The 144,179-nt window shown below is 45.5% G+C and overlaps 2 protein-coding genes across 3 annotated transcripts in view; both read left to right on the forward strand.

Moving 5' to 3' along the window:
• Positions 1-32,086: 32,086 nt before the first annotated feature.
• Positions 32,087-64,928, forward strand: GPR156 (G protein-coupled receptor 156). Its single transcript, XM_075593481.1, has 9 exons — positions 32,087-32,920; positions 34,513-34,631; positions 35,627-35,750; positions 36,036-36,146; positions 38,825-38,950; positions 55,092-55,187; positions 55,493-55,729; positions 60,541-60,702; positions 62,703-64,928. The coding sequence occupies exons 1-9, from the start codon at positions 32,813-32,815 to the stop codon at positions 64,032-64,034; spliced, it is 2,415 nt and encodes an 804-aa protein (XP_075449596.1). The 5' UTR covers positions 32,087-32,812; the 3' UTR covers positions 64,035-64,928.
• Positions 64,929-138,949: 74,021 nt separating this feature from the next.
• Positions 138,950-144,179, forward strand: part of GSK3B (glycogen synthase kinase 3 beta) — a 291,716-nt gene continuing 286,486 nt past the window's right edge. Inside the window, exon 1 of one of the 2 annotated variants that reach the window (XM_075592907.1) lies at positions 138,950-140,402. In XM_075592907.1, the coding sequence (XP_075449022.1) occupies positions 140,315-140,402 (88 nt within the window). In that variant the 5' untranslated portion in view covers positions 138,950-140,314. The remainder of the gene's footprint in view (positions 140,403-144,179) is intronic. The other variant, XM_075592908.1, reaches the window with a different exon arrangement.

The following is a 144,179-nucleotide window of genomic DNA, read 5'->3' on the forward strand; positions in this document are numbered from 1 at the left end:
GGAGTCCCTGCCCCGAGGAGCTTACCATCTAATTGGTAGGTAGGGAGAACGTACAGAGACAGTAGGAGGGAGTTCTGGTAAGTGCGTCTGCAGGGGGCCAAGCTTATGTATCGTGTGTATAGTATTAGCTACAGTGCTACTCATATGCTTCTTTAAGCAAGTGTGTCTTTAAGGTGGCTACAGAGGGTTTATACAATCTAGGTATCCGTATACAGTGCAGCATGTTTATTTTCAGCGGACAATAAAACAATTATTTTTAGGATAGTTCAAAGCAGCTGAAAAAGCCACCAAGTCATTAGGACTCACTCAACCGGAACTGTGACGTGGGGGGGAAACGCTGTCACTCAGAGGCACAAAGTGTCCTTTTCACTGTTATCACTCATAGCATCAGGAAGGGGGTGACAGCATCCGTTACCACGGCAACACCAGCACCTGTCCCCTGCAAGAGATGTCTCACCCAACAGGTAGGGAGGCGTGTCCCAAGAAAAGTGGAGTTGGAATGGGTCTGAAATTGAGGGGAAGTGACATCGGCTGTAATCCATGACAGTGACGGTAACCTACGTTCTGAGGTTCCCGCCTTACTATTGAAGGCATCAAAGAGTGGACGGGAGGGGATCAGGTTACCTGTAATAGGCAGGTTGCTTGGTTGACGGTAATCTTAGAAGACAGGGACAGAAAAGCTGATCGTAGAGCATCTAACCACAGGAGAACAGGACTGTCAGAGCATTACCAACCCGCAATATACGAGGGCATAGGGGGTGCAAACCCAGGACAGGCAGGACCACACCGGGATAACACGTAAGTTCTAAATTTATTCATATCATTAATATTTAATCTTGTCTAATTAGCAAATATTTTACCAGGAAAAATAAGTTGATGGTTAATTCCTGTTAATTCCCGTTTTCAAGTATGTTGTGGCCCCAAAGTAAAGCAGACAATATTACACATTTCATTGAAAGTTAAGACTGGTGTATCTGGCATAGAAGGGGGTTTCAGCACTGGTATCCATCTTTTTAATTCTGTCGCTCTATATGCTACTTCTCTGTCACTATAATATGCTACTCCTCTGTCACTATATATGTTACTCCTCTGTCGCTCTATATATGTTACTCCTCTGTCGCTCTATATGTTACTGCTCTGTCACTCTATACAGTATATGTTACTCCTCTGTCACTCTATATGTTACTGCTCTGTCACTCTATATATGTTACTCCTCTGTCACTCTATACGTTACTGCTCTGTCACTCTATACTGTATATGTTACTCCTCTGTCACTCTATATGTTACTGCTCTGTCACTCTATATATGTTACTCTTCTGCCACTCTATATGTTACTGCTCTGTCGCTCTATATATGTTACTCCTCTGTCACTCTATATATGTTACTCCTCTGTCGCTCTATATATGTTACTCCTCTGTCACTCTATATATGTTACTCCTCTGTCGCTCTATATGTTACTCCCTCTGTTGCTCTATATATGTTACTCCTCTGTCGCTCTATATATGTTACTCCTCTGTCGCTCTATATATGTTACTGCTCTGTCACTCTATATATGTTACTCCTCTGTCACTCTATATATGTTACTCCTCTGTCACTCTATATATGTTACTCCTCTGTCACTCTATATGTTACTCCTCTGTCACTCTATATATGTTACTCTGTCACTCTATATATGTTACTCCTCTGTCGCTCTATATATGTTACTCCTCTGTCACTCTATATATGTTACTCCTCTGTCGCTCTATATATGTTACTCCTCTGTCACTCTATATATGTTACTCCTCTATCGCTCTATATATGTTACTCCTCTATCGCTCTATATATGTTACTCCTCTGTCACTCTATATATGTTACTCCTCTGTCGCTCTATATATGTTACTCCTCTATCGCTCTATATATGTTACTCCTCTATCGCTCTATATATGTTACTCCTCTGTCACTCTATATATGGTACTCCTCTGTCACTCTATATATGTTACTGCTCTGTCACTCTATATGTTACTCCTCTATCACTCTATATATGTTACTCCTCTGTCACTCTATATATGTTACTCCTCTGTCGCTCTATATATGTTACTCCTCTGTCACTCTATATATGTTACTCCTCTGTCGTTATATATGTTACTCCTCTGTAACTCTATATGTTACTCCTCTGTCGCTCTATATATGTTACTCCTCTGTCGCTCTATATATGTTATTCCTCTGTCACTCTATATATGTTACTCCTCTGTCGCTCTATATATGTTATTCCTCTGTCACTCTATATATGTTACTCCTCTGTCGCTCTATATATGTTACTCCTCTGTCGCTCTATATATGTTACTCCTCTGTAACTCTATATGTTACTCCTCTGTCACTCTATATATGTTACTCCTCTGTCGCTCTATATATGTTATTCCTCTGTCGTTATATATGTTACTCCTTTGTCGCTCTATATATGTTACTCCTCTGTCGCTCTATATATGTTATTCCTCTGTCGTTATATATGTTACTCCTCTGTCGCTCTATATATGTTACTCCTCTGTAACTCTATATGTTACTCCTCTGTCACTCTATATATGTTACTCCTCTGTCACTCTATATATGTTACTCCTCTGTCACTATATATGTTACTCCTCTATCGCTCTATATATGTTACTCCTCTATCGCTCTATATATGTTACTACTCTGTCACTCTATATATGTTACTCCTCTGTCACTCTATATATGTTACTCCTCTGTCGCTCTATATATGTTATTCCTCTGTCGTTATATATGTTACTCCTCTGTCGCTCTATATATGTTACTCCTCTGTCGCTCTATATATGTTACTCCTCTGTCACTCTATATATGTTACTCCTCTGTCACTCTATATATGTTACTCCTCTGTCGCTCTATATATGTTATTCCTCTGTTATTCCTCTGTCGCTCTATATATGTTACTCCTCTGTCACTCTATATATGTTACTCCTCTGTCGCTCTATATATGTTACTCCTCTGTCGCTCTATATATGTTACTCCTCTGTCACTCTATATATGTTACTCCTCTGTCACTCTATATATGTTACTCCTCTGTCGCTCTATATATGTTACTCCTCTGTCGCTCTAATATGTTACTCCTCTGTCACTCTATATATGTTACTCCTCTGTCGCTCTATATGTTACTCCTCTGTCACTCTATATATGTTACTCCTCTGTCACTCTATATATGTTACTCCTCTGTCGCTCTATATATGTTACTCCTCTGTCGCTCTATATATGTTACTCCTCTGTAACTCTATATGTTACTCCTCTGTCGCTCTGTATATGTTACTCCTCTGTCACTCTATATATGTTACTCCTCTGTCACTCTATATATGTTACTCCTCTGTAACTCTATATGTTACTCCTCTGTCACTCTATATATGTTACTCCTCTGTAACTCTATATGTTACTCCTCTGTCACTCTATATATGTTACTCCTCTGTCACTCTATATATGTTACTCCTCTGTCACTCTATATATGTTACTCCTCTGTCACTATATATGTTACTCCTCTGTCGCTCTATATATGTTACTCCTCTGTCACTCTATATATGTTACTCCTCTGTCACTCTATATATGTTACTCCTCTGTAACTCTATATGTTACTCCTCTGTCACTCTATATATGTTACTCCTCTGTAACTCTATATGTTACTCCTCTGTCACTCTATATATGTTACTCCTCTGTCACTCTATATATGTTACTCCTCTGTCACTATATATGTTACTCCTCTGTCACTCTATATATGTTACTCCTCTGTCACTCTATATATGTTACTCCTCTGTCACTCTATATATGTTACTCCTCTGTCGCTCTATATATGTTACTCCTCTGTCGCTCTATACATGTTACTCCTCTGTCGCTCTATATATGTTATTCCTCTGTCGTTATATATGTTACTCCTCTGTCGCTCTATATATGTTACTCCTCTGTAACTCTATATGTTACTCCTCTGTCGCTCTATATATGTTACTCCTCTGTCACTCTATATATGTTACTCCTCTGTCGCTCTATATATGTTACTCCTCTGTCACTCTATATATGTTACTCCTCTGTCACTCTATATATGTTACTCCTCTGTCACTCTATATATGTTACTCCTCTGTCACTATATATGTTACTCCTCTGACACTCTATATATGTTACTCCTCTGTCGCTCTATATATGTTACTCCTCTGTCGCTCTATACATGTTACTCCTCTGTCGCTCTATATATGTTATTCCTCTGTCGTTATATATGTTACTCCTCTGTCACTATATATGTTACTCCTCTGACACTCTATACATGTTACTCCTCTGTCGCTCTATATATGTTACTCCTCTGTCGCTCTATATATGTTATTCCTCTGTCGTTATATATGTTACTCCTCTGTCACTATATATGTTACTCCTCTGACACTCTATACATGTTACTCCTCTGTCGCTCTATATATGTTACTCCTCTGTCGCTCTATATATGTTACTCCTCTGTCACTCTATATATGTTATTCCTCTGTCGTTATATATGTTACTCCTCTGTCACTCTATATATGTTACTCCTCTGTCGCTCTATATATGTTACTCCTCTGTCACTCTATATATGTTACTCCTCTGTCGCTCTATATATGTTACTCCGTCCGTTTTTCAGTATTTACATAAGCATTGCTTTTATCTATTTTTTACCCCCCACCTCTTTTTTGCACATGGGTGGGAAGCCCGGGGGTCACCTGACCTGCGTTACGGTCAGCTTTTCAAGACTGGCTTGAAAATGCACATGCCGAGCCGTACAACCAACGTCACACTGTGATAGCCATTAAGGTGGAAACATGTCTGTGAGTGGTTCTCTGGCTTTGCATCTGATTCCCAGGCCTGTGCTTTAAAGCCTATGTTAACAGCGAGCATTTGCTTATATGGGTTTTTCAGACAAAAGGTGACACATTGTTGTGCTCATTTTGCATGTAATTTCCCAGAATCCCTTGCTGCAATGGGAGCACTGTATGCTGGGGATAATGGTGAAAGGCAGGGTTGCAGACCTGCCTAAGACATGTTGAATGTGCTCACAAGTGATCTTTTTAGTTGCTATAATGCAATACGGTCGGAGGTTTCTTGTTGCCTTTTCACGCCACCATAACTTTAAACGTATATACTGTATACGCACACACGCCCGCACACACGTACACACACACGTACACACACACACGTACACACACACACACACGTACACACACACACACGTAACACACACACACGTACACACACACACACACGTACACACACACACGTACACACACACACACACACACACACACACGTACACACACACGTACACACACACACACACACGCACACATGTACACACACCACGTACACGCACACACGTACACACACACGTACACACACACGTACACACCACACACACACAGCACACACCACGTACACACACGTTAAAGTTGTTGCAGTATCTTCTCTACCATTGTGAATGGGTGTCACAGAAGATTACACAGGCTATAAAGTAGTTGCTACATCTCAGGGGACAGTTAGAGGCTCAGGCTTCTAGTTATTAGGCGGATTTTTATGAATTCACAGTGGCTGACATCTTTAGAATCCCTTTTTTTTTTTAAGACATGAAGTATTTCGCCAGCAGAAAATGTAGACAAATCCATGGAAGGGAATGAGGAGAGCAGATAAGATAAAATAGTACACGTAGAACATCAGAAAAAACAATAGCAACAACCTGAAGTGCATGCTGGATAATGCAAGAAGTCTGGCGGATTAAAATGTGGGAGCTGTAACTCATAGCCAGAAAAAGAGGCGTTCCTGGGCAGTTCCTTTAGAGGGTGTCATAGACGGAACTTTTGCAAATTGGGCTAAATTTGTAAAGTACCTCAAGGCACTGCAGTCACTGCTTTACAGCTTGTTTAATAATGACTGTGAGGTTGGCATAGAGAGCAAAGTTTCAATATTTGCTTACGAGACTACAATATAAAAGGTAGCAAAATCAGAGCATGAAGGACTTTTAGACATGGAAACTTGGGCACGTAAATGGCATATGAGGTTTAATACAGATAAATGTAAGGTTAAGGCATAGGGAAGCTAGAATTATTATGCTACATAACGACCAAAAATGTTACAAAGTTAGGGTGAGTCCCTTGATGGAGAAGGAATTAGAAGTGTTTGTAGACAGCAGGCTTAGGCAATAGTGCTCAACATCAGGCAGTAGCTGCAAAGGCAAATAATTATCTTATCTTGCATAAAGATTGGTATGGATCGGGAGTAAACATAATTATGCACAGTATAAAGCATCAGTAAGATCACACCTTCAATATGGAGTACACATTTGGGCAACACTCCATAAAAAAATACTTTATGGAACTGAAAAAAGGGCAGAGATGAGCCACTAAATTAATAAAGGGGATGGATAATCTGATTTATGAGGAGAGGCTAGCGAAGTTAGATTTATTTACATTAGAAAATAGGCTTTTAAGAGGGATAATATGATAACTATATTCAAATATATTTGGGGACAATACAAGGAGCTTTCAAAAAGAACTATTCATTCCCTACGGGCAGTACAAAGGACTCGGGGCCATCCCTTAAGGTTGGAGGAAAGGAGATTTCACCAGCAACAAAGGAAATTGTTCTTTACAGTAAGGGCAGTTACAGTGTGGGATTCATTACCCCATGGAGACTGTGATGGCAGATACAATAGATATGTCAAAAGAAGGTTGGATATCTTTTTAGAAAAGAAAGGTATACAGGGATATACCTAATAAGTATACATGGGAAGGATGATGATCCAGGGATTAATCCGATTGCCAATTCTTGGAGTCAGGAAGGAAATAATTTTTTCCTCTTATGAGATATCATTGGATAATGTTGCTGTGTTTTGCTTTATCTTCCTCTGGATCAATATAAATACAAAATATAGGATGAGTACCTGTCATCTAAATGGTTAAATAGGCTAAACTCGATGGTCATAACAGTATGTCTTTCTTTTTCAACCTCATCTTATACTATATTAGTGAAAGCACTGTATGCCTGTCTGATGTCCGGTGTCCCTAGGGGGAAATCTCATTGGTCCCTTGGGGCCGCCCGCCCCCCGCACCACCTCTCATTGGCCTGAGGCGGAGTGATGGGCACACACACACACACACAAAACACCCCCCCCCTCCTGTCCGCCCCCGCCCTCATCACGTGCGCTCGCCCTGCACCGGCTGCTCCGGACGGGAAGCGCGGCCCTCCTACACCCAAGCCGCTCCCTTACGTCCCCGGCGCTACCCTCCCCCCTCAGGTAAGTCACAGCACTGCGCGTCCCCGCCTCAGCTTATGGCGCCAGTAGCTCTACCTATTTCAGCGCGCAGCCTCGCGCCTCAGAGCCCACACAGGCCCACACAGGGCGCTTCCTGTCGCCACCTGCACGCCTCACTCAGCCGGACGGCACATCGCGGGACCAAGCGGGCGGGGGGGGGGGAGCGCGAGTCACAGGGGAACGGGGGGGGCGAGTCACAGGGAACGGGGGGGCGAGACGCGAGTCACAGGGAATGGGGGGGGGGGCGAGCCGCGAGTCACAGGGAATGGGGAGGGGGGCGAGCCATGGGTCACAGGGAATGGGGGGGGGCGAGCCACGGGTCACAGGGAACGGGGGGGGGGGGGCTGAGCCGCGAGGTCACAGGGATACGGGGGGGGGAGTCACGGTGGAGGGGGGGGGGGGCCGAGTCACGGGGAACGGGGGGAGTGCAACCAGCCGAGCCAGCAGGGGGAGACGAACGCATGGAGGGGGGGGGTGGGGACATGCACATACATAAATTATGACAATACATATGCCCACTGCTCTCCACCCCGTCCCCCACTCCCCTTCCCACCCACTCCCTTCCCCCTATTCCCCCCCCCACTCCCCTTTCCCCCACTCCCCACTCCCCTTTCCCCCCTCCCCACTCTCCCCTTTCCCCCCCTCCTCCACTCCTCCTTTCCCCCCCTCCCCACTCCCCTTTCCCCCTCCACTCCCCCTTTCCCCCCCCACTCCCCTTTCCCCCCCACTGCCCCTTTCCCCCCCCTCCACTCCCCTTTCCCCCCCCTTCACTCCCCTTTCCCCCCTCCACTCCCCTTTCCCCCCCCTCCACTCCCCTTTCCCCCCCCTCCACTCCCCTTTCTGCCCTTCCACTCCCCTTCCCCCCTCCACTTCCCCTCGCCCTCCACTCCCCTTTCCCCCCCACTTCCCCTTTCTCCCCCCCACTCCCCTTTCCCCCCCCCTTCACTCCCCTCCACTCCCCCCCCTTCACTCCCCTTTCACCCCCCCACACCCCTTTTCCCCTCCCCTCCCCTTCCCCCCCCCTCCACTCCCCTTTCCCCCCCCTCCACTCCCATTCCCCCCCTCCTCCACTCCCCTTTCCTCCCCCCCTCCACTCCCCTTTCCCCCCCCCACTCCCCTTTCCCCTCCCCACCTCCCCTTTCCCCCCCCCTCCACTCCCCTTTCCTCCCCCCCTCCACTCCCACCCCCCACTCCCATTTCCCCCCCCCCACTCCCCTTTCCCCCCCACTCCCCTTTCCCCCCCCACTCCTTTCCCCCCCTCCCCTCCCCCAACCCCCTTCGCCCTCCTCCTTCCCCCTCCCATTTCCCCCCCCCTCCCCTTCCCCCTTCCTCCCCCCCTCCCCTTCCCCCACTCCCCTTCCCCACTCCCCTTCCCCCCTCCACTTCCCCCCCTCCCCTTCCCCCTCTCCCCTTCCACCCCTCCCCTTCCCCCACCTCCCCTTCCCCCCACCCCCACTTCCCCTTCCCCCCCACACCCCTTCCCCCCCCCACTCCCCTTCCCCCCCACTCCCCTTCCCCCCCACTCCCCTTTCCACCACTCCCCACTCCCCTTTCCCCCCCTCCCCTTTTCTCCCCCCCTGCTCCCCTTTCTCCCCCCCCCGCTCCCCTTTCTCCCCCCCGCTCCCCTTCTCCCCCCTTCTCCCCCCGCTCCCCTTCTCTCCCCCCCGCTCCCCTTTTCTCCCCCCTGCTCCTCTTTCTCCCCCCCCGCTCCCCTTTCTCCACCCCCCTGCTCCCTTTCTTCTGCTCCCCTTTCTCCCCCCCACCGCTCCCCTTTCTCCCCCCAGCTACCCTTTCTTCCCCCCCACTCCCCTTTCTCCCCCCCCCGCTCCCCTTTCTCCACCCCCCCCGCTCCCCTTTCTCGCCGCTCCCTTCCCCCCCTCCACTCCCCTTTCCCCCCCTCACTCCCTTATCCCCCCTCCCGCTCCCCTATCCCCCCCCCCTCCACTCCCCCTCCACTTCCCCCCCTTCCACCTCCCCTTTCCCCCCCCACATCCCCTTTCCCCCTCCCCTCCCCTTTCCCCCCCTCCACTTCCCATTCCCCCCCTCCACTCCCCTTCCCCCCCCGCTCCCCTTTCTCCCCCCCGCTCCCCTTTCTCCCCCCTCGCTCCACTTCTTCCCCCCCCGCTCCCCCTTTCTCCACCCCCCCTGCTCCCCTTTCATCTGCTCCCCAATTCTCCCCCCCCCCCCGCTCCCCTTTCTCCCCCCCGCTACCCTTTCTCCCCCCCCCCCCCACTCCCTTTCTCCCCCCCGCTCCCTTTCTCCACCCCCCCGCTTCCCCTTTCTCCGCTCCCCTTCCCCCCCTCTCACTCCCCTTTCCCCCCCCACTCCCCTTTCCCCCCTCCCACTCCCCTTTCCCCCCCCCACTCCCCTTTCCCCCCCCCTCCACTCCCCTCCACTTCCCCCCCTTCACTCCCCTTTCCCCCCCCACTCCCCTTTCCCCTCCCCTCCCCTTTCCCCCCCCTCCACTTCCCTTTCCCCCCCCTCCACTCCCCTTCCCCCCCCCACTCCCCTTTCCCTCCCACTCCCCTTTCCCCCCCCACTCCCCTTTCCCCCCCCTCCACTCCCCTCCACTTCCCCCCCTTCACTCCCCTTTCCCCCCACTCCCCTTTCCCCCTCCCCTTTCCCCCCCCTCCACTTCCCTTTCCCCCCTCCACTCTCCCTTCCCCCCTCCACTCCCCTTTCCCCCCCTCCACTCCCCTTCCCCCCCTCCACTCCCCTTTCCTCCCCCCCTCCACTCCCCTTTCCCCCCCACTCCCCTTTCCCCCCCACTCCCCTTTCCCCCCCTCCACTCCCCTTCCCCCCCTCCACTCCCCTTTCCTCCCCCACTCCCCTTTCCCCCCCCCCTCCACTCCCCTTCCCCCCCTCCACTCCCCTTTCTCCCCCCCTCCACTCCCCTTTCCCCCCCCACTCCCCTTCCCCCCCCACTCCCTTTCCCCCCCACTCCCCTTTCCCCCCCCCACTCCCCTTCCCCCCCCTCCACTCCCCTCCACATCCCCCCCCTTCACTCCCCTTTCCCCCCCCACTCCCCATTCCCCCTCCCCTCCCCTTTCCCCCCCTCCACTCCCTTTCCCCCCCCCTCCACTCCCCTTCCCCCCCTCCACTCCCTTTCCTCCCGCCCTCCACTCCCCTTTCCCCCCCACTCCCCTTTTCCCCCCCCACTCCCCTTTCCCCCCCCTCCACTCCCCTTCTCCCCCCACCTCCACTCCCCTTTCCTCCCCCCTCCACTCCCCTTTCCCCCCCCACTCCCCTTCCCCCCCGCTCCCCTTTCTCCCCCCCCACTCCCCTTTCTCCCCCCCCGCTCCCCTTTCTCCCCCCCCCACTCCCCTTTCTCCCCCCCCGCTCCCCCTTTCTCCCCCCCCGCTCCCCTTTCCCCCCCCCCGCTCCCCTTTCTCCCCCACCGCTCCCCTTTCTCCCCCCACCGGCTCCCCCTTTCTCCCCCCCCGCTCCCCTTTCTCCCCCCCCCGCTCCCCTTTCTCCCCCCGCTCCCCTTTCTCCACCCCCCGCTCCCCTTTCTACGCTCCCCTTTCTCCCCCCCCGCTCCCCCTTTCTCCGCTCCTCCCTTTCTCCCCCCCCGCTCCCCTTTCTCCGCTCCCCTTTCTCCCCCCCCACTCCCCTTTCTCCCCCCCCGCTCCCCTTTCTCCCCCCCCGCTCCCCTTTCTCCTCCCCCGCTCCCCTTTCTCCCCCCCCGCTCCCCTTTCTCCCCCCCCCGCTCCCCTTTCTCCCCCCCCCGCTCCCCTTTCTCCCTCCCCCGCTCCCCTTTCTCCCCCCCCGCTCCCCTTTCTCCCCCCCCCGCTCCCCTTTCTCCCCCCCCGCTCCCCTTTCTCCCACCCCCCCGCTCCCCTTCTCCCCCCCCCGCTCCCCTTTCTCCACCCCCCGCTCCCCTTTCTCCGCTCCCTTTCTCCCCCCCCGCTCCCCTTTCTCCGCTCCCCTTTCTCCGCTCCCCTTTCTCCCCCCCCACTCCCCTTTCTCCCCCCCCACTCCCCTTTCTCCCCCCCGCTCCCCTTTCTCCCCCCCCCCCACTTCCCTTTCTCCCCCCCCGCTCCCCTTTCTCCCCCCGCTCCCCTTTCTCCCCCCCTGCTCCCCCTTTCCCCCCCTCCCCTTTCTCCCCCCCCGCTCCCCCCTCTTCTCCCCCCCGCCCGCTCCCCTTTCTCCCGCCCCGCTCCCCTTTCTCCCCCCCGCTCCCCCTGTCTCCCTCCCCCGCTCCCCTTTCTCCCCCCGCTCCCTTTTCTCCCCCCCGCTCCCCTTTCTCCCCCCCGCTCCCCTTTCTCCCCACCCCGCTCCCCTTTCTCCCCCCCTGCTCCCCTTTCTCCCCCCCCGTACCCCTTTCTCCCCCCCCGCTCCCCTTTCTCCACTCCCCCCGCTCCCTTTTTCCCCCCCGCTCCCCTTTCCTTCCCCCGCTCCCTTTGTTCCCTGCCCTCCGCTCCCCGCCCTCTGCTCCCTGCCCTCCGCTCCCCTTTTCCCCCCGCTCCCCTTTTCCCCCTGCCCTCTGCTCCCCTTTCCCCCCCGCCCTCCGCTCCCCTTTTCCCCCCGCCCTCCGCTCCCCTTTTCCCACCTCCCTCCACTCCCCTTTTACCCCCCTCGCCCCCCTTTTACCCCCTCCACTCCCTTTTACCCCCTTCCCCTCCTCCTCCCCCTCACCCCCTCATTCTCCCCTCCTCCTCCCCTTCCCCCTCTCCTCCCCTCCCCCCCCCATCTCCTCCTCCCCTTCCCCCCCTCCTCCCCCCCTTTCCCTCCCCCCTCCCTCCCCCTTTCTTGTCCCCCCCTCCTCCCCCCTCCTCATCTTTCCCTCCCCCCTCCTCCCTTTCCCTCCCCCCTCCTCTCCTTTCCCTCCCCCCTCCTCCCCTTTCCCTCCCCCTCCCCCCTCCTCCCCTTTCACTCCCCCTCCCCCCCTTCCCCCTTCCCCCTCCTCCCGCTTTCCCTCCCCCCTATTCCCCTTTCCCTCCCCCCTCCTCCCCTTCTCCCTCCCCCTCCCCCCTCCTCCCCTTTCCCTCCCCCTCCTCCCCTTTCCCTCCCCCCTCCTCCCTTTCCCTCCCTCCTCCCTCCCTTTCCCCTCCCCCTTCCTCCCCCCTCTCCTCCCCTTTCCCTCCCCCTCCTCCCCTTTCCCTCCCCCCCTCCTCCCCTTCCCTCCCCCCTCCTCCCCTTTCCCTCCCCTTTCTCCCTCCCCTTTCCCTCCCCACCCTCCCCTTTCCCTCCCCCTCCTCCCCTTTCCCTCCCCCCTCCTCCCCTTTCTTTCCCCCCTCCTCCCCTTTCCCTCCCCCTCCTCCCCTCCCACCCCCTTCCCCCTCCCACCCCCTTCCCCTCTCCCACACCCTTCCCCTCTCCCACACCCTTCCCCTCTCCCAGCCCCTTCCCCCCCTCCCACCCTTCCACCCCTTCCCCCCTTCCTCCACCCCTTCCCACCACCCTTCGCCTTCCTGCCCGCCTTCCTGCCTCCCCACCTCTGCTTTCGCGCCCACCCGCCTCTGCCTTTCACCCGCCCTTACTCCGCCCGCCTCTGCCTTTCACCCACCGCCTCACAGCCACTGCATGCACTCAACCCGCCACACTCGACACATACCTGCCGCCACACACACCTGCTGCCTCCCGCCCCTACGCACCGACATCACTGACCCACCGCCTCACACCCTAGCAGGACTCCCACTCACAGACAGCACTCACAACCCACGCGCCACCCGCCTCCTCACACCCTAGCAGGACCCCCACTCACAGACAGCACTCACAACCCACGCACCAACCGCCGCCTCACACCCTAGCAGGACCCCCACTCACAGACAGCACTCACAACCCAGGCGCCACCTGCCACCTCACACCCTAGCAGGCCCCCCACTCACAGACAGCACTCACAACCCACGCGCCACCTGCCGCCTCACACCCTAGCAGGACACACGCCTCACATTTTTACATCTGTTATGTCACCAAAATATACATTGTACTGTGGTGTGTTTACAATAAACCATTTTTAAACAACATCGTATTACATTTTATTCCATCTTTCTTTTCAACATTATTATCCAACCTTTACAACAAATACTCACCTATTGTTCCACGATTTATAAATAATACTACCTATTACGCATTTACATCCCGGGCAACGCCGGGTCTCTCAGCTAGTCTACTATATAACACGATGTAACTACGTAACTATTAACACGATGTAACTATGTAACACGATGTAACTATGTAACACGATGTAACTATGTAACACGATGTAACTATGTAACACGATGTAACTATGTAACACGATGTAACTATGTAACACAATGTAACTATGTAACACGATGTAACTATGTAACCCCTTTGTTACTGGAGCAATGAGGTTCACTGAGACTGCTCTTTTAATAAATGTTTTCCAATGTGTCTAATTAAAAGTATCCTCTTCGTCGCAGTGCATGGCGTGATTATATTACAGCTGGCAGACGTGGCATGCAGGCTCCTAATGAATAATTAATCCCGTTAATACATTTCTAATGAGTAGCGATCACATCTTTCGAACCTGACAAGGTTTCCAAACCCTTCACAGCTCAGAACAGACATGCAGCCACTGCAAGTCATCCTGTAGTAATGCCACTGCAAGTCACCCTGTAGTAATGCCACTGCAAGTCATCCTGTAGTAATGCCACTGCAAGTCATCCTGTAGTAATGCCACTGCAAGTCACCCTGTAGTAATGCCACTGCAAGTCATCCTGTAGTAATGCCACTGCAAGTCACCCTGTAGTAATGCCACTGCAAGTCACCCTGTAGTAATGCCACTGCAAGTCACCCTGTAGTAATGTCACTGCAAGTCACCCTGTAGTAATGCCACTGCAAGTCATCCTGTAGTAATGCCACTCACTGCAAGTCACCCTGTAGTAATGCCACTGCAAGTCACCCTGTAGTAATGCCACTGCAAGTCATCCTGTAGTAATGCCACTGCAAGTCATCCTGTAGTAATGCCACTGCAAGTCACCCTGTAGTAATGCCACTCACTGCAAGTCACCCTGTAGTAATGCCACTGCAAGTCACCCTGTAGTAATGCCACTGCAAGTCATCCTGTAGTAATGCCACTGCAAGTCATCCTGTAGTAATGCCACTGCAAGTCATCCTGTAGTAATGCCACTGCAAGTCATCCTGTAGTAATGCCACTGCAAGTCATCCTGTAGTAATGCCACTGCAAGTCATCCTGTAGTAATGCCACTGCAAGTCACCCTGTAGTAATTGCCACTGCAAGTCATCCTGTAGTAATGCCACTGCAAGTCACCCTGTAGTAATGCCACTGCAAGTCATCCTGTAGTAATGCCACTGCAAGTCACCCTGTAGTAATGCCACTGCAAGTCACCCTGTAGTAATGCCACTGCAAGTCATCCTGTAGTAATGCCACTGCAAGTCATCCTGTAGTAATGCCACTGCAAGTCATCCTGTAGTAATGCCACTGCAAGTCATCCTGTAGTAATGCCACTGCAAGTCACCCTGTAGTAATTGCCACTGCAAGTCATCCTGTAGTAATGCCACTGCAAGTCACCCTGTAGTAATGCCACTGCAAGTCATCCTGTAGTAATGCCACTGCAAGTCACCCTGTAGTAATGCCACTGCAAGTCACCCTGTAGTAATGCCACTGCAAGTCATCCTGTAGTAATGCCACTGCAAGTCACCCTGTAGTAATGCCACTGCAAGTCACCCTGTAGTAATGCCACTGCAAGTCATCCTGTAGTAATGCCACTGCAAGTCACCCTGTAGTAATGCCACTGCAAGTCACCCTGTAGTAATGCCACTGCAAGTCATCCTGTAGTAATGCCACTGCAAGTCACCCTGTAGTAATGCCACTGCAAGTCACCCTGTAGTAATGCCACTGCAAGTCACCCTGTAGTAATGCCACTGCAAGTCATCCTGTAGTAATGCCACTGCAAGTCACCCTGTAGTAATGCCACTGCAAGTCATCCTGTAGTAATGCCACTGCAAGTCACCCTGTAGTAATGCCACTGCAAGTCACCCTGTAGTAATGCCACTGCAAGTCATCCTGTAGTAATGCCGCTGCAAGTCATCCTGTAGTAATGCCACTGCAAGTCACCCTATAGTAATGCCACTGCAAGTCATCCTGTAGTAATGCCACTGCAAGTCACCCTGTAGTAATGCCGCTGCAAGTCACCCTGTAGTAATGCCACTGCAAGTCACCCTGTAGTAATGCCACTGCAAGTCATCCTGTAGTAATGCCGCTGCAAGTCATCCTGTAGTAATGCCGCTGCAAGTCATCCTGTAGTAATGCCACTGCAAGTCACCCTGTAGTAATGCCACTGCAAGTCATCCTGTAGTAATGCCACTGCAAGTCATCCTGTAGTAATGCCACTGCAAGTCATCCTGTAGTAATGCCGCTGCAAGTCATCCTGTAGTAATGCCGCTGCAAGTCATCCTGTAGTAATGCCGCTGCAAGTCATCCTGTAGTAATGCCACTGCAAGTCACCCTGTAGTAATGCCACTGCAAGTCATCCTGTAGTAATGCCACTGCAAGTCATCCTGTAGTAATGCCACTGCAAGTCATCCTGTAGTAATGCCACTGCAAGTCACCCTGTAGTAATGCCACTGCAAGTCATCCTGTAGTAATGCCACTGCAAGTCACCCTGTAGTAATGCCACTGCAAGTCATCCTGTAGTAATGCCACTGCAAGTCATCCTGTAGTAATGCCACTGCAAGTCACCCTGGAGTAATGCCACTGCAAGTCATCCTGTAGTAATGCCACTGCAAGTCACCCTGTAGTAATGCCGCTGCAAGTCATCCTGTAGTAATGCCGCTGCAAGTCATCCTGTAGTAATACCACTGCAAGTCATCCTGTAGTAATGCCACTGCAAGTCATCCTGTAGTAATGCCGCTGCAAGTCACCCTGTAGTAATGCCGCTGCAAGTCATCCTGTAGTAATGCCGCTGCAAGTCACCCTGTAGTAATGCCGCTGCAAGTCACCCTGTAGTAATGCCGCTGCAAGTCACCCTGTAGTAATGCCACTGCAAGTCATCCTGTAGTAATGCCACTGCAAGTCATCCTGTAGTAATGCCACTGCAAGTCACCCAGTAGTAATGCCACTGCAAGTCATCCTGTAGTAATGCCACTGCAAGTCATCCTGTAGTAATGCCACTGCAAGTCATCCTGTAGTAATGCCGCTGCAAGTCATCCTGTAGTAATGCCACTGCAAGTCATCCTGTAGTAATGCCACTGCAAGTCATCCTGTAGTAATGCCACTGCAAGTCATCCTGTAGTAATGCCACTGGCCTTTGAAGTGGACAAACAGTGTCACTATGCGACTAAATGCTCTGCAGAACCAAGGGGTGCCGCCATATTTAAAATTCCCGTCGATCCCACAATCTGGATGCAGAGCACATTGTTTACTGTACATTTTCTAGAAGATTTAATGGTGTTATTTTGAAATTAGGCTTTCACACCTACATCTGAAAAGTCAAGTAATCATATCTTCAAAGCGCATTCCCGCCCCAAATTACCTGTGAGCTAATTTAAATCATATGAAAGAGCAGCCAGTTACCAGCAGTGTCCTGAATTATTTCCAAAATACCCTACATTACAAAGCTATTCCCCGGCCCAGAATCCCCTGCTGGTCTCGCCCTCCCTATCCAATGGCTCTCCCTCCCTAGTGAGGGCAGTGATGTAATCCACCTGTTAATAATGCTACATCTCAATCCATAAATACAGATTACTCTTCAAACCCCTTTGTGCAATACACAAGCCCCCCTGGCAGTGAAGAGGTTAAGAAACAATGGCGCGTTCCTTTTGTCGTCGTGTTTTGCCATTGGAACCCTTTGGTTGCCGGAGGGGCATGCAATGCTTAGGGCACACAGTCCCCACCGGCAGTGACAGGGTTACAGGACTGGCTGGGCAGCCTGCTTAGTTTCACTGGAGGTGTCCATATAAGAACCTGTTGGGGTTGATTGATCAGCTGTAATGAGATAGCCTGAGCCATGGGCCTTCCACCTCAATGGCATTGTTTTGGCTTGGGGCAATTCAGCCCGCAGCTCTGTATCTAGGGACGGTTTGCAGCTGGTGATAAACTCGCTCATTATACACACACCCGGCCCATTTACTAACACAAGTCGTCTGCTTGTCTTTGCTGTCTTTATTTCATGGGGGGACATCTTTAAATAACTGTTCTTACAGGTGGTGTAGTTTCTAAACACGGGAAGCTGCTTCCTTTGCTTGAACTCTTCTCCCCTTTTGTGTGAGGTCCCACGTTGAACAAGACCTCGTCGCCCTTTTATCTTTACTGAACAAGTAACAGGAACAGGCTTGAGGAAAGACTTGGTTTCGCGGTATATCACTGAGTTACAGCCTATCTCTGAGCTACACTGTATATATGTGTGTTATAGTATATATCTATCTGAGTTACACTGTATATATCAGATGAGGTTTAATACAGATAAATGTAAGGTTATGCATTTGGGATGCAAGAATAAACAAGCTAATTACAAATTAAATCATGCAAAATTACTTGGAATCCTTGATGGAGAAGGATTTAGGAGTGCTTGTAGACTGCAGTCTTAGCAATAGTGCCCAATGTCATGCAGTAGCTGCAAAGGCAAACAAGATCTTATCTTGTATTAAACGGGCAATGGATGGAAGGGAAGTAAACATAATTATGCCCCTTTATAAAGCATTTGAAAAGCCACATCTTGAATATAGAGTAAAATCTTGGCCACAATGCCATAAATAAAGAGATTATGGAACTAGAAAAAGTACAGTTACAGTATATATCTCTGTGCTATACTGTATATCTCTGAGCTACACTGTATATCTCTGGGTTACTGTATATATCTCTGTGCTACACTTATATCTCTGAGTTACAGTATATATCTCTGGGTTACACTGTATATCTCTGTGCTACATTGTATATCTCTGGGTTACAGTATATATCTCTGTACTACACTGTATATCTCTGGGTTACAGTATATATCTTTGTGCTACACTTATATCTCTGAGTTACAGTATACATCTCTGGGTTACACTGTATATCTCTGTGCTACATTGTACATCTCTGGGTTACAGTATATATCTCTGTGCTACACTGTATATCTCAGAGCTACACTGTATATCTCTGAGTTACAGTATATATCTCTGTACTACACTGTCTATCTCTGAGTTACAGTATATATCTCTGTGCTACACTGTCTATCTCTGAGTTACAGTATATATCTCTGTACTACACTGTATATCTCTGAGTTACAGTATATCTCTGTACTACACTGTATATCTCTGAGTTACAGTATATATCTCTGTGCTACACTGTATATCTCTGGGTTACAGTATATATCTCTGCACTACACTGAACAGCATATCTCTGAGTTACAGTATATATCTCTGAGTTACAGTATATATCTATGTGCTACACTGCTACACTGTATATATCTGGGTTACAGTATATATCTCTGTGCTACACTGCTACACTGTATATATCTGGGTTACAGTATATATCTCTGTGCTACACTTATATCTCTGTATTACACTGTATATCTCTGAGTTACAGTATATATCTCTGTACTACACTGTATATCTCTGAATTACAGTATATATATCTGGGTTACACTGTATATCTCTGGGTTACAGTATATCTCTCTGTGCTACACATATCTCTTTACTACACTGTATATCTCTGGGTTACACTGTATATCTCTGGGTTACAGTATATATCTCTGTGCTACACTTATATCTCTTTACTACACTGTATATCTCTGGGTTACAGTATACATCTCTGTGCTACACTTATATCTCTGTACTACACTGTATATCTCTGGGTTACACTGTATATCTCTGTGCTACACTGTATATCTCTGGGTTACAGTATATATCTCTATACTACACTATTTATCTCTGGGTTACAGTATACATCTCTGTGCTACACTTATATCTCTGTACTACACTGAACAGCATATCTCTGAGTTACAGTATATATCTCTGTGCTACACTGTATATCTCTGAGCTACACTGTATATTATATCTCTGGGTAACACTTATATCCCTGTAGTACACTGTATATCTCTGAGATACAGTATATATCTCTGTACTACACTTATATCTCTGTACTACACTGTATATCTCTGAGTTACAGTATATATCTATGGGTTACACTGTATATCTCTGGATTACACTGTATATCTCTGGGTTACAGTATATATGTCTGTACTACACTGAACAGCATATCTCTGGGTTACACTGTATATATCTGGGTTACAGTATATATCTCTGTGCTGCACTGTATATCTCTGGGTTACTGTATATATCTCTGGGTTACACTGTATATCTCTGGGTTACAGTATATATCTCTGGGTTACATTGTATATCTCTGAGTTACACTGTATATCTCTGTGCTACATTGTATATCTCTGGGTTACAGTATATATCTCTGTACTACACTGTATATCTCTGGGTTACAGTATATATCTTTGTGCTACACTTATATCTCTGAGTTACAGTATACATCTCTGGGTTACACTGTATATCTCTGTGCTACATTGTACATCTCTGGGTTACAGTATATATCTCTGTGCTACACTGTATATCTCAGAGCTACACTGTATATCTCTGAGTTACAGTATATATCTCTGTACTACACTGTCTATCTCTGAGTTACAGTATATATCTCTGTGCTACACTGTCTATCTCTGAGTTACAGTATATATCTCTGTACTACACTGTATATCTCTGAGTTACAGTATATCTCTGTACTACACTGTATATCTCTGAGTTACAGTATATATCTCTGTGCTACACTGTATATCTCTGGGTTACAGTATATATCTCTGCACTACACTGAACAGCATATCTCTGAGTTACAGTATATATCTCTGAGTTACAGTATATATCTATGTGCTACACTGCTACACTGTATATATCTGGGTTACAGTATATATCTCTGTGCTACACTGCTACACTGTATATATCTGGGTTACAGTATATATCTCTGTGCTACACTTATATCTCTGTATTACACTGTATATCTCTGAGTTACAGTATATATCTCTGTACTACACTGTATATCTCTGAATTACAGTATATATATCTGGGTTACACTGTATATCTCTGGGTTACAGTATATCTCTCTGTGCTACACATATCTCTTTACTACACTGTATATCTCTGGGTTACACTGTATATCTCTGGGTTACAGTATATATCTCTGTGCTACACTTATATCTCTTTACTACACTGTATATCTCTGGGTTACAGTATACATCTCTGTGCTACACTTATATCTCTGTACTACACTGTATATCTCTGGGTTACACTGTATATCTCTGTGCTACACTGTATATCTCTGGGTTACAGTATATATCTCTATACTACACTATTTATCTCTGGGTTACAGTATACATCTCTGTGCTACACTTATATCTCTGTACTACACTGAACAGCATATCTCTGAGTTACAGTATATATCTCTGTGCTACACTGTATATCTCTGAGCTACACTGTATATTATATCTCTGGGTAACACTTATATCCCTGTAGTACACTGTATATCTCTGAGATACAGTATATATCTCTGTACTACACTTATATCTCTGTACTACACTGTATATCTCTGAGTTACAGTATATATCTATGGGTTACACTGTATATCTCTGGATTACACTGTATATCTCTGGGTTACAGTATATATGTCTGTACTACACTGAACAGCATATCTCTGGGTTACACTGTATATATCTGGGTTACAGTATATATCTCTGTGCTGCACTGTATATCTCTGGGTTACTGTATATATCTCTGGGTTACACTGTATATCTCTGGGTTACAGTATATATCTCTGGGTTACATTGTATATCTCTGAGTTACACTGTATATCTCTGGGTTACAGTATATATCTCTGTACTACACTGAACAGCATATCTCTGAGTTACAGTATATATCTCTGTGCTACACTGTATATCTCTGGGTTACAGTATATATCTCTGTGCTATACTTGTATCTCTGTACTACACTGTATATCTCTGGGTTAAAGTATATATCTCTGTACTACACTGTATATCTCTGAGTTACAGTATACATCTCTGGGTTACACTGTATATCTCTTTGCTACACTGTATATCTCTGAGTTACAGTATATATCTCTATACTACACTGTATATCTCTGGGTTACAGTATACATCTCTGTGCTACACTTATATCTCTGTACTACACTGTATATCTCTGAGTTACAGTATACATACTATACTGTACTGTACTATACTGAACAGCATATCTCTGAGTTACAGTATATATCTCTGTGCTACACTGTACATTATATCTCTGTGCTACACTGTATATCTCTGTGCTACACTGTATATATCTGAGTTACATTATATATCTCTGTGCTACACTGTACATTATATCTCTGTGCTACACTGTATATCTCTGAGTTACAGTATATATCTCTGTGTTACACTGCATCTCACTGAGTTACACTATATATTTCTGTGTTACACTGTATCTCACTGAGTTACATTATATATTTCTGTGTTACACTGTGTCTCACTGAGTTACATTATATATTTCTGTGTTACACTGTGTCTCACGGAGTTACACTATATACTTCTGTGTTACACTGTGTCTCACTGAGTTACATTATATATTTGTGTGTTACACTGTCTCACTGAGTTACATTATATATTTCTGTGTTACACTGTCTCACTGAGTTACATTATATATTTCTGTGTTACACTGTGTCTCACTGAGTTACATTATATATTTCTGTGTTACACTGTATCTCACTCAGTTACACTATATATTTCTGTGTTACACTGTCTCACTGAGTTACATTATATATTTCTGTGTTACACTGTGTCTCACTGAGTTACATTATATATTTCTGTGTTACACTGTATCTCACTCAATTACACTATATATTTCTGTCTTACACTGTCTCACTGAGTTACATTATATATTTCTGTGTTACACTGTGTCTCACTGAGTTACATTATATATTTCTGTGTTACACTGTATCTCACTGAGTTACATTATATATTTCTGTTACACTGTCTCACTGAGTTACATTATATATTTCCGTGTTACACTGTCTCACTGAGTTACATTATATATTTCTGTTACACTGTCTCACTGAGTTACATTATATATTTCTGTGTTACACTGTCTCACTGAGTTACATTATATATTTCTGTTACACTGTCTCACTGAGTTACATTATATATTTCTGTGTTACACTGTGTCTCACTGAGTTACATTATATATTTCTGTGTTACACTGTCTCACTGAGTTACATTATATATTTCTGTGTTACACTGTGTCTCACTGAGTTACATTATATATTTCTGTTACACTGTCTCACTGAGTTACATTATATATTTCTGTGTTACACTGTCTCACTGAGTTACATTATATATTTCTGTTACACTGTCTCACTGAGTTACATTATATATTTCTGTGTTACACTGTCTCACTGAGTTACATTATATATTTCTGTTACACTGTCTCACTGAGTTACATTATATATTTCTGTGTTACACTGTGTCTCACTGAGTTACATTATATATTTCTGTGTTACACTGTGTCTCACTGAGTTACATTATATATTTCTGTGTTACACTGTGTCTCACTGAGTTACATTATATATTTCTGTTACACTGTCTCACTGAGTTACATTATATATTTCTGTGTTACACTGTCTCACTGAGTTACATTATATATTTCTGTTACACTGTCTCACTGAGTTACATTATATATTTCTGTTACACTGTCTCACTGAGTTACATTATATATTTCTGTGTTACACTGTCTCACTGAGTTACATTATATATTTCTGTTACACTGTCTCACTGAGTTACATTATATATTTCTGTGTTACACTGTGTCTCACTGAGTTACATTATATATTTCTGTGTTACACTGTATCTCACTCAGTTACACTATATATTTCTGTGTTACACTGTATCTCACTGAGTTACATTATATATTTCTGTGTTACACTGTGTCTCACTGAGTTACATTATATATTTCTGTGTTACACTGTGTCTCACTGAGTTACATTATATATTTCTGTTACACTGTCTCACTGAGTTACATTATATATTTCTGTGTTACACTGTCTCACTGAGTTACATTATATATTTCTGTTACACTGTCTCACTGAGTTACATTATATATTTCTGTGTTACACTGTCTCACTGAGTTACATTATATATTTCTGTTACACTGTCTCACTGAGTTACATTATATATTTCTGTGTTACACTGTCTCACTGAGTTACATTATATATTTCTGTTACACTGTCTCACTGAGTTACATTATATATTTCTGTGTTACACTGTGTCTCACTGAGTTACATTATATATTTCTGTGTTACACTGTATCTCACTCAGTTACACTATATATTTCTGTGTTACACTGTATCTCACTGAGTTACATTATATATTTCTGTGTTACACTGTGTCTCACTGAGTTACATTATATATTTCTGTTACACTGTCTCACTGAGTTACATTATATATTTCTGTGTTACACTGTGTCTCACCGAGTTACATTATATATTTCTGTGTTACACTGTATCTCACTGAGTTACATTATATATTTCTGTGTTACACTGTGTCTCACCGAGTTACATTATATTTTTCTGTGTTACAATGTATCTCACTGAGTTACATTATATTTTTCTGTGTTACACTGTCTCACTGAGTTACATTATATATTCCTGGAATACACTGTATATCACTTTGGGGTATATATGTGTATATATGTTTAATTACCCCCTAAGTGGCCATTTGGAACTTTTTCAGCCAAAAATTCCTATTGAAGTATTGGGAATTGTCAACCAAAAAGTCCCAAATGTTCGCTTCTGTGTATTAGAATAACGCCCTTAGTTACAGTGCAGGGGATTGCCTAAACTAATCCTCATTAAATTGGTAATGAAGAAAGGTATTCAGCAGCAGGGGTTATAGGAGGGACTGTCACATCAGTGCCCTGACATGTGCTGTGTGTTACACTACAGTACATACAGAGCAGTGCCTGACATGTCATGCTGAGAGTTATATGAGCTCAGTGTAACATGCCAGTCACACAGCCCCCTGCCACAGCCCCTGCTCATGAGACCATTCGATTATCACCCAACGCCTGGGAGAGGAGAAGCACATAACAGGGCCTATAACACCCATTCTGTGCTCCCTGGAACAGCTGCTGAAGGTAAGAAGGGGAATGTATCCTGTAACTGGGCTGCTTATCAGTTAAAGGAATTGAGATTTTTAACCCCTTTGCTGCCATAGGGACCTGCACTGTAATAGCACCTAGCAATGAATGTCAGTGCACTTGTACCAGGAACAGTTATCCAGACCAGCACGTGGAACCTATATTCTGCACGTGTGCCACGTTGGAGATGGACACATGCAGCTCGTTGCTTCAAGGGTTTCTCACGCCTCTCTTGGGGGTAATAAGCCAGTTCAGTGGGGTTCTGATAGTGGTTGCACGGGGCAGATGGAGGAGTCAGTGAGAGGCGTTGTATATTGTATTATAATGGGACGTAGCAATGTTCTGCTGCCATTGGTTTTATTTTACACTGTTCAGTGCAGGGGTGAGCAACTCTAGTACTCAAGGACCACCATCAGGGCAGGTTTTCAGGATATCCCTGCTTCAGCACAGGTAGCTCAGCAGTCCCTGCTTCAGCACAGGTGGCTCAATCAGAGGCTCAGTCAAAGTTGAGCCGAGTTGCTGATCTTTCAGGGGGCAGAATTCCCACCCCTGCAAAGCCCCCTGTTTCCTTTAAGGGTCGGCACTTTCACTGGTGTTCTGATTTCGGTTTTGATTTTTAGCGTTGTGCCGGATCTCGGTTGGCGATGTGCCGGATCTCGGTTGGCGATGTGCCGGATCTCGGTTGGCGTTGTCCTGGATCTCGGTTGGCGTTGTGCCGGATCTGGGTTGGCGTTGTGCCGGATCTTGGTTGGCGTTGTGCCGGATCTCGGCGTTGTGCCGGATCTCAGTTGGCGGTGTGCCGGATCTCGGTTGGCGGTGTGCCGGATCTCGGTTGGCGTTGTGCCGGATCTGGGTTGGCGTTGTGCCGGATCTGGGTTGGCGTTGTGCCGGACCTTGGTTGGCGGTGTGCCGGATCTCGGTTGGCGATGTGCCGGATCTCGGTTGGCGATGTGCCGGATCTCGGTTGTCGTTGTCCTGGATCTCGGTTGGCATTGTGCCGGATCTGGGTTGGCGTTGTGCCGGATCTCGGTTGGCGTTGTGCCGGATCTCGGTTGGCGTTGTGCCGGATCTCGGTTTGGCGATGTGCCGGATCTCGGTTGGCGATGTGCCGGATCTCAGTTGGCGGTGTGCCGGATCTCGGTTGGCGGTGTGCCGGATCTCGGTTGGCGTTGTGCCGGATCTCGGTTGGCGTTGTGCCGGATCTCGGTTGGCGATGTGCCGGATCTCGGTTGGCGGTGTGCCGGATCTCGGTTGGCGTTGTGCCGGATCTGGGTTGGCGTTGTGCCGGATCTTGGTTGGCGTTTTGCCGGATCTCGGTTGGCGTTGTGCCGGATCTCGGTTTGGCGATGTGCCGGATCTCGGTTGGCGATGTGCCGGATCTCGGTTGGCGGTGTGCCGGATCTCGGTTGGCGGTGTGCCGGATCTCGGTTGGCGTTGTGCCGGATCTCGGTTGGCGTTGTACTGGATCTTGGTTGGCGTTGTGCCAGATCTCGGTTTGGCGATGTGCCGGATCTCGGTTGGCGATGTGCCGGATCTCGGTTGGCGGTGTGCCAGATCTCGGTTGGCGTTGTGCCGGATCTCAGTTGGCGGTGTGCCGGATCTCGGTTGGCGTTGTGCCGGATCTGGGTTGGCGTTGTGCCGGATCTGGGTTGGCGTTGTGCCGGACCTTGGTTGGCGGTGTGCCGGATCTCGGTTGGCGATGTGCCGGATCTCGGTTGGCGATGTGCCGGATCTCGGTTGGCGTTGTCCTGGATCTCGGTTGGCGTTGTGCCGGATCTGGGTTGGAGTTGTGCCGGATCTCGGTTGGCGTTGTGCCGGATCTCGGTTGGCGTTGTGCCAGATCTCGGTTTGGCGATGTGCCGGATCTCGGTTGGCGATGTGCCGGATCTCGGTTGGCGGTGTGCCGGATCTCGGTTGGCGGTGTGCCGGATCTCGGTTGGCGTTGTGCCGGATCTCGGTTGGCGTTGTGCCGGATCTCGGTTGGCGATGTGCCGGATCTCGGTTGGCGTTGTCCTGGATCTCGGTTGGCGTTGTGCCGGATCTGGGTTGGCGTTGTGCCGGATCTTGGTTGGCGTTTTGCCGGATCTCGGTTGGCGTTGTGCCAGATCTCGGTTTGGCGATGTGCCGGATCTCGGTTGGCGATGTGCCGGATCTCGGTTGGCGGTGTGCCGGATCTCGGTTGGCGGTGTGCCGGATCTCGGTTGGCGTTGTGCCGGATCTCGGTTGGCGTTGTACTGGATCTTGGTTGGCGTTGTGCCGGATCTCGTTTGGCGTTGTGCCAGATCTCGGTTTGGCGATGTGCCGGATCTCGGTTGGCGGTGTGCCGGATCTCGGTTGGCGGTGTGCCGGATCTCGGTTGGCGGTGTGCCGGATCTCGGTTGGCGTTGTGCCGGATCTCGGTTGGCGTTGTGCCGGATCTGGGTTGGCGTTGTGCCGGATCTTGGTTGGCGTTGTACCGGATCTCGGTTGGCGTTGTGCCAGATCTCGGTTTGGCGATGTGCCGGATCTCGGTTGGCGGTGTGCCGGATCTGGGTTGGCGTTGTGCCGGATCTTGGTTGGCGTTGTGCCGGATCTCGGTTGGCGATGTGCCGGATCTCGGTTGGCGGTGTGCCGGATCTCGGTTGGCGATGTGCCGGATCTCGGTTGGCGATGTGCCGGATCTCGGTTGGCGTTGTGCCGGATCTCGGTTGGTGTTGTGCCGGATCTCGGTTGGCGTTGTGCCGGATCTGGGTTGGCGTTGTGCCGGATCTCGCTTGGCGGTGTGCCAGATATCGGTTGGCGATGTGCCGGATCTCGGTTGGCGGTGTGCCAGATCTCGGTTGGCGATGTGCCGGATCTCGGTTGGCGGTGTGCCGGATCTCGGTTGGCGATGTGCCGGATCTCGGTAGGCGTTGTGCCAGATCTCGGTTTGGCGATGTGCCGGATCTCGGTTGGCGGTGTGCCGGATCTCGGTTGGCGTTGTGCCGGCTCTCGGTTGGCGTTGTGCCGGATCTCGGTTGGCGGTGTGCCAGATCTCGGTTTAGCGATGTGCCGGATCTCGGTTGGCGATGTGCCGGATCTCGGTTGGCGATGTGCCGGATCTCGGTTGGCGGTGTGCCGGATCTCGGTTGGCGGTGTGCCGGATCTCGGTTGGCGATGTGCCGGATCTCGGTTGGCGATGTGCCGGGTCTCGGTTGGCGATGTGCCGGATCCAGGTTGGCGTTGTGCCGGATATCTGCGTGCCTTGAGCTTCCTAGGAAGAGATTTGCACGCGGGGGAATTTCGCTCAGCCAATTGTTTCAACCGTTTTCCGCAAGACGTTAGAAAAACCTGTGAAAATTTTGATCGAAGTTTTGTTGACGGATACCAGCGACGGATACCGGCGACGGATACCGGCGACGGATACCAGCGACGGAGACCAGCGACGGAGACCAGCGACGGATACCGGCGACGGATACCGGCGACGGATACCGCGACGGATACCGGCGACGGATACCGGCGACGGATACCGGCGACGGAGACCAGCGACGGATACCGGCGACGGATACCGGTGACGGATACCGGCGACGGATACCGGCGACGGATACCGCGACGGATACCAGCGACGGAGACCAGCGACGGATACCAGCGACGGATACCAGCGACGGATACCAGCGACGGATACCAGCGACGGATACCGGCGAAGCGGCTTTTTTCCTTGTTTTTTTTAAAGCTGAATCGAAGCTCAATGGAAAAAAGTAGTAAAAATGAATCAAACACACAATTCCCGCTGACTTTTTACCGTTACACGAATATGTGGAGAACTTTTTCGCCAAACAAAAAAGGGGGGAAATTCGCCAAATTCACCGGCGCGTGTGAAAGGTTTGCGCATGTAATTAAATAATTTTAATTACCCTTTTTACCCTTTAATATGTGCATCAATACAATCCACACAAGAAGTAATTAGCTAAGTTGCCGATCGATCGGTGAAGATTCGGCTCGGGGGATCACTAAATGGCTGTCATTGCAGCAGAAGAGGACCAAAGATGCAAAGTTCCGTGGGGGAGGTCATGTGACCAGGCAGTCACTAGATACAATTGGTGCACTGCTAGAGAGAGGGCAGGGCTCAAAAAGGGGCGTGCCAGAGCCTGTTTCAGAAGAGGAAGGGGGTGTGACTTTGTAAATGGTTGCTATAGAAACAAAAATGCTTGTTACATTATAATACATTAAAAATGTCATTCAGAGTTGTTTAAAAAAATGCTACAAGTATTTTCTCATAGTCAGAACTGATTTATTTAAAAAAAATCACACATGTAGGGTATTTCTGCAGGTTTAAGCAGTGACATTATTAAAGGATCAGTGTCCCCAATGTGACCATGTTTTGAAAGTGACCTCCGTGTGAAGCCTTTTAAAGCAGACGATCAACTTTATTTCTATTTTGTTGGTTTTTATATTATATTTAAAGGCCCAGACCCTGAAGCTGAGTGTTTACATGGCGACCCCTGCTGGTCATTCTCACTTTCTGCAGCAGGCAGCACAGTGCTGATTTGCATGCAGACTACAAAGCTTCATATCAGGGGGGACATTTTTTCTTCATCTTCCTCAGATAAGGTTATTTGTGATCTACTAATGTCACTAGGTGAGGACGGATTAGCAGCCGGAGTCATTTCGGTTTTAGTTTATTTTTTTTAAAGAATAAAATACACAATTCCAAAAATCAGTGACCAGGGGGAAAAAAACTAGAGAGGTGAAAGCAGACTTCTTACTGTACACCAGGGTAAAAACATCTTTAACAAATAAAAAAGAAACTTAGTTACATAGTTACATAGTTACATAGTTACATAGTGGATGAGGTTGAAAAAAGACATATGTGAATCAAGTTCAACCTATGCTAAATTTAGATAACAGATACTTTATCCGATATCTATACTTACTTATTGATCCAGAGGAAGGTAAACAAAAACCCCAGAGTCACATCATCCAATGATATCTCATAAGGGGAAAATAAATTCCTTCCTAACTCCAAGAATCATTCATCAACATCCTTCCCATGTATACTTATTTGGTATATCCCTGTATACCTTTCCTTTCTAAAAAAGATGTACAACCTTTATTTGAACACATCTATTGTATCTGCCATCACAGTCTCCATGGGTAATGCATAAGGGGGCCCCTTTAAATGAGAATTCATGCAATAAACTGTACACACCTGGCCCTCTGTAACGTTTAATATGACTGCACATATAAAGTAATATATACTCCCTCTCTATACTGCTTTATTTACTGCTCCCTCCCTATACTGCTTTCTAATATAGTGTTGTTCTCCTCTGTTTGTGAGATGTGTGGGGGTTGGGGAAATCCCCTCTGAATAAAGAGAGGCGGCCAACTCGCCACCAAACGGTCAGGTTTTCAGGATATCCCTGCTTCAGCACAAATGGCTCAATCAGTGGCTCGGTCTTTGACTGCTTCAGCACAGGTGGCTCAATCAGTGGCTCAGTCTTGGACTGAGCCACCTGTGCTGAAGCAGGGATAACCTGGCCTGTTGGTGGCTCTTGAGGACTGGAGTTGGTGACCCCAGGATTAGAACAATTATCAGATGATTTCAGTGGCTTTAAAAGCATACAGATATTTACCCAAAGAGAGGTGCGTATTACTGGGGAGAAAGCGGCGAGCGGTTTTATAAAGATATAAGCAATATTTATTCTGTAACAATACAAACAGGGAATAAAATAAATCCCCTTTTCTCTAGGAAGAACCTTTTAAATGTAAGTGTAATAATAAAAAGTAGCGATACTCCCACGTGCCATCCCAATCGCCCACATGTAATGCCTACATACAGTGAGCGTGTTATATACAGTATGCGAAGGTAAGTATGTCACAAAACCCAGATCTTATAAATCAGCTGAAAGTTCTGAGATTCGACCAATAGGAGCAGGCGGCAGACACCGGAAATCTCCTTTCATCTTAATGTCTCGGATCACATTATTGGGCTGCTCGGTCCCCTTCAGTAATGCTTACTCCCATGTTTAATGCAGTGATCCCTGTATGAGAGGTATTGTGTGTACTCTGTTGGGAGACACGTATAAGGCAGCAGCAGCCGCCGGCTCAGGGCCTCACAGCATCTCTGTAACACGCAGCCACGGTCACCTCCTGGAAGGGCGGCGCTACAACAGGGTCTGAACTCGTCTCTCTACCTGTAACCGGAGGCTCGCACACGTTTCTATAACCACGTTACTCCCACGGTCCCTGTTAGTCTCCCTACATGCTGAATAGATTGCAAGCTCATGGGGAGAGGGACAATGTCTTGATGCACTTATCCTGCCTGCATTATTTAAGTAATATTCCCCGAAGAACAGGGCATTACTGGCCAATAATGCCCTGGCTGGAAGTGGTGAAGGCCCGAGGCCAAGCCGAGGTAACCCAGCCAGGGCATTATTGAATCTACATACAGTAATACTGGACATTAACACTGACTACATACCATTCCCTTTAGGGCTCAGTATACCCTTAGGGTTATATAAGCGCTTGCAATTTATTTCATTCTTGTTTTAAACCCCATTGTTTTAATAAGTTATCAATAAAATCGTGTTTTAAATGTTGTCATCATCTCACATAGTGACAGAGTGCTATATAGGGGTTCTTTTTATCTCTGGTCTTATATCAATTTAGCCCCTCTAAGCACCATCACCTACCTACGTCTGGCTGCAGCCGGGGTAATTGTATAGTGTGCTCCTTTAAAACAATAAGTTTGTTTAAATCCTTTGTGAAAGTCTGCTAATGTTCCCGTGATGGTGATTGGGGGGAGGGGGAGGGGAGAAGGGGAAGGGGCAGACTTATTTGCTGCGTATTAATAATAAATGAGTTGTGTGCACAGCGGTCTCCTCCGTGTCTGACCCACAATGAGTAATGGAAAATGATAGGGGACAGAGGGAGGTAGTATCAAACTCACTCTAAACTACAGGTTAATTATTACTATTATTATCATTTATTTATAATGTGTCAACATACTCCGTAGCGCAGTACCAATACAATAATAAACATACATTGTAACAGTAAGGAGAGTCCTGCCCCAATGAGCTTACACTCTATAGGGAAGGGTAAGTGGAAACACAGGGCACAGGGGGGTGAGAAGGTTGGTGTGTGTCAGATTGTAACATCAGCAAACTGCTGACACCCCTTTGGCTGCCGCCTTTGGGGCGGCTCGGGTGGTAGCACCTACGTGGAAGTGCACCATTAATAACCATTTCAGTGTCAGAGGGGAAACAGCGCACTGCTGCGCCCTGTGTTTCTGTCGCCTCGGGCACAGAAAGGGTTAAACACGGAGCTCCGGGCCATTTTCCGCAGAGGTGGCATTTATAGGGATGTGCAGAAGCGCCAGCTAACTGCAGGGCGGCAGCGGGATAACGGAACCGCCCTTTGGGCCCGGTACACAAACGGGTGCTGAACTTGAGCCTGCCTGTTCTCCCGTTCACATGAGTGTGGGTGTGTGGTCCTGTCAGGCATCACTGTGCTCTATCACAGCAGCTAAACCATACCAGGATCGTTACCTGCCCAGGTGTGAGCTGTAAAACCAGGGCTGGCTCAGCCTGTCTCTGGTAATCTGTGATTTCATTGCCTGCTTCTTTGTGTTTTGCAGAATAACATCCCTGCAGCCAGCCCTTTATAAACCAGCAGCAACATCAGCAGCATCAGCAGCAGCATCAGCCGCAGCATCAGCAGCAGCATCAGCAGCATCAGCAGCAGCAGCATCAGCAGCAGCAGCAGCAGCAGCATCTTGTGTGTGTGGTAATGGGATAAGCATTCTTGCCTATGACTCCCAGGCAGTATTACCACGGCAAGTGTCTGGTTTCTGAATGACAACGCCTGCCACCTTGTGATGGATCAGAGGTACTGCACCGGGACGCAGGCACAGTGAGGACGGACCGCACACGCGTTGATAGAAAATAACCCTTCCCAGGAAAGAAGTCGCCTTCTAATCAGGATTAATATCCCACTGCGCTGCAAATAGCTTGTAATGCAACGGTTCCTCTCCCAGGGGGCTGCAAATAGTTCCTAGGAATAAGGGGGCGACCCCCTTCCCCATGGAGGACACCCCCGTTCAGCTATAAGCCTTTAACATCTATTATTTGTCATCTTAACTCTGTGCCCAGGACATACTTGAAACCGAGAGGTAACGCTCACTGTATTACTGCCTGGTAACACAGGGTATAAATAAACCCCTTCATGTAGTGGGAATGTCCAGGAATAATGGGACTTCTCCTCTCCAGGGACCCGGCGCATTGTGACCGGCCATCGTTCCCGCCCTCGTTCCTTCCACCAGTTCCTCCTGATCTGAGATCCGAGACTTCTGCCGTTGGGACTCCGGGGGTCTCCGGGATCACGGATGCCTGCTGATGACCCCCTGGCAGGGGCACAGGATATATGGAGCCGGCGTTGAACTGTACGGAGCTGTCACAGAGTCACGTGGATCCCGGCTCGGACAGGCAGGAGGTTCTGCGGGTTCTGCAGGAGCTGTGCAGGGTGTCCAGAGTAAGAGCAAGGAGAACCGCACCCCCCAAACTATACACACCCCACAAATAAGCTATACACAAGCAAATGAACCCCCTCCCACCCCTTCCCTCAACCATCTCTCCGCCACACACCCTGAGCCAGAGGTTTATTTATCAAAGTGGGGCAGAAATGTGCACAAAACGTGTCCGCGGAAATAATACCACGTCTCTCCCCAGCTGTGCAGTAACATCACAGGAAACGGCCCCTATAGCTCAAAATAACAGAATGTATTCAAATAAAACCCAAACAAAACAGCACTTATATAATAATATACAGCAGATACAGCCATTAGCACCGAGGCAGTGAGAAGCAGCCCTCTGGGACTCAGAGAGCACTGCGAGCATTAGTGGCATATATCAGAAGTACCGTGGCACGTTACTCAGTGAGCCTCACCTCAGGCCCCGGCCACAGCTCTGTCCTCACGTGGCTTCTAATTGGGAGCCTCTAGCGTGCCCCCTGCCGGCCACTGGTCTGGCTGAGTCAGGGGTTGTCCTCTCTGCGCTCTGCTTTCTTCATAGCGCTCACAAATACATTATTTGCAAGGCAAGGGCAGATACAGCAGATATGTGGAAGGAAACACCGTGTCTTTTTAGGAAGGGAAAGGTATGCAGGGAAACGCCGTGCAAGTTAAACACAGGCATAGTATTGTCCCACAGACACATCTGATTGATTAGGTTCAATCATACTCAGAGCATTCTTCCAACAAGTCATCAGGCTGTATCAGGAAAGAAAAGAAGTTACTTGTGACACATAATTGCCACATGTAACACGTGGGTATTTTGTTTGTAGTACTCGGGATCAAAATAAATACTTTAGAAATATGCCACCCAGTCAGGAAACAATTGAACATATGTCTTTTTTTCAGCCAAATGCTCTGTTACTATGTTACTGTGTTACTATGTTACTGTGTTACTATGTTGCGGTGTTACTATGTTGCGGTGTTACTATGTTGCTGTGTTACTGTGTTGATGTGTTACTATGTTACTGTGTTACTATGTTGCTAAGTTGGAACTGGGGCGCTGCCCTTACTTCCACCTTATAACGTGGCACAGTAGCAGAAGCAGCTGGTACACTGAAGCCCGCGGTGGGCATCTCTGCCAGTAGAGAGAACATGCTTCCTCCCTGGATCTTTTGGGGAAATACCCCAGGGACAGGCCTGTGGTTGCCCCAAGCATGTTTGAATTACCTTACTGTATTGCCCCTACCACCTCTGCCGGGACGCTTCTCCATGAATCCACCACCCTTTCGGTGAAGAAACACTTCCTCACATTTCCACTTGGCTGCCGCCCTCTGGCTTCAGAGCGTGACCTCTTATTTGGCGGAAATGGCCGCCATCTTTTTTTCACCCCAAAAAGCAAAAGCAAATACCTCTCTGTCACTGCATAGAAAGGCATTAATCACTGTAGAGAGCATAAAGCAGCTGATTTAAATGTGACATGTATAAAGCACCTTGAAATGAATGTTTGCAATGCTCCCCGAGACTGTCCTTTATTAAATAACCAATGATAAAATAGTGACTAGATAATGGCGGGGTGTTGGGGTCCCAGTGACTCTTGCTGTCTCCCCTCCAGCCATCAGACAGGATACAGATAACCGCTGCGGTCCTCGGAGTTTCGGGGTCACTCCTTGCCTGCGGACTCCTCCTCTCTCTCTTCTTCTTCATCTTCACTCTGCGCTTCAGGAAGAACAGGTTGGTGTGTTTTTCCGCTCCTGTCATCATTGTGTGTGTCTCTGAGAGAGCTGGGGGTTGTGTGTTCCTGGGTAGTGCACTGTGTCTTGTGTGGTGTTGTGTGGGCAGTACATGTAGCACTCTGTCTAGACTAAGAAATGAAGCATTACCCCAACGAACACATGAAACATAGACGAACATTAGACATTATTCTAGAACTGTCATCAGCTTCTCTTAGCCACAGCAAGAGGTATATATACACATAGATATAGGACCAACAGATAATTCACATATAGGTTATGAACATATGAATAAATTAACCAATTATTTTCTGATAAACCACCATCTCAGTACATATCATATGATTGATGGTTTCCACGTAACTGTTTTTTAACCCGCCTGGCCCATCCGGGCTGGGCTGCTCCGGCACGACCGACGCACTCCGCCTTGTCACCGGAGGGAGGGACGGAGGGGAAACGACAAAGATCGGACTTTCTTGCTGGCCTTTTGGCTGAAGGGAGGAAGAGATGGACGTTCTGAATCCTGACCGAGGACGGCGTCACAGAGCCCCAGGAGATTCCTAGCCATCGGGCTGAAGATCTTTGGGAGGAGTAACAGGACTTGTTTGACTTTGGGAGGACAGTCTCAAGGAGAAGGCCCCAAGCAGCTGACGTGGCTAGAGTTCAAGGGGATGCGGGGAAAAATGTGTAATGTGGTATCTCCCTGTGTAATATGGCACCCCCCTGGGTAATGTGGTATCTCCCTGGGTAATGTGGTATCTCCCTGTGTAATGTGGTATCTCCCTGTGTAATGTGGCATCCCCATGTGTAATGTGGTATCTCCCTGTGTAATGTGGTATCTCCCTGTGTAATGTGGTATCTCCCTGTGTAATGTGGTATCTCCCTGTGTAATGTGGCAACTCCCTGTGTATTGTGGCATCTCCCTGTGTAATGTGGCATCTCCCTGTGTATTGTGGCATCTCCCTGTGTAATAGTGTATGTGTATGTGTGTATCAGGATAGTGAAGATGTCCAGTCCCAATCTGAACCTGGTCATCCTGCTGGGCAGCGCTCTGAATTACACCAGCGCGTTCCTCTTTGCGGTCCAAGAGCACGCCGTCTCCATGGAAACCATCATCCAGGTCAGTGGTGACCTCACCAGATATGCATGAACCCTTTTCGCCTCTCAGAGAGGCTTCACCTGAGGGTAACCCAACTCCTGCACAGCCCCAATGCCATATCTTCCCTACTAACCCATCCACGTTCTAAAACATCTCCAGGGAGTGGCGGGTGGGACACAGAGCACGTGGCCCCTGGATGGTACGTGACGGAACTTGTCATCTTCTAGTAGGGTTGGGATGGTGCAGCATGTGGTGCAGCCTGCTCCTTCTTTACCTGTTACCCGTTCTTTGGTGTGTGTGCCCCAGGTACGGGTCAGCCTCCTTTACGTCGGGGTCACCCTGGTCTTCGGGCCCCTGCTGGGGAAAAGCTGGAGACTGCACCGGGTGTTCACACACCGGGTCCCGGACAAACGAGTGGTGAGTAATACTCCGTCCCTTCTATCCCGCGCGGGGGGTCTGGCAGCCAGTCTGCCCCTTAGAAATGAAGCAGTATCTCACCAACGCTGGCGACGGCCCCCCCCCAAATTAGGAGGAAGTTTACCGTGCGTTCATAGCCACGCTGCGGGGTTCAATCACTTAGCAGACATGGGCCTCCACGTAGCATTAAATGAAGAAGACATGGAGCGTTAAGACGGGTTAAAGGGTGTGCGCTGGTAGCGTTTCCGTTTGCTTTTCCAATAAATCAGGGGTCTCAAACTCAGTCCTCAAGGGCCAGCAACCGTCCATTTTTTATGGATATCCCTGCTTCAGCACAGGTGGCTCAATCAGTCCCAGCTTCAGCACAGGTGGCTCAATCCGTAGCAGCTTCAGCACAGGTGGCTCAATCAGTAGCAGCTTCAGCACAGCTGGCTCAATCAGTGGCTCAGTCTTCGACTGAGCCACTGATTGAGCCAGCTGTGCTGAAGCAGGGATATCCATAAGCGCTGGCTTGTTAGTGGCCCTTGAGGACTGAGTTTGAGACCCCTGCAGTAAATGAATAGTTGTGTGTGCGCCCTGAGAGCAAAGGAGGGGACACGTGAAAGAATTAGTTTGGCCTGGGTGTGGCAGGTAAGGCCAGGAAGGGGGCTTACCTAATAAGAAAGTTACATGAAGGGGGCACGTTGAGGCTCCGGTCAGACTAGCGAGCTGGAAACAGAAGGGGGTAAACATACATTCTCACCAGGGGGGCTCAGCTCGAGTCCTCAAAACCCACCAACAGGTCAGGATATCCCAGCTCGAAGACTAAGCATCTGATTAAGCCACCTGTGCTGAAGCAGGGACTGATCGGGCCACTTGTGCTGAAACAGGGACTGATTGAGCAACCTGTGCTGAAGCAGGGATATCCTGAAAACCTGACCTGTTGGGGGGGATCTTGAGGACTGGAGTTCAGCACCCCTGAAGTAGAAGACATGTAACTTCCCCTGAACACTATGTACACCCTGTAAGTTACGTTACCTCTGACTGTTCGCTGATCCGTCCTGTGCTTCAGTTAAGCCAGGCTTGGCTGTACATGCCGTGTAATGGAACGGCTAATGACTAGCGATGAAAATATGCAGGCAAAGATAAGACTCTTTGATGTGCTCACCTGCACGTCTGCTCGCTTAATCTATTTATCTGTAGTTTAAAGAGGCAATTCAAGCAGATTATAAGCACCCTTTGATTACCTGTATTAAAAACTAATTACCTAAACTGCTGATCAATTTGTTCTCCTGTGGTCGATCAGCAAAGATCCTGCTTCCTGGGGTTCACTAAATGGCTGCCTTTCAGTTTCAAATCAATCCTTCAGTCGGTGTAACTCAGCAGCTACAATGTATTCTTATATTACTAAGGTAACCTTATCTATTGTTACGGTTTGCAGCTCAAACTGCTGGGAACATTGGCAACACATGATCACAAACAGGAAAGTGTTGCAAATATCTTGCACTGCTTGGGAGGTGGGGATTGCATGTAACACATAGTGTGGGTTCTAAACTAAAGTTTCTTAACAGAAAAACCAGATTTATCAATGGAAATCCCCAATAGCAGCTTCTTCTTCTTCTTCCCTCCCTCCCTCCCTCCCGTGGGGGAGATGAGACCATTACACACTATACAATACTATATATTGGGACCAGTACTTGCTATACTGTGTCTGTAACATTCCTACGTGCTGCGCACTGTGTGCGATACTGTCATTGTGACGCGCTGTATGTCCCATTGGGAGAAAAGCGCTATATGAAATAAAGTTCTTCTTCTTCTCCCTCCCTCCTGTGGGGCAGATGAGAGGTGTATCTGACCCTCCTGTGGGGGAGATGAGAGGTGTATCTGACCCTCCTGTGGGGGAGATGAGAGGTGTATTTGACCCTCCTGTGGGGGAGATGAGAGGTGTTACTGACCCCTACTGTGGGGGAGATGAGAGGTGTATCTGACCCTCCTGTGGGGGGAGATGAGAGGTGTTACTGACCCTCCTGTGGGGGAGATGAGAGGTGTTACTGAACCTCCTGTGGAGGGAGATGAGAGGTGTTACTGACCCTCCTGTGGGGGGAGATGAGAGGTGTATCTGACTCTCCTGTAGGGAGATGAGAGGTGTTACTGACCCTCCTGTGGGGGGAGATGAGAGGTGTATCTGACCCTCCTGTGGGGAGATGAGAGGTGTTACTGACCCTCCTGTGGGGGAGATGAGAGGTGTTACTGACCCTCCTGTGGGGGAGATGAGAGGTGTATCTGACCCTCCTTTGGGGGGGGAGATGAGAGGTGTATCTGACCCCTCCTGTGGGGGAGATTAGAGGTGTATCTGTCCCTTCCTTTGGGGGGGAGATGAGAGGTGTATCTGACCCCTCCTTTGGGGGGAGAGGAGAGGTGTATCTGACCCCTCCTTTGGGGGTAGAGTAGAGGTGTATCTGACCCCTCCTTTGGGGGGAGAGTAGAGGTGTATCTGACCCCTCCTTTGGGGGGAGAGGAGAGGTGTATCTGACCCCTCCTTTGGGGGGAGAGGAGAGGTGTATCTGATCCCTCCTTTGGGGGGGAGATGAGAGGTGTATCTGACCCCTCCTGTGGGGGAGATTAGAGGTGTATCTGACCCCTACTTTGGGGGGGAGATGAGAGGTGTTACTGACCCTCCCGTGTTCTCTGTCCTGCAGATTATTAAGGACATGGCGTTACTGGCTTTGGTGGGTGTCCTGCTGTTTGCTGACACTCTGCTGCTCCTCACGTGGGTACTGTCTGACCCTGTGCGGTGCGTCCGGTCCGCAAGCGCCAGCATCAGGGTAAGAGCTTGGGCCGAAAAGACCAGCACACGCTATACAATACTATACATGGACCAGCACACAGTATACAATACTATACATGGACCAGCACACAGTATACAATACTATACATGGACCAGCACACAGTATACAATACTATACATGGACCAGCACACACTATACAATACTATACATGGACCAGCACACACTATACAATACTATACATGGACCAGCACACACTATACAATACTATACATGGACCAGTACTTATTATACAATACTATACATGGACCAGCACACACTATACAATACTATACATGGACCAGCACACAGTATACAATACTATACATGGACCAGTACTTATTATACAATACTATACATGGACCAGCACACAGTATACAATACTATACATGGACCAGCACACACTATACAATACTATACATGGACCAGTACTTATTATACAATACTATACATGGACCAGCACACACTATACAATACTATACATGGACCAGTACTTATTATACAATACTATACATGGACCAGCACACACTATACAATACTATACATGGACCAGCACACACTATACAATACTATACATGGACCAGCACACACTATACAATACTATACATGGACCAGTACTTATTATACAATACTATACATGGACCAGCACACACTATACAATACTATACATGGACCAGTACTTATTATACAATACTATACATGGACCAGCACACACTATACAATACTATACATGGACCAGCACACACTATACAATACTATACATGGACCAGCACACACTATACAATACTATACATGGACCAGTACTTATTATACAATACTATACATGGACCAGCACACACTATACAATACTATACATGGACCAGTACTTATTATACAATACTATACATGGACCAGCACACACTATACAATACTATACATGGACCAGTACTTACTATACAATACTATACATGGACCAGCACATACTATACAATACTATACATGGACCAGTACTTACTATACAATACTATACATGGACCAGCACACAGTATACAATACTATACATGGACCAGTACTTATTATACAATACTATACATGGACCAGTACTTACTATACAATACTATACATGGACCAGCACACACTATACAATACTATACATGGACCAGTACTTATTATACAATACTATACATGGACCAGTACTTACTATACAATACTATACATGGACCAGTACTTATTATACAATACTATACATGGACCAGCACACACTATACAATACTATACATGGACCAGCACACACTATACAATACTATACATGGACCAGTACTTATTATACAATACTATACATGGACCAGCACACACTATACAATACTATACATGGACCCGTACTTATTATACAATACTATACATGGACCAGCACACACTATACAATACTATACATGGACCAGTACTTACTATACAATACTATACACGGACCAGCACACACTATACAATACTACTATTCATGGACAAGTACTTACTATACAATACTATACATGGACCAGCACACACTATACAATACTATACATGGACTAGTACTTATTATACAATACTATACATGGACCAGTACTTATTATACAATACTATACATGGACCAGTACTTACTATACAATACTATACATGGACCAGTACACACTATACAATACTATACATGGACCAGTAAGTACTATACAATACTATACATGGACCAGTACTTATTATACAATACTATACATGGACCAGCACACACTATACAATACTATACATGGACCAGCACACACTATACAATACTATACATAGACCAGTATTTACTATACAATACTATACATGGACCAGTACTTATTATACAATACTATACATGGACCAGCACACACTATACAATACTATACATGGACCAGTACTTATTATACAATACTATACATGGACCAGCACACACTATACAATACTATACATGGACCAGTACTTACTATACAATACTATACATGGACCAGTACTTACTATACAATACTATACATGGACCAGTACTTATTATACAATACTATACATGGACCAGCACACAATATACATGGACCAGTACTTACTATACAATACTATACATGGACCAGTACTTACTATACAATACTATACATGGACCAGTACTTATTATACAATACTATACATGGACCAGCACACACTATACAATACTATACATGGACCAGTACTTATTATACAATACTATACATGGACCAGCACACACTATACAATACTATACATGGACCAGTACTTATTATACAATACTATACATGGGCCAGTACTTATTATACAATATTATACATGGGCCAGTACTTACTATACAATACTATACATGGACCAGTACTTACTATACAATACTATACATGGACCAGTACTTACTATACAATACTATACATGGACCAGTACTTATTATACAATACTATACATGGACCAGTACTTATTATACAATACTATACATGGACCAGCACACACTATACAATACTATACATGGACCAGTACTTATTATACAATACTATACATGGGCCAGTACTTATTATACAATATTATACATGGGCCAGTACTTACTATACAATACTATACATGGACCAGTACTTACTATACAATACTATACATGGACCAGTACTTATTATACAATACTATACATGGACCAGCACACACTATACAATACTATACATGGGCCAGTACTTATTATACAATACTATACATGGACCAGTACTTACTATACAATACTATACATGGACCAGTACTTACTATACAATACTATACATGGACCAGTACTTATTATACAATACTATACATGGACCAGTACTTATTATACAATACTATACATGGGCCAGTACTTATTATACAATACTATACATGGACCAGTACACACTATACATGGACCAGTACTTACTATACAATACTATACATGGACCAGTACTTATTATACAATACTATACATGGACCAGCACACACTATACAATACTATACATGGACCAGTACTTATTATACAATACTATACATGGACCAGCACACACTATACAATACTATACATGGACCAGCACACACTATACAATACTATACATGGACCAGCACACACTATACAATACTATACATGGACCAGTACTTATTATACAATACTATACATGGACCAGCACACACTATACAATACTATACATGGACCAGTACTTATTATACAATACTATACATGGACCAGCACACACTATACAATACTATACATGGACCAGTACTTACTATACAATACTATACATGGACCAGCACATACTATACAATACTATACATGGACCAGTACTTACTATACAATACTATACATGGACCAGCACACACTATACAATACTATACATGGACTAGTACTTATTATACAATACTATACATGGACCAGTACTTATTATACAATACTATACATGGAACAGTACTTACTATACAATACTATACATGGACCAGTACACACTATACAATACTATACATGGACCAGTACTTACTATACAATACTATACATGGACCAGTACTTATTATACAATACTATACATGGACCAGCACACACTATACAATACTATACATGGACCAGCACACACTATACAATACTATACATAGACCAGTATTTACTATACAATAATATACATGGACCAGTACTTATTATACAATACTATACATGGACCAGCACACACTATACAATACTATACATGGACCAGTACTTATTATACAATACTATACATGGACCAGCACACACTATACAATACTATACATGGACCACCACACACTATACAATACTATACATGGACCAGTACTTACTATACAATACTATACATGGACCAGTACTTACTATACAATACTATACATGGACCAGTACTTATTATACAATACTATACATGGACCAGCACACACTATACAATACTATACATGGACCAGCACACACTATACATGGACCAGTACTTACTATACAATACTATACATGGACCAGTACTTACTATACAATACTATACATGGACCAGTACTTACTATACAATACTATACATGGACCAGTACTTATTATACAATACTATACATGGACCAGCACACACTATACAATACTATACATGGACCAGTACTTATTATACAATACTATACATGGACCAGCACACACTATACAATACTATACATGGACCAGTACTTATTATACAATACTATACATGGACCAGTACTTATTATACAATACTATACATGGGCCAGTACTTATTATACAATATTATACATGGGCCAGTACTTACTATACAATACTATACATGGACCAGTACTTACTATACAATACTATACATGGACCAGTACTTATTATACAATACTATACATGGACCAGTACTTATTATACAATACTATACATGGACCAGTACTTACTATACAATACTATACATGGACCAGTACTTATTATACAATACTATACATGGACCAGCACACACTATACAATACTATACATGGACCAGTACTTATTATACAATACTATACATGGACCAGCACACACTATACAATACTATACATGGACCAGTACTTATTATACAATACTATACATGGGCCAGTACTTATTATACAATATTATACATGGGCCAGTACTTACTATACAATACTATACATGGACCAGTACTTACTATACAATACTATACATGGACCAGTACTTATTATACAATACTATACATGGGCCAGTACTTATTATACAATACTATACATGGACCAGTACTTACTATACAATACTATACATGGACCAGTACACACTATACAATACTATACATGGACCAGTACTTACTATACAATACTATACATGGACCAGTACTTATTATACAATACTATACATGGACCAGCACACACTATACAATACTATACATGGACCAGCACACACTATACAATACTATACATAGACCAGTATTTACTATACAATACTATACATGGACCAGTACTTATTATACAATACTATACATGGACCAGCACACACTATACAATACTATACATGGACCAGTACTTATTATACAATACTATACATGGACCAGCACACACTATACAATACTATACATGGACCACCACACACTATACAATACTATACATGGACCAGTACTTACTATACAATACTATACATGGACCAGTACTTACTATACAATACTATACATGGACCAGTACTTATTATACAATACTATACATGGACCAGCACACACTATACAATACTATACATGGACCAGCACACACTATACATGGACCAGTACTTACTATACAATACTATACATGGACCAGTACTTATTATACAATACTATACATGGACCAGCACACACTATACAATACTATACATGGACCAGTACTTATTATACAATACTATACATGGACCAGCACACACTATACAATACTATACATGGACCAGTACTTATTATACAATACTATACATGGACCAGTACTTATTATACAATACTATACATGGGCCAGTACTTATTATACAATACTATACATGGACCAGTACTTATTATACAATACTATACATGGACCAGCACACACTATACAATACTATACATGGACCAGCACACACTATACATGGACCAGTACTTACTATACAATACTATACATGGACCAGTACTTACTATACAATACTATACATGGACCAGTACTTACTATACAATACTATACATGGACCAGTACTTATTATACAATACTATACATGGACCAGCACACACTATACAATACTATACATGGACCAGTACTTATTATACAATACTATACATGGACCAGCACACACTATACAATACTATACATGGACCAGTACTTATTATACAATACTATACATGGACCAGTACTTATTATACAATACTATACATGGGCCAGTACTTATTATACAATATTATACATGGGCCAGTACTTACTATACAATACTATACATGGACCAGTACTTACTATACAATACTATACATGGACCAGTACTTATTATACAATACTATACATGGACCAGTACTTATTATACAATACTATACATGGACCAGTACTTACTATACAATACTATACATGGACCAGTACTTATTATACAATACTATACATGGACCAGCACACACTATACAATACTATACATGGACCAGTACTTATTATACAATACTATACATGGACCAGCACACACTATACAATACTATACATGGACCAGTACTTATTATACAATACTATACATGGGCCAGTACTTATTATACAATATTATACATGGGCCAGTACTTACTATACAATACTATACATGGACCAGTATTTACTATACAATACTATACATGGACCAGTACTTATTATACAATACTATACATGGGCCAGTACTTATTATACAATACTATACATGGACCAGTACTTACTATACAATACTATACATGGACCAGTACTTACTATACAATACTATACATGGACCAGTACTTATTATACAATACTATACATGGACCAGCACACACTATACATGGACCAGTACTTACTATACAATACTATACATGGACCAGTACTTATTATACAATACTATACATGGACCAGCACACACTATACAATACTATACATGGACCAGTACTTATTATACAATACTATACATGGACCAGCACACACTATACAATACTATACATGGACCAGCACACACTATACAATACTATACATGGACCAGCACACACTATACAATACTATACATGGACCAGTACTTATTATACAATACTATACATGGACCAGCACACACTATACAATACTATACATGGACCAGTACTTATTATACAATACTATACATGGACCAGCACACAGTATACAATACTATACATGGACCAGTACTTACTATACAATACTATACATGGACCAGCACATACTATACAATACTATACATGGACCAGTACTTACTATACAATACTATACATGGACCAGCACACACTATACAATACTATACATGGACCAGTACTTATTATACAATACTATACATGGACCAGTACTTACTATACAATACTATACATGGACCAGCACACACTATACAATACTATACATGGACCAGTACTTATTATACAATACTATACATGGACCAGTACTTACTATACAATACTATACATGGACCAGTACTTATTATACAATACTATACATGGACCAGTACTTATTATACAATACTATACATGGACCAGCACACACTATACAATACTATACATGGACCAGCACACACTATACAATACTATACATGGACCAGTACTTATTATACAATACTATACATGGACCAGCACACACTATACAATACTATACATGGACCCGTACTTATTATACAATACTATACATGGACCAGCACACACTATACAATACTATACATGGACCAGTACTTATTATACAATACTATACATGGACCAGCACACACTATACAATACTATACATGGACCACCACACACTATACAATACTATACATGGACCAGTACTTACTATACAATACTATACATGGACCAGTACTTATTATACAATACTATACATGGACCAGCACACACTATACAATACTATACATGGACCAGTACTTATTATACAATACTATACATGGACCAGCACACAGTATACAATACTATACATGGACCAGTACTTACTATACAATACTATACATGGACCAGCACATACTATACAATACTATACATGGACCAGTACTTACTATACAATACTATACATGGACCAGCACACACTATACAATACTATACATGGACCAGTACTTATTATACAATACTATACATGGACCAGTACTTACTATACAATACTATACATGGACCAGCACACACTATACAATACTATACATGGACCAGTACTTATTATACAATACTATACATGGACCAGTACTTACTATACAATACTATACATGGACCAGTACTTATTATACAATACTATACATGGACCAGTACTTATTATACAATACTATACATGGACCAGCACACACTATACAATACTATACATGGACCAGCACACACTATACAATACTATACATGGACCAGTACTTATTATACAATACTATACATGGACCAGCACACACTATACAATACTATACATGGACCCGTACTTATTATACAATACTATACATGGACCAGCACACACTATACAATACTATACATGGACCAGTACTTATTATACAATACTATACATGGACCAGCACACACTATACAATACTATACATGGACCACCACACACTATACAATACTATACATGGACCAGTACTTACTATACAATACTATACATGGACCAGTACTTACTATACAATACTATACATGGACCAGTACTTATTATACAATACTATACATGGACCAGCACACACTATACAATACTATACATGGACCAGCACACACTATACATGGACCAGTACTTACTATACAATACTATACATGGACCAGTACTTACTATACAATACTATACATGGACCAGTACTTACTATACAATACTATACATGGACCAGTACTTATTATACAATACTATACATGGACCAGCACACACTATACAATACTATACATGGACCAGTACTTATTATACAATACTATACATGGACCAGCACACACTATACAATACTATACATGGACCAGTACTTATTATACAATACTATACATGGACCAGTACTTATTATACAATACTATACATGGGCCAGTACTTATTATACAATATTATACATGGGCCAGTACTTACTATACAATACTATACATGGACCAGTACTTACTATACAATACTATACATGGACCAGTACTTATTATACAATACTATACATGGACCAGTACTTATTATACAATACTATACATGGACCAGTACTTACTATACAATACTATACATGGACCAGTACTTATTATACAATAATATACATGGACCAGCACACACTATACAATACTATACATGGACCAGTACTTATTATACAATACTATACATGGACCAGCACACACTATACAATACTATACATGGACCAGTACTTATTATACAATACTATACATGGGCCAGTACTTATTATACAATATTATACATGGGCCAGTACGTACTATACAATACTATACATGGACCAGTACTTACTATACAATACTATACATGGACCAGTACTTATTATACAATACTATACATGGGCCAGTACTTATTATACAATACTATACATGGACCAGTACTTACTATACAATACTATACATGGACCAGTACTTACTATACAATACTATACATGGACCAGTACTTATTATACAATACTATACATGGACCAGCACACACTATACATGGACCAGTACTTACTATACAATACTATACATGGACCAGTACTTATTATACAATACTATACATGGACCAGCACACACTATACAATACTATACATGGACCAGTACTTATTATACAATACTATACATGGACCAGCACACACTATACAATACTATACATGGACCAGCACACACTATACAATACTATACATGGACCAGCACACACTATACAATACTATACATGGACCAGTACTTATTATACAATACTATACATGGACCAGCACACACTATACAATACTATACATGGACCAGTACTTATTATACAATACTATACATGGACCAGCACACAGTATACAATACTATACATGGACCAGTACTTACTATACAATACTATACATGGACCAGCACATACTATACAATACTATACATGGACCAGTACTTACTATACAATACTATACATGGACCAGCACACACTATACAATACTATACATGGACCAGTACTTATTATACAATACTATACATGGACCAGTACTTACTATACAATACTATACATGGACCAGCACACACTATACAATACTATACATGGACCAGTACTTATTATACAATACTATACATGGACCAGTACTTACTATACAATACTATACATGGACCAGTACTTATTATACAATACTATACATGGACCAGTACTTATTATACAATACTATACATGGACCAGCACACACTATACAATACTATACATGGACCAGCACACACTATACAATACTATACAATACTATACATGGACCAGTACTTATTATACAATACTATACATGGACCAGCACACACTATACAATACTATACATGGACCCGTACTTATTATACAATACTATACATGGACCAGCACACACTATACAATACTATACATGGACCAGTACTTACTATACAATACTATACACGGACCAGCACACACTATACAATACTACTATTCATGGACAAGTACTTACTATACAATACTATACATGGACCAGCACACACTATACAATACTATACATGGACTAGTACTTATTATACAATACTATACATGGACCAGTACTTATTATACAATACTATACATGGACCAGTACTTACTATACAATACTATACATGGACCAGTACACACTATACAATACTATACATGGACCAGTACTTACTATACAATACTATACATGGACCAGTACTTATTATACAATACTATACATGGACCAGCACACACTATACAATACTATACATGGACCAGCACACACTATACAATACTATACATAGACCAGTATTTACTATACAATACTATACATGGACCAGTACTTATTATACAATACTATACATGGACCAGCACACACTATACAATACTATACATGGACCAGTACTTATTATACAATACTATACATGGACCAGCACACACTATACAATACTATACATGGACCAGTACTTACTATACAATACTATACATGGACTAGTACTTATTATACAATACTATACATGGACCAGTACTTATTATACAATACTATACATGGACCAGTACTTACTATACAATACTATACATGGACCAGTACTTACTATACAATACTATACATGAACCAGTACTTATTATACAATACTATACATGGACCAGTACTTATTATACAATACTATACATGGACCAGCACACACTATACAATACTATACATGGACCAGCACACACTATACAATACTATACATAGACCAGTATTTACTATACAATACTATACATGGACCAGTACTTATTATGCAATACTATACATGGACCAGCACACAGTATACATGGACCAGTACTTACTATACAATACTATACATGGACCAGTACTTACTATACAATACTATACATGGACCAGCACACACTATACAATACTATACATGGACCAGTACACACTATACAGTATAATACTATACATGGGCCAGTACTTACTATACAATACTATACATGGACCAGTACTTACTATACAATACTATACATGGACCAGTACTTATTATACAATACTATACATGGACCAGCACACACTATACAATACTATACATGGACCAGCACACACTATACAATACTATACATGGACCAGTACTTACTATACAATACTATACATGGACCAGTACTTATTATACAATACTATACATGGACCAGCACACACTATACAATACTATACATGGACCAGTACTTACTATACAATACTATACATGGACCAGTACTTATTATACAATACTATACATAGACCAGCACACACTATACAATACTATACATGGACCAGTACTTATTATACAATACTATACATGGACCAGCACACACTATACAATACTATACATGGACCAGTACTTATTATACAATACTATACATGGACTAGTACTTATTATACAATAGTATACATGGGCCAGTACTTACTATACAATACTATACATGGACCAGTACTTACTATACAATACTATACATGGACCAGTACTTATTATACAATACTATACATGGGCCAGTACTTATTATACAATACTATACATGGACCAGTACTTATTATACAATACTATACATGGACCAGTACTTATTATACAATACTATACATGGACCAGCACACACTATACAATACTATACATGGACCAGTACTTATTATACAATACTATACATGGACCAGCACACACTATACAATACTATACATGGACCAGTACTTATTATACAATACTATACATGGACTAGTACTTATTATACAATACTATACATGGACCAGTACTTATTATACAATACTATACATGGACCAGTACTTACTATACAATACTATACATGGACCAGTACTTATTATACAATACTATACATGGACCAGCACACACTATACAATACTATACATGGACCAGTACTTATTATACAATACTATACATGGACCAGCACACACTATACAATACTATACATAAACCAGTATTTACTATACAATACTATACATGGACCAGTACTTATTATACAATACTATACATGGACCAGCACACACTATACATGGACCAGTACTTACTATACAATACTATACATGGACCAGTACTTACTATACAATACTATACATGGACCAGCACACACTATACAATACTATACATGGACCAGTACACACTATACAGTATAATACTATACATGGGCCAGTACTTACTATACAATACTATACATGGACCAGTACTTACTATACAATACTATACATGGACCAGTACTTATTATACAATACTATACATGGACCAGCACACACTATACAATACTATACATGGACCAGTACTTATTATACAATACTATACATGGGCCAGTACTTATTATACAATATTATACATGGGCCAGTACTTACTATACAATACTATACATGGACCAGTACTAACTATACAATACTATACATGGACCAGTACTTACTATACAATACTATACATGGACCAGTACTTATTATACAATACTATACATGGACCAGCACACACTATACAATACTATACATGGACCAGTACTTATTATACAATACTATACATGGACCAGCACACACTATGCAATACTATACATGGACCAGTACTTATTATACAATACTATACATGGGCCAGTACTTATTATACAATATTATACATGGGCCAGTACTTACTATACAATACTATACATGGACCAGTACTTACTATACAATACTATACATGGACCAGTACTTATTATACAATACTATACATGGGCCAGTACTTATTATACAATACTATACATGGACCAGTACTTACTATACAATACTATACATGGACCAGTACTTACTATACAATACTATACATGGACCAGCACACACTATACAATACTATACATGGACCAGCACACACTATACATGGGCCAGTACTTACTATACAATACTATACATGGACCAGTACTTACTATACAATACTATACATGGACCAGTACTTACTATACAATACTATACATGGACCAGTACTTATTATACAATACTATACATGGACCAGCACACACTATACAATACTATACATGGACCAGTACTTACTATACAATACTATACATGGACCAGTACTTACTATACAATACTATACATTGACCAGTACTTATTATACAATACTATACATGGACCAGCACACACTATACAATACTATACATGGACCAGCACACACTATACAATACTATACATGGACCAGTACTTACTATACAATACTATACATGGACCAGTACTTATTATACAATACTATACATGGACCAGCACACACTATACAATACTATACATGGACCAGCACACACTATACAATACTATACATGGACCCGTACTTATTATACAATACTATACATGGACCCGTACTTATTATACAATACTATACATGGACCAGCACACACTATACAATACTATACATGGACCAGTACTTATTATACAATACTATACATGGACCAGCACACACTATACAATACTATACATGGACCAGTACTTATTATACAATACTATACATGGACCAGCACACACTATACAATACTATACATGGACCAGTACTTATTATACAATACTATACATGGACCAGTACTTATTATACAATACTATACATGGACCAGCACACACTATACAATACTATACATGGACCAGTACTTATTATACAATACTATACATGGACCAGTACTTACTGTACAATACTATACATGGACCAGTACTTATTATACAATACTATACATGGACCAGCACACACTATACAATACTATACATGGACCAGTACTTATTATACAATACTATACATGGATCAGCACACACTATACAATACTATACATGGGCCAGTACTTATTATACAATACTATACATGGACCAGCACACACTATACAATACTATACATGGACCAGTACTTATTATACAATACTATACATGGACCAGCACACACTATACAATACTATACATGGACCAGTACTTATTATACAATACTATACATGGATCAGCACACACTATACAATACTATACATGGACCAGCACACACTATACAATACTATACATGGGCCAGTACTTATTATACAATACTATACATGGACCAGCACACACTATACAATACTATACATGGGCCAGTACTTATTATACAATACTATACATGGACCAGCACACACTATACAATACTATACATGGACCAGTACTTATTATACAATGCGATATTGAGACCAGTACTTACTATACAATATTTTACTGGGACTAGTACTCACTATACAATACTATACTGGGACCAGTACTGACTTTAAAATACTATACTGGGACCAGTACTTACTATACAATACTTTACTTGGACCATTACGCACTATACAATACTATATATTGGGACCAGTACTTGCTATACTGTGTCTGTAACATTCCTACGTGCTGCGCTGTAATTGTGACGCGCTGTATGTCCCTTTGGCAGAAAAGCGTTATATGGAATAAAGTTATTATCATTATTAAACAATACCATACTGGGCCCTATACTCGCTATACAATATAGAAAAAACGGACACATTATACAATACTTTACTGGGACTAATACTCGCTATACAATACCATACTAGGCCTGGTACTTCCTATACAATACCATACTGGGACTAATACTCGCTATACTATACCATACTGGGCCTGGTACTCCCTATACAATACCATACTGGGACTAATACTCGCTATACAATACCATACTGGGTCTAATACTCGCTATACAATACCATACTGGGCCTGGTACTCCCTATACAATGCCATACTGGGACTAATACTCGCTATACAATTCCATACTGGGCCTGGTACTCCCTATACAATACCATACTGGGACTAATACTCGCTATACAATACCATACTGGGCCCTATACTCGCTATACAATATAGAAAAAACGGACACATTATACAATACTTTACTGGGACTAATACTCGCTATACAATACCATACTAGGCCTGGTACTTCCTATACAATACCATACTGGGACTAATACTCGCTATACTATACCATACTGGGCCTGGTACTCCCTATACAATACCATACTGGGACTAATACTCGCTATACAATACCATACTGGGTCTAATACTCGCTATACAATACCATACTGGGCCTGGTACTCCCTATACAATACCATACTGGGACTAATACTCGCTATACAATTCCATACTGGGCCTGGTACTCCCTATACAATACCATACTGGGCCTGGTTCTCCCTATACAATACCATACTGACCTGGTACTCCCTATACAATACCATAGTGGACATGGTACTCCCTATACAATACTATACTGGGCCTGGTACTCCCTATACAATACTATACTGGGCCTGGTACTCCCTATACAATACCATACTGGGCCTGGAACTCCCTGTACAATAACATACTGGACCAGGTAATCCCTATACAATTCCATACTGGGCCCAGTACTCCTTATACAATACAATACTGGGCCCGGTCTTCACTATATAATCCCATACTGGGCCCAGTACTCGCTATACATTAACACACTGATTACCAGTGATCCTGCACACCTACTTGTATATAGATACACCTGTGTTTGCATACAGTAGATATACTTTACATACACATGTTCCATTACATACACACGCTATACATATATACATTATGTATACTAGATTATATATACACGTTACATATACAAACACATACTGATATAGATGATCCATTCACACTCTATACATGCAAATAAACAAGACTTGGGCCCATGTGTACTAAGCAGCGCTCTGCCATAAGGCCCCTTTCAGCGCTGGCAGAAACCTCGCAGCCTATTTAAGTGGATGGACTGCATGGTGTCTTATAGCAATGCTAGGGATGCTTACTAAATATGGTTCCATATGGCCCATTCACCTAAGATGAGCTGGAAGGTGTCTCCTGCAATAAACCTGCGTAGTAAATATGACCCTTCATGGGCAGTAAATTAGGAATTATTGGTCATCATGGTCCGTCTCCACTTGATAACATCTTTTGGCCTCTGCACGACTCATTCTGCTCCCCTTCCCCACACAGGCGGCAGATCGGGGGACATTCTGTGCGGTCACCAGGCTGAACTTCTGTGCTTCTCTCTACGCTGATCTCTGGATAGTTCTCCATGTTGGGTTTAAGGTAGGAAACATTCCCCGTTACCGTACAATGTAATGCCAGGTGTAAGCTTTCGGGGAGCTTCAAATGGGTCAAGTTTTCCCCATCAATGATATACCTCCCTCTCCTCCCAACCTCTACCAATACTCCAGAACCCCACAAATATGTCAACGTGCCATGTACCACAAACAGGGGAAATATTCATTCTACGGTAATAAGGACAGAGATGGATAGAATATGTTTTCCTATATTATCTTCTTTGCCACATACCTGTCCTTTCTCTGTACTCCCAGTTTACTACATTGAGCTTCTTTATCTGTTCTTGTCAGGGCGCCATTCTAATTTATGGCAGTTACTTGGCTGGTTTGACCAATAACATCAGCTCTCCGCCTGTCAACCAGTCCTTGGCCATCATGGTTGGGAGTGGCCTAGTCATTGTGGGCACCGGATCAGTATTCCTGGTTACTCGATTCTTCTACACCTGGTCTAACCTGGTCTACGGGGTGACGTCCGGAAGCATCCTCATCTGTACCACCACCATCAACTGCCTCGTCTTCATTCCACAGGTACCACCAGCCCGTAGACAGAAGACAGCGTGGGGGATATGGCTTGCTTTCACAAGGAGGAGGAGTCATATAACTCTGATTAGTATAGATGGGATTTTAAGGGTTATTAAACGGCAGATCTTGGCACTATGGCACGGAAACTCCGGTTGAGCTATGTTAACGCCTCATTAACTGGTAACATGTATCTTCAAAGTTCACTAACACCGTGTTAATGGCCAGAAACGGCATTGCACCAACTATAACCGCGGTAGTGCTAACGGTATGCTCCGTTATAGGTAATGCAGGGATTTAACGAGACGCTAGTTAGGTCATAACTAAAGTTGGGCCAGACCCTGAAATATACGTGGGGGGGAGGGAGAGGTGGGTGAGAGGGGGGAAAGCTGAGGGGGGAGGGAGAGGTGGAAGGATTGGGAGAGGGGGAGGGGGAGGGTGGAGTGAAAGGGAAGGAGAAGTGAGAGGGGGAATTACAGAGGAGGAGGGAGAGAGGGAGGTGAGGGAGACGTGGGGAGGTAAGAGGGGGAGTTAGAGGGAAGGGGGGAGGAAGAGGCAGAGGTGGGGGAGATGGAGGTGAGAGAGAGGGGGAGGGAGGGAAATTGTCAACATGGTAAACAAATGCTTTGGGTGGTTTTTAAAATCTTTATCTAATGTGTTTTGGTGGTAAGACTCTTTGCCAACCCTCAAAGACCCAGGCAAATTGTTAGCTTAGCTTTGCTTCTTTGTTTCCAAAGTAATTATGGGTCCATGATTAGAGTGAGGGATACACATAAATAGCTGATATATTACACTACAAGCGATACCGATAAGTTACTTTTAAGTGTCATCTAAACTTTCTAAGGAAGCCAGTTATACTTGTAACCCCTCTATTTTACCTCAGACTAACACCTATTGCTGAAGCGGGGGCCTGTCCTCCTTCTCTGTATGCTCCCCACTCATGGGCGCGAGTCAGACAAAATGGAGGCAGACTACAGGAACGTTTATAATACCGCTATATTTATAAAGCAGTTAGAAAAGATACACAGGTACCTCATGATCCTCAACAGAGGGGTCATTCAATTTATTTATTTATGTATAAAATGTGTTACCAGGAAGTGATACAGTGAGAGTTACCGCTCGTTTTCACGTATGTCCTGGGCACAGAGTTATGATGACAGATACATGGTTACAATACATAGTTACATAAGTGAGCAGGATTATACATTACATACAAGACATTGCATGCACAGTAAGAGATAATACATGTTATAGGCGTGTAGCCCTCTTACCCCCACCCTAAGTGAGATTGGGGTGTGTAGGTGTATCTGACTACTTCTAGTGTGGTGCTATACCTGTTGCTCACAGGAGGGCTGAGCTTCCGCCACGGGGAACCTGGGGCATTTATACTAGGGGTACTTACTTCCAACGATGCAGCGCCTCCACCTGCGATGGCTCCCACCATAGGGGGAGTGTTTCCTCGCAGGACAATCACAATAATCGATACTCACACAGATATATATATTAACCTGGGACTTTACTCAACATGCAAGAAACAGATCACAGCAATATCATCATAACCTGTGTCCCTCTCTAGAGGAGACACTTACTGCGTCGCGCAGGACGCTTCCCCAACACTAGGTGATCCCACCCAGTGTCCCGAGAATCCCCACCCAATGTCCCGCACTCTAGGAGAGAACGTGGGTGACTGCGCAGTCACTAATTAATGTGTTAGGTCTGTTGGTGCACATATATATAGTGAATACCTTCCGAGCACTCCGATGCTCGGGCCTGCAACACTCTTCTCAAAGGGTCAGACGTGCGATGCCTCCGTCTGATCCTATCCAGGTACTTCTCCAGGAACCCCAACGAGGGTCCCACCGCTTCACGGGAACACAACCTAATCACGGGAACACACCGCATCACGGGAACAGCAACCGCCGCTATATCCCTATCTCTTTCTCACTAACCCTAACGTGACAGGAACCCTAACCTAGGGCCTGTCCCTGATGAACCGCAACCTGGGGTGGCTTGGGGAAATCTCCTAGGGCCTGCGGAGTAATAACCTGCCCCACTCCCCTAACTCATCCCAGTCCTGACACTCACTGAACCCTAACACTAACACTACACTACGCACTGCAAACTTCATAACGCGTACAGCAACTTGCTGCACACTAGCACTATGCCTTCTTGTCAGGCCTCACAGCACTGCCAGCCGTGATCCTGACAAGACAGCACACACACACGCACTAAGGGCAGCGTCCCTATCTGGGCCGTCCCTCAGCACTTACCCACTAACCTGGTGGGGAGTTGGGGCCTTACTTGGGATGTGGGGACCTTACTCGATGCAGGAGCTGCATATGCTCTCTGCACCCTTCCTTCCCTCACAGCTCCCCAGCTCCAACTGCCGTTCTCCGCGCGCGAAATGTATCTTATTGCTCCCTCTGGAGATCCTTGGCCCTTATTGGCCACACGGAGGCACCTGATGTGCTTGCCCCTAAGTCTCATGGGAGTTGTAGTCCCGTGGAGGCTGCAAATACATTGGGGCCGCGTGCGCGCCTTTCCTGCGCCTGCGCGAATCCCTAATGGCCGTCGCAACCTCTCCTGAACAGTCCCTGCCCTCGCGCGACTTCTCTGGAGCTCTCCTGCCGCCTGGCTATTCCTGCGCATGCGCGAGCTGTTGCGCAATGGCGGCGCCCTCCTCGCTAGCTGCCGGGACCGCAGCAACGCGATCGCGGCCTTAGCAACGGCCCGATCGCGTCCCCGGCAACCAGCCTGCTCGCGGAGATAGCACGCTACTCCCTGCTCCGGCCCCCACCTTTGGAAGCAGCCGTCGGGTCCGTCGCTGGCTCTGGCGGCCCCCGCGACCACGCTGCTCCAAGGGAGGGGGGTCTCTAGGAGCTGCTGGAGACCTGGGTTACAGGCGCATGTAACAGTTACAGACCAGATTAAAATGTGAGACAGCTTTAGTTATGAAAGACCTTAGACTGGGGGCGGCTGTGAGAGTCTCCGGTAGGTTGTTCCAGTTTTGGATCCCCTCTGATGGTCTGCGTTCCTCCGGCCTCTCCCAGATGGTTGCCTCTCTAGGCCGTCTCGCAGGATCGACTCACTCCTGCCAGTGTCCGCTAACACTTCTGAGATCCCTCAGACTCTAACAGCTCTGCCCCCACGCGTTCCACCAGCCCCTCTTAAAGACTCCTCTCTGTCTAAGTCCTTCTCTAGGGTCCATTGTCATTGGCCGTTGCCATGTCCAATGCAAGTGAGTCACATGCCGGGTGCGCTTGGAGAGGAGTCTGGCAGGGGGGCAGTGAGTGTGAGTCCTGCATGCATTTTACAGAAGGTTACATACTGAAAACTTACATTTTAACTTTTTTTACCCTCTCCATTGAGGGAAGGGGTGAGGCCAACTGTGGCAGGGGATCTGTAAGTGGTGAGTTGATAGGATTAGTTGAGTGTGCCAGATGTCAGGTGAAGGGAGAAAGCGTGAAACTGTGCTAGGCCGCCCCCTTCTCAGAGGTTGGGCTCCAGACGTACCCTCCAGATTGCTACAGTCAGTTCTAAAACCAACATCTTGGTTCAAACCTTTTTCTTTTAGTACAGCAAGTTGAATATATTTTATCCCCAAGTTCTTCTTTCTTGTGCGTTTTTAAAACGTCCCGTTGAGGGTTAACACAGCAAGGTGTCTGACTGAGTGTCCTGCGTGGGTCCCTGTCCCACAGGCAGTGGCACATTTCCCATTGGGCCCGATAGCTGGCAGAATTTGGGGGCGGCATGCGCGATTGGTACTTGCCAGCCGCGCATGCGCATGCTTCGATCGATGCATGAGCGGCTGGCAAGTGCTGATTAGGAATGCGCGCCCAGCCAGTGCCAATCGCACATTTGCGGCCCGCATGTGCCGATTGCGCATGCGAGGCCAGCAACGTGAAGTCAAACTGCGTTACATTGCCATGGCAACGGGACAGTGCGGCGCTGGAGGAGGAGGGTGGCACCAGGTAAGTGCCTAAAGGCGGCATTTTTATTTAAATCCAACACTGCCCACACGTGTCCTTGTACTGGCGCCTGATGGGGGGAATCTGTTGCGATTCATCCTGATTAAAATTCCTGGTAGGATTTCCCGCAGCGAAGCTTAAATGGGAAAAGCTATTCTCAGAGTAACAGGCCTATATCCTCCTACAGATGTCAATCACCGAGTACTTCTAGGTTTAGTCTGATCTCTCGCTCATTGGCGACAAAGATTTCCTTGGAAATGATGGGTCTCTGGTTCTGAATTGGTGACAATCCTAGAATTAGCAGGAAACTCACCGGGATGAGAGACCTGGAGGGATCCTTCTCTTTCCTGTCCGCAGCCGGCGGGTTTTGGTGGCAGAGAAAGAAATTGATGACATATAAGAATCACTTGTCCCCCCTACTCTGCCACTTTGCCTGCTGGGAAACCTCACACCCTATTTGTTCCCTGGCTTTCCCAACCCCCCCCCCCCCCCCCATATTTAGGATTCCCCCTTGTGTCTATCCAAAGCGGCTGGGAGGCTATTCCATTAACGTCCCACATTTCCCCTGAGCCTCCGACCTTCAAGCTTCAGAGCGTGACCTCTGGTTCTAGCACTTCTCTGTGTCTCACACATACTTGCCCCTTTGTACTTTATTGGTGCATTTGAAAATTGATATCAAACCTCACTAAAAGATATAGAAGAGCGGGCAGGAAGGAGGGCCTCGGGGTGAAGAAGGTATAGAAAGTGGGTCAATATCAGGGGTGTTGTCCACGCTGTGTGCAGGAACCGCTTCACTTTTCCCGGCCAGCATGTTAACCCCAGAAAACCTGCTTCACTGTGTTCCCCCTCCAGCTGCTGCAGTGGAGGCAGTTTGAGGAAGAACAAAGTCCGAGCATCATCCAGATGGCCAAGTATTTCAACAGCCCCAACAAGAGCTTCCGATCCATGTACAGCGAGGAGCAGATCTATCACGTGCTGGGGGAGAACACCTCCATGAAAAGGCTGCTGACCGAGGTGAGCACACAACACAGAAGGTGCACTTGGCCAATCCAGGCTACTTTCTGCAAATCTTACACCCTCTTTGATCTGTTTTGCTGCTTGTGCCTATCCCACGTATGTCTCGAATAATTTACCGCAGCGGTGCTCAAACTCAGTCCTCAAGGGACACCAAAGAGGTCCGGTATTAAGGAGAGAGGGAGAGAGACTTTCATGTAGTAGTGTCTCCAGTGGTATGTATAACCCCCTCAAACATCCCTTGAAATATGGCTAATGAGAGGTATCCGGCTGGGAGATATGCAATTGGCTATGCAAAGTATCTCGCACTTCCTAGGCTAGGATGTCCATGCCAATTATATAGAGTTGATAAGCCCAAGGCACCAACCTAATGACTGGAACGGTGTCAGACCCTTCAGGACTAGAACCCACAACCACTGCTTTTCTAGGACACAGCTCTATTAGTGTGAGCTAAACCAGCAGATGGGTAGTATCACTGTCACATCCTACTTTTCCTCCCTGTCTTTCAACAACAAATCCATAATAGCGGATTGGCCTTTTGGTGACTGATACGGGAACCAAAGGAACCGGCTGACCCGAGGCGGATGAAAACCCGCTAAAAATTTTCGCCCATCTCTACTCTTGAGGACTGCGTTTGAGCGCCGCTAATTCACTGTATCCTTCTCTGTACCGGGCGACTGTTTCGTGCCCGCGCCTTCGTTTTCTGATATTTCTATTTATTCCCTAAAGCAGGGGTCCTCAACTCCAGTCCTCAAGACCCCCTCCCCCTAATAGGGTCAGGTTTTTCAGGATATCCCTGCTTCAGCACAGGTGGCTCAATCAGTCCCTGCTTCAGCACAGGTGGCTCAGCGAAGACTTCGACTGAGCCACCTGTGCTGAAGCAGGGATACCCTGAAAACCTGACCTGTTGGGGAGGAGGGTCTTGAGGACTGGCGTTGAGAACCCCTGCCCTGAAGTGATGATAGGGAAATGCTATGGTGGGGGAGGGGCACAGATACTTTATTATTCCCAAACCCGGACATTCACTGTATTTAACGGAAAATAAAGACTCTCATTAAGTATTTACCTCCAGCCGCAATGTTCTCTGGGGTACTCACGGGCGTGACTCCTGTGGTCACGTGACTCCTGTGGTCACGTGACTCCTGTAGGTTTGAGAGAGAGAAACCATAATACACCGTAAAGATATTTGGAAAAGAAAACACAGTAAATGAAACCTCCCTTAAAAAAAAAATGTTTCAAATATCTGTATCTGCGTAGGCATGAAAGTGTCAGCCCCCAAGTAAGGCATGGAACATTGAAAATGTACAAAAATAATGATCTTTTCAATCATCATTAGAAATGCTAAAACAAGCATTTGTCACTCACGCTTCATCCTGTTGACTTGTGAGGGAAATGGCGGCCATCTTAATTTCAGGCAACCGTCTATGCTTTCGGAGGCCAATATCTCCGGATTGCAAAAGCATGAAGGTATTAAAGTATCACATTAAAAAGCATAAGGGACTCTTTTAAATGGCTACATTAATGCAATAAAAATATAAAGACAAGATAAGTACGTAGGGGCTGCACCTTTATGGCACATATATATTAAGTACAGTAGTGTCGCTCCTTGAGACCCCATAAGACCCCATTTAAGTGACTTGGCCATAAAGGGTTGTACTTACTCAGCAGCGTTACTCCAGGCTGGGCAGACGCCTTACAGGCCATGTTGGAAGGTGTTGTATGGAAAGCTTAGTACGTATGGAACTATGGGCCATATTTGACCAGTACTATGTCATAAGACCCCTATTCTAGTGAAAGTCCTGTTAGGGGTCGTCTGCAGCTGGAAGGTGTCGTATGACTTACCACCACTTAGTAAACATGGGTTTCATCATTTGTGGTTGAATTAAATGGGGGTCTGCAATAAAAATGGCTGCACTGCACAAACAAGGATGGGCTTGCTAATGAATTCTCCTCTGTGCTCTTAGATCTCTAACGTTATTTCAATTTGCTATGTTCAACAGAAAAACGCAGTCATAGAGAGTCTTCAGGAGCAGGTGAACAATGCCAAGGACAAGCTGGTAAAGCTGTTGAGACCCGACTGCAGCTTTGAGACCAGGGAAAGTGTCAGTGTATCTGTTCCATCTGTCTCAGCATTGCAACCTGAAGATAATGGAGAAATGCTGACCATTAATGGACCACAGAAGGAGTCAACCACATCTGATACGGAAGAGAGCCTGATCAAGAGAGCTGATATTCAGGATCCAAAGGAGGACGCCTCTTCTGGATGTAAGTGTGAAGTTGCCCAGGTCCTCAGGGAGGATAGTCATGAATTACAGGGCGGTGCGAATGATGGATCACATCATGCCACGGACCAATCTGGTTGCTCCATCTCAACACAAGACACCAGGATGACAGCCAACTCCGAAAGTGGGGGCTTGTCTGACAGTCTCTCGAAATATCAATACCAGCACACGCAGGAGCTTACACAGGGTTCAGATGAAGCTTGGGAAAATGTATCAAAAAGGGTGAACTACGTCAGCAGCGTGAAGCTGCAGGAGATCCTGAAGGAGCTCAGCATGGAGACTGTGTCGGGCTACGGGCACCGGTGTCCCAGGAGGCAGAGACGTGCCAGTCACAGTGTGCACCGAGACACTGTGTCACTCTCCTCTGAGGGGCTTCGGGAAGTGTACGTCAGTCTAACCCCCTGTCTGATGAGGGGGAGACGGGGACATGTGTATACTCGGAGGGGTTTGCACCCTTCCTCCCAGTTCCGGGGCGCGGTGCCGTCTCCTGCCTGGTGCATTATTAACAAAGCAGCAAGGAACAGATGTAACCAAGTAAAGACCCGGACAGACGAGAGGCTGACTCACACAGCTGAGTGGGAACTAGGAGAGGCTACTGATGATTTTAAGCATAACCATCCACCTTCCGTATCTGTAGATACAGAGCTGGGTCATCAGATTGAAGAGCAGGAGAAGTCACAAGATACTGATGGCCTATGGATGACAACCAGATATCCCATGTCAGACCCATCAAAGAATCCCTCTGGTTGTACTCCTGTTAGACGTTCGAGCCACCCAGGACAGGTAGCACGTGAGATGATGGCCCAGGATGACCCCAGATTTCAAACCCTCTGCACCTACACAGAGACGGACTCCAGCAGCTCAGATGAGTCCTACTGCTGCTGTCACAGGCCTCACTGTGACATGTGTTTCCAAAGTGCTTACGACTCCAGTGACAGCTACAACTCAGAGACAGAGTCTATTGACCAGCTGCACCCATGGGCAAAGCCATACACCCACTCACGGAGTGTCGTGAACTTTAACGAGGACCTTCAACCAACCTTTGTGTGAGGGCGTCAATGTAACCGAGCAGCACTTTACCGCAACCGCCTCGGTGCCTGAGAGACTTGCAGCACATTGTAAGGGATCTGATAGTGGTCAATGTTATAAGCAACATTGTATCAGTGATATGAGATGAGCACAATGAAAAGAGGCTGTAGTGGTACTATTCAGTGCTGAGGGACCTGTTGCGTTTAAGATTAAAACTATGAACAGAACTATTTTGAGAATTGTGGGTTGGATGAAATATTCTGTTTTGATATTAGTTTAAAAATTGCAAATCCCTTTTCCATGTTCAGTCAGTTCAGTTCAGTTCGGACCAAATGGAACCAATGAGATTTCTTTTAAAATAGGGACTTGATTATTTAAATCTACAAAATCTAATATATACTTTGAAAATGTTCCTTTATTTGCATTAAAATAGTCTGAATGCAGTGGGTGTTGGTTCATTCTAATAGTACACTATACAAGGCGCCAATTACAGTACATACTTAATGGTGGTATCAACAAATGAATGTGTCCAGGTAGTACAATAACACAAACTAAAAGGAGTCTCTGTGCTGCTCCTGGGAAAAGGATAGGAACCAGAAACCTCTAGTAGTCCAAACACTAGCCCAAAAGGCCAGGGCGCAATTAGACCCCATGTAGGTACACGGAGTATAAATAAGTACCTTTCTCAGAGTAACGTTGTGCTCTGTCCTTTTCCACTAGTGATGGTTAAATGGTGTTTTGCTCCACCCCTGATGAAGTCATCAGATGTATTTATAACCACCTCTTCCTGCCTGAGAAGCAGTTGGCATAGTACATATACGATAAAGAAAGATATAAGGTAGAGATAAGGGCACCTCACCCTAAACTTGAAGTTACATACTCGTCAAATATTTTAACTTTCAGAAAATAATTGTTAAAAAATACAGATACTTGTTTGTAACCATCCGCCTCCGGGTCTTATTAAATATATGCCGGTGTCATTACCACCATTAACGCAAGAAATAATGCGCTATGTATTGCACGTGTTATGGAGATAACGCACGTGTTACCATTACCAAGCTGTAATACCACGGTGGCATGGAGTAATAACATTGGCTACGTCTGTATACTGGGCTATCGCCGGCTGGTCCCGCAGCGCACAGCGTACCCATGCCCCTCCGCCAGCGAGGAGTGTGAGTTATCATACGCCACACTGTGATTCTGTCATTATTAGGGAGGATACTGCGGGATGCCATTTCTGTTTCATCTCCTTATCTAAAGCTGAATTATTTATTGTAGATTAGGTGTAAATACATATTTTCTTTGCTTTAGGTGCTGCTCATTTGTCACCGACAAAAACCCCACTGGACATATCGATGGCTTTAGTTCGCTTTGGACACATGTGGGGTGGCTCCTTAAATGGACCAACATGAGAACTCTTCAGATTGTTGCTCATAAGTCTCTTCTTCCTGAGTACTTATTTTGGGGTAGCTATTCTGCCAGCAGATGGGTAATGAAAAATAAGTATTGCATGGCAACAATTTCTTACAGAGCCTTTGTATCCCCATTACATTAAAGCAGCAATTCCCCCCGAAATGACGATTGTTTTTTTTCTACCTGAACCTGGGGTGTCTTGGAATTACTCTGTGACCCCCTGACCTTTAGGGGCCCCCTGTTTTTATTTGCAGATTTGATAAAAGAAAAAAAATATGAGGTCACGAATAGAAAGATGTGACGTGATGTCCAGGTGATGATGTAACTTTTTTATTGGCCACTGGAGCAAACTCTGACCCCGTTTTATGTCCACGGGGCAGGAATACGAAATAGGAAACGGCTTGCCGATGAGGGAACGAGGAATCCCGACAGGTCGGAAAATCTCAACCAATCAGCGAGCAGCGCAGGCAGGTGCTTTAATAACTGGTTGTTGGTTCTGCAATGGTTAGTTCGGTAGTTTGCGGGTCTCGGTGCAAAGTACGAGTTATGTGAGAGAATCTGTGACACGGCCAAGTCTTCAGCCTTCTTCAGGATTCAACTATACAAGGCCATCCCTCCAAAGACCAAAGTGTACCGGTGGCAGTGACATGTTTAAGAGGTTACATCTGGGTGACTGAGGTTTTTTTTTTGCCCAAATCCAATACCTATAAATATATGCAAATATATATATATATTATAAGTTAGTTTGTAAACACAGTGAGCTGAGACTTCATTTCCTTAGGATGCTCCCTTCTGTGTAAAATCTTTGCGTTTTGAACAAGAATTTGCACAGTCGGGCCCCTTCCCCACTCGCCACTCTTATCTTTGTCGGCTCTCTTATAAGGACAGCGTGGGATAAGTGAAAAGAAAACATGTGATTGACAAACACTTCCCCAATTGTAATTCAATTTCCAAAGAAATACAAGCAATCACATGGTTGCTTTTAGGACCGTTAGATTTGTCTAAGGCGGCCAATTAGCTAGTAAATGAAAGTCATAATGTGGATTTTTGGCTGGCTTTGTGCAATTGTACTGTTAAATGACCAATTCCCCATCAACTTCAATATAAGTAGCTAAAGGTAATTAAGGAGAAGATAACCACAGTTATGTACAAGTTTTGTATAAAAACACCTTTTCCTTACCTCTTTCAAGTACATCACTCAATATCCCTAAAAATCCTTTCTCCTGGTGTAGCCCCTTTCCCCCGTCACTAAAGGAACTACCAGTACTGCTGTCACCTGTTTGTCTACCAGAAATCCTGAGCCTCTGTCACTGGGAGCCTGGGGTGATCTCTCATTCGCCTCGGTGCTGTGCCTCCACCTGCGAGGGATCCCAACCTGGTGGGACAATACCAATAATAATCACACACAGGGTATATAATAACTGTCTTTACTGAACATAGTACTGTATATCAACCTGTACCCCACAGTATATAGGCCACACACACACACACAGCCCTAGTACCCCAGAGGATTGTCCCCAAAGTACCTTGGGTGCTAGGCACCAATACCCTGATGTCCTTCCCCAATGTCAGGGCCCACCCGAAAGTCTGTGGAATAGCGCTATCCCGTGAACTGTTGGTGCACTTGTTGGGGTTCCGGCCCGGGAGCTTCAGTACCTGGGTACTGCCGAACAAACAGGGATCCGTCTGATCCAACGTCGTTGTCATCCGCGAAGGCGTCCGCCTCTATGTGGGGTGAGCTCCCGTTGGAGGGTCTCACCTTTGAAAGTTTATTACTGCGACGGTGGTTCCAGACCACAGGCCACAATCACCGCGTGGCGTCTCACCATCCTGCCTCTCTCCTGCCTGACCCTGGAACTGTGACCTCGACCATCCTGCCTCTCTCCAGCCCTGACCCTGGAACAGTGACCACGACCATCCTGCTTCTCTCCTGCCCTGACCCTGGAACAGTGACCATGACCATCCTGCCTCTCTCCTGCCCTGACCCTGGAACAGTGACCACGACCATCCTGCCTCTCTCCTGCCCTGACCCTGGGACAGTGACCATGACCATCTTGCCTCTCTCCAGCCCTGACCCCAGAAGTGACCATGACCATCCTGCTTCGCTCCTGCCCTGACCCCGGAACTGTGACCTCGACCACCCTGCCTCTCTCCTGCCCTAACCCTGGAACCACGATCATCCTGCCTCTCTCCAGCCCTGACCCCAGAAGTGACCACGACCATCCTGCCTTGCTCCTGCCCTGACCTCGGAACTGTGACCTCGACCATCCTGCCTCTCTCCTGCCTCTCTCCTGCCCTAACCCTGGAACCTCGTCCATCCGGCCTCTCTCCTGCCCTGACCCCAGAACAGTGACCACGACCATCCTGCCTCTCCTCCCCTGACCCCAGAACCAGACTCCACTATTATATTGCTTCAGGATTCAGATCCCAGGTACGGATCAGTCTCTACTCTCCACCACTGCCCAGCGGGTCTGTCTCCTGGACAGCACAAAGCAACATACGTGACCATTTAATATTTAGAAAATAAACACTGAAAAATATAGATTTTTAAAAAATAAAAAGCGGAACACTCCTGATACTGCACCTGTGCAAAATAGCAGTTGAGAAGGTGAAGGTTGGAGGAGCTGTAGAAGACATGCTCTGTGGTCACACCCATAAAGTACTGTATTTATACTGCCTTGGGAGGAGACGCAACACAGGTTCATAATGAATCTTAATGTATTTAAACCTTCTACATGTCATCAGTGCTGACATAACACCCCAAATACATAATGACTGCCTCTTGACTTCAGGCAATTGTTCTGTACAATTGATTCTGTATTTCATTAACTCAAGCTATGCTGAACAAACAAGCTAAACTGTGACTCTCACTGCATGTCCATTACCCAGAATCCTTGTCTGCAGCTAAACCCTGGTATGACGTGACAATGGGGCAGATAGACTCATGAGTTAATTGCCTATACCAGTGTTTCCCAACTCCAGTCCTCAGGGAATCCCAACAGGTCAGGTCTTAAGGATATCCCTGCTCCAGCACAGGTGGGTCAATCAGCGGCTCAGTCATTTTGACTGAGCCACCTGTGCTGGAGCAGGGATATCCTTAAGACCTGACCTGTTGGGGTTCCCTGAGGACTGGAATTGGGAAACACTAAACCATCCCAATCAATTGATAAAATACAGTACAAGATGCTACATCTGTGTGCAAAGCCACCAGGGGGCACTGTGCTTCTACCTGCATAATTAGCTGGGGAGCATATTATTTCTGCACAATATGCAGATAGCTCAAAGTATTAAGAAGGTCATATTGACCCCACTTTTCAATAACCCCCCAGTTTTCCCCGAGGGATGGAGGAGGGCGGGTTTGCAGCCTGGAAAAGAGGTGGCATAACTGGGATCAAACACATGATATCGGATAAAACAAATGAAGGATTTCCCGGAGCTTCAAGAGAAGCTGATTTTACGGCCTGGAGAGGTGTTCAGACATCTCCGGCTAAAACATGTTATCACAGCATAGCACACGAGCACATCTCCGGCTAAAACATGCTATCACAGCATAGCACACGAGCACATCTCCGGCTAAAACATGCTATCACAGCATAGCACACGAGCACATCTCCAGCTAAAACATGCTATCACAGCATAGCACACGAGCACATCTCCGGCTAAAACATGTTATCACAGCATAGCACACGAGCACATCTCCGGCTAAAACATGTTATCACAGCATAGCACACGAGCACATCTCCGGCTAAAACATGCTATCACAGCATAGCACACGAGCACATCTCCGGCTAAAACATGTTATCACAGCATAGCACACGAGCACATCTCCGGCTAAAACATGTTATCACAGCATAGCACACGAGCACATCTCCGGCTAAAACATGTTATCGCAGCATAGCACACGAGCACATCTCCGGCTAAAACATGTTATCACAGCATAGCACACGAGCACATCTCCGGCTAGAACATGTTATCACAGCATAGCACACGAGCACATCTCCGGCTAAAACATGTTATCGCAGCATAGCACACGAGCACATCTCCGGCTAAAACATGTTATCACAGCATAGCACACGAGCACATCTCCGGCTAAAACATGTTGTCACAGCATAGCACACGAGCACATCTCCGGCTAAAACATGTTATCGCAGCATAGCACACGAGCACATCTCCGGCTAAAACCTGTTATCACAGCATAGCACACGAGCACATCTCCGGCTAAAACATGCTATCACAGCATAGCACACGAGCACATCTCCGGCTAAAACATGTTATCACAGCATAGCACACGAGCACATCTCCGGCTAAAACATGCTATCACAGCATAGCACACGAGCACATCTCCGGCTAAAACATGCTATCACAGCATAGCACACGAGCACATCTCCGGCTAAAACATGTTATCACAGCATAGCACACGAGCACATCTCCGGCTAAAACATGTTATCACAGCATAGCACACGAGCACATCTCCGGCTAAAACATGTTATCGCAGCATAGCACACGAGCACATCTCCGGCTAAAACATGCTATCACAGCATAGCACACGAGCACATCTCCGGCTAAAACATGCTATCGCAGCATAGCACACGAGCACATCTCCGGCTAAAACATGCTATCACAGCATAGCACACGAGCACATCTCCGGCTAAAACATGCTATCACAGCATAGCACACGAGCACATCTCCGGCTAAAACATGTTATCACAGCATAGCACACGAGCACATCTCCGGCTAAAACATGTTATCGCAGCATAGCACACGAGCACATCTCCGGCTAAAACATGCTATCACAGCATAGCACACGAGCACATCTCCGGCTAAAACATGTTATCGCAGCATAGCACACGAGCACATCTCCGGCTAAAACATGCTATCACAGCATAGCACACGAGCACATCTCCGGCTAAAACATGTTGTCACAGCATAGCACACGAGCACATCTCCGGCTAAAACATGCTATCGCAGCATAGCACACGAGCACATCTCCGGCTAAAACATGTTATCACAGCATAGCACACGAGCACATCTCCGGCTAAAACATGCTATCACAGCATAGCACACGAGCACATCTCCGGCTAAAACATGCTATCACAGCATAGCACACGAGCACATCTCCGGCTAAAACATGTTATCGCAGCATAGCACACGAGCACATCTCCGGCTAGAACATGTTATCACAGCATAGCACACGAGCACATCTCCGGCTACAACATGCTATCACAGCATAGCACACGAGCACATCTCCGGCTACAACATGCTATCACAGCATAGCACACGAGCACATCTCCGGCTAAAACATGTTATCACAGCATAGCACACGAGCACATCTCCGGCTAAAACATGCTATCACAGCATAGCACACGAACACATCTCCGGCTAAAACATGTTATCACAGCATAGCACACGAGCACATCTCCGGCTAAAACATGTTATCACAGCATAGCACACGAGCACATCTCCGGCTAAAACATGTTATCACAGCATAGCACACGAGCACATCTCCGGCTAAAACATGTTATCACAGCATAGCACACGAGCACATCTCCGGCTAAAACATGTTATCACAGCATAGCACACGAGCACATCTCCGGCTAAAACATGCTATCACAGCATAGCACACGAACACATCTCCGGCTAAAACATGCTATCACAGCATAGCACACGAGCACATCTCCGGCTAAAACATGCTATCACAGCATAGCACACGAGCACATCTCCGGCTAAAACATGTTATCACAGCATAGCACACGAGCACATCTCCGGCTAAAACATGCTATCACAGCATAGCACACGAGCACATCTCCGGCTAAAACATGCTATCACAGCATAGCACACGAGCACATCTCCGGCTAAATCATGCTATCACAGCATAGCACACGAGCACATCTCCGGCTAAAACATGCTATCACAGCATAGCACACGAGCACATCTCCGGCTAAAACATGCTATCACAGCATAGCACACGAACACATCTCCGGCTAAAACATGTTATCGCAGCATAGCACACGAGCACATCTCCGGCTAAAACATGCTATCACAGCATAGCACACGAGCACATCTCCGGCTAAAACATGCTATCACAGCATAGCACACGAGCACATCTCCGGCTAAAACATGTTATCACAGCATAGCACACGAGCACATCTCCGGCTAAAACATGCTATCACAGCATAGCACACGAGCACATCTCCGGCTAAAACATGCTATCACAGCATAGCACACGAGCACATCTCCGGCTAAAACATGCTATCACAGCATAGCACACGAGCACATCTCCGGCTAAAACATGTTATCACAGCATAGCACACGAGCACATCTCCGGCTAAAACATGTTATCGCAGCATAGCACACGAGCACATCTCCGGCTAAAACATGCTATCACAGCATAGCACACGAGCACATCTCCGGCTAAAACATGTTATCACAGCATAGCACACGAGCACATCTCCGGCTAAAACATGTTATCACAGCATAGCACACGAGCACATCTCCGGCTAAAACATGTTATCACAGCATAGCACACGAGCACATCTCCGGCTAAAACATGCTATCACAGCATAGCACACGAGCACATCTCCGGCTAAAACATGTTATCACAGCATAGCACACGAGCACATCTCCGGCTAAAACCTGTTATCACAGCATAGCACACGAGCACATCTCCGGCTAAAACATGTTATCACAGCATAGCACACGAGCACATCTCCGGCTAAAACATGTTATCGCAGCATAGCACACGAGCACATCTCCGGCTAAAACATGCTATCACAGCATAGCACACGAGCACATCTCCGGCTAAAACATGTTATCACAGCATAGCACACGAGCACATCTCCGGCGGTGGAAACCTATTCCCAAATGCTATGTACCTCAAGATATCTGGGCAGAGGTTTAATCTCAACCATTTAGCGGCTTCTGCTAGATGTGGATGTTACTACAAAGACTATTTATATGCAGCGATGGGACGAGGAGATGGGGAAGTCCTGGAGGTCGAGGTATTGTCCGATATATGTGAGGCGGCAGCTTCCAGCTCCATATGCACGACCATAAAAGAACATGCGTATAAGATGCTGTGTCGCTGGTACCCTAAGCCTCGGTCCCGCTGCGCTCGGTGGCACGGGCGGCCACACACGAGTTCCCCACCAGCAGGGGAATCCTGCGGAGCCGGTCCCGGTCCCCCCTGGCTGCACAGCTTACTACACGCTGTGGCGCGTCAGCCGCTATGGGATACAAGAGAATGGTGATCCCTAGCGTTGACGCGTCACGTGGTGTGGCTTTCAGCCAATGGGGAGGGGAGGCTTCGGGAGGAGGAGAGGCGTCGGGGAGCGGGGAGGAGTGTGGAGTGAAAGCAGCGTGAGTGCCTGTCTGTGTGTGTCTGAGTGCGTGCGTGCCTGTCTGTGTGTGTGTATGTGTGTGCCTGAGTGCGTGAGTGCCTGCCTCTGTCTGTGTGTGTGTGTGTGTGTGTGTATGAGTGCCTGCGTGTGTGTGTGCCTGTCTGTGTGTGTGTGTGTTGCTTTACTTACCTTCAATCAGCAGCCCGAGCCGTGGAGGGAGGGGGGGGAGAGTAGCGGGTCCCTCCGCTCAAGCCACGCCCCCCCTCCCGCTCAAGCCTCCCACTCCCGCCCACCTCCCGCTCCGGCTCCCGCTCCCTACAGACCGCATATCGCGGTCTGTGTATGTTAGCGCCCCGCCTGTCTGCAGTGCGGGAGCGCTGACGGAGGGAGCGGGGCCTTAGCCTTACACCAACAAGACTGCATGCTATCAATAGCAGTATACCCCCCTTTTGTTTCTGAGGCTGTGGGCAGAGAGGATCCCTCTTGCACATCTGGTGGTCCTATCCAGTTCTGACCCCCCTATGGTGACAAATATGCGACGTCTTCAACTCCCTAGGAGGCGCAACGATGGCCCCTGACCTATGGCTGGCGCTATTAGGCAGACCCCCTCCCAACGTACCCAGGCACAGATACAAAGGAATGCTACATATCCTGCTGGCCGCTAGGTGCTCTATCACCGCGTGCTGGAACAAGCAGACTAGCCCAGGATTACTAGTAGAACACGAAGCAAATAGCGCACAGCCAGGGAGTCAGGTGGTGAAAACATGATCCTATTTTGGGGCTTTTCTAAGATGTATTGATGTTTGGATGAAGTTGTACTGGGGTGGAGCACCCTATCTCCCCATTTGCCCTTTGAACATAGCCCAGGATTACTATCCGTCAAACGCAGGATATGGCATATCCTGAAAACGGATCGGATCACGGCATACCCAAGAGAGAGATCTCATAAGTGTGCTCAGGTGCGGGAACCGGTGGTTATCGCAGGAGGGGGACACGGTCCTGACCCAGAGCTAGCAATGCCGGGAAAACGGATCTGGCGCTTTGAGAAGATCTAAACGGCGGGAAGTGTCGAGAGATAGGAATGGGACGTGATGCTGAGATGTACTTCCGGGAATACCGTGATAATTCCCCCCCCCTCCCCCGCCCCTGCCCCCTTCCTCCTCCCCTGCCCCCTTCCTCCTCCCCTGCCCCCTTCCTCCTCCCCTGCCCCCTTCCTCCCCTTCCCCCTTCCTCCTCCCCTGCCCCCTTCCTCCTCCCCTGCCCCCTTCCTCCTCCCCTGCCCCCTTCCTCCTTCCCTGCCCCCTTCCTCCTCCCCTGCCCCCTTCCTCCTCCCCTGCCCCTTTCCCCCGCCCCTGCCCCCTTCCTCCTCCCCTGCCCCTTTCCTCCTCCCCTGCCCCCTTCTTCCTCCCCTGACCACTTCCTCCTCCCCTGCCCCTTTCCTCCTCCCCTGCCCCCTTCCTCCTCCCCTGCCCCTTTCCTCCTCCCCTGCCCCCTTCCTCCTCCCCGTCGTTTTTAAATAAATCAGTTGTTTACTATGAGAAAATACTTGTAGCATTTTTTTTTAAAGCCCCACTTTGAATGACAATTTTAATGTTTTATAATGTAACAAGCATATTTTGTTTCTATGGCAACCATTTACAAAGTCACATCCCCTTCCTCTTCTGAAACAGGCTATGGCCCACCCCTTTTTGAGCCCTGCTCTCTCTCTAGCAGTGATCTGCCCCACAGAACTTTGCATCTTTGGTCCTCTTGCGCTGCACTGACGGCCATTTAGTGAACCCCGAGCCGAATCTTCGCCGATCGATCACAGGAGAACTGATCGATCGGCAACTTAGCTAATTACTTATCATTGTATGGATTGTATTGAGGCACATATTAAAGGAAAAAATGTAATAATTTTTTTTTTAAATGGCAGTTTGGGCTGCTGCTTTAAACTAATGTAGCAATTTGAGTGTTTTGCAAATTTGCATATTAAACTTAATTGTAATGCACACTGATTTCATACTCGGTCCATTGATCGCAAAGTCTGACATAGCCACGGCTTTCTTGCAACTTAAAAAGGGCAAATTTTGGATTGGGTCACAACCTCAGGAGAAAGTTTTGCATATCTCTATTCAAGAGCCCAAAAAGAACCCTGATGAAGCACATGAGGTGTGAAACGCGTTGGTGTCACATCACGTCGCATTACACAGATAACCACATGGTATGCCGGGCCAGTGACTGTACGAAGGCTCTGGCTTAACTTATTTTGAGCGTCTATCAATGTGTTTTAACTGTAAGTGTTAAGATACTATTTTGCCGAATTTCAATACATATTTATACTGATCCTTGGTGTTCCCTGTGTATTTTTTTCCTCTTTGGAGATCTCTGTTGGGAGATGTTCAGAGGAACTTTTGGAGTCATCCAACAAGGTAGCTGCAAGGGGGACACCTCAGTACACGACTTCCCAAGAGGCACGAGCGCGGCCAACACCTGTATTTTATGTTTTATATATGTGTATAATTTTTTACTATACTGTATGTATATAGAGAGGTAAAGAAAATGAAATAATCAGGTGACTATACTTCATCTTGACTACCACATGGAGAAACAACACAGTGGAGTATAAAAATTCATCAGAAAGAGCAGTCAGACTCGTCATTGGATTGTCAAAGAGAGTCAAGGTTCAAATGACCTTGAAAAAGCCAACATCACGTCACACAGACAATGAACTTCCACCATGAAATCAACCAATTTACCAACCATGGAAATTCCCACCTCAAGATCATAATAAGAGATCTTTTAAAGCAAAGACTGGTGCTCAGCCAAAAGACCACAAATTGATGAGTAAATATGGTTACAGCAAAAGGAACAAACACAGAGACATATTTGGTAGAATTTGCAGAATGTGAAAGTGTCTATAGCAGGAATTCATTCTTCAAAAATAATCCAAATAGAAAATGGGGATGCACTGGACCGAATGGAATCAGAATTAAATTAACTTCATCCTTGTGAACAAGAAACACGTGCTTAACCGTTTTACAGGCCTGGATTCATTTGACTACTTGCCCATTGGGCGGGTGGATTAATAAAAATGTTGCTGGGTTTGTTATTTTTTTTAAATTATATTTTTTGGCCATCGCAATGTTTTTTATGGTTGGGCATCAGCCCTTTTGGGTGATTGTTAGCAGGGGGCTCATTACCCTGAAGATATACGTCATCAAGAACATGTCCCAGTGTTGGGACAGGGAAGAAGTCATCGACCTGACCCTGAGAAAATGGGTCTCCCTGGAGGATTAAAGGGGCTCTTGTGTACATTAGGAAGGTTGTGGATTATTGGCACTCTTGGATGAGAGAGAGAGACAGAAATTTATATTCAAGATCTGAAACTATACGATTACTTTTTGGATTTGGAGAGATCATCATACATTTTCTGAAAATAATCTGTTGGATCGTTAGCACTTTGTAGGAGTTGGAATCTCCCAAAGCCTTAAAGCCTTAAATCCTCCGCCACATAATCTTTGGGAGAGAGACACGGGGAAGGGAGAGAGACGCTGGGGTGGGAGAGAGGCACAGGGGGAGGGAGAAAGACAGTGGGGTGGGAGAGGGACACACGGGGGAGGGAGAGAGACACTGAGGTGGGAGAGAGACACACGGAAGCAGGGAGAGAGACACAAGGGGTGAGCCCACATGAAAGGATACCCTGAGAGAAGAGAAAGGCAAAACCCACTGAGCTAACACTCTATGAGCAGGTCTAAACCCTGCCAGGGAGAGTGAATAGAGACTGCAAATTATTGTATGTTCTATCGCTGGGAGCCGAGGAGGGGGTAGACCTGTTACACCTATGTACAAAATACACATATGTACAAAAACCTACCACACAGCATCCATGTGGTGATTGGTCACTGTCCCGCTTTCCATGTTTGACAATGGAAATGGGAAACCTATCATAGTTACAGCTGATTTCAGTGCCGGGGTCGTTGCCGACTCTAGCGTATGGTTCACCTAAGCGGGGCTCTGCGAGGTTGAGCCGGAGCGACCCGAAAGCGAGGCTGCCGCGGGAGATTCAAAGGTGCTGCTTGGTGACTGGGACCCAGCGATACCCACAGACTCCGAACACCCTCAGGAGTGGAAGCTGCACCGGGGAAGTCATTGCGGTGACGTCGGCCACCTAGAGCAACTAGGAATCCCTCTTTACGGGCCAGGAATTGTGAGTGCAGCTCTGTTCTGATATTGTGTTATGTCTGCTGGCTCGCGCCAGAATAAATATACTTTTAATTGACTTCAGTGTCCGGTCTGGTGCTTGGATCCCGTGAAAGCGTCCTAGTCTCCCATGACACAGGGTATTAACGAGCACTGATTTATCCTGTGTACTTGAGTGTTACAGTAGCTGTCATAGCTCAGCTCATACGATGGCAGAGTGCTCAAAGATGCAATTAGTGTCACTAAGTGCAAAGTTACTACGGCTACACCAAGGCTTTGGCTTGCATGAGACTTATTACTGTGAGTATAAACAGATATGTCTTCCATAGTTAAGTGGCTGTGATAACTCAGCTCAAGAAGTAGCAAAGTGCGCAGAAGTGTAATAAGTGACGGTGTAGAAATGTAGGAACCCTGGGAGTACTGAAAGAGACCACATCGTTAAGATATTAAGTTAGCTGCAAAAATGAGATTTTATCTATGAGAGTCGACAGTAGGCTGTTTGCAAGTGAAAAAATGCCCCTTGACTTTCATTACCATTTGCTAAAATATGCTGCTAATTGCTATTTTTCATCCTATATACTGACTGATTTGATCTGAAATATAACTGCCACTGCTATCCAAGTTGTATGTAGTTCTAATCTCAATAAGTATTATAATACTAAAGCCTGCCCTAGCACTGTCACTACCTCCGATCTCACAAACTCACTACAGAGCCTACATAAAGTCGCCTGCTTGCTACGTCATCCCGCATTGCCCGACGTACGTTTCACTCCAACTACGGAGCTTCATCAGGGGCACATGGCGCGTGTTTTTTATAGCCTTCCGTTGTCATGGTGACCCGGTTTTTGTTTATAAAGTTAAACGGAGCCATACTGGGCATATTACAATGCATGACAGGTGCGGTTTCTTTACAGTAGGTCCTTTCTAGTAAAAACCATTCTGATACAATACATTAAATACAGAAATAAAGAGAGTGGGGAAAATAATAATATCTTACCATCTTTTGGGTAATTAATGTAATGGGTCCCACCACGAAGTCATTTATATATTAATGATCATTAGGATAGCTACAGTATGTACCGTAGTGTATCATCCTACAGAAGTAACTTGTGGAGAGTAGTGTGCAAGCTCGCAGTACCCATGCGGACGCATTTATCAGCAGAAGTAAGGACTAGCCAGTAATTGTCTGACTTGTGTTGTATAATCCTGCCTAACAGGGTGCTGGAATAGTGGTATTGGTCAATAAAAAGAGTTGAAGTCCCTCATTGAGAACATGTGGACTTCGTGGTCTCAATGTATAGATCCACTCTAATTCCATTCTAAGTAACCTCTGTCAATATCCCCTACTTGCATCATTGAGAGATGCCCATAATCTGGAAGCAGTTGCTGTCTCCTCCTTGAAAATGGTATACACGTTTGGCTTCTGATGCCTCCATTGGATTTTTTATGGAGTTCACATGTTCCAGTATTCGTCTCCGCAACGGTCGTGCCATCTTGCTCACGTACCGCGGGCCACAGACGAACGTCTTGCACTTTATAAATGCATCTACCTCGTATTGTATTGCATTGTTAGAATGCGGAAATGCCGTTGATGGGTTGACATGTGCACAGGCTCTACAGTCACTGCACCTCTACATCCCCTTAAACGGGCTGGAAAGCCAATGATAGGTTAGTGTTCCTTTGGTAGTGACTGTGATCAAACAGGTCCTTCAAATTCCTAGATCGTCTGCTAGGAATGGCCGGTGTGGAACACATGAAACCTGACTGCAGAAGTGGGGATAGATTCAAGAAACTACGTCAGTGTGAAACCTTTTGGATCCACAAACTGCAAACCCTTGCACCTTTGGATTTGAATGTAGATATCAATTTGGCTGTCTTTATCGAGTAAACCCATTTCCTCGACTAGTTGCACCATAGGTCTTCTCCTTATTCGTCCTCAATGTTATCACTTTCTACTCCCATTTTTTATATCTAATCATTTTTACATTTGTAAAAAAAAAATGTATTTTAATTTTACATTCATTTGAATCTTTTTACAATTTGTATTAATGTTTTAAATATTTGTATAATATTTGAAAACCTTTTTATTACTTCTTCTATATTTTGATACGCACACATAATGCATAATGCATTCCCCCTCTATCCCTATACCATTCCAGTGACTGCACACTTCAAATATTGTATATTGTGTCATGATTTTTCTCATTGTTTAGTTAATTAATAAAATGTGTTACCAGGAAGTAAGCCTGTGACGGGAGCTTTGTGACAGGCTATTAATAATACACACCAAATAATATATATATATAACTGGGTTGAACTGGTACGAGACTTAGATATGATAAAATATAATTTATTCCTTGATAAAGGTGAACACACAAGGTATACAAATAACAGGCAAAATATAGACACTTACTTAAAGATTATGACAAGAAAGCCATCAGGATACAGGATGGGCCATTTCTTCGATATTTCAGTTGACATCACAGCAAGACAGGCAGGTCATGAAGACACATGAAGGACCTTTGACTAAGGGGGAATCTGACTTAAATACCATGTCAAACTCATCTCTTAACCCTAGATGCCGAAAAGGCTAGAAAAAGTCTTTGAAGCAGATTTTGGGCTTCCATTGTTTAGTGTGAAGTATCACACTTAAACTAGTCAGTTCCTGGGCCCAGCATAAACAATTAGGCAATTTAGCCTTTGATCACCAGGCTATGTAAATTCTAGCAGGATGTCCTTCCTGCTCATTACCATAACAGAGGGAGTCTGCAGTTTTCAGAACAGATTCAAAATCCCATATACACTGTAAATAACTTCATAACTTCAGTTCAGTAATACGTACTGGCACGCGAGACATATTAATACATCCCGTCACACATGACTCTCCCAATGAGACTAAATATTACCGTGTAATACTAAAATCAAGAGAGATATTAATATATGTCTCTTAGAATCTGTTAAACCTCAGGTGTCTGTATTTGTTAGTTGGGGCTTGGTCCCACGAATACACATATGTAACTCTTAGCATGTTCAGCCGAGGACATCTCATAATATTCTTATATTTAATAAGGTCACTCATTCTGATCTCTCCTTGGGTAACCGCACCCCTGGCCCCCTCAATAAATCTCTTTGAAGCAGGGACCCCTGGGTAGTGGACATTTGTCACCTGGTGTTAGATTTCACACCCAATGCCCCAGACCTCCTGAATCAGAGGCGTTTGTAAGTGTGAGTTATAACGCTCACAACCCACTCCAGCTTCCTAACCATTTGGTCGCTCTCCTGACCATTTGCATTTAGTAGGCAGGCATCTTTGAGGGTAATTTAAACAAAGTGCTAGAATCACTGTTTTAACATTAACCCTTTCCCTCCCGCAGCAACCCTAGTGTATGTGTGGGTGCAAACACTAGGATAACACAATACAGTTACACAGGGGAATAAGCATTTGGATATTGAAGCGAGGTAAAAACACATTACTGGACCTCAGTCCAGTTAACCCCTTGCTTCCCACGGGAGGGTAGAGGGTGGCCAATTGGGGTGTAACCCCTTTAATCCCGGGCCAAATCCTCCCCATCGTCACAAATACATTGAGAGTTACCTTTCGTTTTCAAGTATGTCCTGGGCACAGAGTTATGATGACAAATACATGGTTACAAATACATAGTTACATTAAGTGAGCAGGGTTATACATTATATTCAAGACATTGCATGCACAGTAAGAGATACTATATATTATAGGTGTATGTAAGTGTAGCCCCCTGTAAACAGCTCAGGCTATACCTATCTTCCTTCTACTGTGATAAATCCTGTTAAGATCAGGCGCCAGTAAACATCATGGAGTTTTCCCCCTTCATAGCCCTAACCTGAATGGTAGACGCAGGCCTGGACTCTGCTACAGGCGTGAGCAAGAGGGGAGGTTCTGCTGACACCAGGAGGGGAGGGGCTAGCTCTATATTTAGCAGCCCACTCCGGGGAGTAGGAGTTGTTCTTCGTCCTTGCTGTGTGCCGTGTTCCTCTCTGATTGATGGTTCTTCAATAGAGAGAGTAGCTTAAGAGTTTGAGTGAGCAGTGAGACCAAGAGTCTAGAGCTGCTGAGTATTAGGCCGTGAGCCACGAATCCTGCGGAACGGTCCGAGGAGTATCAGGAGGCTACGGGCTCCCCAGCGCAGTGTGCCGGATGAGAGCGAGAGGAATCCAACCGATCAGCGTCTATAAGTAGAGCTGATAGAATCATAGAATGGTGGACCAATGCCCTCACCCCGCTGCCAGGGGTGATGAGGAGAGAATTCAAGACCCACCTCGAGGCTAACCTCGGGGGTGGGCCACGGGGTATTGCAGCCCTAGCTCAGACCATCCTGTCGGCCGAGTGACTTGGAGGGAAGGAGAGGAGGAGGTCGTGGGAGTTGAGCGGGTTGTACCTCGCACTGGCGATTGTATTGTGGCTGCTGGAAGCCTTATCGTTGGGATATCGTTGCTCTGTTGAATAAAGAGACTGTTCTGCACCCGTAAAGACTGTGTGTGATTTGGAGAGTATAACCCTGGGACCCGAGGGGTTCTTCTATACCGGTCCTGTCCCATTACCCTGGGAGTATAGAAGATGGAGGCGCTGCACCAGTAAGATAATATGGAGGCTATCACCCCAGAAGCCCGGTCCTGGCTCCCCCACAACATCGCGGGAAGCTCAGGCCCTCCTGTTCCTCACAGGTACGCACCACACCGCATGTAACCAGCCCCCATGCACCCCTCACACTCTCGTAGAGACTGGGGGGGGGGAAACAGGGTTACATAAGTTACAGACCAGATTAAAATGTGAGACTGTTGTACTATAGACAAGTATAAACAAGCACTTGTGTGCAGCCAATATTCAATCCGTATACACATAGATTCGTTTATACTACCTATTCTTAGTTTTAAGGATTTTACATATATCTAATCATTGTTTTTTTTCTCTCTTCCTATCACCCCAATAACGTTCATGGGTGTTTTTATGCTATAAATGTATACTGCTATAACTATTTGTATGATATTTTACATTTTGACTCAATATTCAGCCACTATTGTGTAAAGATTTATGACACAATTATATTTCAGAATATGCTGTTATTGTTATTGTATTTTGTGCAATCAGTGGGGGAGAGGGGAGGGGGGGGGGAGGGGGGGAGGGGGGGAGGGGGGGAGGGGGGGAGGGGAAAATCCTGCTCAGCTCTAAATAGACTTACTAGGGAGGTGCTATCAGGGTGAAACATAAGCGTATGGGGGAGAGAGGAAAGAACCCTATATGATGCACTCAACCCTACTAGATGAAAATAATAAACTTTTATTAATATAATTGAAGGAAGCAAACAGAACAAATATATTAAAACCTAAATAGTGTACTGTGCAGTTCTGGTGTGAAGACAATCTAGATGACCAGATAAAGGGCCTCATGCAGAGAGCAGCGCAAAAAGTGAAAGCGGCATTAATTGGCGGATTCTGCCTTCAGAAAGGCAGAAACCGGCAAGTTTAAAAAAAAGCGCCATTTTTTTTTTTCCCCTTCAAATTCGCCGCGCGCCTGGAGAGTTTAAATTCTCTCCAGTTTTTTTCTCTGCCGTATGCAGAGAGCCGCGATCGCCATCTAGTGGCTGTTCGCGGCAAAAAAATGGCGCGATTTTCAACATTTTCCCTCTCCACCAAGCAGCTGGCGCTCCGCGGCCGGTGGAGAGGGAAAAAAAAACGCGATTTTTTCCCCAGTAGTTTCAACAGCGCTCATAGCGCTCATAGCGCTGGTTGAAACTCTCCATATGCAGAAAGGCAGTTTTCTGCCCTTTCTGCATATGGACATTAAAACTCTCCAAAAAAGGTAAAATTTTTCCCCCTCTCCAATTCTGCATAGCGCTGCTCTCTGCATGAGGCCCAAAGTCTTATCTAGTTAGACACACTGTAGAATTGAGTTACTGTTGGTTCTCACAATACTTGTATGAAATTAATTCAGTAGATGAACAGAAAGTATAACCCTGTCAGGGAAATGACTGGTGCACAATCTACACAAGTATTGTGATACATAAGGACACTGGGAGCATTGGTAATGCAGCACTGTGTTATACAGCTGCAGTAGGGCACATAACACTGCTGCATAAACAGATAGCTGAATGTAAACCCAGGCTGGAAGGAACCCCCGTAGTAATAGATTAATGGGAGCGCTGCTAAGAGGTGGGTGCAGGTGAGTGAACCCTGGCAGCAGCTGCAAAAGCGTGAGTGCAAGTTATCAGCCTGGGGTCCCCTTGTGCCCTGTTGTAACAGGTTGATCACAGGGTTCACTCACCTGCACCCACCTCTTAGCAGCGCTCCCATTAATCTATTACTACGGGGGTTCCTTCCAGCCTGGGTTTACATTCAGCTATCTGTTTATGCAGCAGTGTTATGTGCCCTACTGCAGCTGTATAACACAGTGCTGCATTACCAATGCTCCCAGTGTCCTTATGTATCACAATACTTGTGTAGATTGTGCACCAGTCATTTCCCTGACAGGGTTATACTTTCTGTTCATCTACTGAATTAATTTCATACAAGTATTGTGAGAACCAACAGTAACTCAATTCTACAGTGTGTCTAACTAGATAAGACTTTATCTGGTCATCTAGATTGTCTTCACACCAGAACTGCACAGTACACTATTGTATTTTGTGCCTGACACATGGGACAGGGTTACTGTGTAAATGTGATCTACATGCAAATGTCTGCTTTCAAAAAAAAACCACGTTTTGTGAACACACTTAATCAAATTTTTAAATGAGTGCCCTCCAAATATATTTAAATATGATACTGTTAAATCATATATAACTTACTCGATAATAAAATATTTTATACATTCCAATTTCCCCAATACTAATGTATAAACCAGTCCTGTTCTTCTACTATAAACATCTACCATCTACTCCTCACATTACTCCATTTTTTTCAATGCCTATTAAGTGTACTGTATATTATACATGCCCATTGCCTTAAGGATTATCCACTTGTTTTATATACATAGTCGTAAGAGCCTCACACATGTTCTTCCAGATATTCTTGGCAAACCCAAGTCCTGTTACAGGATAACTATACTATGGGGGTACACTTTACATTCTCCCTATTCATACTTCTATAAGCCCCTCATTCAGAAGTTCTTTTAGCTTATGCTTATATGCAGAATGTTTATATGAATTATATTTCACATATAGATGGTCCAGTCTGTGCAAGACCTGTCATACTGTGTACAGTATATGTGCTCTTTTTCCAATTCAATGTGTAAAACCATATTCGCAGATTCGAATCACCTTTTATAATTAGTTCTTAATTGAACCCGCTATATATATACACTATAATATGTTACGTGAGGGGAGAGGTACACTCCTGTTGAAGCTAAGTTCTAGCGAAACGCATTGAGGGATAGCTCCTGAGCCAGTACAGCACTTCCAGGCGCGTTATCCACCAAGAACCAGAAGTGGAAGGGACACCGTGATGCATCCCCCACCCTCCCTGCACACTGCTGATGGACGGAGGGTCCTGTGTCTCACTGTCCCTTTCATTTATTTATTGCCCTGTCTGTTTATTCCTTCCTTGCATCATCTGCCTTTGATGACTATCTTGATCTTGTTTATCTGTGTTAAACTCCTGGAATCTCAGAAATCAGTATTGCTGACCTGAGGACGAGAGGAGAACTCCAGAAAGCTTTTCTTATAATGTCAATTGTTAGTCCAAATAAAAAAGATATCACATAATACTGAAGTACTGATTTACTTTGCACTATTGCAACTGGACTAACATGGCTATTTCTACTTAATTCATAAGAGCCCTACAAATTATATGGAGTAGTTATTCCGAACCATTCCATAGTATCAACATATCATCTACGTACCTGATTCACATCTCAATGTGATCAGTGTACATAGAATTAATTGTGCTGAAGGCACGAGTGTCCTTCCAACAGCCAAAGTACAGGCATATATGTGGGGGCACATGCTGTGACTATGGCTGTACCTTGTGATTGTATTGTATTGTATGAACTTTATTTATATAGCACCATTAATGTACATAGCGCTTCACAGTAGTAATACATGTGGTAATCAAATAAATAACAGATAATATAAATAACAGGTCATGGGAATAAGTGCTACAGGCATAAAAGTAACATTAAGGAAGAGGAGTCCCTGCTCTGAGGAGCTTACAGTCTAATTGGTAGGTAGGGAGAACGTACAGAGACAGTAGAAGGGAATTCTGGTAAGTGCGTCTGCAGGGGGCCAAGCTTTATGTAACATGTGTCCAGTATTATCCACAGTGCTATTCATATGCTTCTTTAAGCAGGTGTGTCTTAAAGGTGGATAGAGAGGGTGCTAGTCGGGTATTGAGGGGAAGGGCATTCCAGAGGTGTGGGGCAGTAGTGAAAAAGGTTTAAGGCGGGAGAGGGCTTTAGATACAAAGGGGGTAGAAAGAAGACATCCTTGAGAAGAACGCAAGAGTCTGGATGGTGCATAACGAGTAATTAGGACTGAGATGTAAGGAGGGGCAGAAGAGTGTAAAGCTTTAAAAGTGAGGAGAAGAATGGAGTGTGAGATGCGGGATTTGATCGGAAGCCAGCAGAGGGATTTCATGAGATGCTGAGACAGATCTAGGAAAGAGTAGAGTGATTCTGGCAGCAGCGTTTAGGATAGATTGTAGGGGAGACAGGTGAGAGGCAGGAAGGCCGGACAGCAGGAGGTTACAGTAATCAAGACGGGAGAGAATGAGGGCCTGAATCAGAGTTTTAGCAGTCGAGCAACAGAGGAAAGGGCGTATCTTTGTTATATTGCGGAGGAAAAAGCAACAGGTTTTAGATATGTTTTGAATGTGAAGGGCGAATGTGAGAGAGGAATCAAGTGTGACCCCTAGGCAGCGTGCTTGGGCTACTGGGTGAATGATCGTAGTTCCAACAGTAATGTGGAAGGAGGTAGTAGGGCCAGGTTTGGGAGGAAGTATGAGGAGCTCTGTTTTTGCCATGTTGAGTTTAAGGCGGCGGAGGGCCATCCAGGATGATATAGCAGAGAGACATTCAGAAGCTTTGGTTTGTACAGCAGGTGTAAGGTCGGGTGTTGAAAAGTACATTTGTGTGTCGTCAGCATAGAGGTGATAATTAAACCCAAAAGATGTTATTAGGTCACCTAGAGAGTGTGTGTACAGAGAGAAGAGAAGAGGTCCCAAGACAGAGCCCTGGGGTACCCCCACAGAGAGATCAATAGAGGAGGAGGAGGTGTTAGCAGAAGAGACACTGAAAGTATGATGGGAGAGGTAGGATGAGATCCAGGATAGAGCTTTGTTCTGAATACCAAGAGTATAGAGAATGTAAAGGAGATCAGGGTGGTCCACGGTGTCAAATGCTGCAGAGAGGACAAGTAATATGAGAAGGGTGTAATGACCTCTGTCTTTGGCAGCATGGAGGTCATCAGTTATTTTAGTGAGGGCTGTTTCCGTGGAGTGAGCAGTGCGGAAGCCAGATTGTAGAGGGTCTAGGAGAGAATAGGTGTTGAGAAAATGGAGCAAGCGAGAGAATACAAGACGTTCGAGGAGTTTAGAGGCAAAAGGCAGAAGGGAGACAGGTTGATAGTTAGAAAGACAGGTAGGGTCAAGCTTGCTGTTTTTCAGTAATGGTATAACTGTTGCATGTTTGAAGGAGGATGGAAAGGTTCCAGAGCAGAGGGAGGAGTTAAAAATGTTTGTGAGCATAAGGATTATAGTAGGACCAAGAGGTTTTAGGAGATGGGAGAGAATGGAGTGAAGAGAGCAAGTGATAGGGGGAGAAGAGGCGATCAACAGCGACACCTCCTCCTCTGAAACAGTGGAAAAAGAGTCGAGGAAGACATGAGGAGACTTAGGAAGAGGTGTAGGATGGGAGGAAGAAACAGAGGGGATGTTCTGACGTATGGATTCCACCTTTTCCTTAAAATAGTCAGCAAAGTCCTGGGCGGAGATGGAGGAAAAAGAGGCAGCGGAGGGTGGTTTGAGTAGAGCATCAAAGACAGAGAACAGTCGGCGTGGGTTAGACTTGTGCATGTTGATTAGCGAAGAAAAGTAGGCTTGTTTAGCTTGCGAGAGGGCAGAGTTGAAACAGGATAGCATACATTTGTAGTGATGGTAGTATTGTCTATCCAAGATGAAGTCGTTGTGTGTTAGCACAAACTTGAGTAGATCTAGGATGAATTGGTTGTGTTGTGCAAATCTACAGTCACGAGTGGTCATTAAGTGTGGACAGACATGGAGTCCAATCTGGTGCATAATACATGTATACAGAGATTCCATGTCTACGCATATAAGAAAAATATCAGCTGTGACCGTGAACCCATATAGTCTTCTCAGTGTATCCTTTGTGTCCTGCACATACGATAAAAGGCTGGTATGTTTTTTACATATCACTGATTTGATTTTTATTAAGCGGTATGACCATGTAGATGTGTATATTTATCATTGCTATAGAACAATAATAATGATAACTTAATTTCACATAGCGCTTCTCTCCCAACGGGACTCACAGCGCGTCACACTTACAGCGCAGCGTGCGGTGCGCAGCACATGGAAATGTTACAGGCACAGTCTCTACCCAGGTGAGCTCACACTCTATATTTTAGGTGCCTGAGGCACAGGGAGTTAAAGTCAGTGTCTTCACTAACTGAGATTTAGCGCCAATGTCTTTTTCGTCTTTTCACCTAATTTAAGCTATTCGCTGCTCATTTATAGATAACTGTATTTGTCACGGTTTTATTATTAGGTATTAATTACTGTGAATTTTCCCTGTTTGCATAGTTGCACTTTGGTACAATGAAGTCCTGCCAAGATGGACTGAACAGGAGGATGGAATTCAGTCATCTTTTAAGTGAGGAAGTTAGTTTGAAAACAGTTGCGCCCATCATTAAAACACCATTTATTTATTTATTTAAATGGGGAATTTACTCGAAATAGAGATGAGACATTGGTGGGACATGGTATCCTTACAGGAATATTTAAGACAAAAAATGGATACCCCGGCAGGGTTAAGAATACATGAAAACCCCCATTATTAATACCGATGACAATTTTTCACGTGTAGCGGCCCTTGATCGTTGATCATTTTCCCTAGGAGAATTTTATTTAAATATAGAGGGGAGAAATGAAAACATGTGGAAACAGAGATTGAATGTCTTCCTGAATCCCCGAGGGCACAATACGATAGCAAAGATGTAGCTGAAATTACAAACGGAAAGATGGAGACATTAGAAAAGAACCTTGTGGATGGGGAAATCAATGAGTATGAAGGAGATATGTCGGACTATAGCAACAACAGAGGGAGAAATTGGAAAACCCAATCCAATCGGAGTAATTCTGATGAAAGAAGAACGTATTACCGGGAGACATCACATAGGAGCAATTCTGTGACTAATAAATCCACTGAGAGGATTTATGCTTCTGAGAAGAATCGATCATCAAGAGTTTTGTTTTTTTACAGTAATAGAAATAATGAGTGTGACTTTTCTTCTAACAATAGGTTTGCAGGCCTACAGGGTCAGAGGTCAGCTGATCGTAGTCCTGGCCCCCCTCCCTGGTCTCCACCCCAGCCCCCCCCCCTCCCCATGCCCCATTCTGACAAACAGGATATTTCTGAACAGGGAGCAAGACTGAAGTATATACCCCATACTGATGTAGCAGGGTCCCCCCTGGTCCCCCTTACCCTTGTTGTATATACCCCATATTGATGTAGCAGGGTCCCCCCTGGTCCCCCTTACCCTTGTTGTATATACCCCATACTGATGTAGCAGGGTCCCCCCTGGTCCCCCTTACCCTTGCTGTATATACCCCATACTGAATATAAGTTTTTTTTTAAAATCAGACAGAAATACATTATTACCCTTTATGGGATCACTCAAACACCAACCCCTTTATGTTACCACATAAAAAAAAATTAAGAAAGAGGTGAGCCCCCTCTAGAGCAGGACGTATTCTCCAGGGGAAAGGGCCAAATGACAGTAATTATGGGACAGAAGGACAATGTTAAGATAAATTGGATATTCAATCTTTCTTCCATTAAGCTGACATCTAACCAAATGACACTTCTCCATAAGGCTCTTATCCTTTTCTGCAAATACAGGCCCTTCTGATTTATTTGTTGATCTCAACAGCTATGTCGAAAAAATGACTTTAACCAGACACTTTTTGTTACAGAAAGAGAAATATAATCATCAGGTAAATAATGATAGAGCTGATTTAAGATATTTATCTGATTTCAAGTTTGTTCTACTGGAATCTGACCCCATGGACTCACAGGAGGCAACTAATAAAGTGGTGGCGGGGAGTATTCATTCGTGTTTAGATACTAGTGTTTCAATTGATGGAACCATTTAATTTGTTCATTCACCATTTAAACCATAGTGTTTATTTTAACTTTATCATACTCTGGTATTGGCAGACTTTACCAAGCTGTGTAAACCCAACGCACGGAAGGATCTGCAAGAGAATCTGGATATTGTAGTCAAATCGGCAGATACGGGTGGGAGCCTTATTACACAAGATTGCAAATGTAACGGGTATTCCACCCCACCCAATCTCATATATAGTGTGGGTGAGTAGAACATGTGGTGTTACCGGTGTGGTGCGTATACCTGCAGGCTCACAGGAAGTCTGAGCCTCCGCTAGTGAGAGCCTGGGGTGAATCCTCTGGAACGTATCTTCTTTCAGCGCCTCCACCTATGTAGGATTCTAGGGAAGTGTAGAATGACCCTACATAGGAACCCAATCAGAAACCACACACACAGTGATTATATAACTAATGACTTTACTAACATGTATTATAATAACCTGTGTCTCTCTCACAAGGAGACACTAACAGTGACGTCTCGCAGGACGATTCCCCGACACCCGGTGATCCCACCCAGTGTCCCAAGAACCCCACCCAATGTCCCGTACTCCTACAGAGATAGTCAATGGGTGACTGCGCAGTCACTAAGAACCTCTAGGCCTGTTGGTGCACATATAATGGTATAATACCTGCCGAGCACTCCGGTGCTCGGGTCAGCAACAATCTTCTCAAAGGATCAGTCGGGCGATGCCTCCTTCTGATCCTCCAACTGCACTCCTTGTACGTGGACCGCTCGAGCGGTCCCACTCCGGAACAGTCTATGTGGACCCCAACGTGGGTCCAACCGCTTCACAGGAACAGCAATACTTCTCTGTGTCCCTACCTATATAAGGGGCACGTGCTGCACTATAGGCCGTCCCTATAATACAGCAACCTATGGTGGCTTGGGATACTCCTATGGGCCTAAGGGGTTAGGACCTGTCCCACTCCCCTAACTACCCACGTCCCTAAGCCTCTCTAACGCTAACAGCCAACGTGCTGCGCAACAAGGTGCCTGCCTGTCAGACCTCACAGCACTGCCCGCTGTGACTCTGACAAGGCAGCACTCCAAACTAGGGGCCGCGTCCCTCTCTAGGACCTCCCTAAGCAGTTACCCACCCAACTAGTGGGGAGTTGGGGCCTACCTGGAGTGTAGGTACCTATATGGGGCAGAAGCTGCACTCGCTCCCCGCACCCTTCCTTCCCTACAGCTCCCTGACTCCAACTCTCTTAACTGCGGACTTCCAACTACTGGAGTGACAGGGTCCCTTACTCTAAGGCAGTCCCTGGCAACACTCCTATCATAGGGTAACTCAGAGCTATCTTGGACCAAGGGGGTGCTGGCCTAATACAGGGGAGTCCCTCTCTCCTGCACCCTACCTCCTTCCCTTGTCTGCTCCTTCCTCTGACTTTGCTCTGACTGACTACGCAGCTCTCTGCCCGCGAAATGTATCCAATCTATCCAGGGCAGTCCTGCAGCCCTATTGGCTCCTATGAGGCACCTGGTGCCTCCCTCGCTAGGCACTATGGGAATTGTAGTCCCGGGGCACTTACAACAACATTGGGGCCGCGTGCGCTCCTTTCCTGTGCCTGCACTAACCCCTAATGGCCGCCACAACCTCTCACTAGCTATCCCTACTCTCGCGCGACTCTCCTGCGCCTTCCCTGCCCTCACGCAACTGTTCCCTGGCTCTAGGGTTCTCCCTGCGCATGCGCGAGCTATCTGGGCCGCCGGGGACCTACTGCGCATGCGCGACCCTGCACAACATGGCGGCGCCCTATCCGCCCGGCTCCGGGAGCGCCGGGAGCCCTGAGACGCGCGTGCGGCCTTGGCAACCGGCCGCACGCGTCCCCGGCAACCCCCGAGCCGGGACCTGACCGCCCTCTCCCCTGCCATCGCCGAACGGAGCCGCCATTGGACGCGGCGGCCCCCGCGATCGGCAGCAAGGTGAGGGGGGTGCTGGATTGCTGGGGAGACCTGGCTACACAAAGATTATGTGGCGGACGATTGGAGGCTTTAAGGCTTTGGGAGATTCCAACTTCTACAAAGTGCTAAAGATCCAGCAGATTATTTTCAGAAAATGTATGATGATCTCTCCAAATCCAAAAACTAATCGTATAGTTTCAGATCTTGAATATAAATTTCTGTCACCCCGTAGACTAAATGAAGATTTAGATACCAGCACCTTGTATGAATAATTCAGCATATAACTTACTCATACAGATTATTCCTTACATATTGTCTCTCCTTGTTAATATTTGACTTGTAGTTCAACCTTTATTGTAAACATCATTTAGATAGTAATCTCTATGATTAAATTAAATGTATGTCTACACATAGATAACCATTAACACGTATTCTGTGCTTGCTATTAGTGTTCTTTGAGTTTAGTGTTTATCATTTCTTTGCATCTGCGATTAACCAGGATATGCAGCATTCAGAAAACCTGCCCTCATGGGAGTTTCTTCTGGCTGCAGTATTGCAAGTGTCCACCAGGTATAAAACAGAGGAGAAAACTACAACTCCCAGAGGCATTGCAGCACAAGACCCTCCCACTTCCTGGTTAAGTCATCTTTAAAGATCAGGAAGGCCTATGCGCCTTGCGTTGCAACTTTGGTATTGTATTGTATGTCTTTATTTATATAGCGCCATTAATGTACATAGCGCTTCACAGTAGTAATACATGTGGTAATCATATAAATAACAGATAATATAAATAACAGAGCATGGGAATAAGTGCTTTAGACATAAAAGTAACATTAAGGAAGAGGAGTCCCTGCCCCGAGGAGCTTACAATCTAATTGGTAGGTAGGGAGAACGTACAGAGACAGTAGGAGGGAGTTCTGGTAAGTGCGTCTGCAGGGGGCCAAGCTTTATGTATCATGTGTTCAGAATATCCACAGTGCTATTCATATGCTTCTTTAAGCAAGTGTGTCTTCAGTTCATGTCTCTGCCAGCTTAGTATTCTGCTTGCTTCCCTTGTGTATGACCTCGGGTCTGCTCTGGACTTTGCCTTGCTTAACCCCTCAAGTACCTTGCCTGCTCTACTGTGTATGACCTTGGATCTGTACTGGACTTTGCTTTGCCTAACCCCACATGTTACCTTGCTTGATAAACCTGTGAATAACCCTGGATTGCTTTTGACTCTGCTCTGTCTACTACTTTTCCCCTGATATTTCCTCCTTGAGTCTGTCATCCCCAGTGTTCAGAGTTTGCAATGCCATTTTTTGCTCCCAACAAAAAATAGATCACCAGGTGGTGCAAGGGTTAGCAGACTCAATTCAAGCATTACGGGTGGAGGTTGGTGAACTGCATACAGAGATCACCAATACCCGCACATACCTCCAAACTTTACAACAAGCGTCTGCTCTCGCAGCACCAGCTGAAACGGCCATGCATCTACCATTACCAGAAGGATTCAACGGGAACCCAAAAAGGTTTCACTGCAAAATGCTCAAAGAACTAAACTGGTCATCACTTGAGTCTAGGCGCAAAGTTCATCTTTCCTGTTTTGACTTCAAATACTTTCTGGGCAAGCTACCCGCCTACCTGAACAAGCTCCTCACCCCTACCACATGCAGCACTTATCTGAGATCTGACTCCAAAAGACTGTTCATGGTACCTGTTTTCTCCTATTGCCCTTGTTATATATGATTAATTATCGGAGTATTAGGCTGAGTGGCTGGGTCACCACAGTTGTTTAAAACAAGGGGGTCACTGTTTTGGGGACAACCCCCTCAGGCCCGTTCCCAACAGTTCTAAGCCACCGCAGCACTTCCCTTATCAGGTTGCCCGTGTGAATACCCAGTTACTTGGTACCAGACGCCTGCACAGTGGAGAAATCAAGCTGAACCACGCTGCCAAAAGAAGCCAAGTACAGACGTCCATCACAGGAAAAGATCAGTCTGCAATGCAGCCTGTGGTAAGACTGATATTTTTCCTTTTTCACTTTTTTGGGTTCGCCTACCCTAGTGTTACCCATCCTACTGTTACCCATCCTAGTGTTACCCATCCTAGTGTTACCCATCCTAGTGTTATCCATCCTAGTGTTACCCATCCTAGTGTTACCCACCCTAGTGTTACCCATCCTACTGTTACCCACCCTTGTGTGGGTACTCTTGGGTGGGTGGATGACTGACTCTCTTGGGTGACTCTTGGATGGGTGACTCTTGGGTGGGTTGGGTGACTGACCCTTGGGTGATTGGGTGACTAGCTCTTGGGTGGGTGACTGACTGACACTTGGGTGGGTGGGTGACTGACACTTGGGTGGGTGGGTGACTGACTGACACTTGGGTGGGTGGATGACTGACACTTGGGTGGGTGGATGACTGACACTTGGGTGGGTGGGTGACTGACACTTGGGTGGGTGGGTGACTGACTGACACTTTTGACGGACTGACACTTGGGTGTGTGGGTGACTGACACTTGGGTGTGTGGGTGACTGACACTTGGGTGGGTGGGTGACTGACACTTTTGCTAGACTGACACGGGTGTGTGGGTGACTGACTGACACTTGGGTGTGTGGGTGACTGACACTTGGGTGGGTGGGTGACTGACACTTGGGTGGGTGGGTGCTAGACTGACACGGGTGTGTGGGTGACTGACTGACACTTGGGTGGGTGGGTGCGTGACTAGTGGGTGGGTGAACCCTGGGGCGGGTGAGTGACACTTGGGTGAGTGACTATGACTGACTGTGGGTTGGTGTCTATATTCATTCACACACACACTCATACACAGACACTCACACACTGACGCACACACACACTGACGCGCACACACACACACACACACACACACACACACACACACTGACAAACACACTGACACTGACACACACACACTGACACTCACACACACTGACAATCACACACACTGATACTCACACACACAGACACTCACACACACTGACACACACACACACACACACTGACACTCACATACACACTGACACTCTCACACACACTGACACTCACACACACTGACACTCACACACACTGACACTCACACTCACACACACTGACACACACACGGGGGTGCCAACGGAGCAAGGGGGCGCAATCGGAGCAAGGGGGCGCAATCGCAGCAAGGGGGCACAATCAGAGCAAGGGGGGGCAAACGGAGCAAGGGGGGGCAAACGGAGCAAGGGGGGCAAACGGAGCACGGGGGGCAAGGGCAGGCAGAGCAAGGGGGCAATCGGAACAGGGGGGCAAATGGAGCAAGAGGGCAAACAGAGCAAGGGGGGGCAAACGGAGCAGGGGGGCATTTGGAGCAATCACAGCTACGGGGGCATGGAGGCATGGGATGTAAGGGGGAGGCAAAGGAGGCATGGAGAAGTACTTACCTTGAACAAATAGAGTGATGCTGCACACCTCAAAAATAGAAAAAACATACAATTACCGGTGCTCCAATGTTTGCGCGAAAGCCTGCAATCAGTCCAAGACAGATGAATAAAGGAACAAAGGGCACTGCGGATTGTTGGCTCAATAAATGAGTTTATTTTGCTTAAATCCGCAGTGCCCTTTGTTCCTTTATTCATCCGAAGTACTTACCTTACCATGCAGGATCCAAAAGAAAAGGCGGGCCTCGCTTTGCAAGCTCGTATAGAGCTTGGTGCAGGCCCCCAAAAAAATCTTGGCCAACACGAGTCAGCCAATCAGGTGGGGGGATTTTTTTTGTGAGAGAAAAGCATGCATGACCGGGCGATGGGATTTGTCGAGGAGTACGGCCGTGCAGGGGGCCTGGGCGGCCGGGCCTCCTGACTTACGTGGCCCGGGATTCCAACCCCGGCAGACCCCCTCTGTTGGCGGGTCTTCCAGTGGGCCGTGGACTTCTGGACTGATATAACAAGAGAGGACTGGGAAGATATCTGCGAGAATGCGGGTAAAACCTCTATATGTACAGTAACAAAGGAGAATATTTATAAAATTTTATTAAGCTGGTATCACACTCCCAAAAAGTCTAAAACAAATGTTCCCGGAGGCCTCTGACAGATGTTGGAGTGGATGAGGACAGATAGGGCACGTGGCACACATATGGTGGTTTTGTCCAGTAATGCAGACATTCTGGAGGACAGTTTTGAAATTAATAGAAGATGTGGGATGAAACTCATGACTGGACAGTTAATCTAGAGGGTTATTCCATTTTTCAGAAGGATCGTGCAAATAGAAGAGGAGGTGGAGTATGCTTATATGTTAAACCGGATCTAAAACCTATTATAAGGGATGATGTCTATGAAGGGAATGATGAAAATGTAGAGACCTTGTGGATAGAAATTAGCAGTGGAGGTAAAAGTATAAAGAAAATGTTTGTAGGGATATGCTATAAACCACCAAATATCTGTGAGATTGAGGAAGCTAAAATACATTTGCAAATAAGAAGGCATCAAAACTGGGTCATGTTTGCATACTGTGTGATTTTAATTATCCAGACATAGACTGGGGCAATGAGATTAGCATTATGGCAAATGGAAACAGGTTTTTGTGGGTGCTTAAAGACAATTATATGACCCAAATTATTGAGGAACCAACCAGGAGAGGGGCAATACTGGATTTGGTAATATCAAATAATGTAGAAGTAATAGCAAATATTCAAGTCCTGGAACATTTGGGTAACAGTGATCATAACATGGTCTCATTTGAAATAAATTATCAAAAAACAGATTACTTGGGTTCAACAAAGACTTTAAACAAAGGCAGATTTTAATAAACTGAGGACTAATCTACAAGTAATACAATGGGATGATGTTTTTGCAGGGAAAAATGTAGAAGATAAATGGGCAGTCTTTAAAACATTGTTAGGAAAGCACACTTATCAGTGTATACCCTTGGGTAATAAGTATAAAATAAATAAATCAAAACCAATGTGGCTAAATAAACAGGTAGGGGAGGAAATGGACAAGAAGAGGAAGGCGTTTAGATTCTTTAAGTCAGAAGGGACGGAGACATCGTATCAGAATTATAAGCAATGTAACAAAATTTTCAAAGGTGCAATCAAATTAGCAAAAATGGATAATGAAAAAGGATTGCAATAGAAAGTAAGGTCAACCCTAAAAAGTTCTTTAAGTACCTTAATAACAAAAAATGAGGAAAGAAAATATAGAACCCTTTCAGTGTGAGATGGGCAGGCAGATTATTGGAGTAAATGGAAAAGCAGAGGTATTAAACAAATTCTTTGCCTCTGTGTTTACCAGGGAAGAATCAAGTTCAATAGTAGTGCCGCAGGAGGAAGCCACAACCTCCATATTAATGAACAATTGGTTAACTGAGGAAGAAGTTCATAGACAGCTTGAAAAAAAATAAGCAAATAAGGCACCTGGCCCCGATGGCATACATCCAAGGGTTCTCAAGGAGTTAAATTCAGTAATAGCAAAACAATTACATTTAATATTCAAGGATTCCATTTCCACAGGCTCAGTACCACAAGATTGGCGTAAAGCAGATGTGGTGTTTATATTTAAAAAGGGAGCTAGATCACAACCAGGGAATTATAGACCTATAAGCCTGACTTCAATAGTGGGGAAACTACTTGAAGGTTTAATACAGGATAATATTCAGGAATAACTAATTGAAAACAAAATAATTAGTAATAGTCAGCATGGATTTATGAAGGATCGTTCATGCCAAACTAACCTTATTTGTTTCTTTGAGGAGGTAAGTAGAAATTTAGACCAGGGTAATGCAGTTGATGTGGTCTACTTAGAGTTTGCAAAATCTTTTGATAGGGTTCCACACAAGAGGTTGGTTTACAAAATAAAGCAAATTGGACTCAGTAATAATATATGCACCTAATTGAAAACTGGTTAAAGGACAGACAACAGAGGGTTGTCATAAATGGAACTTTTTCAGGTTGGGATAAAGTCGTAAGTGGAGTACCTCAGGGATTGGTACTGGGACCCCTGCTTTTTAACTTGTTTATTAATGACCTTGAGGTTGGCATCGAGAGCAAAGTCTCCATCTTTGCTGATGATACTAAATTGTGTAAGGTAATAGAATCAGAGCAGGATGTAATTTCTCTCCAGAAGGACTTGGAGAGACTGGAAACTTGGGCAGGTAAATGGCAGATGTGGTTTAATACAGATAAATGTAAGGTTATGCATTTGAGAAGCAAGAATAAACAGGCAACTTACAAATTAAATGGAGATATGTTGGGGGAATCCTTGATGGAGAAGGATTTAGGAGTGCTTGTAGACAGCAGGCTTAGCAATAGAGCCCAAAGTTCTTATCTTGCATTAAACGGGCAATGGATGGAAAGGAAGTAAACATAATTATGCCCCTTTACAAAGCATTAGTAAGACCACACCTTGAATATGGAGTGCAATTTTGGGCGCTACTCCTTAGAAAATACATTATGGAACTAAAGAGAGTTCATAGAAGAGCTACCAAATTAATAAATGGGATGGACAATCTAACAAACGAGGAGAAGCTAGCTAAATTAGATTTATTTACATTAGAAAAGAGGCATCTTAAAGGGGATATGATAACTATATACAAATATGTTCGGGAACAATACAAGGAGCTTTCAAAAGAACTATTCATCCCAGTACAAAGGACTCGGGGCCTCCCTTTAGGTTAGAGGAAAGGAGATTTCACCAGCAACAAAGGAAAGAGTTCTTTATAGTAAGGACAGTTAAAATGTGGAATTCATTACCCATGGAGACTGTGATGGCAGATACAATAGATTTGTTCAAAAAAAGGTCGGACATCTTTTTAGAAAGGAAAGGTATACAAGGATATACCAAATAAGTATACATGGGAAGGATGTTGATCCAGGGAGTAATCTGATTGCCAATTCTTGGAGTCAGGAAGGAATTTATTTTCCCCTTATGAGATATCATTGGATGATATGGCACTGGGGATTTTTGTTCGGCTTCCTCTGGATCAATAAGTAAGTATAGATATAGGATAAAGTATCTGTTGTCTAAATTTAGCATAGGTTGAACTTGATGGACGTATGTCTTTTTGCAACCTCATCTACTATGTAACTATGTAGCTATGTGACAGGAATCAAGATTGCGCTAGACCCAATTGTAATCATTTTGGCTAAGCCTATGGAAGATGTGAATCATTACACAGCTAAATTAATTTTGCATATACTAATAGCGGCTAGGTGCGCGGTAACAGCAGCGGGGAAAAAGACACTGCCGCCCTCCAGAAGAGAGGTTATTAGAAGAGTTAACGATGTTAACGACGAGAGACTCACCTCATTCCTGAATCATACCACAAGGAAGATTGAATAGAGTTTAGGAACCCTGGGATGTTGAATAGGGGTATGGTCTCAAAAGGAAAGAGGATCTGGGAGTGATGAGTGTAGGATATGTCGTTTATAAAATGTTGTATGCTATGTAATGTGACTGTTGTTGATTGTAAGAATTCTGATACAAAATGGTTGTTCCCCCCCTCCCTCCCTTTTTTTCTGTACCCCTCCCCTTCCCATTTATGCTTGAAAATCTTAATAAAAAATATAAGTTTAAAAAAAAAAGGATCCTTAGGGGTCTTCATTGTAACTTAAGGCTTACCGTCTTTGGTGACAACAAAGAGCATTGCACTAAATTGGAAGGCATACTCAATAAGTGCTCATATGACCTGATGATATTAACAATAGAACATATACAGAAAGAGGTTCTTGACATCCAGACACAAAAACTTGAGGATACTTTGGAAACAGATTTATCTGATATAGAGATTAGTGAATTACAACAACTTGACTCCAAACTTGCAGACTTTGGTAGAGAAATTGTGTCGCGAAAGAGAAATACATTTCTTAGAGACACACGTGATTACACTACTGGTCGTGTTTATAATTGGCAGTGGCGGGACAATCGCAGGGAGGAATACTGAAGGCGACCCACAAGATCGGGCGTGGAGCCCAGGAGACCATACAACTATCGACATACTTCCGGGAGCCTCTCTTCTCAAGAATCCACCTCTTTCTTTTAGAACACGAGCGTAGGGATGGCACAGGAGTACCAGGTTGGCGGGCAAGAAACAATCAAGGACCCAACGTAACAAGGAGAATGCAGTCCCAGTCCCAACCCCTCTGGTGGTAAATGTATCCAACATCTTCTTAACTCCTGCAAAGGTTTCCATACTCAATAAAGGGCTGTCCTTTGTCCCTACTAATCAGACTGACTTTATGGATCTGGATATTAATCTTATAAGATATTCTAGGAGTTTTAGACTTGAAGGTTTCTTTGTGGAACATGGACCTGCCCTTCCCTCTGGTATTAAAGATATTGATATTGATTAACCCTTTCACATTCTCACAACTTGAGTGTAAGAATATGAGTAAATTCAACCCTCCTCCTATGAATCACATCATAGAGACATTCATTCGACTTGTTAAGAATAGTGTGGAAAAACAATACTATTTATTGCAGTAGGGGTATTGGTAATCAGACCAACTTTACCCGTCAGGAGTGTAATTTTCCTAAAGAATTGGAGGTTGACCCTGAGATTACCATGAAACCTGCTGACAAGGGGGGTGCAATTGTACTTATGAATCGTCTTGATTATAGACAGGAGATTTTTGAACAGCTGGGGATTCTGGCAATTACGAACCCCTTATGTAGATTCCTACTGCTGAAATATCTTCCAAAATGAATACAGTCACGTTGGATGCACTGGATGGTGGTGTTATAACTCAAAAACAATATGAGTTTCTGACTAAAAACGATCCCACCATTCCAGTCCTGTACACTCTACCCAAGATTCATAATGACCTATTGCACCCCCCTACCCTCGGTGTCGTCCTATTGTAGCCGGGTCAGATTATGTGTTCCAACCGGTTGCGATATTTCTAGATTAATTGCTTCATCCCTTGGTGACTAAATCTTAGTCCTGTATACAAGACACTACAGATTTTCTTAGATTGAGTCCTTTTCTGGAGCGTTGGAGAGTATTATTCTCATAGCTCTGGATGTAAACAGTATGTGTACTTCCATCCTTCATGATGGCAGCATATTGGGTGTCAGGAATCACTGGATCCGCGTGGACTCAGAGAATGCTTATTTTATATCTTATAGAGAGAGCTCTCCTTAAGCACAATTTCCTTTTTGAAGAGCAATTTCATATCCAGCGGTAAGGGACAGTCATGAACAGTTTTGAAATCAAGTTTGTATACCCATCCTAGGTTCATGGAGTGTGGCCGTATGTGGGTCTGTTACATTGACGATGTGTTCATGATCTGATCTGGTGATATGTTATCATTGAACATCTTTTGTGGCTGATCTCTGTGGTTGTATCGAGACCATTAGTTTTATGATGCATTATGACCCTTTGTCCATTCATTTTCTTGACACAGTTGTATCTATCAGAGACAATAAACTTGTTACGGGTATCTACACAAAACCTACTGATCAGAACAATCTTCTCCGCTTTCAAAGTTACCACCAACCGGGTCCGACCAAAGGGCTTGCATACATCAAATTTATTAGAGTCCAGTGCATTACAGAGGATAGGCTGCAGCAGGGTCTGAATGGTGTCTTCTCACGTTTTTGTGATAGGGGATATCCAGTCACATGCTGGAAACTCAGTTTGAAAAAGAGAATCTAATAGACAGACAGACACTATTATATAGGGATTTGAACCCAAGAACCAGATCTGGAGCCCCCTTTTTGATGTGAAACTTCTATGCTGGCACCTACCAAAAGAATATTTCCCTTGGAGTAAATTCCCTTGTTGGTGATGGAAGTGCATTCCCGGAAGTGACGTCACTGCTGGCAGACGTGCATGGGACGCATCCGCAGAGGCCCCTGGTGCTAGGCGTGCATGCGCTGAGGCCTCCAGTGCTCGGTGTACACGGTGCAGAGGACCACAGCATAGGGCGACACAAGCACACACAGACAGAGACACACACACAGACACACAGACAAGGAATTCAGTTAGGGCCGAGCACGCGCATTCTAAGTCAAACTTCTTTGCGTTTTGTCACTGAAATTGTGTTTTGATTTTTCATTGAAAACATCACATCACAAATACAATTTATGTGACAAACCAGTGATAAAAGACCAAGAAGTTTCACTTAAAATGCACGTGCTCGACACACACTCCCTTTTTTCACTTCCCTTTGTGTCCACTCTCAGTACATTGAGTGGTTGGATAAGATTATTCGCAAGCACTGAGGCATACTGGCACAGGACTACCTTGAAACCTACTTAGGAGGCACCGCCCCTCTTTTCCTATAAGAAGGGGACAAATTCGAAAGATTCTCTTGTTACTTCAAATTTAGGTGGCATCTTTCCCCCAAAAACTTTCTTGGGTCCACCCAAGTTCGGTATTTTCATTGCTGTTCATGTTCACAATATGGCAGCGTTCAGGAGGGGGAAAGATTTACTCATCCCATCATTGGCCATACGTACAACATCAAACAGTTCTATACGTATCTGTCTAGTAATGTGGTCTACTTAATTAAATGTCCTTGTGGGCAAGTCAAGGATAGGTTTTGACAGCGCAAGGCTGTGATCCGGAGAAGAGACTTGGAGGCACGAGTGGCACATCACTTCAAACAAGTTGGGCATAGTGCCTTCCAGTATCGCTTCCAAGTCATTGACAGCGTGGTAAGATCGAGGAGAGGAGGCAATCTCATGAGAGCTCTATTACAAAAGGAGGCGACTTGAGAATCGACACCTTGGCCCCTCATGGCATAAATAATTAGCAGCTTCTTTAGGAGTTCCTACATAGCCTAATGCGGCCCTTTTAGTGGTACTCCCTTCCATCACCCACACACCAGGGTCCACTTGGTTTTATTTAAGGACGTGTGTTTTATGTACTCTTTGGTGTGGATGCTACACATTTTTGATGGGAGAGAGGAGGGAGAGAGGGAGAGAGGGTGAGAGGGAGGAAGGGACAGAGGGAGAGAGGTCAGAGGGAGGGAGGGACAGAGGGAGAGAGGGTCAGAGGGAGAGAGGGTCAGAGGGAGAGAGGGTCAGAGGGAGAGAGAGGGAGAGAGGGTGAGAGGGAGGGAGGGAGAGGGACGGAGGGAGAAAGGGAGGGGAGGGAGGGAGTCCCAAGTTACTGATATACCTCCCCAAACAATCTTTTATACAATACATGGAGAAATATATGTGCACAAAATGGAACACACCTGAGATACTTGGGATAGCTGCTCATTTTGATTTGCATAATATATTTAAATAGTTTAAATTAGCATATTTACCAGGTGTCTCAGATGTCTTCCCTTTTGTGTATATGTATCTATCAATGTATAGTTATATAAGTAACTTGGGACTCTGATAAAATAAGACTCTTCTTTCTCTCTCTCTCTCTGGGTGCGAGTAATGCCATCTTTAGGTATGACCTAAATAATGTCAGGTTAAATCCCTGTCAGCACTGACAGGTGTGAAATGCGTAGGAGGTTTCTGGATACTTTTTATATTTATATGTTACTAGCTGAGAGCCCCGGCGTTGCCCGGGATGTTTGTGGTGTGGGTGTGGCATTTGGGTGAGGAGTGGTCAACGCGGCCCATGTGCGGTGGTAGTGCTGCTGTGGCTGTACTGATGGTGATTGTATCGGTGTGCTGATTTTGGAGGGTTTGGTGCTGATGTGGGGGTGCGGATGTGGGGGTGCGGATGTGGGTGTGCCGATGGGGGAGGTGCAAAGGTGCCGATGTGTGGGTGCTGATGGCGTTGATGGGGGCTGGGAATGGCGGGGAGCCGAGAATGCCAGTGTGCTGGGGGGGCATGGGATAGCGGTGTGCTGATGTGGTTTTGCTGGGGATAGTGTGTGTGTGTATACGTGTGTGTGTATACACACGTGTGTGTGTATACACGTGTGTGTGTATACATGTTTGTGTGTGTGTATACATGTTTGTGTGTATACATTGTATGTGTGTGTGTGTGTGTGTATACATGTGTACGTGTGTGTGTGTGTGTGTACGTGTGTGTATACACATGTGTGTGTATACACATGTGTGTATAGACGTGTATACACATGTGTGTGTAGACATTGTGTGTATGTATATATTGTGTGTGTGTGTGTATACATGTGTACGTGTGTGTATACACATGTGTATACACATGTGTGTATACATAGTATGTGTGTGTGTGTGTGTGTACATGTGTGTGTGTGTGTACATTTGTGTGTGTATACATGTTTGTGTGTGTGTATACATGTTTGTGTGTGTGTGTACATTTGTGTGTGTATACATGTTTGTGTGTGTGTATACATGTTTGTGTGTGTGTATACGTGTGTGTATACATGTGTGTGTATACACGTGTGTGTGTGTGTGTGTGTGTATACATGTGTGTGTGTATACATTATGTGTATGTATACGTGTGTGTGTATGTGTACATGTGCGTGTGTGTATGTCTCCATGTGTGTGTATACACATGTGTATATACACATGTGTATACACGTGTGTATACACGTGTGTATACATGTTTGTGTGTATACATAGTATGTGTGTGTGTGTGTATACATGTGTGTGTGTACATTTGTGTGTATACATGTTTGTGTGTGTATACACGTGTGTATGTGTGTGTGTGTGTATACATGTGTGTGTGTATACATGTGTGTGTGTATACATGTGTGTGTGTATACATTATGTGTATGTATACATGTGTGTGTGTGTGTACGTGTGTGTATGTGTACATGTGCGTGTGTGTATGTCTCCATGTGTGTGTGTATGTCTCCATGTGTGTGTGTACGTGTACATGTGTGTGAGTATACGTGTACATGTGTGTGTGTGTACGTGTACATGTGTGTGTGTGTCTACGTGTACATGTGTGTGTGTCTACGTGCGTGTGTATACGTGTGTGTGTGTCTACGTGTGTGTGTGTATACGTGTGTGTGCGTATACGTGTGTGTGTGTGTCTACGTGTGTGTGTCTACGTGTGTGTGTGTGTCTACGTGTGTGTGTGTGTCTACGTGCGTGTGTGTACGTGTGTGTGCGTGTGTCTACGTCTGTGTGTGTGTCTACGTGTGTGTGTGTACACGTGTGTCTACGTGTGTGTTTGTACGTGTGTGTGTGTTTGTACGTGTGTGTGTGTGTGTGTATACGTGTGTGTATGTGTGTGTGTGTGTAAACGTGTGTGTGTGTATACGTGTGTGTCTGTGTGTATACGTGTGTGTCTGTGTGTATACGTGTGTGTCTGTGTGTATACGTGTGTGTGTGTGTGTATAGGTGTGTGTGTGTGTGTGTATAGGTGTGTGTCTGTGTGTATAGGTGTGTCTGTGTGTCTACGTGTTTGTTTGTGTCTACGTGTGTCTACGTGTGTCTGTGTGTCTACGTGTGCCTGTGTGTATACGTGTGTGTGTGTGTATACGTGTGTCTGTATAGGTGTGTGTGTGTGTGTGTGTGTGTGTGTGCGTGTGTGTCTGTCTACATGTGTGTGTGTGTCTACATGTGTGTGTGTCTACATGTGTGTGTCTGTGGACGTGTGTGTGTGCCTACATGTGTGTGTGTGCGTGTGTGTGTGTGTGTGCCTACATGTGTGTGTGTGCGCCTACATGTGTGTGTGTGTGTGTGGTCTCTGTGTGTGTGTGTGTCTCTGTGTATGTGTATGTGTATGTGTATGTGTATGTGTATGTATATATATATATATATATATATATATATATATATATATATATATATATATATATGTGTGTGTGTGTGTGTGTGTGTGTATGTATGGAGGGTTGAGGCTGGCAATGAAGGAATGGGGGGGTGTGGGGGGAGAGCTGCTTACCTTGCAGTCGGCAGCATGTTCCTCGAGGTGAGGCCTCCTGCAGGGCGGGAGCCCCCCCGGCTCGAGGTGAGGCCTCCTGCAGGGCGGGAGCCCCCCCGCTGCCCACCGGCTCGAGGTGAAGCCTCCTGCAGGGCGGGAGCCCCCCCGCTGCCCACCGGCTCGAGGTGAAGCCTCCTGCAGGGCGGGAGCCCCCCCGCTGCCCTCCGGCTCGAGGTGAGGCCTCCTGCAGGGCGGGAGCCCCCCCGCTGCCCTCCGGCTCGAGGTGAGGCCTCCTGCAGGGCGGGAGCCCCCCCGCTGCCCCCCGGCTCGAGGTGAGGCCTCCTGCAGGGCGGGAGCCCCCCCGCTGCCCTCCGGCTCGAGGTGAGGCCTCCTGCAGGGCGGGAGCCCCCCCGCTGCCCTCCGGCTCGAGGTGAGGCCTCCTGCAGGGCGGGAGCCCCCCCGCTGCCCTCCGGCTCGAGGTGAGGCGGCGGTGCCGAGGAGCGTTGCAGGCGGCGCCGGGTAGGCTGGTCTTTGCTGTGAGGGGGGTGGGAGAGGTGAGCCGGTGCCGAGGAGCGTGCGGCGAGGCCCGTGGGTATGCTGCCTCACCCATCCGGCCGCTCCCACGTGGATGTGAGGCGGGAGGCAGCGTGTTGTGGCCGCTCCCCCGCGTGTGTCCCGGGCGCTCGCTCCGCTCCCCCGCTGACTGTAGCGGCGCCGGGGTGTGAGCTTGGGGGGGGGGTGTGAGCTTGGGGGGGGGTGAGGTGTGTGTGAGCTTGGGGGGGGGGGGGGGGGCGTGTGTGTGTGTGTGTGTGTGTGTGTGTGTGTGTGTGTGTGTGTGTGTTTTTTTTTTTTTTTTTTTTTTTTTTTTTTTTTTTGTGGACCTTTGGCCCGTCACTCCGCCTCAGGCCAATGCGAGGTGTGGGGGGCGGGCCAAGGGGGTGGTGTGAGTGTGTGAGGCCAATGAGAGGTGTGCGGGGGCGGGCGGCCCATGGGACCAATGAGATTGCCGCTAGGGACACCGGACATCCAGCAGGCAGGCATGCATGCATGCATGCAGGCAGGCAGGCAGGCAAACATACAGTGCTTTCACTAATATAGTATAAGATTGAGAATCTGTCAACAAATGAGAATCTATCAACAAATGTTGAGATTTGTAACTGAATTTGGTCTCTTGGAAGTCTGTTGTGTAGTGCAGTTCCATCTGGAAATAATCTCTCTAACTTAAATACCTGTGTTAGCATGAACGGCCCTTAGTAAACATGTGATGTTAGGAGAAACGCCACTTTTGCATATAATTAGCACCAACGGCCGAAAAAATGTGCCCATACGTTATTTCTAGGACTACTACTGGGTTAACATTAGGTTGTTCTCTTCAGTGAATTGCCGTCGTGATCAATCTAACATTAATTTAGGTTAACGTTAGGGTAACGGAGCTTAGTGCATTTTGGGCATGGCAGTTACTGGTCTGCTTGGAATATTGATCCTGCTGAATCAGAGATTCTAAGCCTGTGACACAATCACCACCGATGTCACACAAGGTCCGATGAACGGTATCTCTTGCTCTGGTGGCTTCTGAGTGCCAGGTCGTTGTGGAAGAGTTTAAAAGTAGTTATAGCTGTTGTGACACGTGTAAGTATTTTGTAAAAGCTAATAGTTGGTGGAACAAGAAGATCAGTGACTTCGTCATGATGCAGAACAAAGTAAGATTGATAACTGCTGTACTATGATCAAATAAACACCCGATGTTTACCATTTAGGGATCAATTAGGGATGGGAAATGATGACTGGGTCCTACTGAACTCATCTAAAACTTGAACATATCAGAGACAAAGCCCCTGCTCTTCCCATTTAAATGTTATTATGCTCTAATACTCATATGCTCATACACGCCCACATCATTTCCTGCTTTAATTACTGTAACCTTGTAGCAAACTTTTCTGCTCCTCACTTTTGTTAACAAACTATGGCCCAGATCAACCAAAGGGTGCTAAGCTTTAGCACGTACAGTATATAGAACATAAGAAAATATCCCCAAGTGAGAAGGGGATGAGATTAAAAAAAGCCGCCAGTTACATGCACACTTTCCCTTTAGTAATGATTAGATCAGACGATGTTATTAAATTGGGAAACGTAATGTTATTAAAATAGTTTTTATTATAACCAAATAATAGTAAAATAAGTGATGTCCTAATTAATTAAAATTCTATCTGTGAGGTAGCCCTGAAAAAAAGTCTCTTTGCGCTTGGCTAATGGGCAAGTAACATTAGTAGTGTTATGATTAATCGTAATAAAGAAATAACCATCAATATGTACAATATTTACAAAGTCACAACATTGTAACTGGAGGAAGACTTTGCCTGCTCTGGGAATTAATATTAGTAGTTCAAAAGCTCTATGATGTGGAAGCTTCTGTCTAATGGTCACAGTCAATCACATTTAAGGGTGTTAGACTAATAACCTGACTAAGTGTATAAGTCAGTGTGTCACGATAGACTACTTGTAGTCTTACATAGATTCCAATCAAAACACAGAACCCCAGCAAGCTCTTTTTGGAAACCCCTGAGCCCCCACAAAATATATATATGTATATGTGTCAAAATGGAGTGCTATTGAGCGGGGCATATGTATACAACAGACGACAGAGAAGCCCAATGCTACATCCAACATGACAGAAATACACAGTAAAATACTTATATATTCTCTTGAAATAGGGTCATTTAGTTTAACCCTTTGACCAAAGCGTTGTAAGCTTGCGAGCCACATCAAGGCAGACACCTGTTCGCAAGTCCTAACACTACCAGATAAAATTCTAATATACGTCTATTAGGATTAAAATTCTCATTTACCTCTATTAGGAGGGAGAAAGACCACAGTGGGTCTATATCCAATAGAATGAGGAACTTGCAAACTAGGGAAGTGGGGAGGGGCGGGCTTAAAGCCTGGGAAGGAGGAGCCACTAACCTCCACCAGCTGGAACAGCTGAGAATGGGTTAACAAAACACAGAACCCCAGCAAGCTCTTTTTGGAAACCCCTGAGCCCCCACAAAATATATATATGTATATGTGTCAAAATGGAGTGCTATTAAGCGTGGCATATGTATACAATAGACGACAGAGAAGCCCAATGCTACATCCAACATGACAGAAATACACAGTAAAATACTTATATATTCTCTTGAAATAGGGTCATTTAGTTTAACCCTTTGACCAAAGCGTTGTAAGCTTGCGAGCCACATCAAGGCAGACACCTGTTCGCAAGTCCTAACACTACCAGATAAAATACTAATATACCTCTATTAGGATTAAAATTCTCATTTACCTCTATTAGGAGGGAGAAAGACCACAGTGGGTCTATATCCAGCAGAATGAGGAACTTGCAAACTAGGGAAGTGGGGAGGGGCGGGCTTAAAACCTGGGAAGGAGGAGCCACTAACCTCCACCAGCTGGAACAGCTGAGAATGGGTTAACAAAACACAGAACCCCATCAAGCTCTTTTTGGAAACCCCTGAGCCCCCACAAAATATATATATGTATATGTGTCAAAATGGAGTGCTATTGAGTGTGGCATATGTATACAATAGACGACAGAGAAGCCCAATGCTACATCCAACATGACAGAAATACACAGTAAAATACTTATATATTCTCTTGAAATAGGGTCATTTAGTTTAACCCTTTGGCCAAAGCGTTGTAAGCTTGTGAGCCACGTCAAGGCAGATACCTGTTCGCAAGTCCTAACACTACCAGATAAAATACTAATATACCTCTATTAGGATTAGTTTGCAAGTTCCTCATTCTACTGGATATAGACCCACTGTGGTCTTTCTCCCTCCTAATAGAGGTAAATGAGAATTTTAATCCTAATAGAGGTATATTAGTATTTTATCTGGTAGTGTTAGGACTTGCGAACGGGTGTCTGCCTTGACGTGGCTCGCAAGCTTACAACGCTTTGGCCAAAGGGTTAAACTAAATGACCCTATTTCAAGAGAATATATAAGTATTTTACTGTGTATTTCTGTCATGTTGGATGTAGCATTGGGCTTCTCTGTCGTCTGTTGTATAGATTCCAATAAAACTGGTAATTAGTCATAAAGAAATAACCTTCAACATTTACAATATATACAAAACTTCCAAGGCGTAGTTATAAGAGAACTTTCCCAGCTCAGTGAATTGATGCTAATAAATCAATAACACAATGTGATGTGAGAAATTCCGTCTAATATTCACACCTAATATCTCTCAAGAGTGTTAAATAAATGAAATGAAATTAAGTCAGTGTCAAGGTCATAAAAAGGGTGGGAAATATTAAGCATTTTAATCAATCTAGTACTTATGGGGTTAATATGGTTACAGTTTGTCTTAAAAATACAAGATATTATGACCCTTCCTGTGTCTGTGCTGATCTACAAAGAGGGCTTAATTGGGTGGCTATTACTGATGGGCCACTAAAAGTGACATATGTACAGGTTAGAAGGATGGGGACGATAGCCAGATCCTGGGCTGTCAGCCTCAAAGAAAACCGTAACATTCTTGAAATACCCCCTGTGCGTCACAGAGAGAGGAGACAAACTGGTCACCACCTAGTTGGAGGATTTTATTTAAAATGTGTATATCATGTGATAAGACCTATTCTTTATAATAACAGGTACATATTAGGCATTGTTACAATAAGACAAATAAAATCACACCACACCCTTCATGATTAAGGGGTGCCAAAGACAGATATCTGTTTCTCATACAAAGATAGATGTTCGGCTGTCAAATGTTATATGTAGGCGTGTATGTAAAGTACACAGACATAACGTTGAAGATGGCATCTGTCTAAGAGAAATTAAGATAAGGGATTAGACCCCCAGCAGATAGCACTATAGTGTAGCCAAATAGCACCCTATCACAGAGTTTTTAATATATAGATAGGATTACAATATTGATATTGCATGTAAAAACACGTGGGAGATTTTGGTCTCTGATTGACCTTGTGCATGCTTTGTACAGAGTAAAGTACTTTTTCTGACACATTTTGCTACAACAGATTTTTGTATTTTAAATGCATAGTTTTTCTTTAATGAACAGGGATGTGAGACCCTGGCAGATATATATAATTGCATATTTTTACATATTTCTTGGGTGGTGGAAGCGGATAGATAAGATTGCAATTGAGTAAGGGGTTAATATTCTCATTGAAAGTACCTTGCGCATGAGAAAGGTAAGTTGGCTAGAGTAGCCGTGTGTATTAACACTGGTTACATATCTAAGTCAATTGCTCGCAAGTGTCCTGAACGTGTCAGATGGTATATGGGGACGGATTGAGGGGAGATACTGTTCATTTCAGGGACCTTTGCCAAGGTGAGAAGTGGGCCAGCTAGAGAGCACGTCCCATGCTCACAGGTGTGCCATATGTGACAGTAGGCTAATTGTGATCTTACATAAATGCTAAATATATATATATATATATATATATATATATATATATATCAACAGAAAAATGAAGAACGCACACTCCTGGTGCATATAGAGTATTATGAAAAATGTATTAAAATATGGACAACAAGGTCCGCTAGCAATATAAAATATAAAACACAATAAACATACAGAAATAAAAAGTCAAACCAGTGGAGCTGATACCATGAATTGATAGATACCAGTCTTGAGGGCTAAATGACTCTGAGGATCACGTGAATATCAATTGGCAAATGGGCTGATACATGTAAATAGGCAATGGAGTCCTGTGTGGTTCAATGCAATGAAAAAAGGTGGGGGTTAACGTCAGCGGTTAAACACTTTTTGGATGGCGATAGAGGGATGTCTGACACACAGAGCACGTTTATTCTTTCTATGATTGAATTTATATTAACTCACAATGATTTTTTATTTCAATGACAGTTTTATCTTCAGATCTGTGGAACGGCCACGGGGACCAGGTTTCGCCCCTAGTTACGCCAATCCCTTTATATGTTGCTGGGAGGAAAGCCAGGTCTGAACCGGTAACCCACTGGGGGCGGGCCTGGGGTACTATGGCCGCTTAATAGATGATATCCTTATTGTTTGGGATTCAGATTTTGGCGATATTAAAGAATTATCTCATCACTTTGCCATTAATGATTTACGTCTGTTCTTCACACACACTGGATCCTACCAGTATTGTCTATCTGGACCTTCTCCTCAAGGTAGATTCTGCAAACGAGGTCCAAACAGATGTGCATATCAAGGAGGTTGCTACAAATAGCTACCTCCACGATGATAGCAATCATCACCGGAGTTGGCTGAGAAATATACCTTTCAGCCAATTCAGTCGGTTGAGACGTAATTACTGAACAGACTTGGATTTCATTGCATAGTCAGGCCTCTTAAAAGAAAAAAGTTTGCCCTTAAGGACTGTGATGAATCTCTTATTGAAGAATCTTTTTTAAGGGCATCAAATATGGAGAGATTGGAATTGCTTGAGTCCTCCAAAAATAAATATCATAAGAAAACTGGGAGAGATCAGGCAAACTGGGAGAGATCAGGCAAACTGGGAGAGATCAGGCAAACTGGGAGAGATCAGGCAAACTGGGAGAGATCAGGCAAACTGGGAGAGATCAGGCAAACTGGGAGAGAATAGAATGAGCAAGAGATAGTAACCTAGTATGGGCACTCAGTCACCTACTGGATGATAAGTGGGTTGTATTAAAATATACATTTTATTAAATATCCAAAGTAAAATAATGGGTATTAAAAACGATAATTAAATGCTTGGTGATCCCAAAATATGAACATTAAGATAGATGTTCTGAATCTAAATAATTGCTGAAGAACATAAATATGTATCTATCAGTTCATAGGTATCTAAAGCGTTTAATTATCGTTTTTAATACCCGTTATTTTTGTTTGGATATTTAATAAAATGTATATTTTAATACAACCCTCTTATCATCCAGTAGGTGACTGAGTGCTAGTTCTATTCAATTACAATGTTTGAAAACATTTTCTCCGGTGCCACAACAAAAACACAGAGGGCTTCAAATGATGGGATTGGAGTATATTGCTCCTTCCATCCTGGCAGGTGACAGATTGAAAGTCCTTTCCCGTAGGGAGACCTTCTGGATTTTTAAGCTTAATACTGTATTTCCTCGATTGTAAGACGCCTTTGATTGTAAGACGCACCATCGATTTGGCCCTTACAATTGAGGAAAATTACTTTTTCACTTACCATGTTTCAGGAGAGGTCCCATGTCAGCGCACGATGAAGCGGCCGGCGGCGGCAGGAGAGGTCCCACGTCTGCAGATGGTTGAAGATGGACGGTGGGTATGAGGCAGCAGGACAGGTCCCAAGTCTGCAGGTGAATGAAGATAAGAAGACAGTGGGCGTGCGGTGGCGGCGACAGGAGATCATAATAGCATGTGAGCTGAGCAGGAGCAGAGCAGCATAGGGGAACGGCTTGGGAAGAGCACACTGTAACCGGAAGTCAGACACCGGTCAACTTCCGGTGTTACAGAGTGCACCTCCCAAGCCGTTCCCCTATGCCGCTCTTCTCCTGCTATTATGATCTATTAGCCGCCTCCGCCACCGCACGCCCGCTGTCTTCTTATCTTCATTCACCTGCAGACTTTGGACCTGTCCTGCCGCCGCCACCGCACTCCCACCCACTGTCCATCTTCAATGATCTGCAGACGTGGGACCTCTCCTGCCGCCTCCGCACACTTCGTCCTCCGCTGACATGGGACCTCTCCTGAAACATGTAAAAAAAAATTAATACATCGATTCTAAGACGCACCCCGATTTCCGACATGTGAAAATCGAAAAAAAGGTGCATCTTAGAATTGAGGAAATAGGGTAGTTTGAATCCAGGGGGTGAGCATCTGGGCACTAGTACTATAGTCTTGTGTCCAGATTCTTAATAGTGAGCACTAGGGCCCCATTCTCTCCTGGCTGTCTTATTGACTTCCTAATAGTTTTGTGGTTTAGATATAATACGCACTGGTATCTTTGGTGGTTCATTATTTCATTTTATTATGAGGTCCTTTCCATATTAACATTTATATGCATATTGCAGATTTGTATTGATTCACATTTTTTAGATGTTATAATAAATATCTTTATTGCACATTATCACATAATTATGTTGTCAATATAAATAGAACACTTTTATATATAAATATATTTTTATTCTTCACTGGGTTAGTTCATTTATCATTCCTATGTGTAGGATTACTGTTATGCTTGTTAATCCTATTGTTTTATCAGTAAACTTAAATTGATAGTATAATTATTGCACAGTTGATACTTATTTACAACCAATCTTCCATTTTACAAACCAACCAATCGGATGGCAACTTGCTTGCTACAAATATGCTAGTATTACACCCACCAGGCACCCCTGATGAAGTCAGCATCATAGCTGGCGAAACGCGTAGGGCATTATCAAGTCTACACCAGTGGATCAGCTGCTTTGAGAGTCCCGGCGGGAGAAAGTGCAGAGTTTGAGGCTTCTCTTCACGGAGCGTCTCTCTTGCAAGGATTGGAGGCGTTAAATCCAGCTAAACTGCAGTCAGCAGACCCACACCGTGAGACGCGTGGGATTTCACCTTAATGCTGGACTTCTGTGGGAAATACCTACTGAATAAGGTACTCCAGGGGTTAACACAGATTTCAGTACATCAGGTATGCTATAACCTGCTCTCATTCTATCTCCGTGGTTCCAGCTGACGAGCGCATGTTATGTGTTAATCCCGAATCAGTCCTATTGGATCTCTCCCACAGTAGTTGAGGGACATTTACACCTACTTTCTGGATTCTCACTTACCCCTGCTGCTGGAGTTAACCCCCACCTTCTTTTCATTGCATTGAACCACATGGGACTCCATTGCCTGTTTACATGTATCTGCTCATTTGTCAATTGACATTCACTTGATCCTCAAAGACATTTAGCCCTCAAGGCTTTTATCTGTCAATTCATGGTATCAGCTCCACTGGTTTGACTTATTATTCCTGTATGTTTATTGTGTTTTATATGTTATATTGCTAGCGGACCTTGTTGTCCATATTTTAATAAATTGTTCATAATACTCTATATGCACTAGGAGTGTGCGCTCTTCATTTTTCTGTTGTTTTATGTGTATTGGGATTAGTGTTCCCTGAAGAGCAGCATCCCCCCTGTTATATGCACACCTCATTGTAGTTATCACTGGTTTACACCCTAGTAATCCTTTAGTTCTTTATTGTTGAACTTTCACACCTTTTGTACCATCATCCAATCAATATTTGTATTAGTATAATCCTGTGCCCGCACACACTGGGTAGAAATCCTCAGTAGAGGGGTAGTTGGTGCAAGGTAAAGGTGAGTAGTAATAGTCAAGGCGTGTAAGAGATGTGTGCAGAGGTATGCAATGGAGACCGTTTTTAAGGTGAAATTAAAATACGGCTTTATTGCGCCTGTCCCTTTTAACACAGCAAAACATATGAAAACAACAAATGCTTATCCCTGTTTAAGGGCTCATTTACTTCCCCAGTCCCTTTCTCCAGGGCTGGAGGGATAATCCCATTACCAGCCTATTCCCCAAAGTCTCAAGAGATACCTTAAAGCAGATGGCCCTTCATGTCAGTCTCTGGTAGGTTCCTGTGTCCTCTGTGTCCAGGAATATAGGTCTTTGGGTGTTTTGATCTCAGCAGAGTCTTTCTGCTCAAGACCTCTTTCCTCTTGTCAGCACCCTTGTGTACTGAGGAAAATCTCCCTTCCTGTCTCTGAGGCAGGCTTTTGACACCTGTAATCAGCCAGGTGGTGTTGGTTAATTGTCTACCAGCAGTTAACCACCACACTGCTGGATTAGAGGCACATTTCTGAACAGGGATAAGTCCACTGTTACAAGGAGGATAACAAAATTTATCAAATACCGCCGGCACAGCACAAGGGGTAAATTAAGGCTAGGATTATACACGAGCTGCAGGGCGGCAGCGATATCCGGTGATGTCACCGCTGCGATCCGGCAAAGCAGCAACTTGAACTGTAGCCAGAAGGCAGCTGAAGGAGACAGGGAGGTGTGGCAGAGGCGTGGCCGTGAGCGAAACACTCATTGGCTGAACCGCTGACGTGTCGCCTGACTAAAATAATTTTCAAAGTCTCCTCACCAGTCTGCCGCTTTGCAGTTCGGCGCTGCGTCGCGATTGGTATGTTAATTTTTACTGTATTTATGAACTTTGTTTTTCACCCGCGTGGCGTCACGCCATGCGACGTCGCCAGTCAATTTTCGGTATAATCACGGCCTAAGAAAGGTTTATTCTTCAACAATCATGCAGACATAGAGTATCACAATATGGGATATGTCTGCATGATGGACTGAATAAACCTTTCTTAATTTACCCCTTGTGTTGTGCTGGTATTTACATTGTTACATCGTTACATAGTAGATGAGGTTGAAAAAAGACATACAGTACGTCCATCAAGTTCAACCTGTGCTAACTTTAGACGACAAATACTTTATATTATATCCGCATTTCGGGTATATTAATCCAGAGGAAGACAAACAAAAAACCCCAGTGAGATATCAGCCAATGATATCTCATAAGGGGAAAAATTAATTCCTTCCTGACTCCAAGAATTGGCAATCGGATTAATCCCTGGATCAACATCCTTCCCATGTATACTTATTAGGTATATCCCTGTATACCTTCCCTTTCTAAAAATATGTCCAACCTTTTTCAACATATCTATTGTATCCGCCATCACAGTCTCCATGGGTAATGAATCCCACACTGTAACTGCCCTTACTGTAAAGAACCCTTTCCTTTGTTGCTGGAAAATCTCCTTTCCTCCAACCTTAAGAGATGGCCCGAGTCCTTAGTACTGTCCGTGGGATGAATAGTTCATTTGTAAGCTCCTTGTACTGTCCCCTGACCTGTGATTGGTAAGAGGTATGGAGATGTACTTGCAAGAGGGAGATGTACATGCAAGGTGTACTATGCACGCTCCTAAACCTCCCTTACGTTCTTGGGGAAGAAATACCTCCATATCACAGTACGTTGTTTATCTCATCTGTCTAATGTTCTATAGGATATTTTGGGCAAAGGAATTCCCAAATTTGGATAGTCCTGCCTACTAATACATTGTTGGTTATAAATACATATAAGTTCCATACACATCTTCTGGTAGCTAAAAGAAAGCAGTAAAGAATATATTGAATGCAGGCTTCTAAAAATCCCTTATAGTGTTAGACGGGTAGTCTCCCATAACATATGTAGCCAGGTCCCCCAGGCTTACCCTTATCTCCGCTGCAATGGGAGAATAAGGGAAGGTTGCAGAGCATGCAGGGAGCGTTCCGGTACACCGGAGGCTCCGCAGCGGCCCGAGCGTCGCCATTGGTACTTGCGCATGCGCAGAGTCTCGGAGGTGACGGCGTCAGATAAGAGGTCGCGCATGAGCAGAGAGTGGGTGCGGCAGCGCGCGAAGCACGGGCCAATCGGAAGGGGCCTAGGACCGGAGACTACAAGTCCCATGAACCTCAGCCAGACCAGGTGACGTCAGGGAGCCAATAGGGCGACAGGAGACTCTGCAGGAAGAGTTAGGAGGTTGCGCAGGGGAGCACGCAGGCAGAGAAGATCGGGAGGGGAAAGAGGAAGGAGCTCAGCGTGTAGAGAGGCAAGTAGCCTCTACACTTGCCTGTTTCCCCCCCAGGCCCAGATAGGCCCTGAGTCACAGTTAGTCAGAGTTAATTTAGGGACAGGCCCTAGACTAGGAACCTGTCACATTAGTGAGTGAAGCTGCGAAAGACACAGAGACTGTCACAGCACCGTCCCAGAGGTTTGGGACCAGACCTCTTCAGGCATATCATCAGCCATCCGGGTGGGATCGCCCCGGAAGGTATCACAAGCAGCTCTGCGTCGTCGGATCCTTTGTGAAGTCTGTTTGCGGGCCCGAGCGCATCGGCAGGTAACATCCATTAAGTGCACCAACTATAATATTATTCATACTAGTGGCTGCGCAGTCACACACATACACTCACTTTGGGGTATTGGACACGGTGTGGGAACACGGTGAAGGGTCGCGTCCTGTGAGACGCGGTAGTATAGTGTCTCATTGAAGAGTAACACCAATAGGGATATACAATGCATGGTTATGGTTACTGCTAGTACAGCTACTGTTTCTTTTACATGCTGTGTGTGTAGTATTGTATTATTGTCCTGCGAGGAACATCTCCCACTCTGCTGGGAGCCATCGCAGGTGGAGGCGCTGCATCTGGTAAGAGGTACTCTATAGAAATATATTGCCCCAGGCTCTCCGTGGCAGAGGCTCAGGCCCTGCGAGCCAACAGGTTACACAGCATTGGTAGTTGTACTGTATTCAGAAGGAAACAGGGCTACACATATTTTGTTCTAAATAGTAAGCCCTGATCGCTGCCCTGTTTGAGTACGTTTTAGGAGAAGGAGATCCCTAACTCAAATAACCCTACCTACTGATGCAGTATAGGGTAAGGATGAATTCTATCACAGCGACAGAACTGAAGTGGATGCCTGCCGTATCGGTTATATAATGCATGGATCTACAGGCACTCGTTTGGCTATCGCATTGAATAGAAGTTGTCGCTGAGGCTATGACGTCAGCAGAGAAATACCCGACGCACGCGTTTCGCGCGCACTCGCTTTCTCAAGGGTACGAGGGTCATTGGAATGGGAGTACAGGCACACTAGGGCTTAGCGCCCTTTCATGGACTAGGGCCTAGGTGTTCTAAGCACCACAGCTAGTACCATCTCCTATATTTGCTGTTATTTGGGGTGAACAGGATCACATTTTCTAACCGGACCTTAACAAGGCAATAACATGAAAAACACCACCACGGAAAGGGTTAATACAGTTAACACTCCACAGAGTTTTACAATTGTAGCCCCCCGTCTCCACTCCCCGCCCTACCAACATTTTTGGGAGGTGCACTGCTCCAGCAAGAAGGAAGTTCCCGTGATGTCATTGAAGGCACCACCACATGACGGCAACACGTACTGACATCGTGGGATCGCCCCACGACACAGCCGCCACGTTTCCAAGTGCTTGGAGTTGTATTCCCCTACCCTGCAGTAGAGTGTTCACATGGCAACTATCGCGGTTTATTCACGTTTGCTTCAACACAGCGGGCAGCACAGGGCTGTTTTTCTATGCAGACTTTAAAGAGACTTATCAGAGAAACTATAATATTTAACAGCACTGGAACCCGGGAGGTGAACATGCTATTCTCAGCCCCTGAGTCCCCCTCCCCCCCCCGGGTGCCCCCACCCAGTTGACGAGATACTTACTGCTGACATTACTGAGTTTAAATCTCCCTTCCAGGGGAAACAAAATGGCTACCAAATCTTTGGCCTACAGGAAGCCGCAACATCATCAATTGTGACTTCGCATTTAAAATACCTTTAAAAACCAGGAAGTATTGCCGGTAACTTACCAGTCAGTATCTCGGGGGGCTGGGGCGTCCCCTGAGCCGGAAATATAGCGAGTCGTCAGCTCAGGGTGTCGCCCCGATTCCTATACTGTAAATAAAAGGGACTTAACAGCCAGGTAAATGTTTTTTTCTCGCCAGGAATAAAACAAGAGAGATGAAAACAGACACACTGTAACAGAAGAACATGTGGGCAGTCACGCGACTAGCACCGTAGCTACGGTGGCATATACAGCACACACAAATAGTGTGGGGAAAGAATACGTATTAGTACCTTTTATTGGTTGACAGTGAGAAATAAATATTGACACATAAGGCCGCAATTACAGTGGCAGCACGCATGCGCGCAACTGTAACGCGTAGCTCACCACAAACGAAGCGCGACCGCGGTGCTGAGGTAGGGAATTGAGTAACACCAACCCACAGCCACGCGGGCGTGCCTAGGATGTAGATTGGCGTTCAAGCCAGGTCAGGATTGGAGATGTAAGAGTAGTGGGGTACTTGTCAAATTCAGGAGAGGAGAGTTGCGGATCGTCGGGATACGTAGCCAGGTTCAGGTTAGGAGAGTATCGGATCGTCGGAGTACTTAGCCAAGATCAGGACTGGAAACAGGAGAATGGTCGTACAAGCCGGATCAGGAATGGAGAGAAGCGGAGTTCAAGTAACTAGCAGGGTCAAGCAACGAGAGGTTAAATAGGCAAGTCAAGGTCTCTGCGACACACAAGACTATGCTCAGCAATGAGAGTCAGTAACAGGAAGGCATATAAAGGGAGATCCTCCAATAGAAAGCCAGAATAGAACCAGGAAGTAGAATTCTATTGGCTGCTGGTGTACACAGGTGTGCCCTATGATGCAGCCTGATTAGGAACGGAGGCGGGACCGATCGCACGCCGACCCGCGAGTGTCACGGAGGTCAGGGGGCGGAGCCTGGATCGCACGTCATTCCCACGCCGGTCCTGCCTGTCACCGGAGCGGGCGGGGCTTAGATCGCGCGTCAGCAGGAATGCTGGGCGAGCGTCCCCTGCGCGCGCCAGAGCAGGGGCGAAGTCAGGACCCGCGGATGAATGATCAGACCACGCAAGATACGCGCACGCACACGTAACCGGACCAGATGAGTGCGCATCCTGGACGTCCGTCGCGGAAGGGCCAGCCAGGTGAGGAGACAGTCTACGGCCGCCAGGATGGCGATTCCTCACAGCAACGCCGCGTGCCGCCAAAACAAATTAATGTTGTCCAATGAGAGCACACATAGTGCGCGCAAACAATGCATCCAAGAGCGCCATTTAAAAAATAAATAAAACATTTGGAATTGTTCTTGCCGCGCGATGGCTGCGTCACGTGAGCGGGTCAGCCAATGAGGGCGAACCGCTCACGTGATGTCACGGCCTCGCCTGTCTGTCGTCTCCTGATGCCTTCAGCCGGCAGTGCAGGTTTCGCGCGCACACGCTGGCAGTATAATCTCGGCCTAATGGAAGAGAAAGACAAGACTTTTTTGTGTTTTTGTATGTACGGTTTTAAATGCATTTGTACCTACTACTGTACATTGCATTGTCTTTTTGTACGTGTTTTATCCATGTTAGTCACACTGTGGGTAACTTGTATTACTATGTTTCTATTCTCCCCCCTCAATGACCCTGTTATTGTGTTACCACTGCAGCCTTGTATCCGTGTACACCCGTATGCTTCCCCTTTGTTTTGTTTATGTTTAAGTGGTTGCAATGCAACGTGGTTTGTGCGCCAATCAGGTCACTGATTTCCCGTCTTTCTCTTCAGCTTTGTATCTGTATTTATTTGTCACTGTCCCCCATGTGCTGTCGCCCTAAGGAAGCATCTCTACGGGATAGAACCTTTGAAATATTCATGTTTGTTTTTTTCCGAAATCCAAATATATATTATTATTTTTCCTCACAGCAAAGCCAAAGGGTTAGTCTAGATCCAATTATCAATCACGTCCTTTGAATGTTCTGAATATTGTTATTTGTCAATAAAATTAGGTATATATATATATTGAGTAACCCTGTCTTCCCAGGCGATAAGGCACAAAAGCAGCACACTCAGATAAAGCAAACAAAGTTGTATTGAAAGATGACAAACAGCACACTTAAACGCAACGTTTCGGGCCAGGAAGAACCTTCCTCAGGGCGACCCCTAGGAAGACAGGGTTACTCTATTGTATACTATGGAGCATGCACCTTGACACTATATATTTCGCTTGGAGTGCTGGCTGTTTCTTTTTCTTCTCTATATATATATGTATATCGAAGATGACCTAGGCGCAAAAAAGAGAAAAGGGGGGAGGGGGTGGAGAGAGAACATAGAGTAGTATGTCTTGTCTTGGCCTCTATATAAGGGTAATATATACACTCACAATAATTTGGAGAATAAAGGCCTTTATCCAGGAGTTTCTTTTTCCAGCTGGCGTCTTGCTGTAGGATCTCTGCTGTATTCTAAGGATACTTGATCTCCGTGTCAGGGATACACCATGCAGGAGAGAAGACAGTGGGAAACAGACATAGTGTAATACTACTTATTAAAAAAATTATAAAAACCCTATACGTATAGGTCATACACTCACACTTTGTGAATAAAATCAAGGCAGTGAGACAGTTTTCTGCGACTGAGTCTATCACACTCAGATAGCGTCTGATCTGCTAGTCCTTGCGTCACAAAAACCTGCCAAGGCTTATCGTAAGAGCTTAGTTCTTGACTCTTTGTATCCTGGCGTTCTGCTGCAGAGCTGTACCCCGTTGTGATCAGCGCCTGTTTCTCGGTCCCAGCCCGGCTTCTCCTCTCTCCTCACTCACGCTGCTTCCGCGTCACGTGATGTGATGTGGCCAACTCTCGTCTCGCGCGATCAGAGGGAAATTCGCCGGTTATGTCTCACTGAGCTTCCGAAGCTGTCGCTTCTCTCACAAATCACCGGGATAACAGCTGATATTCTTCTCTCACGGCACAAACGCACACCCTATGCATTTCACCATTAAGGTTCTTCACCCAACTGGAGAGGAGGCAACAAGGTAATCCAAGTCTCAAGACAAGAGACATTTTGGATATATGCATTAAAAACACTTGCCCCACAGGGTCTGAACATCGATATTGACTTGGGATCTTTCCTTAGGGATTGATAAGATACAATTGGACACACAGCTGAGAATAAATAAATGGTAACCTGGGGCATTGTATTGTATGTCTTCATTTATATAGCGCCAAAAGTGTACTCAGCGCTTCACAAAGAAAACAGAAATACATAAGAAATAAGGGACATAAGAAATACACTTAACAAAAACACTTTACGTTCTCTATTATACACGTTCTATTTGTATGTCTTGATCTATACCACTGCATTACCAATATGTACCACCATTATGATATTGTATTGTGCTATTATAATGTCATATGTTAGCATATTAAGGTCCTCGTTATTTGGCATTTTGACCTATTTGCCAATATATGTTGTAAGAGCTATCTTGGGGTGAATGCAGTTTGTACCACTGCCTAATTCATATTGTTGTTCGTTTCTTAATATTTCTTTATATACGATTATGCCATTTCTGTGGCATTGTGCGCTGACTATGTCTTTATACAACAGAGTATAGATACTCTGACATGAGTCAACACACTATGTGTTAATGCTTCCTTCTATGTGGTTCCAATATGGAGATTACATATATGCATGTCCGGATACCTGTACTAGATCTTGACGGATGCATACTGTATATGTGTGTAGCCATGCATAATAATGACTGCGTACATCTTCCCTGTTGGCAGTAAGTCCTGGTAAGTACAGGCCTGCCAACAGTAGTTATGGAGGTTTTTCCCTCACACCCTGGTGTGGTGCCCTGTGTAAGGAAGGGAGTGGCTGTATGCTCTAAGTCCCTGGATAGTGACATCAGAGATGCGCCTGCCCCCTGAGGTATAAAGGGCACAACACTGTCAGTTAGTGTGGCAAAGTAGTTGCAAGTGTTAGCCAGCAGTTGTGTGAAGCAGCTGGTAGAATGTATGCTACGGCATAAGGGATTGGAGGAATACTTTTGTGACCCTAGTGCAGTAACTAGCGGTAGCAGAGTGACCAATCAAGTCTGTCTAAGCCACACTGTGTCCAGGGACCTGGCGCAGTGGTGATCTCCCTAGGAGAAAGGGAATCCCACTTCAATACGGGAGGGCGTACCTGGCAAAGGGACAGCACGGAGAGATGTGCGGCTAGAGCCGGCAGCTGCATGGGGCAGTCTGCTACATCCAAGTCTATAATAAAGATGCCTTGTTCAAAGAAAACCCCACTGTGTGAGTGTGAGATTACTCAACAGTGGCAGTCACCACCGAGAAGGAGTTCCTCACCAGGACCATCTCCCTGCGGAAGCATAGATCCTGATGAGGTGGAGGCGCTGCACATGAAGTAAGTTGGACTCGTAGCCACTACCTCAGATACCTGTCCTGCTGCTGATATCCTCTATAACACCAAGCGGGAGACTCAGGAGTCCTGTTACTTGCAGGTGCACCACCACACACGACCTTGTAATGTGGACCGGTTAGACCACACGGGCCAATGTGAGATTGGGTGAGTCAGACAAGGGGGGTCCAGCCGTTACAATTGGAGGCGCTGCTGAGATACCTGTTAACAGGACAGGCTTTTGCTAGGCACACATTAGGAAACAGGGAAAGTGTCTGCTGCCACTTTGTGCTGCGCGGGACGGAGCCAGGGGTAGTCAGGGAGATGCTGGAGCTGCATGCCGCAAAGACGCCTTGGGATCCGTTAGGGGTTAGTGAGTCTGGAGCCGGGGGCTATTGCTGTTCTAGTCGCCTTGAGGTAGCGCTAGCGGGGGACGCCTGAAGGGGTAAACTGGTAACTTAGGGCAGGAATTCTGGAAGGGTCTGCACTAGGCTAGCCAAAAGTAGGTCGACACCCAAGGTACTGCATGGAAGAGCCAGAGTACTCTAGTCTCCATTCCAGACCACTTACCAAGGAGCACAGACTGGAGGAAAGTGTTACAGTAGACACAGAAAGAGTGAGCCTAGCCTGAGGTAGTGCAAACACGAGTCAGATCTACGTTAGGTACACAAGGTGGTGCACAAGGCATGTTTATTGTACGGATGTGGTAGCTGCCCCGCAGAGCGGAGCTCCACGTACAGGAAATCAGTGTTCAACGATAAAGAGAGACCTGTCAGAATGGAGGATCTGCACAGAGCAGAAGGTCCAGGATGGCAGGGAGAGAGAACCATCAGAATGGAGGATCTGCACAGAGTAGAAGGTCCAGGATGGCGGGAAGAGAGAACCACAAGAATGGAGGATCTGCATAGAGCAGAATATCCAGGATTGCGGTCCGAGGAAGAACACGCATATGAACTGTGCGTGGACGAAGAACAAGCTACAGGAGAGACTCTTGTGTGTTTGCTCTGGAATGGTGTGAAAGCCATGGCTGCGCCGTGTTTATCATGTTTTTGTTCTCGGGATGATACCCCTGAGAATAATGAGCATGACAGTGTGATCCGATGGGAGGAACGAAATGGACTTTGTTATACCCCAATTAACAAACAGCCAGACGCTGCCTTCAATGGGAAAAAGGACAATACTTACCAAGATGGCGGTTCCCGCGTTCCCGGGACACCGCGTGGGCATGCTGCAGAAAGTCTTGCAACTTTGCAGTTTGCTAATTGTTGGCCAGGATTGGCGCCAACGAGGAAACTCCACCCCGATGGGGAGTTTGGCGCGAAGGCTGGAGCCGCGCCCTCATGGACTATGACTCACTCCGCACCTGTGCTGGGTCAGCCTACAAGTCTACGAGACATCCCCCTAGTTTCAACCAGGGGGAGTGGTTTGCGGTTTCACCGGATGTCGACAGAGAAAGTGGGAGGAGGGGTTGCTACATCAGCCCATGCCTTTTAGTTGCGAAGAGCCATTGACCAGTATAGACCTCTGAGACGAGTGCCTCCGCTGGTAAAGATGGCTGAAGCTGCTGATAAAGTGGACCAGAGTCCGGTAATCTCCACTCACCCCTATTCGGCTCCAGGAGGCTTCCTGGTTATCCGTGTGGAGGGTGTGGAGACTGTGGCGTGTCTTTGCCTGCAGTGCAGACTACCGGGCGGAGCCGTGGGCAGCGAAGCTCGATGCCCCCACTGTGGACGGCAGTACATGTGGCCATGACCACGTTTATACCAGTGCAAGATGTGGGAGTGACCGGAAATGTCCCGATGCCGATAGAGGAGCAGCCGGGAGCCCTCTGGAACAAGAGTGCAAGTCCCGCGGAGTCGGAGTCAGGTCTGGTGCTTCCGACGGAGAAACCCAGCCATCGGAGAGGTGATCACCGAGGAGCCCATCGCCGGTCTCCTACTGGGATGCCTCGGCCGAATTGCAAGCTAGAATCCTCGGATGAGGAGTGTGCTAGGCTGTCGAGTAAGACAGTCATAAAAAGAGACTGTCATACCATTGGTACGCCATGGAGGGATGCCATTCCTCGTGGTGTGGAGACACGGAGTCGAGTGTCTCCAGTACTGCGACCACCCGATCGCCGGAGTCCCACTGCCGTGGTGACTAGTGGATCGGACGGAGGTCGATCCACCCCGACCCTGCGAGGTACTAAGATGACACCGTGCCTGTCGCAGACCCAAGGGGTGGAGGAGCAGGAAGAGCGAGTCCAGAGCCAGACTGGATCGCGCAGCAGACGGGCGTTACCGGATGTCCTCGTGGAGGAAGAGATCCCGATTGGGGATCCAACCCAAGATGGCGTCGCAGCACGTGCGTGTGCGGAGGTGGTTCCGGATGACCAGAGCGGCATCGAATGGGAGATGGTGGCGCCTCTGCGGTCGAGCAGCGGAAGACGATCTCCTACTACCAGGGGGAGCGGGCGTTCGAGTTGCAGAACAAGAAGCCCAGCTGCTGGAGACAAAAACGGACTTTGTGGCGACGTTAAGGCAGGTATCGCTGGAGAACAGGTCGTAACCCTGTCAATGCCTACTGTTCGGTCCCGTCCCCAAACCCCGTCCACTCCAAAGGTTAGCCCCAAGGCCCTAGCTAAAGCCCCTGTCCCCGTCACTATTTTATTTGGGTCCAGTTCCAGCTTAGGGTTGTCCGGGGAGTCACGGGGTCCTTCCGATGATCGGACTGGGAGCCTGGACTTGGGAACTTCGGATGATGGGTCGGAGGGAGGAGGGAGGATGTCCCGACAAGTGTCGGTATCCAGTGATTGCCCTAGTGTGCTAAGCATTACAGTTAGAAACACCTCACAGTATAAAGGAGTTGTCGAGCGATCTGAGGGTACGTCCGGGGTATCTTCTGGTGGGCCTGATGAGGAGTCCATAGAGGAGTCTATAGACCCTAGCTCCGAAGAACGGAAGGAGACTAGGTGGTGGGCCCCGTTGTACGAGGGGTATGTAGCCTGGTTCGACCGCACCCGATTTATCCTAGAGAGGGAGGGGGTGGTTGATCACTGGTGGGCTGCCGGTGACTTTGACGACGAGGCATACCTTAGGGCCCTAAGGGTAAGGTGGGATCGTATCCAGGCAGGCCTTATTATCCCAAAGGGGTCCGCAGGGTTGGATGACCCGGTAGAGACCGATGAGCCCCTGTCATGGGTGCTGCCCGGGGCGGCTGGCAAAAGTAGCTTGACCAGGATTTGCCGAGCTGAACGGGCTATTGCGGCAAAATACAGAAGGTCGCATGGGCTTGATTACCCGTATGTCCCGGAACCTCTAATGAGAGAGATAGAGGAGAATAGGGAGAGATGGCTTAAAAATGATATCCAACACTATATCATAGAGAAAGGGGGAGCCATTAAAGGGATGCAGGCCGAGCAGAGGGTAGCTCAACTTATGCGGGTCTGGAAGATAGGACGCAGTGTGTACATGCACAAAGTGGTGTATTGCAATGAGCGAGGGATACCACGGGAATACAGCGTGACTGTGCATGATGCCGCGGGGCGGGAGGTGAAGAAGCCAGATCCTCGACATTACTATTGAGTGCCAAACTAGAGTGGTCTGTTGTTTTCTTTAGCGCTCCCTGCTGGTCAGTGAGTGAGATGGGCTTGCATTATTATGTCAATGTGATGATGTTTGCCATGTTATTTGTGTGTTCTTTTGCAGTGTTTCCTGGCGCAAGGTACACCAAATTTAGGTCCCAGCCGGGACGGTGGGTATTAACCAGGGGGAGTATGTAGCCATGCATAATAATGACTGCGTACATCTTCCCTGTTGGCAGTAAGTCCTGGTAAGTACAGGCCTGCCAACAGTAGTTATGGAGGTTTTTCCCTCACACCCTGGTGTGGTGCCCCGTGTAAGGAAGGGAGTGGCTGTATGCTCTAAGTCCCTGGATAGTGACATCAGAGATGCGCCTGCCCCCTGAGGTATAAAGGGCACAACACTGTCAGTTAGTGTGGCAAAGTAGTTGCAAGTGTTAGCCAGCAGTTGTGTGAAGCAGCTGGTAGAATGTATGCTACGGCATAAGGGATTGGAGGAATACTTTTGTGACCCTAGTGCAGTAACTAGCGGTAGCAGAGTGACCAATCAAGTCTGTCTAAGCCACACTGTGTCCAGGGACCTGGCGCAGTGGTGATCTCCCTAGGAGAAAGGGAATCCCACTTCAATACGGGAGGGCGTACCTGGCAAAGGGACAGCACGGAGAGATGTGCGGCTAGAGCCGGCAGCTGCATGGGGCAGTCTGCTACATCCAAGTCTATAATAAAGATGCCTTGTTCAAAGAAAACCACACTGTGTGAGTGTGAGATTACTCAACAGTGGCAGTGACCACCGAGAAGGAGTTCCTCACCAGGACCATCTCCCTGCGGAAGCATAGATCCTGATGAGGTGGAGGCGCTGCACATGAAGTAAGTTGGACTCGTAGCCACTACCTCAGATACCTGTCCTGCTGCTGATATCCTCTATAACACCAAGCGGGAGACTCAGGAGTCCTGTTACTTGCAGGTGCACCACCACACACGACCTTGTAATGGGGACCGGTTAGACCACACGGGCCAATGTGAGATTGGGTGAGTCAGACAAGGGGGGTCCAGCCGTTACATGTGTATGAGGTTGTTATCCATATTAGTGTAAGGGGGTCACCTCCGGTTCCCCTGATCTTCCTTTGCCCCCTGCCTTACCACTGTAGCAGTGGGGGAAGGGGACGGCGACTTCTCCCGGCGGGCACCGCCCTCTTGGTTGTGGCGCGAGCTTCGCCAGTGCGCAGTAAAGATCGCGCACCTGGTCCCCATAGAAAAGAGCTGTACCAAGAACTACAATTCCCAGCAGCCTCTGGGGACTGCACTTTCACCCTGGTCACAGGCAGCATTGAAGCCAATAGAGCTGGCAGATTCTCATGCTGCAGAGTTGCAACAATGTTGTGTGCAGACAGGGTTTTTGTCAGTTGGAGCTGGGGAGCAGAAGGGGAAGGAAGGGTGCAGGGAGCAAGTGAAGCTCCTGCACCGTGTAAGGTCCCCCATATCCCAGGTAGGCCCCAACTCCCCACCAGGTTAGAGGGTAATTGATTAGGGACGGCCCTAGGTAGGGACGCTGCCCTTAGTGATAGTGTGTGAGTGCTGTTTTGTCAGGGTCACGGCTGGCAGTGCTGTGAGGCCTGACAAGAAGGCAGTGTTTGTGCAGCACGTTTGCTGTACGCACCCAGCAGGTTGCAGTGCGTTGCTGCAGGCGCTGGGAGTATTAGTTAGAGTCAGGACCGGGAAGAGTTAGGGGAGCGGAGAGGTCCTCACTCCCCAGTTTGTGGTGCTACAGGGACAGGCCCTAGGTTAGGGATCCTGTCACAGTAGCGCTAGTGATAGATAGGGACACAGCGGACGCTGTGCTTCCCGAGAGAAGACTTGGGCTCAAATCTGTGCCCAGAGACAGAGACTATCTCCAGGGTGGGATCGCCCCTAGCGGACCCCGGACATCGAACCACGGGATCAGACGGAGATCACCAAGCGGCAGATCCTTTGTGAAGTCCGTTGCAGGCCCGAGCACTGGAGTGCTCGGCAGGTAACTCTGATCTACACGTGCACCAACAGGCCTAGTAGTTTCCTTAGTGACTGCGCAGTCACACATATCCGCTCTCTATAGAGTGCTGGACATTGTGTGGGGGATTACTGGACACGGGGTGGGATCACCCGGTGAAGGTGGGAGAGTTATGTGTCAGGTTACTCAGTGTCTCCTCTAGAGGGGGACACCCGATATTATGTGTATGGTTATTGGTTCATATGCTAATCAGTAAAAGTCGTTGGTTATTATACATACAGTGTATGCGGTTATTGTATGTGTCCTGCGAGGAACAATTCCTGCTCTGCTAGGAACCATTGCAGGTGGAGGCGCTGCACCGAGTACAGGGTTACTCATAATATAATTGCCCCAGGTTCCCCGTGGCGGAAGCTCAGCCCTCCTGTGAGCCAACAGGTAAAGCACCACACCTGGTAACCCCGTATATTCTCCGCACCCACACAGTATCTGCGATTGGGTGGGGTGGAATACCCGTTACATTAGCATTTGGTGATACAATTGAGAGGTAGAGTTTATACACATATATATATATATATACAGTGTTCGACAAACCTATACATTTGCTCGCCCCGGGCGAGTGGATTTAACCCCCGGGCGAGTAAATATTGGCCCAAGCAGCACACGTTTGGTACTAGGTGGCGAGTAGATTTTTTTGTGTGGCGAGTAGATTTTTTGGTGATTTGTCAACCACTGTATATATATATATATATACTAACTGCCAAGTCCCTATCAGTTTTTATTATTAAGCTGTATAGCATTAATAAGGCTACACAAAAGGGTGAAAATAGCGGTCTCCCTGCACTTTGCATAATAATCCATGACCTATTTGGCTGCATTAATTAGGGAAAGTTCAAGTCACTGGTTAGCACCTCCCTTTATTGATTATTGATTGATACATTACAATCTCTAATATTGTGTTTAATATTATTTATGATAATTGTTTTGTGTAGCGCTTATTGTTCTTCACACACACACACACACACACACACACACACACACACACACACACACACACACACACACACACACACACACACACACACACACACACACACACACACACACGTTTAGTGACCTTTTAACATGACCCTTGATGAAACGCGTTGAGGTCACTTAGTCCTCTTGAAGACGACCGAAGAAGTCCATCACATTAGATCCAGAAAAACACTGCGTGACCGGAGCTCACAGGGGACGATACGGACATCGAAGACACTTAAATTGCTTTGCTGATGCCCACTGTTACAAATAAATAAGTGACAAATTCGAATTTTTTTTATTGGAATACAATATTTTATACTTATCACTGGTGCACTTGTGTGTTTCTTCTTTTCTTTTCCCATCCATCTGCATATTACTAAAAGCACCTGTATGGTTAGACTAAAGTGAATTTGGATTTCCACCGGAAAAAAAAAGTTAATGTAGCAATTAATTGGAGACAGAATAGGGGGGAGGGGGTGCAAAAAATGTATCCTGGGATACTCTCTGGTGGTGATTTTAAAAAGGTAGGTGGTATTTACCTGTCAGCTTGATAATTAAGGGACTTGTGAGGGATGGGGAAATAGCAAGGGGTCATGGAGGTAGAATGGGGGCAAGTGCGAGTTGACAAACAGACAGACACCCATATTAAATATAGATAATACTAGAAAACTTCTAAAGACTAAACCCAATTGGCAGAGAAAGGCAGGAGAAAATAAGATAATAGTACAGACTGAAAAAACCCTTAAATGCATGCTTGCTAATTATTGCTTGCAAGAAGCCTGACAGATGAAATGGGGGAGCTTGAATTAATAGCTGCAAGGGAGCAGTATGATATCATAGGCATTACTGAAACATGGTGGGATGAAACTCATGACTGGACAGTTAATTTAGAGGGTTATTCCCTTTTTCGGAAGGATCGAGCAAATAGAAGAGGAGGTGGAGTATGTTTATATGTTAAACCGGATCTGAAACCTATTATAAGGGGTGATTTTATGAAGGGAATGAAGAAAATGTAGAGATCTTGTGGATAGAAATTAGTAGCGGAGGTAAAAGTACAAAGAAAATGTTTGTAGGAATATGCTATAAACCATCAAATAATGTATCTGTGAGCTACAGGAAGTGAAAATACTTTTGCAAATGGAGAAGGCATCAAAATTAGGTCATGTTTGCATAATGGGCGATTTTAATTATCCAGACATAGACTGGGGCAATGAGATTAGCATTACAATGAAAGGAAACAGTTTTTTTTGGGGTGCTTAAAGACAATTACATGACCCAAATTATGGAGGAACAAACCAGGAGAGGGGCATTACTGGATTTGGTAATATCAAACAATGAAGAAGTAACAACAATATTCAAGTTTGTGAACATTTGGGTAACAGTGATCATAACATGGTCTCTTTTGAAATAAATGATCAAATACCATATTACTTGGGTTCAACAGACTTTAAACTTTAGAAAGGCAGATTTTAATAAACTGAGGACTTATCTCCAAGGAATACATTTGGATGATGTTTTTGCAGGGAAAATGTGGAAGGTAAACAGACAGTCTTTAAAACATTGTTAGAAAAGCACACTTATCAGTGTATACCCTTGTGTAATAAAAATAAAAGAAACAAGTCTAAACCAATGTGGAAAAATAAACAGGTAGGGGAGGAAATGGACAAGAAGAGGAAGGCGTTTAGATTCTTAATGTTAGAAGGGACAGAGGCATCGTATCAGAATTATAAGGAATGTAACAAAAGTTGCAAAAGGGCAATCAAATTAGCAAAAATGGATAATGAAAAAAGGATTGCTATAGAAAGTAAGATCAACCCTAAAAGGTTCTTCAAGTACCTTAATAACAAATTGGGTAGGCAAGTTATGGGACATAGGGCTGAGGTATTAAACAAATTCTTTGCCTCTGTATTTACCAGGGAAGAATCAATTGCAATAGCAGAGCCACAGGAGGAAGCCACAACCTCTATATTAACAAACAATTGGCCAACTGAGGAAGAAGTTCATAGGCGGCTTGATAAAATTAAAGTAAGTTAGGCACCTGGCCCCAATGGCATACATTTAAGAGATCTTAAGGAGTTAAGTTCAGTAATAGCTAAAACATTACATTTAATATTCAAGGACTTAATTTCCACAGGCTCAGTATCACAAGATTGGCGTAAAGCAGATGTGGTGCCTATATTTAAAAAAGGACCTAGATCACAACCGGGGAATTACAGATCTGTGAGCCTGGCATCAATAGTAGGGAAGCTATGTGAAGTTTTAGTATGGAATAATATTCAGGAATAATTAATGGAAAACAAAATAATTAGTAATAGTCAGAATGTATTTATGAAGGATAGATCATGCCAAACTAACCTTATTTGTTTCTTTGAGGAGATATTAACCCACAACTATTTCATGTTCCTTTCAGAATTTTTCATACAGGTTTGCGGAACTACTATGGGCACAAGTTTTGCACCCAGTTTCGCAAACCTGTATATGGGACAATGGGAACTTCAGAGCATTTGGAACAACAACCCCTTCAGACAGCATATTATTATTTGGCGTCGTTATATTGACGACATCCTTTGCGTCTGGGAGGGGGATGATTCTTCCATAAGCTCTTTTCTCACCTATTTGAATACTAATGACAAGAATTTAATCTTCACACACACTTCAGACCCTACTAGTATCAATTTTCTAGATCTAAAACTGACAGCACTGGAAAGTGGTAACATCTCCACTAAAGTGTTCTTTAAAGAAATTGATGCTAATAATCAGTTAATGGCTAATAGTAACCACAAAAAATCATGGATTACTAATATACCTAGAGGCCAATTCATTAGGATCAAGCGTAATTGTAGTGGGGAACAGGACTTTGAGGATCAGGCTCAACTCCTTCTTGATAAATTTCTTCAAAGAGGTTATTCGAGTGTTAGCCTGCATATAGACCTTGATGTAGTTAGACGTATGGATAGGCAAACTATGTTAGTTCCCAAAATTAAGGAACGATTAAATGATCTGAGCAATTTGATAGAGGTACCTTTCATTACAACCTTTAATTCAGTTAATAAGAAAATTGAAAAAATTGTTCAAAAACATTGGGCCATTTTGTGTAACGACCCAGTTCTAGGTGATCGCCTTCCAGAGACTCCGAAATTCATCTATAGGAGGGCAAAAAATCTTAAAAACACACTAGCTCCTAGTGATGTGGGCCTTCTTCGGGCTAGACCTAACCCGAATTCCTGGATTAGCGATAAACCTGTTGGTAATTTCCAGTGTGGGAGGTGCTCGATTTGTAAGCACCTACACCCTGAGAGGAAAACATTTAAGTCATTTGTGAATGGTGAGAGCTTCGCCATCGATTCATTTATTAACTGTAATACAGCAGCAAGAAAATAACCAGGGTTGGCGCTCAAGAGGAGATAGTGCCACAAGAAAATAATCCAAATTAAAACAGTGAAATAGTGACACCCTCTGGTAACCAGGGCTCACTACAAGAAAATAACCCAAAAAAGTGCAATAAACATATATAATAAAACTAAAATGAATAAACAAAGGATACCCACTCAACCTAGACAAGATGGGAAAGTCTTCGTTTCCCCTGGGACGTAGTGGGTAGAGGTGACAAGGGAGCGGGACACTATGCACATGTAAAAGAGAGATCACAAAAATAGTACAGTACTGTATAGCACAAAAATGATAATCCTATGAAATTCTGCAAAGGTTATTCTCACAAGCAGACAGTGAGTAAAGGCATTTCACACATAAAGTGTACACGAACAGTAGTCCCACGTAGAGGGGCATCTGGAGACCAGGATGGGATAGATAGGGTGCACGCCCCTTCCTCTCCAGGAATCGTGATTAGGTTTGGAATGGAGACCCTCCGCCACAGGTGCTCCTAATTGCGGCCGAAAGAAGCAATGAACAGCTCAGCGTCTCTCCTCCACGTGTCTTGGTATCTCGATTCGACGCGTTTCGCTAGAGAACTAGCTTTGTCAGGAATCTGGCACCCTATCCTACACTTGCTCTTAAATATAGTCAGTTAGCTCTTCATTGGTGGTGTATAATGGTCTCTGGTGATATGGGATTAATGTGGGACAGATGCAGCGCATTAATCCCACATCACCAGAGACAATTATACACCACCAATGAAGAGCTAACTGTCTATATTTAAGAGCAAGTGTAGGATAGGGTGCCAGATTCCTGACAAAGCTAGTTCTCTAGCGAAACGCGTCGAATCGAGGCAGATATCAAGACACGTGGAGGAGAGACGCTGAGCTGTTCGTTGCTTCTTGCGGCCGCAATTAGGAGCATCTGTGGCGGAGCGTCTCCATTCCAAACCTAATCGCGATTCCTGGAGAGGAAGGGGCGTGCACCCTATCTATCCCATCCTGGTCCCCAGACGCCCCTCTACGTGGGACTACTGTTCGTGTACACTTTATGTGTGAAATGCCTTTACTCACTGTCTGCTTGTGAGTATAACCTTTGCAGAATTTCATAGGATTATCATTTTTGTGCTATATAGTACTGTACTATTTTTGTGATCTCTCTTTTACATGTGCATGGTGTCCCGCTCCCTTGCCACCTCTACCCATTAACTGTAATACAACCCATTTGGTTTATTTGGTCAACTGTGAGTGTGGTCTCCAATATGTAAGCCGCACGAAGAGGTGTTTAAAGATCCATATACAGGAGCATATTAGAAATATAAAAAATGGTTATGAAAAACATAGTCTATCACGCCATTATGCAATGCATCACAATAAAGATCCCTCTAAATTGATGTTTAAGAGCATTAAAGTAGTCCCTAAGGATAGGAGGGGAGGCGATAGAATAAAAAACCTCTCCTACCAAGAAACCTTCTGGATTTATAAACTTGGCTCCTTGACCCCAAGGGGTTAAATGAAGATACAGACATTTGGTCCTTGTACTGATCTTTATTCAACCATATATTTATGACTCTCTCTGCGTGTGTTATCATTATACCTGCCCCTTTTTTTAATTGTGGCTTCTTCTCTTTCAGAATCTTTCCGCATATATATTATGTGTTTTTTATTTCATTATGTATGTTTTACATGTTCTGTTTCTTTTACTGCACACCTTGTTTGCAGACTACTGATGAGCATTTATGTGCACTTTCATTGATTTGCGCTGTAATTTGAAAACCTAATCACTGATTGGGGGCTGCTGGGTATATAACTATGTGTACTTCTTTAGTTGCTTGTATTCCCTGAAGAAGTAACTTTGAGTTACGAAACGCGTTGGAAGGTTTGCATGCTCATCTGTCTGACCCATACTGTAGCCAAGTACTTTCTTGGTTTGTGCCTCCCTGTCCCCTGCATCACTGCTTGCCGCTTTGGGTGTTACACACTGCCCTGTGTGCCATACGCCGCTGTGGACACTCCTCTATGCTTCACATGAGGGGAATCCTGTGACGTCATCAGCAGGCGCACCACGAGTTTGAGCGGCGTTCTGTCGGTGCTCTGCAGTTGTGAGACTCACGGAGGCTTCTGTGCCTTACTACGGGACGCTTTCACGGGACTTTCCACCGGTCCCCAACATCTGGTTACCCTGACTTAAGGATCCACGGAGGTTGCTGTCCTGGATGACGATTGCTAGTATCCTGCGTCTTACATCTGATCCGGTGAAAAGCTGTGACTCCAGCCCTCCCTCTGTGTGGTAACCCCACTAACCCACTGCTTGTTTTCAATATCATTGATGTACGCAGAACCTTTAACCTTTTAGTAAAATTTATCTTTTTTACTGTGCTTCACTATGTGCGTTGTGCGCCCTGTCTTTATGTCTTTTAACACAGAACAAGACAGGCAAGGCTCAGACAGGAGGCAGAACTGCAGTGAACACAGCGCATATAAACAAGATTATGCTCAGCCAATGTGCAAGAGGGCATGCTGAGCATATATAGGAACAACAGACCAATGAGGAAGAAGCATAATCCCTAGTATGCATGGCTTTGGTTGGCTGATGTAGACAAGGCAGGTGAATCTATTTACACAGTGGAACGGAGGAGACTATGCGTGCGTGCCGCACGCAGCGGGTGCGCGCTCCACGACGGTGACGTCACTGCGCGAGCAAAGCCTGGAGGCGGGACCAGCAGGAACGGCATTTAGTGCCGAGTGAGGTCCGCACGCGCCCCTAGAAGGTACGCTGGTAATGACTGGTCTGGGAGACGTGCTGCAGGAGGCAGCAGAGGCAGAACACCCAATCGCGGGTCTGGATAAGCTGGGCGCGGGTGACGGATCCTTAGTTTCTCAACTGGTGTGCCACGAAGCCGGCCGTAGTGTGCCACGAATTCGACCGTAGGGTGCCGCAAACCGATCGTAGGGTGCTCGAAGTCGACCACGAAGCCGACCATATGGTGCCGTGAAACCTAATGTAGTGTGCCGCGAAACCTAATGTAGTGTACCGCGTGGCCGACCGTAGTGTGCTGCAAAGTTTTTTTTTAAAAATGTACGGTTTATTATCAGGCATGTTTATTCACGACAAAGTGTAAATGGCCCATAAGCGCGGCTACAGCACTGAGAGCTTGCGAATCCCGCGCATGCGCCATCAACATTGCTTCAGTTTGTTATATACCGATTGAGTACAGATGTATCGTTGCGGCACACGTGTGTTTGTTGTGTAAAACCGTGTGTTGAGCGGAGTGATATTTGGAGTTAAATTGAATTACTGTTATAAAACATTCAACAGACGACAGAGAAGCCCAATGCTACATCCAACATGACAGAAATACACAGTAAAATACTTATATATTCTCTTGAAGTAGGGTCATTTAGTTTAACCCTTTGGCCAAAGCGTTGTAAGCTTGCGAGCCACGTCAAGGCAGACACCTGTTCGCAAGGCCTAACACTACCAGATAAAATACTAATATACCTCTATTAGTATTTTATCTGGTAGTGTTAGGACTTGCGAACAGGTGTCTGCCTTGACGTGGCTCGCAAGCTTACAACGCTTTGGCCAAAGGGTTAAACTAAATGACCCTATTTCAAGAGAATATATAAGTATTTTACTGTGTATTTCTGTCATGTTGGATGTAGCATTGGGCTTCTCTGTCGTCTGTTGTATACATATGCCACGCTTAATAGCACTCCATTTTGACACATATACATATATATATATTGTGGGGGCTCAGGGGTTCCCAAAAAGAGCTTACTGGGGTTCTGTGTTTTGTTAACCCATACTCAGCTGTTCCAGCTGGTGGAGGTTAGTGGCTCCTCCTTCCCAGGTTTTAAGCCCGCCCCTCCCCACTTCTCTAGTTTGAAAGTGCCTCATTCTGCTGGATATAGACCCACTGTGGTCTTTCTCCCTCCTAATAGAGGTAAATGAGAATTTTAATCCTAATAGAGGTATATTAGTATTTTATCTGGTAGTGTTAGGACTTGCGAACAGGTGTCTGCCTTGACGTGGCTCGCAAGCTTACAACGCTTTGGCCAAAGGGTTAAACTAAATGACCCTATTTCAAGAGAATATATAAGTATTTTACTGTGTATTTCTGTCATGTTGGATGTAGCATTGGGCTTCTCTGTCGTCTGTTGTATACATATGCCACGCTTAATAGCACTCCATTTTGACACATATACATATATATATATTGTGGGGGCTCAGGGGTTCCCAAAAAGAGCTTACTGGGGTTCTGTGTTTTGTTAACCCATACTCAGCTGTTCCAGCTGGTGGAGGTTAGTGGCTCCTCCTTCCCAGGTTTTAAGCCCGCCCCTCCCCACTTCTCTAGTTTGAAAGTGCCTCATTCTGCTGGATATAGACCCACTGTGGTCTTTCTCCCTCCTAATAGAGGTAAATGAGAATTTTAATCCTAATAGAGGTATATTAGTATTTTATCTGGTAGTGTTAGGACTTGCGAACAGGTGTCTGCCTTGACGTGGCTCGCAAGCTTACAACGCTTTGGCCAAAGGGTTAAACTAAATGACTTTACTTCAAGAGAATATATAAGTATTTTACTGTGTATTTCTGTCATGTTGGATGTAGCATTGGGCTTCTCTGTCGTCTGTTGTATACATATGCCACGCTTAATAGCACTCCATTTTGACACATATACATATATATATATATTTTGTGGGGGCTCAGGGGTTCCCAAAAAGAGCTTACTGGGGTTCTGTGTTTTGTTATAAAACATTACAAGCAGCTGCCCTAACAATGGATGGATTTATTACAAGAAAACGCGACCGTGAAAAGTTTGAGCGAGACCAAGCCAAGTAAGATTTCTAAAGTTCGTCGCCAGTATATGGACAGTTATTTCAGTATGGGATTTTCTTGGTTTGGAGATAAAGATTGTCATCTCCCATTTTGTGTTGTGTGCGGTAATAAACTTTCGAACAAAGTCATGGTTCCTAGCAAATTGAAAATACATTTTACCACAAAACATGCACATCTCGAGGGAAAAGATTTGAACTATTTCAAAAGGTTGGTTTAACTGCAATCGAAACAAGCGAGCTATTTCGAAAAACGGGCCCGGTAATGTTCAAACTGCTTCTTATCTGGCAGCAGAAATCATAGCACAGCAAATGAAGTCCCATACTATAGCCGAGGCACTTTTTTTGCCCGTGTGCCGTACGATTGATAGGACAACGTTCGTGATGAAGTGGAACAAGACATTATCAATTTTCCGCTCTCTGATGATACAAGTAGAAGAAGAATAGAAATGTCATCTAACATAGAGGAAACTGTTACTAATGAGCTTAAAAAGTCCATACGAACCAATCCATTTGAATTTTAATGTGCCGCAAAGCACAAATTATTTTCAAGTGTGCAGCGAGCACCAAAAGGTTGAGAAACACTGGTCTATAGAAACCAGCAAGGCTGATTCGAACCAGTTCAACTGAGATAAAATTGGTGAGTCACGAGAGTTGGCAGTTCTAATTTTAAACTGTTCAACAACAGGGTGGAGCGGCTCAGTGAGTAAAGACACTGACTGTAAGAAATTGTATATATGCGTATTATACTGCAGTTGTGACGCGCTCTGAGTCCCATTGGGAGAGAAGTGTAAGAAATAGCTATTATGATAAAATAAAGTTATGCATATATCCCCCCAAAATACAAATAGAAACGGGGAGGCGGGCAGAAACCTGTCAAATAAATATAAACATCTACAATTAATCATATTATATATTAAAACAAATATCCACGAATATTAGCTCATTTAACCTCGTTACCATAGCAACCCATATTTTGCCAGGCTGCTAAAATACCTAAAGGCCACACTTCCGGTGGCTTATAAAGGGAATGACCACACCTACTTCCGCCCGTTACTTGCAGACGGAGCTGCTGGCTCCAGCGAATCAGAGGCCGCTTTTCATTCCTTCCTCGCCTCGCCCTAAAGTCTTTGGACGCTGATGAAGACTGGCGTGCGTGACGGACCAATCAGAGGCAACTCAGAGAGAAGGGAAGCGGCGGGAGACAAAAGTCGTGGCATTCCTATTGGATGGTCAACCAAAAAAAAACCGCTGAGTGGAGCCTGCGATCCTCTCCTATTGGCCAGCAAGACTTGTGCGGTTTCCGCCCACTTTGGCCCGGTCAGGCTTACCGATTGGCTGCCGAATGCTGGTGAGTGACGTGGGCGGAGCGAGCCAGGAAAGTTGGGCGTGTTCTCGCGCTCTCCCCCCTCCCCTTTACTCCTATTCTCGGAGCTCACTTACGCCGGGCGCGCGGCGTAACCCCCGCTCCCCGCATAGCACGCTACGTCAGTGACGGGCGGAGGGAGGGAGGAGAGCAGTGCAGGCAAATGCGGTCAGTCGGACGGAGGGTGACAAAGGGAAAGAGACGGAGCTGGCAGCAGCGGGAGAAGAGATATCCCCCCCCCGTGTATACCGCCGGACAGCCGCGCTATACTCAGTGCTACCCGGCACAGGACCACACCCCGCGCTATAACCGGGGTAGGGAGAAGGTCCCTCACTGAGGGGAAGGAAGGAGGAGCTGTTTGGGGAGGGGAAGGCTCACATACCCCTGTATATCGCGGATAATCGCTGCTTCGGTGGGAGTGTGTTATATCCATATACCTCCCCCCTTTTTTGTTGTGGTGGTGGGGTCCCCTGCAGGCCGCCATTTTGAGGGTCTGACCCCCCCCCCATACCCTGTGAGGGAGAGGAGGAGGAGGCTGGGCCTGGTCTGGGGGGGAGTTATGGAAGGAGCCGCCATGGCCGCTGCTTCTCCCTCAGCCTGGCTGTGACCGGGCTGTCTGCATCCCTTGCACCTGCTCCTAAGGTGCAACACACACGGGAACCTACCCTCACAGAAAGGGAGCTACCTCCAGCATCATCATCATCAACACAGAGAAGGACCTAGCTCCAGCATCATCATCAACACAGAGAGGGACCTACCCCCATCATCATCGCAGAGAGGGAACTACCATCCCAGCATCATCATCAACCCAAAGAGGGAGCTACCCCTGCAAGAGGAACCTACCCCCCCAGCATCGACACAGCGAGGGACCTACCCTCCCATCACCAACAGAGAGAGGGAGCTACCCCCCCATCATCACCACACAGGGGCAACTCAAAACCCAGGGGGGCAACCTATCCCTATCAGCAAGAGGAACCGACCTCCCACCCCCATCATCATCGCCACCCCCTAGGGGTGCTGAGTAGCTAAGGGCCTCAATATACAGTATATATAGAAATTGACTATATATTTTATATATTATTTTTTTTTTACAGTGGGGTGTGCTGGGGTAGGTAACCCTTCCTCATCTATTTTTTTTTTTATTCCTTCATGGCCCTGTGACATCCCTCTGCTGTCATATTCTGCATTCTCATTGGATTGAGAGCGGGATGGTGTATAAGGAGTGACCTGACCAGACATAGGGGGAGGGGGCAGGTGATAATAAAAAGGGGGTGGTGGGGTCTTCGCCATTTTTTTTGTTACATTTTTTTTTACACTTTTGACCCTTTGTGTCCCCGTCCCCCCCCTTCAAAAGGGGGAGGAAGGAAGGTTGCTTGGTTTGAGGGGGGACTTGATGATCTTGCCCTCCATTTGGCTTTGATAAGACACAGAGGAGCTGCCGGGCGAGCATCATGTCGGGGAGGCCGAGGACCACATCCTTTGCAGAGAGCTGCAAGCCCGTCACACAGCCGTCGTCCTTTGGCAGCATGAAAGTTAGCAGTGAGTATCTCCTTCCTCCATCCCAATCTGCCTGCTGAATGTATGTCCTGTCGGTTGGTACCCACCCTCCCTCAGTGCATGATCATGATCCTATTTCTTATGCAGGTCTTGGCAGCACGTGTCGTGTTGTATGTTTTAGGGTTTTTTTTTTGGGACGAGTTCCCCTCCCCGCAGGGTTTACAATCTAAACATTTAGCGGGTAACGTGGCATGCACTGGGAAGCAAGGTGCTGGCACTGGGATATGAACTGGGTTTGCCCCAGTTCAAAGGGGGTGACGTTTCATTCTTCCAGCCTTGATAGGTTTGTAATTTTTCTTACTTTTACCCAGTAGCCGACTTTGCCTATCCGGGCACTGAGGGCTTTAAGCAATGTGTCTCTGGTCTGGTCCCTCTGGCACTGAAGTGCTTGCGGGATCAAGAAGCCTACCCTTCAGTGTTGCAAAGGCCTATATAGTATAAATATGGCACTTGTATAGTATCGGGGGCTTGTAATGCCCAGTGATATTGTCCTGCTTGTTGTATAGGTGCCTGTCTCTCTCACACACACCCGGCCACCTTGAATTGACACCAGGGTCAGAGGGACCTGCAATAGACTGCAGAGCTCAATACACTCCTCTTATTGTAGGCATCTTGCTCAGCCCTCTGAACAGCCGGCTCCACCTTAAATGCTATTCTAGTTATGGATCCTGTTCCTTCTCATTGGGTGCCAGACACAGCCCAAGGAGCATCCAATGTGAATCTCATGAAAAATAGCTACAATCTACTGTCGGGGCCTTTAATGGCAGACTCTTTTCTAGTGTAGAGACGTAGACGCCTGGCAGCTGCTCATCCAACCATTCCCTTTCACCTTGGATATCACGTAATATGATGTCCCTTTAGTATCAGGCATTGTAATGTGCTGCCGAGCTGATTGTTCGTCCCTTATTATATATGCCGAGAAGCAGGCACAGCTGGCAACCTGTCCCTTTGGGTATTAATCACACAAGATGTGGCTCCTTGTCCGGAGCATTGCAGAGCAAAGTCCCCCAGCTGTCTGGCACAGCCTGAGCAGAGCGCATTATCTCCCAACCTTTCACCGTGGTAGGTGTCTGGGTGGAGGAGCCACCATCAGCAGAAGGGAACACTACAGAGATTTTTATAACGCATCAAAGACCAATATATACCATCTCTGCGATCTTCAGTATGGCGGCTGAGCTGTCTGGTACAATGCACAATATCACCTCCAAAATAGGCAGTAAGATGTATTTCCTCCTTCACATGTCTTCCTGCTTCAGTTATATCTAGCAAATCAGCATCATATTTGCTCTGTGTTGCTTATGAAGGAGTATGCCGTGGTCTTCATAAGCCAGCAGACAGCCCCACCTTATATGCAATGCAGGATACTGCTCCCCTGCAGCGTCAGATGTCTCTGCAACACTAAGCTAACCAATATGTGATCTCCCCGCCCCCCCCCCCCCCATCCTATTGCAAACCCATAGATGTGATCTCCCTAATGTGGAGCACAGTCTAATCTCCTACCAACCTTCAACCATTCACCTTGAATGTAGTGCGAGAAATGGTTTCTTCAGTGGTAGAAGGTCCATTCGTTCCCCTCCCCCTCTGTATAGGGACGAAGAAGCCGTCTTGTACCCAACCCCACCCTTTTTCACCTTGAATAGCCAGAAAATATGGCCACTCTTAGATGAGGCTTCTTCTGTTAGAGGCCTGTATTGCATTGTACATTAATATAGGCACCCTTGTATAGGGAAGTTGCCCTTCACTGCCCATGAACGAGGCAGATGTACCACCCTCGATACAGTGCACAAATGACCCCCCAAGTCCTTTGACGGAGGGCATAGCAACATATTGCAGGGTACTGCTGCGATCCGTCTTGCAGCGAATGGGTTAAACAATAAGTGTAACACGTATCTCCCTTCAGCCTCCTAATTTAGGGACCCGCACCACGCAGATCTCCCTCCGGTCCTGGGAAGTTGGGAATATCTGAATACTCTAGGTTTTGAGAAGCAATTCATGTCTAATTTTAGCATAGGTTGAACATGATGGACAGATGTCTTTTTTTTAATGTAAGTGGCCTTCTTTAACCTGCACAATGCAAGCAGCAGCGCTGCTAGAAGCACGACGTCTGCCAAGATGGGCCAAATGAATCCCTTTTTGGGGGGATTTTTGTTGTTTTTCTGCAATGCTTTACGTGTTTCTGGAGCACAGAAGAGGTTAATGGCTGTGTTAAATTACACATTTCTTCATGTGGGTAATGACCGTTAAAAGCATTTGTATGAGTGAACATGGCAAAGTATATATGATATATCCTATATATATAGATCTATATATTTAGTATTCTATAATGAAATCTGTGTTGGCCTGAATCCTCAGCCGCCTTCCTAGCAGGAAGAGGGGGCGCGATGGGTTACTGCCATGTTCTTTCTACAGAAGCAATTTAAAAAAAAAATGTGTGTGTTTTTGCCTGCAAGGGGCTTTAATCTTTAACACTTTCAATGCCAGAAGGAGCAGGCAACAGGGTCACCTCTGGCAGCGAAAGGGGTGAGGAATAATTTGGGACTGAATTGTTTCACCACTTTATTGAGTGATGTATTTCCCCCCCCCCCCCTCCCATTTTTTAATATTTGATTGTATTTTGTAAATGTCCGTGAGAAGGCGGAAGTGCACCAGAGAACTTGTCCTCACTTGGTTCTCACTTGCTGTGCTGTGGATAATAAGTGTAATTCTTTCATATGGCCCCGAGGATAGTAGCTGATGATAGATTTCCGGTGTGATGCTGAGGGGTGGGGGGGGGGGGGGGGGGTGTTGGTGTGGCTTGCTTTTAATCCAAGGCTGTGGCAGTCGTTAGCGATTTCTAGGTCAGGGGTGGGAAACTCCAGTCCTGAAGGGTCGCCAACAGGTCAGGTTTTCAGTATATCCCTGCTTCAGCACAGGTGGCTCTGTTAACGGCTGCACCACCTGTGCTGAAGCAGGTATATCCTGTAAAGCTGCCCTGGAGTTGCCCACCCCTGCTCTAGGCCTAACCAAACAGGTCCCTATGAAGCCCAAAGGTCCCAGTTAATGCACATTTTTACAGGTTCTCAAAGCATTGGTAATGAAAAAGAATTAAAAATCTTGTTTAAAGCAACAATCCACTCTATTCGACACAAAAAATGAACTAAATGCCTCTTTATTTTTTTTTATAACACCGTGGCATCATTTTGCTGCTTTAAAAATGTTTTTTTTTTTTTTTTTAAATTGATTGTGGAGATCAGAAATGGTAAATTTGCCTCCCTGGGAAGTTTAAATGGCAGCTACCGTTTCCACGTGGGCAGCGGCGGTTGCCATGGGTTAATGAAGGGGTGCGCAAACTGGGGGGTGCGGCGGTTGAAGAGGCCCCGCACTCTTCCCTTAATGCATTTAAACAAATCCCGGGGCATCGCCTGAGGCCTCTGCAGCCTCCCTTACCTTGTCTTCGGCGACGTCACGTGACCCGCGGCGTCATTGGACCCGCGAAGATGAGGTAAGGAGGGGGGCATCAGCAGACGGGGGACGCAGTGGGCAAGGTTTGCGCTTCCCTGGGTTAATGGGTGAAAATACAGCAAAACATGACGATTGTTGGATAAAAAACAGTTTCAAATGGATGAGCACAGCATGGGCTAACTGATTGTGACCTCATTTCAGTTTTTGGGGGATTGCAGCTTTGTACATTTCTGGCACCATTTTTTGCGATTTTCTTTGTTTTTTCCTTGTATAAAACTCAGACGTGGCAGACCCGATTCCTTTTCCCTCCCTGTAAAT

The sequence above is a fragment of the Ascaphus truei genome, chromosome 3 (assembly GCF_040206685.1).
Source record: "Ascaphus truei isolate aAscTru1 chromosome 3, aAscTru1.hap1, whole genome shotgun sequence".
NCBI lineage: Eukaryota > Metazoa > Chordata > Amphibia > Anura > Ascaphidae > Ascaphus > Ascaphus truei.

What these genes read in the sequence shown, in the direction of transcription:
- GPR156 (XM_075593481.1), top strand. Translation starts at nt 32,813, where the DNA reads ATGGAGCCGGCGTTGAACTGTACGGAGCTGTCACAGAGTCACGTGGAT. An exon ending in AGCTGTGCAGGGTGTCCAGA is followed by an intron (nt 32,921 to 34,512) that starts GTAAGAGCAAGG and finishes TCTCCCCTCCAG; the next exon opens with CCATCAGACAGGATACAGAT. An exon ending in GCCTCGTCTTCATTCCACAG is followed by an intron (nt 55,730 to 60,540) that starts GTACCACCAGCC and finishes TTCCCCCTCCAG; the next exon opens with CTGCTGCAGTGGAGGCAGTT.